This window comes from Lygodium microphyllum, chromosome 16 (assembly GCF_053477565.2).
Source record: "Lygodium microphyllum isolate KBCC chromosome 16, Lygodium_microphyllum_v1.1.10, whole genome shotgun sequence".
Classification (NCBI taxonomy): Eukaryota; Viridiplantae; Streptophyta; class Polypodiopsida; order Schizaeales; family Lygodiaceae; genus Lygodium; species Lygodium microphyllum.
The window spans coordinates 81314472-81458650 of NC_141150.1; the positions used below are offsets into that span (position 1 = coordinate 81314472).

General features: G+C 39.7%; 2 pseudogenes; both read right to left on the reverse strand.

Annotated features, from left to right (window-relative positions):
* LOC148023036 (DExH-box ATP-dependent RNA helicase DExH9 pseudogene) overlaps positions 1 to 184 on the reverse strand; it is a 9437-nt pseudogene extending 9253 nt beyond the window's left edge.
* On the reverse strand, positions 96 to 1063 carry LOC148023037 (DExH-box ATP-dependent RNA helicase DExH9 pseudogene; annotated as a pseudogene).
* Between the last annotated feature and the right edge of the window lie 143116 nt (positions 1064 to 144179).

Sequence of the window (144179 nt, forward strand, 5' to 3'; positions counted from 1 at the left end):
GTCTAGCACCATCGTTCACTAAGCGCCACCTATTCTAGTGTATTTTGAGGTTTGATTGGCATGCGAAACCAGAACTGGTGAGATAGAAGGGCTGTTCATGGACTTTGGCAACCCAATCAACAAATTCCTTTGCATTGGGTACTGTGGCAGATAGAAACACAAATCTAGCATTCTTAGGAGCCATGACAATACTCTTTTCTCATACAACCCCTCTTTCTTGATCCCTCATGTAGTGCACTTCATCAAAGATTATCCAAGCTACTTCGCGCATGACTTCTGATCCTCTATACTGCATGCTTCGAAGGATCTCTGTTGTCATCACCAAACAGGAGGCATTCTCAGAAATCGTTACATCCCCTGTCATAAGGCCAACATCAGAAAATTCCTCAGATAGCTCTCGAAACTTTTGGTTGCTCAAAGCTTTGATTGGTGATGTATAAATCACGCGTTGATTTTCTCGCAGAGACACAGCAATTGCATACTCTGCAACAACTGTCTTTCCAGCAGATGTGTGAGCTGAAACCAGCACGGACTCGCCAGCCTCGATGCAACGAATGGCTTCTTGTTGGAAAGGGTCGAGGGTGAAAGGATAGTCTTTGGCGGGCTTGCCCGGAGCCGGGCGCTTCTTTGCTGGCCTCTCCTGGTATCAGAGCTTCATGGTGTCCTCTGCATGATTGATGTCCAGAATAGATCTCGACATAGTAGTTCAAGTGCGGGAAGCTTAGCACGATATGCGCTATCAAATTCAGACTGCTTTTGGCTGATCCTGCTTGAATATGGTGCCTCTATTTGATGAGATTGTAGATTGCCCTGCGGCCTTGTAAACAGATGATGAATTCAAACAAAGGATGATTTGTAACCTCTCTGCATGAGCAACGAGCTCCCGGTTGACATTTGGTGCTACCAAGCCAGGGCGCCATGCTAATCTCCCCCCTTCTTCCTCAGTGTAATTTTTCTCTGTCGAGCCGCAGAGTATCGTCCCTCCTCCCCATATCCATCCTCGAATGATCTGTTCCTCTATCTTTTTTCCCGGATTAGCCTCGACTTCTTTTTTCCATCCCATACACTTGCTTTTCCCTCCCTCTTTAGCTTTTGAAAATCCCCTCTTTAGCCTCCTTCTTTCGTGTTTTCTTTTCCCCTTTTGTTTCACCTCAAATTAGCTTCCCTCCCAGAACCAGAAAAGCACCAAGGAAAAGTAGCCCAAAAGTAGCCACGGGCTGTAATGCCAAAGAACCTCAATCGAAAGTGTTCCCACTCGGAAGAAAACATCCCATGACCATGAAAGAGACATTTGAATCGAAACTGCCTTCAAATCTAGTCGTTCAGGTGTTGCTATCACAATTTCAGCATCACATGAGCTTAACCCTTCAATTTGATGTAGAACAGAAGTGTGTGTGTGTAAGCATATGGAATGCATGCCAAAGGTTAGCTTTAAGAGTTTACAAACTTTTATGATCTGTAAAGTCCGCTCAGCTGAGTACACGAGCAATAGTGCTGATGGATTTTGGCAAGCAATGGTTCCATGCTCAAGGGCAAGCTGCACATGAGCCTCATGTTCATCTGAAAATTTACTGGTCTTCTTAAACTCCCTTGTCAATACCATTTGTATCTTCAGCATAAGCAAACAACTTGGGAACCTCGGAAAAACCATACTCATTGCAGATCTAGAACCCATTCTCCTTCTAATTTGTTTATACCAAATATCAGATTCAATCCCAAACAGCGCTTGTCTCTTCTATAAAATTGAACATGAACCAACTGAAAGAAAAATGTTCAAGCAAAGCAAAGCACAACGTCTACGTCAAAGTATGTACAACGTAACAAATCTCACGCACAACTTTTGGGTGGTTTTCACACCTCGAATGCGCAGCAATACGACAGCGCCTACTACTTCTTCTAGTGCTCCTAGTGCACCTAGGAGTGCTCCTAGTGCACCTAGGAGAGATCGGAGATATATTTGGTGTGATAGTACGGACCATCAGCATTGCAGGGATTGTGAGTCTTTTCAGGATGCAAGGAGGAAGAATTTGGTATATTGGGGGCAAGATGGTAAGATTTGGTTGACTGAGACAGGAGCTCCACTTGCTGCCAACTTTGGTAAAGGTGGAATGAAGAAGTTAGTGGAGGACATGGCTGCGCGTACTTCTTATGTGACAGCTAGAGGTGATGCTTCTGCATATGGAGTCCAGATTGAGAAGGGATCAGAGACTCAGTCAGTTTTATGGACTTATGCTATGGAGACTGCAAACAAGGGGAAAATTCAGCAAACTGTTTTGACTAGTGCAGGCTCTAGCATCAGATCAGAGACAGTTTGGGACTCGCCTGTTGACAGGTACTCTATTTATGCTTATTTGGCTAAATCTCATGGTGCAGATGTATTTGTTGAGGAGAAGCGTAAGAGGGATGAAGAAAATCCAAGTGCAGCTAAGAAAACTAGAGGGGGTGAGTTTGTTACTCCACCTACTGCAGGACCGTCTTCAAGACCAGGGCCAGATCGACAGATGGAGGATGCTCAAAAGAGAGAAAAGAGGCAAGAGCCTAGAGAGAGAAAGTAGCCAGGGTTCAGATTGATGTCTGATATTGAGACATCTACAGATATGAAGAAAATCTTTAATGATAAGATACTTGGCAGTGAGGTGACTTTCACTATTTCTGAGATTTTGGGCATCTCAAAAAGAGAGTTTCAGGATCAGTTTCAGGAGGTCCTGAAGAGGAAAAGGCATGCATTGTCTACCACTGATACACAAGGAGTTTTGATTGGGGAGTTGGATGAGGATGAGGATGAGGTTATGGTTGATAATGCTTCTATTTTTCCGCAGGTAGAGAAGAGGGTTCAGCCTATGCATTATGCTGAAATTGATGAGCCTGTCATGATACCGCGTAGTCACTTTTCGCGGAGCCATTGGGCTAGGTCAACTACAGAGACGATGGTAAAGATTGGAGAGAAACAAGTGCCTTATGTTGCATTGGTGGATCATGGTTCAGAGATTAATCTCATAGTTCGTGGAGTTTATGAGAGTAACAAATGGCCTATGGATGTAGAGCATGGGTGGCGTATGAGAGCCGCCAATAACACTGCAGGTGATTTGTATGCTGCTTGTCCTAGTGTCAGGGTTTCTATTGGTGATGTAGAGGAGGATTTTCATTTCTTTGTGCAGGATTCATGCTCTTATCCCATAATTCTTGGTCAGCCATTCATCACAGAAATGCGCATGGAAACAAAGGTCATGGATGATGGATCTGCTTATGCACGGATTCGCAGTAAAGATGGTATGAGAGCAGTTCAGTTTATGACTGTATGTGTGAACCATGTTAGAAACAGGGATACTCTCAGAGATGCACCTTTGCCCACTGTGAGGGATTCGGGTTTTCATTAGGTACCGCCGTTTCGCAAGACGACGGTGGTACAGAGGAGAGGAGATTGGAGTTCTCGCCTCCTGGCAGCGGTGTTTTCTCCTCCGGTTTTGTTGGGATTTCAGCAAACAGTTCGATGAGCTATCAGAAGACTTCTACATTGCCTAGAGCTGCCAAGCAGTATATATGCAGGAAGGAGAAAAATTTGAAAAATGCAGGAATTTTGGAGAATGATGAGTACATAGATGGGATGTATGACAGTGTGATTTGTGCAGATACGATGACAGAGATGGGAGATATGCTGAAAACTGATATGCTGAATTGTCACAGTAATGTATTAGTGCAGTCCCTGGACATGTTTCATGAAATTGCAGATTTTATGTCACAGATTGAGTCAGAGGCTGAGGTAACTCAGCAAAGAGTGTTGAGTGTTGAAGAAATTTAGCAAACAGAGTTTCCAGCTGGTTATGATCAGCTTTCAGAGAGACAGAGGGCTGAAAACTTTCAGCCAACAGAGTTTACTGCTGAAATATTTCAGCATTCAGAGTTTGGGGCTGTTCCTGTGCAGTCCATAGAGCAGAGGGCTGAGAATATTCAGCCATTGGTGTGTAGAATTGCTGATTTACAGCAAGATTTGTGTAATGCAGAAGAGCATAATGAAGTCAAGGTTGACACGAAATACAAAACTATGGATAAGAAGGTGAAGCCGGTTGCTGTACCGCTTCCACCTGACAGTGATCAGCAAATAGAGAGGGCTGCTAAACAGCAAATTTTGAGGAATCCAGAGCATATTGGTCATAAGTTTTCAGCAGAGACTCTTGCTGAATTGAAAATTGGAAATGGTGATTTCTTGCTACCCATAGAGAAGCAATGCTTTCAAGAGATGCTTGAGCGTCATGGAAGGGGATTTGCTTTTTTCCCACATGAGATTGGATGTGTGAATCCTGATATTGTTGCTCCTATGGTCATTTTTACTATTCCTCATATTCCATGGAATCTCCGACCTATTCTAGTGCCTAAAGCACACTTGCCAAAGCTGATTGATTTATTGAATGAGAAAATCAGGATGGGAATCCTTGAGCCTTCATCTGCTCCATACTCAAACAAGTGGTTTACAGTTCCAAAGAAGAATGGCACTCTTCGATTTATTCAGGACATGCAGCCAGTGAACAGAGTTACTATCAGGAATGTTGGTATAGGTCCAATTGTGGATGAGTTTGCAGAGGCATTTGCTGGACGTGCCATCTATTCTTTAGGTGATTTGTATTCAGGATATGATCAGTTTCAGTTGGCTTTGGAAAGCAGGGACACAACCACCATGAGAACTCCTATTGGGCTTGTCAGGATGTGTACCTTGCCTCAAGGTGCCACTAATTCTGTTGCGCATATGATGAATGCCATGCATAAGGTCCTTCGTGATTACATACCTCAGCTTACTATGCCTTTCTTGGATGATGTGCCCATTAAGGGGTGTGCAGAAGAAGAGAAGAATGAGAGCCTAAATGAGCAGGGATGCAGATACTTTGTGGCTGATCATATTTCAGCATGTGAGAAGATTTTGGCCAGGTTAGAAGAAGTGAACTTGACACTTTCAGGGTAAAAATCTGTTTTTGGAGTGAATGAGGTTGTCATTGTTGGGCATATATGTGGATATTATGGTAGGAAACCCTCACTTGATAAGGTGAATGCTATAGGCAAGATTGCGGAGTATTGTTCTACCACTTCAGAGGTACGGAGATTCATTGGTGCTTGTGTGTTTTATATGATTTGGATACCTCACTTTGCACACATAGCAGATTGTTTGTATTAGCTGCTTCGAAAGGGGCAGAAATTTTATTGGGATGAGAGTCACACTAGAGCCATGCGGAAATTGAAGAAGTTATTGTAGAATGCTCCTACTCTCAGGAAAGCGGATTGTAATTGTGAAAGGCCTATTGTATTGACAGTTGACACTAGTCCAATTGGCATAGGTTGGGCTGTGGGTCAAGATGATGCAGATGGAAATAGGTATGCTATTCGGTTTGGGGTGAAAGTCCTAAACGAAAGACAAAGGAGATATCCGCAAATCAAGAGGGAGCTATTGGGAATTGTCACAGCTCTCAAATGTGATAAAGAGTACTTTATTGGAGCTTCAGTTGTGGTAGAGACAGATTGCTTGGCATTGATTGGTATGATTACGAGTTGCTCTACTCCGGATATAGCCATGTTGAGATGGATTGCATACATCAAGTCATTAAATCCAGAATTTAAACACATAGCAGGGAAGGATAATCCAGTGGCAGATATGTTGTCTAGAGCCAGATATGATGATGAGGAGACTCTACTTGCAGAAGAGGATGATGCAGAAATTTCAGCCACTATGGTTGATCATGTTTGTCATGTCTATGATATTGTGGCTTTTACAGAAGAACTCTATGTTGGAGATTGTTTGCAGATTGGCAGGTACCTTAGTACATTAAGCAAAAGAGATGAATGGACAGATGAAGAGTTCAAGAAGATCAGAAGGAAAGCCTATGGTTATTTTCTCAAGGACGGATTTCTTTGGAAGCATCCGAAGAAAAGAGGCGGATTACCTTTGTGGGTTGTCTGCGATAGAGAGACACAGTTACAGGTGATGAGGGAGTTTCATGAGAGTCCTTGGGCTGGTCATAGAGGAGTGTGGGCTACTTATGAGAAAATCAAGGAGAAATATTGGTGGAAAGGCATGTATAGAGATGTTTCTCACTTTGTTGAGACTTGCAGAGACTGCCAGATGTATTCAGTAGTGCGTCATCGAGATGAGCTTCATCCGACCTATCCGCTATGCATTCATTAGAAGTGGGTAGTTGATTTGGTTACCATGCCTATGGGTCTATGGCAGATGAGGTACATTGTTTTGGCTAGAGAGGATCTTACCAATCATGTTGAGGGCAGATCTTTGAGAACGAAGACCACTAGTGCAGTGTGTAAGTTCTTATTGGAGGAAATTTTCTGCAGGTATGGTTGTGTGGGTAAGATCACTGCGGATTGTGGTGAATTGGATGCAGATGAAGCTAGGGAGTTTTTCTCTCAGCTAGGAATCAAATTGGCTTTAACCACAGCATACAATCCAGAGGGAAATGGGAAGAGTGAAAGAGGACATCCGCCGATAGTGAAAGCATTAGCCAAAGCATGCAGAGGACGGATTGGAGAATGGCCAAGACTTCTACCATTTGCTTTATGGGCTGATCGTACCACTCATAGTGTTACCACAGGATATATGCCTGCAGAGTTGATGTATGGTCAGAAACCGGTTATGCCGACTGAGACTTGTGCTTTGACTCGGTCAGTTTTACCTTGGCATGAGGATTTGATGAGAGAGGAGCTCTTAGCTCTTCGGATTCGACAGTTGGAGAGGAGACCAGAGGATATTCAGCTAGCTATTGACAGGTTGAAGGTTGCTAGACTAAGGAATAAGGACAGGTTTGATAGCAGGCATCGCTTGCGGCCTAGAGCAATAGAAGAGGGAGATTGGGTATTGGTCTTTGATAGCAGCCTTGAAAATCTGCATACTGCACTTCGGAAGATGGTGAAAAGATGGTTTGGGCCGTACATAGTCAGACATGTCTTTGATAATGCAACATATGAGCTGACTGAATTGGATGGGACAGTGCTTAGAGTGCCTATTGCTGGAAAAAGAATCAAGATTTTCAAGAAAAGGGATAATGAGGACTATGCATTGGAAGAATTTTCAAGAGAAGAGCAACGAGAAGAAACTCCAATGGAAGAGAGAGATGATATGACAGATAATCTTGTTGATCTACCGGAAATGCATAACGAAGAGATTGATCTGTTTGTGGATCTTGATGATAATGATTATGGGTAGTTGGCCCATCCGGAGGATGCGTAGGATTAGAGGGGGTGGATGTCGTATTGCTGCGCATTTGAGGTGTGAAAACCACCCAAAAATTGTGCGTGTGATTTGATACTTTGTACATATTTAGTTGTTGTGTTTGTACTTTTGTTCTGCGTAGGTAATAAAGTGAAGAAGGGTTTGGAGCAAGAGGAACTTATCAATAATGCTCTAATTGGCATGCCTTGCCAAGTGGTCAGTCAATTTAGACGAGAAGGTTTTGATCAACAGTTCACAGGAGTTTCGCATTATGCTCAATGGAGAATCAGGGTGATAAGTATGAGTATATGTGGGAATCTCATGACTTCTTTGAGAAGATGAAGAGGGGCAAGTGGTTGCAGAAGAACTTGCTCGCCGACTTGGTCGAGAGAAATGCTAACACGTAAACTGGCCAGCCAAGAGCAACGGATTCAAGTGAAAGAATGCATTTGAGATGTTACAAATTCATGGAGAAGAGCCTTTATGGAGGATTTCTATGAGGCCCGATTTACTCAAGTTGATGGCACATTGTTGGCTTGTTTTGATATATTTGATGGTTATAGAGGTTCTCATGCTGCAGATTATGTGTAAAAGAATCTATTTGAAAATCTGATTAAACATCCTAAAGTTTATTCCTGAAATAAATTAGCAATCGGACTCAGAATATTTGGAAAGCTGAGAATAGTCAGCACAAAGAGGCGGGCTCAACAGCATCAACTGCTGTTTTGGTAGGGCTGTTTTTAGGAGGACAGAAAAAGGAAAAAGCTAATTTGGAGGCCAGAGTGCGGGACGGACAGGAAGACGGGGGATACACACACAGACATTTGGTTTTGGGGGGGGGACTTCCTTATAGGTGGGAATTCTGCTTTTCGTGGGCTCAATGAGGTTTTCAGTACCTCAATTCATGATGCTTATCCTTAAGGTCAAGTAGGAAGACACTCTCCGCAGGATCAGATTATTGTGATGTGGCTACAGAAGGGTGCCGAATTCAATGCGTAAAGAAAAGGGGGAAAAGACATTGTCTTTGATGGTTGCTGTAACGAATCAGAGATCAACATGAAGTAATGGAAATCAGAAGTTTAAAGGATTATAAGACATCGGCTTGCCACGCAGAGATAGATCTGGGCCTCCTCTCAGTGCAAAAAGGGGGAATGCATGTGCTCGCTATCAAAATTGGAGACCCTATTGCAAGATCTTCAAAACCAATGAACTGTCCTACGCTCGTCGATTAGAAGAGGTGTCGGGAGAAAGCTCTCATGCAGGAAAGTTTTTTTTTTCCAACGAATCGTGTTGTGAATCAGAGGCAAACAGAGTCGTGGGAGAATCTTCCATTCTAACTATGGCGCTTCCTTCCCAGCAGCGACGAAGAGAAGATACGACAGTATTTTCAACAATTCGGACTGACTAGAGTGACAAAACCCACCTCAAGCAGAGAGAGAGAGAGAGAGAGAGAGAAGTATGGTAAATTTCATCCGCATAGCTTTTCGTGTGTTTTTACTGATATCTGAGTTCTGCATCGAGATGGGCGAATTTCTCTTTTGATTCGGTGTGCCTTCCCTTCCGACTTGATTAGTCTCGCGACCTGATCAAACAAACAATCAGTCAAGGGTGTGATGCTTCTCTTTTTCTGGATGGGGATGACAGTGAGAAGTTTGCCTTTCCAAATGTCAACTCTTTGCGGAGATTTGAAGTCATTGATCAAATTAAGAGTGTTGTTGTGGCCAATGTGGAAACATTGTTTCTTGTGCAGACATCCTAGCATTGGCAACAAGGGAGTCTGTCAAACTGGCTGGGGAACCAACATGGAATGTCAATTTAGGAAGGAAAGACAGTAAAGCAGCATATAAGTTCCTTGTTGCATCCAGGCTTCCATCTGCAAGAGAGTCTTTGAATGCTATTGTGGCCAAATTTGCTGTAGTAGGGCTTGATGACAAAAAGGATGTGGTGGTCCTGTCTGGTACACACACATTTGGTAAATCAAGCAGTATGCTTTCTTACAGGTTCTGATCAGAATGCAAACTTATAAGATATTATACCTATTACATAAGTGACGGAAGACAATCTCAATGTTTGGAAAGATAAGGGTATTGTGTACAACCTACAGTTGTGGAAATTTCTCATGATGTATCCATTGTACAAGAGGAACTTTTTGAACCTGTTCTGTATGTGTTCAAATTCCAGACTTTAGAAGAGCAACAACAATGAATAATTCTGCACCACAAGGTTTGAGCAGTTCAATCAAATTGACATGATTTGAAGAGCTAATCTCAGTTTTCATATTGCTTTTGAGAGGGTGGAATGGTTTTGTCAACTGTTGCAATCACAAATACTTGGACTCTAATAAGAGCTTGTATATATGGCATGGGTCAATTGCATAGATCACATGTGGTTTGTTATGATGTTTCTCTATGCTCAGAGATAACTTGGCAGTAAAACAATTGTTACTTGGCATTTGGCATCATATTTGTCTTGATTATTTGCTTCAATTGATCTTTTATCTTGGAATTTCTCAAGAACCTCCGTGGTTGTGACATTGCTTTCGAAAACCCTTCGACATCGGAGTGGTCCATCATCTTGGGAGTGGCGGCCACATGACATATGTGGAGGACTTTGTAAGTTTTTCTTTTGTTTTTCTTGCTTATTTTTTTGCAATATCCTTTGTACTGACAATCATGTTTCTAACAGTTAGTATTTTGCTTTCTTTGCAGCACTCCATTACAAATCGCAATCCGACCGGCCTTGAGACTCGATATGCAGAGAGGCACAGTGTCACTGCATTGATCGACTGATTGTATGGACGCGGCGGCCCTGTAAGTCACTCATCTTTCTTGTCCGTAGTTATCATGTTTAATTAGAATGCATTATTGTATGGTGGAGTGATGTGTAGCTGTTTCTTTTTTAGCAGAGTTCGTTCAATGCTCCTTTGCAGCGGGACGAGCTTTTGGATGGCGAGGATATATAGCTTGCCCTTGGATCCTTAGAGCTCACACATCCTTCTTTTTTGGTCGCCTAATCTGTGTAGAAACTTTCTATGTAGTAGTGATATCTTGCCATGATTGTACCAGTCACTTTCATTATGCAATCATGTATTTATTTCATACAGTGTCAGTGTTATGATTTAAGTACACTTTGTCTTTATTTACATGAGCATTGTACACAATGCAGAAACTATTTTGTATGGCCCAAATAAAGCACATATAATTTTTTTTTCCTTGCTACCATCGCTATTAGCGTCGTAAATTTACTTGCTGCATCGTTATTAGCATCATAAAGCGATATTATCAGCGTCGTTATTTGCATCGGTATTAGCGACACTAATACCAACGCAAATAGTGATGCTAATAACGATGCCAATACCGATTGTTCTATGGCGTCACCAATAACGATGTTTTTTGCGATGACGGGGGAAAATTTCTTTATTTACATTTTCGTCGCTTTTAACATCAGTATAAGGCCTATATCTTGTAGTGTTCATGTCAAGGGGAGATTGAACCCAATCTTGAGTCGCTTCATCTTACATTACCTTCTCTTTTAGTCTATTTTCAATTTCTCATGAGTCATATGCAATTTTATGAGTAAAAGAGAGAAAGAGGGAGCTTCTTCCATTCGGTACGTGCAAACCACGCATCCGTTGCTTGCAATAGAAAATGACCATAACCAACCTTCAACCTTTGAAAGATTGTTACCAGCTTATTGAAGAGTCTTCTATTAGTTCTAGGGACCAAGCTTGATGCATCAAAGAGATGGAAGAAGCTAGAGATCACTACCTATTGCTTCCTATAATTTGCACCAAAAAATGCATTGATTGAGGGACTCTAACAACATGGCAATCTGCTCTTCATTGTAGTCACTATGCTGCTCTAAATACTTCTTGAAATGAGTAGAATGAGATTGTATATTCAAGGGAAGAATATCTTGTTATGGAGAAGAGATCAGGCCAAGAAATTAGCCATGGAAGCTTAGGATAGATTGAGAGAAGAGAGAGAAATCCTTGATTTAGAAAAAGTAATCCTCCTTAGGCTTTCCCTAAACTCTATTAACCTTGGTTAGGCCTAGAACCTTGAAAATGGGTCTTGTCTTGTCCACAAGCTGCTAAAATATCTAAGATCCCACTATTTCTTCTTCAAATCTTCTCCAAGAACTCTAGAAATGCTCCTTGAAGTGAGTCAAATGAGGTTTTACATTTAGAGGAAGAAGATATTGTTTGGAGAAGAGATCACACCAAAAAATCAGGCATGGAAGCTTAGGATAGGCCAAGAGAAGAGAGAGAAATCCTTGATTAAAAAAAATTAATCCTCCTTAGGCTTTTTCTAAACTATATTAATCTTGATTAGACCTAGAACCTTCAAAATGGGCTTCGTCTTGTCCATGAACTACTAAAATATCCAAGATCCCACCATTTCTTCTTTAGATCTTCTCCAAGAACTCTAGAAATGCTCCTTTGAAGTGGGTAGAATGAGGTTGTACATTCAAGGGAAGAAGATCTTGTGATGGAGAAGAGAACATGCCAAGATGTCATCCATGGAAACTTGGGATAGGCTAAGAAAAGTGAGAGAAATCCTTGATTAACAAAAATTAATCCTCCTTAGGCTTTTTCTAAATGCTATTAATCCTAGTTAGACTTGGAACCTTCAAAATGGGCCTCTTCTTGTCCATGAACTACTAGAATATCCATGATCCTACCATTTCTTCTTCAAATACTCTCTAAGAACTCTAGAATGATTAACAATTAAATGTAGGAAACCTCAACTAGTCACTGTTTAAACTCTATTAAGTCCTGTAACCGAATTTTAAACTCCAGTTACCTTGGACGATGCTAGTAACCGGCTCTAGGCTTGAAATGTCACAGAGAGAACTAGGGAGAGAGAAAGAGGAGAGAGAAGACTGCAGAAGAGAGAGAAAGACTGTAGAAAGAAAGAGAAGAAGAGTGACGAGGAGAGAGAAAGACTAGATTTAGGGAGAGAAAGACAGGAAAGAAGAGAAAGCCATAGAAGCTGTGAGCAAGATGGGAGAGAAAGACTGTAATTGTATTAATGTGTCAAAAAGATGTGAAAAATTACATCTCCTCTCCTTTTATACTAATGTCAATGTGACATGGCATAATATCAATGTTATACACTAATTTGTTATTCCCAGCTTCTTACAATCCATCCCTTCCCAAAAGTTTTTGTCCTAAAAAACAAACCTGGAAACAACTAGAAAAAGATGGATACGACAGAGTACTACTCTGTTTTTTACAGCTTTACAAATGGGAAATGAATGAAGTATGACCAACTACATGAGCTGAAATTGAAGAAGGGAAGTAAGCCCCAGCTATATACATGATTTGGAATACTTCAGAAGCATATGGAGCCACAAAGTCTTCAACAAATAATCTCGAAACAAAGTAGATAGCTTGCTGAGTAAACAGACCCTATTGGACCAAATCTGCCATAACTTCTAGTAGAAGTGTCCAAATGGGATGTACCATATATCAAAACGAAGCTCTTGAAGAGTACTTTAAGCCCATGTAGATAGCTTAATTCTTAAAATTATGCATGATAAAAACTGTTCTAAAATAGCGTGCTGTCCTAAACTAGTCTACATGATTACTAGCTCCATAAGCAATAGGCTTCAGCCCCACCAATGTATCCCTCAAGTAAGGATACTCATCCAATATAGAATCAGGTCTCCAAGAAGCTTCTTCAGGTGGTAAACCTCTCCATTTGATCAAATATTCCACAATAGAACGTGATCAAGCTTCTTTTCATGCTGACCTATAACAGCCTCTGGGATGTACTGAATAAGACCATCTTCATCAATAGGTGGCAGCTCATCAACTATATCCACTGGATCTCCATAATAAGGCTTGAGCTGACTAACATGGAAGACATTATGAATCTTTGTAGAAGAGGGAAGCTCTAGTGTGTATGACAAATCTCCAATTCGCTTAAGGATCTAGTAAGGGCCATAAAACCTGTGGGCAAGTTTACTACTAGATCCATCTTTTAACGTAGAGTACTTGGATTTGGGCACCTTCAACAAAACCAACTCTCCTTCTTGGAACTCTAAGGGCCTCCTCTTCGCATTAGCATACATCTTCATTTGATCTTGAGCCTTCCTTAGATTCACCTTACATTGTTGAAGAAGGGTCTACATTCTTTCCAACTCTTCCCTCCCATGAGGATTGATCTTTTCATTAAAGATGATTGTGGGTAAGGGCACCTTATAACCATACAAAGCCTCAAAGGGTGAAAATCCTATGCTCGCATAAGTAGAATTGTTATAAGCAAACTCAGCCAAGTGTAACCAAGAATCCCATGAGGTTTGGACATCATAGCAAAAATGGCAAAAATAAGTCTCCAACCATTTATTAACTCTCTCTGTCTGTCCATCAGTTTGAGGATGATAAGCCATAGATGGAGCCAATTTAGTGTCCATAGATGTAAATACCGCCTGCCAAAAGTTACTCATAAACTTTGAGTCTCTATCATGGACAATCACATGCGGTAATCCATGTAGTCTAAGAATCTGCTCCATAAATTGGTTGGCCACTTGAGAAGCAGTAAACTGAATCTTGGTTGGAATAAAATGGGCTGCCTTGGTGAGTCTGTCTATCACCACATAAATACTATTCCATCCCTTCTTGGTAGTAGGTAAGCCAGTAATGAAATCCATAGTAATATGAGTCCACTTACCCGTAGGAATAGGCAATGGCTGTAACAGACCTCCTGGCTTATGGGTGCTGTCCTTATTTTGCTGACAAGACATACACTTCATAACAAAGTCTTTGACATCTTTCCACAGTCCTTTCCAATAAAAGCTTTTACCGATCTTGTCATAGGTCTTGAAAACTCCTAAATGTCCAGCTAGAGGCGAAGAATGTAACTCCATAATTTTTCTCTTAAAAGAAGAAGTAGAGGGAATAACAATCTTGCCTTTCCACCAAATAAGACCATTTTTAAGCTGGTAATGCAAGTTTTCTTCCATAAGACCTTGCTATAATTTCTGAAAGATTTGGCTGAATTCCTCATCTAGAAGATAGGCCTCCTGTAATTCTTCAATCCAGTCATTATGTAATTATGTCATAGCTGAAACTTTGCAGACCCACATACGAGAAAGAGAATCAGCCACTATGTTATCTTTGCCCCTTGTATGAGTGATGTCAAAATCATAATTCTGTAATGTAGCTACCCAACGACGTTGCTTTGGAGTAAGATTGGACTGAGTAAGGAAATACTTAAGTACCCTGTGATCACTATGTACTCTGAATTGACTGCCATATAAGTAATGGTGCCACTTCTTGATTGCATGCAAGATAGCCAACATCTCTTGGTCATAAACATTCATGGTCATTTCTTTATCTATAAGCTTACAACTCTCAAATGCAATTACTCCATGCTCCTGAAGCAAAATAACCCCAATGCCATGGCCACTAGCATCACACTGTATAGTAAATTCTTTGGAGAAATCCAGGCATACTAAGATAGGAGCAGAGATAAGGAGTTCCTTTAACTGGTTGAAGCTTCTATCTGCAAGAGCATCCCAAAAAAAAGCCTCCTTCTTCAACCTGTCAATCAAAGGAGCTGCAATTGCCACATAATGCTTAATAAATCAGCGATAGAATGAAGATAAACCAAGGAATCCTCTAAGAGAGGTAGTAGTAGTAGTAGGCGTTGGCCAATCTCTTATGCATTGCACCTTCTTAGGATCAGCCTGTATTTCTTTTTCACTGACAATATGTCCCAAGTATTCCACTTCAGTCTGCATGAAAGAACACTTCTTCTCCTTAGCAAAAAGCCTATGATGTCTCAATACATCAAAACCCCTCCTCATATGTGCCAAGTGATCCTGTAAAGTCTTGCTATAGATCAAGATGTCGTCAAAGAACACCAATACAAACTAAAAGAGGAAAGGTTGTAAAATCTTATTCATCAGGCTTTGGAAGGTAGCTGGAGCATTTGTAAGCCCAAATGGCATCACTAAGAAATGATAGAGCCCACGATCAGTCCTGAAAGCAGTCTTGACTTCATCACCCTCTTGCATGCGAATCTGATGATACCCTAACCTCAAATCAATCTTCGTAAAAAATTGAGCCCCCTTAAGCTTATCAAGCAAATCATCAATCTTGGGTATAGGATACATGTTCTTCACTGTGATCTTATTGAGATCCCTGTAGTCAATGCATATTTTGAAAGATCCATCTTTCTTTTTGACTAACAGGATTGGGGATGAATAAGGTGAAGAACTTGGCTCAATGAATCCCATTTCAGGAAGTTCCTTGATTTTCTTGGCTACTTCCTCTCGTTCACACTTTGATAATCTGTAAGGTGGCTTATTGATTGTCTTTGAGTTGGGCTCCAAATCAATGGGGTGATCCACTGCTCTCTTAGGAGGCAATGAAGTAGGTACTTCAAATAGATCTCTATACTCCTCAACAAGAGCTGTCAAGACTGGATGGTTTGCTGAATTATTGGGTAGATCCTGTGTTTCTTTATTCAAATGCAAAACAAATATTTGTGAGCGCTTCTTGTACTCTCTTTTGAGTTGTTGAATGGTGATAAGCTGAAAATCTGATCTACTAGGAATTCCCTGTAAATGGATAGGCTGTCCATTGGAGATAAACTCCATATACAATTGTGAGAAATCCATAGTGATCCTACCTAGTGTCATCAGCCAATCACAACCGAGTACAATATCTATAGGCCCCATTTCCAGAGTGATCAGGTTTACCTTGGCTTCAAAATTTTCAGCCAACTGTAAAGAAACCTGTGGGCAAATCTGTGTACTGATTTCCTCTTCACCATTAGCCACTTGAACTCTAATGGGCTGCTGTAAATCTATGGGAACACAATTTAGCTTGTCCATGTTGGACTTATTCACAAAACTATGAGTACTGTGACTGTCTATCAGGATGAACACTAGCTTTCCACATATGCTTCCCTTCATATGGAGTGTATTAGGGCTCTTAGATCCTGTCCAAGCATCCATAGAGATAGAACAATTAGTGGCAGCAAGCGACTCATCACAAGTTCCATCTAGGTCAAACGGAATACTTCCACGTGGATCAAAAGGAAAAGAGTCGGCTGGATCATAAAAATACTCCTGCCCAACTTCCTCCTTAAGATCTTCATTTGCAGCATTAAGTGCCATTGTATTAGCTTCATCTATGTCATCTTCAAAATCCTCAAAAACCAACATACTCTGAAGCTTGGATTTGACATTTTTGTATACACACTTTGAGGCATGATCAGGTGTATACTTTTCCCCACACTTGAAACATAAGCCTTTGTCCTTCCTTTCTTTATAAAGATCCATAGGAATAGCTTTAGGATTTGTATTGGCCGAGATGGACTTAGGCTTGCTGTCCCCCTATTTAAAATCAACTCTTGGACTATTTGCTGTCCTGAAATTACTTTGAGGCCTAGAAGCATTGAATGGAGGATAAGTTGGTACACGTAAGCTCCCATTTGGCACATGATTACTACCATAAGTGTTACCAACTTGCCTTTGCTTTAAAACAGTCCTTGGCTGTCCAAAACCAGGCTGAAATGAAGATTTTTTTCTATACTTTCTTCCATAGCGCTCCACAAGCTCAATAGCCTTAAAGAGTGAAGTAGGATTTTGTGCCATAACATCAGTTGATAAAGATGGCTCCAAACCATACATAAACTTGTGAAGATTAGCCTCATCACTGATGCTTTCCACATACATGGTCAGGTTGAGGAATTAGTTAGTGTACTCTCTTACACTTAGGCCCCTTTGTTCCAAACCATACCATCTCCGTGCTAATTTCTCTTTCTCAAGAGGAGAAACAAAAACTTCAGCCATAAGTGCCTTGAAAGCTTCCCAATTCTCTACAAGTATGTTTTCTTTCTTAATATACCTCCACCAAGTATGGGCAAATCCCTCCAAATGCAAGGAAGCAAAGTGAATCTTCATGTCATCAGTTTTAGGGAATATGTCAAAGTAGGACTCCATCTTAGAGGTCCACTCCTCTAAATCAGATGGTGAAGATGATTGACCATTAAATTTGGCTAGAACAATTTTGTCCTTAAGCTCTCTTTCATGAAAGGGTTGCTATCCCAAAATAGGCTGATCAGGATTACCAAATACGGAACCTCCAAATTGAGATGGAAATCTTCCAACAAGTGGCTGAGAATTACTATGCAATCTTCCTGTTGGTAGAGCACCCCTAGAATTTTGAGTATGCAGTCCAAAAGCTTGAGGATTGGCTCCATTCAAACTGCGCAAATAGTCATCATGCCTATGTGAAGCCTCTCCTACTTTATACTGACTATTTGGAATGCCTCTTCTTCCAATAATCCCATATCCATGACCATTTTGGTTAGATGGCTGAAGTGGGACTGAAGGGCCACTGTTTATTGAAGCCTCTAATTCACAGATTGGAACTAGTATGCATAAAGCAAGCATTGCATTCATGAATGGATTGATTCAAGCAAAGGTTGGCTGAAAATTTGATGGATATTATTCAATTCTTTAATCTCTCAATCAAATGGATTAAGCTCAGCCATAGAATTAATGAGAGAGATTAAGAATTGAAGGAGAGTACATTTGACATGGTTGATGATGATTTGATCAATCTTCATATGCTTGGTAGAGCCTTTGGTTATCCAATGTTGGTAAAATAATCCCCAATGCTTGTTTATTCAGTACTTAGGAACAATCTTGAAGCTTCAAATGCTTGAAATTGAAGCATTAAACCCATTTCCCCCAAATTTCTGCTCCATAGAAGCTCTTGAGCTTCAATCTTTAACCATTTTGTTCTTAATCCTTGCAATTTGTTGAAGAATCCTTGCTGAGATGATCCCACGGGCTAAAAGGATGAAGAATCTTCAAGAAATTGTTGAAATTGCGAAGGTTGGGCTGAAGCTTTCATGGCTGCCATGGACTATTCACCTAGGGTCTAGGAAGAAGCTGAAGAACCCTAAAGAGGGCTGAGAATCTCCATCTTGCTAAAGTTTAATGCTTGCAAAAGACCAGGAAGACTGCTAGGGCTGAAGGGAAGAGCAAGCTGAGTAGGGAGCAGGCTAGAATCAGCTCGAAAATTGCACCGCAATTTTCAAGGCTGCTCCTGATTGCCTGGCTGAGCCAAGGTTGAGCAACCTTGTGCTCATTCTGAAGCTTATGGTAAGGGGAATCTATTCCAGGTGGTTCTTGGCCAAGAAGATCAGGGATTTGAGAGAAATGAACTAATCTTGGTGCTGAACTTCCATGAAACCTGCAGGAAACTCTAGGAAAGGGGGAAGAGAACTCCCTCTTTTCAAAGTAACCACAGTTTGTTCCCAAACTAAGCCCGATTAACCATCCTTTACCCTAATTACCTCCAATTTTGCATAAAATTTGATGACGACCTATCATTTAAGCCATTCTCCGCCATATCTAACCTTGGATATCTCCAGATGTAGTCATTTACTAACTATAGATGATGTATAGCACTCCACTAGTCACTGTCTTGTACAATTTTTGTCTGAAATTGATTTTGATAGAGAAAAATAGGACTGAAAATAGAAGAAAAGAATGGATCAAAGACCAATGCTCTGATACCACTTGTCAGAGAGAGAACTAGGGAGAGAGAAAGAGGAGAGAGAAGACTGCAGAAAGAGAGAGAAGAAGAGTGATGAGGAGAGAGAAAGACTAGATTTAGAGAGAGAAAGACAAGAAAGAAGGGAAAGCCATAGAAGCTGTGAGCAAGATGGGAGAGAAAGACTGTAATTGTATTAATGTGTCAAAAAGATGTGAAAAATTACATCTCCTCTCCTTTTATACCAATATTAGTGTGACATGGCATAACATCAATGTTATTTACACTAATTTGTTATTCCTAGCTTCTTACATGAAAATAACCTTGCCAAGAATCAATTTCAAGGCTCTGATACCATTGAAATGAACTTAGCCTAGATTGAATTAAAATAACAAGAAAATCAAGAGATAACAATTAAAATAATTGGTCGTAGCCATGCCATAAATAAATATAAATTATAACTGCAACACAATGAAGTCATAGCTAGGTTGAGTCAAAGGTACAATGAGAATTATAGATGAGAGGCTCCTGCAAGAAATCCACCTCTTGTTATGGTGAGCATTGAGTATTCACCCTCAATGTTGGTGGGGAAGGCAAGAACCCTCAAGCTCCAAGAAAATGGAGAAGTTTACGAATGTGTTAAAAAGATGATTACAATGGCACACTCTTGCCTTTTATACTCCATCCCCAATTAAGCTACTTCCCCTAAACTAAAGGGTACAAAATTTATTTTATTACACTTAAGGGTACCAAGGGTACAATTTCCTTGCTACTACTAGCTTTTTATCTCGATAAATCATAATATGCATGGATGATTCCACATTTAAGGCACGATTGATTTACTTCATTTTCTTTTGGTAATTCTTGTCTTTTTGGATAATGCAAGGATACATGTCCTAGTTTTCCATAGTTCCATGAAGTGAGAAATGATAGCTTCATTGATTACACATGTGTGCCTATCTTGATGTTAGATGGGGACATTTATCCTCATGTTTAATAAAAATATCCATGAGTAGTATGAATGAGGCTCCCTTGAGGCATCAAGCCCAGTGAACCAAGTTCACTTCTTTTCTTTGAGGCATTGTGTGATGCTTATGCTCTTTTAGTACCACCCATAAGGTTGTTCACTCACAAAATTGTTCAAACAGTTCCATAAAACTATAAGGGTCTTAGCTAGTGGTGGGAGTCAAAAGCTTATATCCACTTTGCAAGTGCACACATCTATATCACTATATTGTGGGTTCTAGTCCTATTGTTGGATCAAAATCTCATGATTCTGCTATTTTTGTTATTTTTTGTTTTGTTTCTCTATCCCATTTTTTGAATTTTTATTTTTATGATATCTTAAATATCCCCAAAATAATGGTTTCTTTATTGAGATTTTAACTTACTTTGCACTCTGCACACATAGACTTTCCTTTTTCAATCAATCTATATTTGATGTTCAACCTTTTAATTTGTAGCTCCTTGCAATGATTTATCTAAAAAATTCATAGTTGGAGTTTCAATGGATTGAGTGTCTCGACTTGGATTTTCTCATTTTTGTTGTTCGGCTTGTTTACTTTTTCAATTTCATGCCATCTGCCTTTTAGTTAGCATGCCATACCTATTTTCATTTTGTTGATTGTGGCTTGTTTGATTTTCTTAGTAGTTAAGTGAGTTTATGTGCATTTATGTGGATTGTGTGCCTACTATATGGATGGGAAAGTATATAGGTACAATTGCATGTACAAATGCGTCTATATGTATAAAAGCCTAAATGCAATTGATGCTAAATGAGGGCTATCGTATGGTATGAAAAAGTACTCTAAGCTATGCGCATAGGATATTTTCATGCATCAGGGTAGCACAATTGAGTTGTGCACTAGTGCACTAGTGTTTTGGTTTAGTGTATGTGCACTAGGATGTGATGATGTGGCGACTAAGTATACATGTGAACAATAGGTATGAATGAGGATTAGGTGTGTTGGAGAGTGTGAAAAGTGATTTTATGGAAGGTTCATGCATTTATGCATGTGTGCACCATGTGCATGTCTATTGTGTGCCACTAATATGTATTGTACACTTTGCACTAGGGTGAATCAAGGTGACTATGTGTAAAGAACCAAATGTAGATATGTGCATATGAATGCCCTAGGATAGCCTAAGATGAAATGTACCAATATGTATGTGCACCAGGTGTGGTATATTGTGTGCACTGTGCAATGTATATTGTGTATTGTGGGCGAGTCTATGTGCACATGTGCTTCCTATAGTATGCAACATTATACACTATGGTGACAAGTTAATTCATAATGTAGTGTAATGGGTGCATATGGGTGAAGGTGTAGGGGTATAAACTTAGTGGGTTAGGTGTCATGACCAAAAAATGGACCTTTCAATAGTGGCTCTAGTACTTTAGCCAAGCCTCCTATACTCACCTAAATAACCCCATGGACTCACGACCATGAGCATATTGATACTATGAATTGATTTATTAAGAGAATGCATTTGTAGATACAATCTCTAGATTGTAGTCTAACATGATGCCCTTCCTAACTCCAAGCAGGAGGAGTACCCAAACATATTAGTGGGGGTTAGCAACTTGTGACACAAACAAAGGGAGCACTCCCTAGCTTATCACTATGGCCCCACTACAGCTCTTGTACACCTTGGATTAGCCCTAGGATGTGATGTCTCAACATAACACATAATCACAAAGTCCACTCTTCACAATACTCATTCTAGGGGATAGTATATTCCTCGCCAAATCAGTCCCCAAGGAAACGATTATACTAGATCTACAACAACGAGAATCTCACACTCATCGTGAGTCAATAGTTTAAAACCAAGTGTTATGCATCCAAGAGATAGTTCTCTTTATACCATGTCAATGCAATGTCATGCAAAGCGGATGACTTTGAGTGCACAAACATTTTACTTAAATGAAATCACCATTGTAAATGTGCTCAAACATTCTTTCCATGATTTTCTTCCACTAACGACTTTGTTGCAATGATAAGGTTATGCCGGACTACTCTATGCCACTATACCTTTAATACTTAGCATAATATCCAAACTCATATGACAATCGTAGCAAAAAAAGCAAATTTTGAACCATATTCAACACATAAAACCCCTTCTCTCCCTATTGTTTTGGGTTTTGCTTGTGTTGGGTGGGTTAAGATGTGTTTTTATGTATTTTTTAAATAATCTAAGTAATAAATATGCACTAAAACATACAAACAAGAGTGGGAGGCAAATCCTCATGCTTTATCTCCATTATACTTGCACAAATATAATCCTAATTTTCCATCATTTTTCATGCACATAACCTATTTTTTCTTAATTTTTTGTCCCAAATTTACATTTCTAGTACTTTTTTTCTTATTTTCTTTATATAAAATGCTACAATTTCTATTTTTTCATATTTAAGAAACTAATTTGAGCTATACTAACCAATTCTCGTGGGAATGGCCAAGACCTTCTATCGTGAAGTGGACTTGAGAGAGTCTAGGCAACAAACCTCTTCTTATTTGAAAGAATACCTAGCAACATTGCCTTAAAATCATCTCAATGGACCACTAGATCATGCCACTTAGGATATCTCAAAGTAGGCATGCCACATGTAGTATCAAAGTGAAAGTTGAATTAGTGCATAAAAAGATTTGTTTGAAACCCTGTTTCAAGAACCATTCAATGTAAATATGATTAATCTCTAACAATCAGTGGAATCTCTTTCAAAATAATGAATATTGGCAAAAATTCTTGGTATTGTGAGCAGTGTTTACTTTCGCAATGTGTTTCTTTGATTTTCATTAGCATATTGCTTCATGAGAATCTTGGAGCACATGTATAATCCCTTCCCACTATAATAGGAGTGTCGATGGATGCAAAGCAAAGTGTATTACCTATCTCCCAAACAACCTCAAAATTATCAAGTGAATGGAAGACCTTAAGCTCGTCAAGTTGTTCATCTTTAAGTCCCATCCTCAATATAGGTGGAGAGTGGATTCGCCAAAACCATTATCTTTATGATCAAGTGCTCTGCATTCTCCCAACTGTGCCGATGAGAACATTGCCATTTTAGGGCACTCATGCTACAATAATTATTGTGAAGATAGTTTCCAAAATCTCCCCTAGAAATAAAAGTCCTAAATATATTTGATGAACCTTCAACGTGACAAATTATAAATGTATCCAAATTTTACAATTAGAACTATTGCAATCCAAAAATCCTCCTAGCTTGATCCCAATGATCTCTACTTGATGTAATAATGAAATCTGATTAGCACTATTGCAAGCCGTGAGTAATAAAAGAGTCTTGAATTTCTTGCAAGATTATGTACTTCGTTCTAGACTTTTGCTAAAATTTTTAAAATTCATGGATTCAATTACTGAAAACCTTAGAGAGAGACAAAATTTGTAAGCATACAAAACATGCATCTAATCTTGCGAATATTAATAAATCTAGGGTACTACATCTTCTATGTCTATGCTTACCTCAGTTGAGATGCAAAAGAAAAAATCATTCTCAAGAAAATCAAACCACCCAAGTTCGATGGCAAAGAAAAGGATGTTGAGTCTAAAGCAAAAAATTGGATTGAATCTATAGGGGATTACTTCACTACCACAAGCATAGCTCCTCCTAGTCACACAATGATAGCTAAAATAATAGTAAAGGGAGAAGCTCCACTTTGATGGAAGCAATGGTACAAGGATCAATGGGTTTTGGAAGTAAATATTACTTAGGAAAAGTTGAAGGAAGCTGTATGTATAGGTGATACCTCCCATTGGCATACCGCACCTTAAATATGAATGAATTCTTTGAAAGCAATGTGGATTAAACTTGGAAGCCTACTATTCTAGATTTTTATCCCTTCTAAAGTATGCCTTGCCTATGGATATCATCCAGTAGGTGTCAAAGTTTTTCCATGGATTAAACCCTCCATTGGATACCTATCTTGAAGCAATGTGCCCATCCAACTTACAAGACATTAATTTAAGAAAGGCCCATTATTTAAGAAGCTACAAATAAGATCTAAAAGTAGCTGATTTTGGAGACATGCATCTCCATATAAAGTACCATGTGGATATGTAAAAAAATTCCAAGGACAATACCAAACGGCCAAAGGAAGAAGCCCAAGATAAGTATAGTTGGAAACTTTGTGCCTGCAGTAGTCAACAACAAGGAGGTACCAAGGTGTACTCTGATGTACCTACCTATTGGATGTCGGCAAAACCTTGTGAGAAGCCTCCCAGCTCTTTGGGACCACCCTCTCGTAGGACAGACCCATCAAGGGTTCCACCCACCCACTTCCCTCAATAGGCATTCTTTAGTTATCTAATTAGGTCCTACCACAATTATGTGTGCCATTTAAAATCAGCTTCCTTAATTAAGCCTTTTAGGGAACAGGGTTCATTCACGTAATTTACAACACCGACACAAAAATAGAGCAAGCAATCCTTTTGACAAATAGGTTCCTTAACTTATCTTCAAGTTAATCTTTTTCTCTTGCCCATACAGGAGAAATTATATGTCCCTTTTGCCCTATTGAAGTAACTAGTCCAAATCACATGGCACCACAATTTCCATCCTTTATTTAGAATAGGATCTTTCAATGCCACAAATGTTGGGGCCACAGAGGTCGTCAACTCCGTTTCGGACTTGACAAGGGGTGTCCAGAGCTCCACCTGACCCACAAGCTACCTTGGAGTGAAACACCATTTCCACGGTTGGCCTTTTTACCACTCGACCTTGGACCCATGAATCGATTAATGCCCTTTTCAGGTTGATCTGGGATGCGATCTTGGAGGTGATCCACCCATGCAAAGAACCTTTCCTTAATTAAATCATTTAAGAATTAAGCATAGTCAAGGTAGTCAGCCCTAATATCATCTTACAAGAAAACATTGCTTTATTTCCATGGCAATTTGTCATCACAGACCCCTGCCATGAATTTACTATCAATCACAAGCACCTGGAATAATCATCCAAACGACAATCCAGCAATCAGTTGAATGTAAAAGTATTTAGGATGTTGTTTGATCAACCAACCAAAACCAATTGTATTTTTCCAAACAATGCAAGAATAGACGTGATAGCATTTCCATCTGCATATTTGCTCTCCCCCTTGGGATCTAAGAGAGTGATATTATGCAAAATTTTACTTTCTTCATTTACCTAGGGTGTATGTCAAGGTCTCATATAGCTATACAAGATGTAAGTTTTTGTTGGGGTAAAAGGCCCTTGGGCCTGCCCATGTACAGTGACCGCCCATATTCTTTATTCATATATATATGAAAGTGTAATAAGGCTGTCATAACATTGTTGATTGCACCTACATTGTGTGTGCTCTTCTCTCCCATGTCTTCTACATCCCTTTCAGCTGGTATCAGAGCCTATTCTCGAGCTCTTCCCGGCATCTACACGAGGTATGAGAGCTTGCTTGTCACTCAGTTCTCAGCCATTCTTTGACATGAATAGCAGGGTTTTATGAAGAGGCAGCCATAACATCCATCATTGAAGCTTGTTCTCTTCACCTCTTGCTTGGACTTGTCCTTGGCTTGTGTAGGCCTATTGTAGGCCTTCATTGGGCTCTTGCTTATCCCCTACCCACCCTGATTTGGCCCCTCAAGTACAGCAACATGCTCACGTTTTATTTGTGCTTATTTGCAAAAATGACTCAAAAATCACTCTTTTTGTCATATCTCGGGCATTCGGAACCCAATTCAGGAAAGGTAAGAGTCTAAGTTGGGGTTTTGGCACACTGCAAATGCAATGGTGATGTCGGATTTGCCAAATTCTAATGATAGAATATTTTACAGCAGATTTTAGATGTGAGATAGCATATATTTGTATGTCTATGGCTTATGTGATGCTTCTATTGATGTCTATTGATACCAGATCACTTGTCGATGTTATGCCTCTTATGTGAGATGGATTTGGAGCTAATTTAGCTCAGCCATTGACTATTTTGAATAGTCCTAGATTTTTCCAAAACAGGGCAGCCACCTGTTACTTCAATTTTATGCTTACAGGTCTTGGCATTTGATGCCCGATTATGCCCGGTTGGTGCCTATACATACGAGAATGTATGCCTATGGTTTGTCTATGGACTTGAGCTTGGATTGAGCATTGATTTTCTCAGTTTATAGAGGTTATATGTTGCTAGAAAATTCAAGGCTGAAGCTATTTATGCTACAGTTGGGTTATGCCTATTGGTCATGGGGTGCTCTCAGCTACTCGGTATGATGTCATGATGTATTTGGACTATACCACATGTCTTGTTTATGCTCCAGAATTCTTTTGAGGTGAGATTAGAGCTCAATTTGGGTTTGACTATCACTTCTTTGCTGTTAGCATTTCATCTATGACATGGTTTATGCCTAGGCTACCCAATATGGGGTTATGATGCCTTGGTGAATGCTTTATGCTTTGGCTGTGGATGGCAGTTGTTTGAGCTCGTCTCGACATTCATTTGAGTATTCCCTTGAGCAGATAGACATTGACTTGGATTTTTTCGTTATGACTTGGCTTTTTCTGTTATGACCTTGGATGCTATATGGGATTTGATGCTCTGATTATGGATCTTGGCTATTACTTGGATGCACTTACAGGTATTGAGCAGTGAACTGCTCCATTGTTTTGGCATTTGCCTATTGAGCTGTGATTGCTCGTTTGCATTTGATATGCAAGATACTTACTAATCAGTGGACTTGGATAGGGCTTGGGATTTACAGTTATGGCCACCTTGCTTCTTTATTGTATGACATCTATGCTATTTGGGCTGCTATTACCCGTGTATGTCAGGGAGAAGTTGATCTTTATGGCCACCCGTGTATGCACATGGTTTGCTACTATGTATTTTACAAAGCCTGTTACATGGATGCTTTTACACAGATATTTGGGCTTTTATTGGAGCTTGATTATTGCAGTTTTATTTGCCACTTGCTATTCTGTATGTCAGTACATGGTATGAGACACTGCAAAGTTATGTATACTCCTGTGTTTCAGGGATGCTTATGCATTTATGGCTTCGAGGCATGCTTATACTTTTGTGGCTACGAGATACAGTGGTTGGATATGTCATGCTTTTGTCTGCTAGGCTTGTCCGTGTGGGAGCTTTTGCATCTGTGGTTAATGCCTTTGTGTTCTCCCCTTCTGGTTTGGATGAGTCCCCTTTGTAGTATGCTATGATGACTTCCAACTCTTCTAGTCATGTAGACAGTCCTCTTGATGAGCCTGTTCTCTTTTATGAGAGTTCCCTTGATTCCTTGAGCTCCTTGGATGTATTGGATAGCCCTGATCATTCTATTATAGAGCAGTTGTCCTCTTCTATAGGTTTTACAGGTTTTGTTTTCTTTCATTGTGGAAAGACAAGGCATGTGAAGCGTAAATGCTTCAAGTGGATTAGAGAGAAGAAAATATTGTGCCGCACTAGACATGAGAGCAGAGTGAGTGATAAAGTAGGTGAGACCACTGTTGATAGTGGTATGGTGCATGTAGTTACCCATGATGATGCAAATGAGCCTAGACTCCTGGCATCGTGTTACCATGTAGATTACTTGCTCAGTGATACACCCTATACCTTTGATTGGCTTTTAGACAGTATGGCATCTTGTCATGTTACTCTGCATAGAGCTTGGTTCTCTTCTTACAGGGAGGTTGACGAATGTATTTCTTTGGGCCTTGAGCAGGATTGTCATGTTATTGGTTTAGGGGATATACACTTGACTTTGCCAAATGGGTCTTCTCTTATGCTTTGTGATGTCTTGCATATACCTATGCTCAGTAAGAGCCTGATCTCAGTTACTCAGTTGCATGGTGCAAGATATTATGTCTCTCTTGGGGATACTTCATGGAAAATCCATCGTGGTTGCTTGGTATTGGCCAGAGGTGCTAGATATGGCAGTGATTATGTAGTGCATGTCTCTCATGTGGGAGATTCTATGGTTGTAGTTACACAGATACCACATGCATTGTTATAGCATTGTCACCTAGGCCATGTACAACACACTGAGATGGATGCTTTATGTGATATGGGCTTATTGCATGCTCTTCCCCATGCTTCTTGCCCTCATTGTACTCATGGTCCATGTAGAGTCTCTTTGGCTTATGGCGATCATGTGAGGCATGCTCCTCTAGATCTAGTCCATGTTGCAGTATATGGACCTATGCCTTCCCAGTCACTTGGTGGAACGTCGTATTTTGTGACCTTCATGGATCATGCTACCGTGTTTGGGCTTACCCTTTGGTACAGATTGAGGATGCTGTTACTATGCTTGACAAATTTATGGATTCTACTGGTAGTAGGCCTAGATGCTTGCAGATGGATTATGAGAGTCATGCTATCTCTCCCAGCTTACTTGGATCTCTTGTCAGCAATATGGCATTGATTTCTTATGCCCACGATATTATGGGATTGCTCATGGCATGTGCCTAACGTTACAAGCAAAGGTTGCTTCTATGCTTACCACAGCTAGGTTCTCTTATGGATTTTGGGCTAAGGCCCTTATGATGGCAACCTACTTGGTTAGTCACATGTCGTGTTTCTCTTTGGATGTTATTACTCTGCATGAGGCATGGAGTGACATGAGATCCTCCTATGATCACTTGAGGATGTTTGGATGCCATGCATCTGTCAGTATGCCACATGAGCCTATGTCATGCAGATGCATGCTCCTTGGTTATGGAGATGGTGACTTTATAGCTTACATGTTTTGGGATTTAGATGCCCAATAGGTTCTGTGCAGCCGCCATGCTATCTTTTATGAGACGCAAACACCTCTCAGGCCTTTTGATACATGTTCAGTGCGCTTTATGGTTGATTCTACAGCCGTATGTCAGTCTTCCACTTTGCTAAGGTGGCATATTATCTTGAGACCCCGTTTCGGGATACTAGCCCTCTTTTGATGATTGACCTTGGAGAGTTTGTATGCTCTCTACTATCTTTTATACGCTACGCTGATGCTATGCGCCACTCTAATGCTTTACAGTCATGCACTTATGAGTTGTGTTGCTTGATTCATGGGAAGCAGTCATGGATTGCTCTATTGTCTAGAGCTATGGGATCACTTATCTCCTAGATGTCATGGAATCAGGGATGCTTGACTCTTCTTGTGAGGAGGTTCTCGCCACTTATTGCACAACTCACTTTTCGATTGGGCGTTGGGTGAGATGTTATGATTCCTCACCCTGTCTCCTTTCTTTTGTTTTGTTTTTTCACTCCCTGGCCCATTGGCCTTTTAGTGGCAGGTTGTTGGGGTAGAAGGCCCTTGGGCTTACCCGTGTACAGTGGGGCTGCCCATATTCTTTATTCATATATATATGAAAGTGTAATAAGGCTGTCATAACATTGTTGACAGCACCTACATTGTGTGTGCTCTTCTCTCACGCGTCTTCTGCATCCCTTTAAGTTTTATCATTTCAATGTGAGATAATCAATCTGACAAGAGCATTTATGCCTCCTCTCTAAGTGACATTTATCTTTTAGCCTTTCGCTAGCGTAATACTATGGCAAATTTTAACTTGACTTTATCTTCCTTTCTCCTAAGGCAAAGAATGCAAGACAAATTTGTAACAATTATAAGCTCTTATATAATGCAAGTCTATCTTTCAATGTAAAATAATTTCTAAATTATTGTGCAAGTTGTAATCAATTCATGGTTTGGAAGAGCAAGGTAAACTCTTTAACTGTTATTTAATGCAGAACCTTCATAGGATGGATGCAGGACTTTTAATGCTAGATTATCTCATGTACCATTGATGTATGTTTCATATAATCTTCCCATGCACGTACCATCTATGTACATAACTCTCAAGGTAACCTTGCGAGCCTTAAACAATATTGTCCTAAGTAAAGACTAATCAAAGACTTATTGATGCTTAATAATTTATTAGAGAGAGTGAAGAACTTGGACCTGAGTGGCCAAAGGTGGGGTGTTGCTCGTAGTTCCATCAGCTCTTGTCACACCTACATTTGAGTTTGTTGTAACTCCCGCAATGCTAGAGCTACGTCTTCTTTGGGCCATGGAAGTAACGTCCCTCCCCCCCCCCCCCCCCCCACCCACCACCTATCAATGAGCATGGCGGCAAGGAGCCCAATTTGGGTTGCGGACTGGGTGACGTGGCCTTGGGGGGTGGTAGGCCATGTGGCCTTCCCCTCGACTTCATCTTTGTCATCATCTTCTTCACCTTCTTTGTCTACTTCTTCTTCCTCGTCGCCATCTTCCACTCCTTCCTTGTCATCATCAGCATCACATCTCCTTCTTCCTCCCCCAGCCACCTATTTGGCAATGACAAGGGGGAAGGGTGATTTTTAAAAATTAAAATTTATTTATTTTTAGAGGGGGGTTCCTATGCATAGAGGAGGCGGGGATATTACATCCTCTTCCTTACGGGGTTTGTCACCTAGAGTTTCTCAAGTGCACCTTGCAACATTCCATGGGAGTGCTAGGTAGCATTGCTTGGATTCGAGGGCCGCTAAAACATGCCTGGATAACCAATAGGTGAGCACGTTACATGTTTCCATTATAATAAATTTGATCAATTCAAAAGACAATGCCCAAAATTAGGCTAAAGAATCCACGAAGTACAATTTCTTTATTGGAAAGAGTTACTTCAATAACCTTTAAGGGAAAAGACAAAGAAAGTGAAGATCTCACTTTAGAAGCGGACATGGAAAGAGCAATAGAACATGCTACTCTCAATAAGAATGGCCCAAATTGCTAGTTCTCAGTGATCCAAACTCCTGTAATCTATCAAGGTAAAGCCTTTAAGATTTTGGTTAATTTTTGAAAGCATCCACTCATTTATCTCCTCAAAGTATGCAAAAAGGCTAGAATTAGATCGTGTACCTACATCTAAGTTGTTAGTAGAATTGGCATATGGAAAAGAGGGAATTTTTGCTCAACAAACTAAAAGAGTGGAATTTAACTTAGGGAGAAATTTTTCCAACATGGGGTTCAGAATTATGAATCTAGGAGCTTACGAGTGTTTGCTAGGGATGGATTGGCTAATCCCCAATGATTCTCATATTCATTATGGGAAAGGTCAAATCACATTTCAAGATCAGAAAGGAGAGTTAGTAACCACTCAGTGAGAAGTCTGAAACCCTAGAATCCACCTAGAAAAAGCTTCTCAGATCATGAAAGGGCTAAGAAAATGACAGTCTATCTACCTAATCAAATTTAATAAGATTGAGCAACTAAAGTAATCTGAAGAAGAACCATCTTGGCTAAAGAAATACACATATTTATTTTTGAAAGAGTTGAAAGAACTTCCTCCACCAAGATAAGTTGATCATGAGATTAAGCTAACACCAAGAGCAGTTCTAGTAGCAAAGTAACCTTATCATATGTCCATTCTAGAAGCCATTGAGTTGAAATAAAAACTCAAGAAACTTTTGGACAAAGGATACATCAAGTCAAGTAACTCACCATTGTTGAGATGACAAGCTCAACACATGCGGACATTGATGATGGACCGTATGGTTAGATGGATCCACATGTCTACACTTAGCACGTTGGTGGTCATTATGACTCTCACATGGCCACTGACTCATTACTTATTATATTCAGGTTGATACACCTATTTATAGCTGGCATAGTTATAGCGCCCGTCGACTAGTGTAGTCCGTTATGCATTGTTTGACTTAGTAGGCCACTTTCCTTTATGTTGTATCTTATCTATACTTTTTGTACATTGTAAAGTGTCTAGAAGAAGAAGAAGAAACCAGCAAGAAAACGTTTTGGCCTCCATCTCTCTTCTTGTCTCTTGAGTGAGCTTCTCCTTGTGCATTCTGTGTGTGTTCAGCGCAGCATATTGAGAAAGTCCCCCCACCACGCGATTCTTGACATGGTATCAGAGCCACGCCACTGAGAGAGGCTAATTTCGAAGGCTGAAGTGAAGGAGAAGAAGCAAGATTTGAGCAAGCAAGCCATGAGTAAGAAGCTCTCCCATCCTTCCACTCTTTCTCTTGGATAGTGCCTGTGGAGGCACCGGAAGCAGGGTCGAGCAAAAAATCTCAGATTGTAGTGAGATTTGGTGTGCGCAAAGAGCGCTGTGCATTCTGCAGATGAGTCCTTTAGGGCATTTCCGCAGTTATTTTGGGCATCTGAGGCCGTTTCAAGCCCCGTTTAGAGCCGCAAGGTTGCAGACAGTAGTTTCAGGGTACACTGTGACTTCGACTGTATTGATCGAAAGTGGGTGCGCAGGTTATAGATTTCAGATCTGTAAGTTCAAAGGTGTTTATCAGCGAGTAAACACAAGGTTTATCTGCAAACAGGTTGCAGATTGCATGTATTGTTGAGCAGACAGTGAAAAAGGATGTCTGGTGTATTGCTGTGCACTACAGGTCAAGGGTTGCAAAAGATTTGCTTGCTATTTGGTATTAATTTTGTGATAATGGCAGAGAACAGTGGAAGCCCCATCATTGAGAAGCTTGACAAGAACAACTACACTTCATGGAAGTTTCGTGTCACGAACTTCCTTATTGGAAAAGGCCTCTACGAGTTTGTTTCAGGTGAAGAAAAGGAGCGGAGGTGAGTGATCCTCCAACTGTAGAAGAGAAAAAGGCACGGAAGGAATGGAATACAAAAGATAAAAATGTCATATATTGGTTGTCTGCAGTAATTGACAATAATATGCTGGGACACATTAGAAATGCAGAGAATTCATATGCAGCTTGGACCATACTTGAAAGTATGTTTTCTGTAAATACAAAGGCACAAAAGATTCAACCCAAGCAAGAGTTGAATACATTAAAGAAAGGGAAGATGTCTATCAATGAGTATGCACTGAAGGTAAGGAGCATTGCAGATGCATTGGCAGCAATTGATGCAATGCTCGATGATGATGATTTGGTGTTGTCTACCTTGGGTGGACTTAACAATGAAAAGACTTGGAAGTCTTTTGTAACTTCCGTATATGTCAAAAAGCCATTTCCAGATTTCGATGAGTTGGTCTCCCTTATGATCAGTGAAGAAATCAACATGCAGAGTGAGACATCTTAAAGAAGTGGTGAACACGTCTAGGCTTTCTATTCCAGTTCAGGAAGGGGACGTGGTAGGTTCTCCTCAAGAGGTCGTGGTACAGGACGTGGTAGTGACAACCAGCAAAACATATTGAATCAGCAATTTGGAGATATGCAGGTTTCAGGAGGTCGTGGTAACTTTAGAGATAGGGGGAGCTTTAGAGGAAAAGGTGGTTGGCAGAACACAGGTTCTAACAAATCTGGTATTGTGTGTCACTACTGTGGCAAAATAGGTCATATTGCAGCCCAATGTTATGTTAAGAAAGATGATATCTGCAGTGGTAAGTTGCAGCAAGGAAACTATGCATCGTCTTCACGACAGAATGAAGACAAAAATGAACATCTTTGTTATGCAGCATATGCTGAATGCTGTTACAGGAAAGGGAACACATAATGATGTTTGGTATGTTGATTCAGATGCATCCAATCATATGACCAGCCATGCAGAATGGTTTGGAGAGATGCAGGATTTGCAAAATGTAGGTTATGTGCAGACGGGTGATGATTCATGCAACCCAATTTCACACATTGGAAAAGTTCCCTTGTCCTTGCATGATGGTAAGACAAAGAGTCTTTCAGATGTATTACATGTGCCATCTATTACAAAGAACTTGGTGTCAGTGGGTCAGATGGTAGAGCAAGGGCTGCAAGTCAGATTTAATGCAAAGGGCTGCTTTGTAGAAGACTTCAATGACAAGTGCAGGTTAGTTGCAAAGGGAAGTAGAGTTGGACGTATGTTTACTCTGGATGCTGGAATTCCTACTATGAATGCTGTTATGTATGCTAAGGGAAAAGATGTTGTTGCAGATATTGAAATTTGGCACAAACGCATTGGACATGCAAATGTACAAAGGCTGAAATTAATGCAGTCCAAAGGGTTGGTTACAGGTTTGCCTACATTTAGAGTTGCAGAATTTCATAAGATATGCGAAGCATGTCAGTTTGGTAAGCAAGCAAGACAACCCTTTTCACATGACAGAGATGTAAGCAGAAATATCCTTGATGTTGTGAATACAGACATTTGGGGGCCTACACAAAATGTATCTCTTGGAGGCAGTTCATACTTTGTCACATTTATTGATGATTATTCTAGAAAGCTATGGGTATATTTTATGAAGGAAAAGAGTGAAGCTTTTGAGCACTTTAGAACTTTCAAGGCTGCAGTTGAAAGAGAAACATGCTTGAAAGTAAAGTGCTTGAGGTCAAATGGAGAGGGAGAGTACCTCTCGAATGAGTTCAATGATTTTCTAAGGTCTCATGGGATAAAGAGACAATTCACATGCAGATATACCCCACAGAAAAATGGGGTTACAGAAAGGAAAAACAGGCATATTGTAGAAGTTACACGTGCCTTGATGGCTAAAAAGAATATGCCTCAGCATTTTTGGTCTGAGGCTGTTCATACTGCTGTTTATATTATGAATAGAACCCCCACAGCTGCAGTTCATGGTATGACTCCTGAAGAATGCTTTACTGGCAAGAAGCCTGATGTATCGCACTTGAAAGTGTTTGGCTACATTTGCGTATGTTCATGTGCCAGATGAGTTGCGGAAGAAACTGGATCCAAAGGCTGAAAAGTGTGTCTTTATTGGATACTCTTTAGAGCAGAAAGGGTATCATTGTTATAACCTTGCCACATGTAAGTTCAAAGTGAGCAGGGATGTCATCTTTGATGAAATGAGTAGTTGGTATGCATCTAGTATGCATTGGATGATGATGATGATGATCATGACACTCATGTGCAGGCTGAAAAGCAAGAATCACAGACTCTTAGTGGACCAGAGACATCATCTGGTAGTCCTTGGTCTGGGAGACTAAGGAGTAGCTCTACATCTTCAGGTGCATCTAGTAGCACTATAGGTAAAGACAAAGGAAAGAATAAAGTGTCAGAAGGCATTGATGCAGTTCTTGATGGAGACTCCAGTGGCTCAGAGAGCTTTGATGATGAGCTTGGCATTCCTTCAGTGAGGACTCCAGGTGTGCAGAGAGAACATGTTAATGCAAAGACTCCATTGAGTGATCTAGTAGTACGCAGGTCTAGCAGGGTGAGATACCCTGCTAAAATGTAATATTTCTGCTGAAAATATTACGAGGCCATGTGAAGTCTCAAGCAAATGACAATGCCGGCATTGTGGTCACGGACGGTGCAGACTTTGAATGGTACACTCTCCACTGGCCAATCGAGACTTAGGACTAAGAAACCCGCATATCTTCATAAGAACCTCCTCTTGGGAGGAGGTCAAGAGGATAATGTCATAATTAGTGCAAATTTTTTTATTTCCTTCCCCCAGTCGAAGCGTGGCTGAGGGAAGGGGATGACTGAAATGGAAAGGAGAGAGGTGGCAGGGAGGGGATAGCCACGCAAGGAAATTACGTGGTAGAAAGCCCTTACCCCCCCTCTTCCTATAAGAACCCTCGCTATGGCAATGGAGGAGAGGGGGTGGGAAGGCTGACAAGAAAGAGATAGTCGTGAAGAAGAGAGGCGAGGGAGTCATCATACTGAGGGAAAGAAGAAAGAGATAGAAGGCGCAGGGCTGATGTCTGTGTACCTCTCGCTAGCAAGAGCACAGTCCGGGAATTCTTTATCGTGTTGAATCCATGCCATGTGCATCAAAGCACAATGCGGTGATCCTATCCAGCCAGGGGTGTGGTGGCGCGACGACTGGCAATGGAGGCAATACGACATCCAGAACTCGTGGATCATCCTCGATGCCTTGGTCTCAGGCGATGCCTCAGTGGACGCCAGCGTGCTCAGCTCTCCAGCTTACCCTTATGGTGGCCGCTACCGTGTGGACCTGCACATGATGAAACAAGTCAATGTCTCCTCTTTCTACCAGCAAGAAATTAAGATCGTGCAGTCCGGGGGGCACCCAGCACGCAATCGGCGGTAGCTCAAATTTGAGGCTCTCTGATCAAAATGATGAGAGCTTTGGATCGGGGAAATGTGGGGTAGTTGTCCATTATCGTAACTCCAACAATGAGCTGAGTCAGTATGTTCCGGCCATGGCGCACTTCATTCTAAGACACTGCGGTGAGCATACGACGCCGAGGGAGTAGCCGGTTGAGGCTGCAGCAGCTCACTCTGATCATCCCTGCACGACCATCGACCTGCGGTACATACTGCAGTATGACCATATCTTGGGTACGAAGTGGAACATCATCATAGAGATTCCTGGGGACCTGCAAAGCTTCTTGCCAATAGTCAACAAGCATACTCTCCAAAGCTCTCAAAAGCATGAGGTACTTTGGTGCGGATCGGATGGATATAAGTTATATGCACAAAAAAATGGATTTGTCCCCAAACATCGACCAAATGGATATAAAGATAGATGTATGGATGAAGGTAATGATGCTCTTTTAAAATTAAAAAAAAGATCAAATGGATGTAAGGATAGAAATATTGAGAAAAAGTGATTATGCACTCAGAAGTAGATCAAAGGAGAAAGGTGATTATGCACTTAGAAGTAGATCAAATGGATCTATGGATGAACATATTTTGAAATGTGGCGGTCCACTAAAAGAAAATGGATCAAATGGACGTAAAAAGGGAAACGTTTTGGCCTCCATCTCTCTTCTTGTCTCTTGAGTGAGCTTCTCCTTGTGCATTCTATGTGTGTTCGGCGTAGCATCTTGAGAAAGTCCCCCCACCACGCGATTCTTGACAACCATGGGGAGCTCCAGTGCTATTCCAAAAGAACAATTTTTATCAAGGACTAGGCTTTGATTACTAGACCTTTAACTGATTTACTCAAGAAGCAAGTTGCTATTATATAGACTCCCATTGAATATTCTAGATTTAAAAAGCTTGATCACAACTCCTCTCTTGAAACTACCTAACTTGAGACAAGAATTGATGCAAGCTCTCTTGTGTTGAGTTGTGTTCTGTAAATAAGGCAAGATCTTTAACAGTAATGGCGTCAATGGCCAATAATCCAATCATAGAAATGGCTAAGGAAGAAGTAGGTAATAGATGATAAAAGAGGTCCTATCCAAGGAGATAGACCCCAAGCACAAACTCAAGTATCTAAACTTCTCTATAGGAGGAGAAATTGTCTACTTTAAGGCAAGACTATGCATCCCAAGGAGTTAAGAACTCAAGAAGAAGATACTTTGGGATGCCCATGATTCTCCTTTCTCAGGACATTCAAGCTATATAAAGACTCTCAACACTGTAAGAAGAATCTTTCATTGCAAAAAGCTCAAAGGAGATGTGCTTAGATATGCCTGAGTGGGAGCTCATGCTCAATCTCCAAGACCCATGGACTACTTATTATTTCAAGCATTTCAAGACAAGTGCAATGGCTACCTCTTATATAGCCATGCACACTCTCACATCTACAAGTGTAGTGATCTTATCTTCATGGTTGAGTCACCTCCTCCCTCAAGCACTCTGATAGCTCCATGATCCAAGCTACAAGCTCAGGCAAGCTCGATCCTTAAGCTCTAAGCTCCATGCTCCATGGATGAGCACAAGAGAAGAGAAGAGAAGAGAAGAGAAGAGAAGAGAAGAAAAGAAAAGAAAAGAATAAGAGAGGAGACAATAGAAAGATTCTCCACCATGTTCCCTCACCCTCACACACTTGCTCCCTCACTCCCTCCCACTCCTTCTCTCACACACAAGCACAAGAAAGCAAGAACAAGAAGGAGAAGAAGAAGAAGAGGAGAGCTAGTTTTGGCCATACACAAAAATGAGCTTCTTCATTCACTTTTTGTCTTTTATACAAGCCCTAAGTCCCCTTTGGACACCCATCCTTTTTTACATGACCATCTATTTTAGCCTACGTCCTCGTTTCCTATTTCCTTTCTATTTACATTATGCCTTCATCTATGCTCGTTTACATTTACAAATTGCACAGGAGGGAGCCTGGTGCTCTCTTACAAAAATTTAGGGTGTGCCTTTGCATTTAAAATGTGCCTTTCATCTTTTACACTTGCCTTGAACTTTTAAGGTTTCCCTTGTTCTTTTGGCCTTTTTTCCTCCTATTTCTCCAATCCGGCAGCCATTTTCCACTTTTTCCTACGTCTTTTTACTTTTCTTTGCACTGGGGTTAACATTACCCCCTCCCAGTCCCATTGCACTTGTTGACACTTGTTGGATGAGGGCTTGGGTAGTTGAAATATTTCCATATGGATCAACAATGGGGCTTCATGGATATTAGACATGGAGAAGAAACATCACAAAATCAATGTGAGATTATGGAAGGCAAGAGTAGATTGAGTGGGTGACAACGGCCTCCGAAGTGGGTGGTGGATCGTGGATTGTTGACTACATCTTGAAAAGAAAAGGAAGTGCACTACCTAGGGGGTATGCCTACCTCACCGTGCAGTGTGGGGTGTCCGTGTGTCAGTGAAATTGTGATTTGGGTCAGGGAAGCCTGTGGTGTTATCCCACACTTGAGGACCTAGTTTGTGTACAAGGGGAGGTGTTTTGGATGTGACTTAGAGACATAGGTCTAGTGAGCACAAGCTCCCTAGGTGCATCCTTCCCTTGATGTGCCCTAAGTGTGAAGTGGAGGAATAAGGAGGGCTAGGGGATTACAAACCCGGCCAATTGAGGCCACCGAGGATGATGCACCTAAGTTGAGAACCCCTAGATGTAGTGTTTGTGGCACTCTGATGTTGCATGAGAAAGCTCTTTGTTTCCTTTCATTTTACTTCACATAGGTCTTTTCTTTGTTTTCTCTTTTGTTTTTGTTATTATTATTATTATTATTATTGGAGATACATTGGGAGGGAGCATGCTAGACATCATCTTGATGCTCTTTAGTAGCTACATTTCAAGGGGGCCTAAGAGATTTGCTAAGGAATGCATGACTTTGCATGTAGACCTTTTGGTTAATTCTTACATTGAGAGGGGTAGTTGAGAGAAAAGGATGATTACACTTTGAGAACCTATTGTCACTCATATCTTCCAAAAGGCTCATGCAAAAAGCTAGCAAGAGAGTGGCCCTTAACATCAAGCAAGTCATTGCATAGTTGTCTATCCTTGCACTGATATAAAAATAGAGGGGTGGCAGACATCTTCTTGGGCTACAAGTTTTTGTTTTAGTAGAATTTTCAAAAGGCAGAGGTAATTACAAGTGGTAAAAGGAAAGTGGGGTTGGGACATGCCATGAACTCATCCAAGAAGTGAGTGATGGAGGGTCAGAGATCTTGTGCCCCAAAGGTCATTTGTTAGTGTCAGTGGCATTGACGTTGTAGATCAAAGGGAAGTCGTACCTCTGCCATGCTTTTCCCTATCAAAATCCACACCATGGTACCTTGGGTAAGCCATGTAGCTGGGGTCATCCCTTTCATATGGTAGCATGCTATAAAAAGGCATCCATGCCTCAAAATTTTCATCCCAGATCTTTTGGTGCCATTTAGGCTGGAATTTGTAGCCTTTGACTTTTCTTGGCCCTTCCATGACCTTATCCTCCCAATGTTTTGCACACTCTCTTCTGCATAATGTGGGATTTTTAACCCTCTCATCTAGCCATTGCTTTCCTAGCCTCTTTGAGAGTTGGATGGCTCCTTCAATCACTTGTGGAGGTAGCACTCAATAGAAGGTAGAAGAATTCAAATTAAAATGGCCTACATCTATTCTCTCATTGCTCCCAATGGTTCAATTCGCATACCCAATTGATAGGAAATTATTCCTCAAGTTGTAACATCTGGAAATCATGCACTTCTTTTGGCTTGGCATTAAACTTCCTCCTCATGAGTTCAACGAGCTCCTTGCATTTTCTTTTGGCCTTGATCACTCTTTCTGAGGTGGTAGGATCTTATTCTTTTTGGCCTTTTGCTTCTATTGATGAAGGTGGGGGTGGGCTCTTTTCATTAGGTTGTCCTTCTATGTCATTAAGTTTCTCAAAATTGGGCCCTTCTTCCCTTGGTGGTTTTTCTTGAGCCAATGTGGTTGGTTGCTCTCGGTGCTCTTGCTCTCCAATTCCAAGCTACTCAAACTCTTCCCTCAAGAGCCCCACTTGCATTAGAAGTTTCCTTTGTTGCATCAAGCTTTGTACTAGTTCTAGGGGTGCGCCCTTGGATCGCATACCTTATGGCTCTCCTTGAGATCTCCAACCTCCTCTTTAACCCTTCCATGGAGTCTTCATCTCTAACCTGAGTTACATGAAGAAATTTGTTCAAGAAGGCGTGTTACTGGATTTCTAGCCCTACCTCCACTGCTTTGGCCCTTGCTTCTACCATGATTCTCCTATTCTCTACTAGGGCAAGGTGTTTGGCTAGGTCTTTAACCCTTCGAAGATTCCTCTCTTCTTAGGCCTCGACCTTCTTCTCCATATTTCCTTGACTTTGGCTTAACTCTTGTGATAACATTGTCACCATTCTCTTTTGTTCTCTCCAGATTGCCAACATCTTCTCCTAGTCTTGTCTGTCATGATTCAGTTGTTCTTTCAGTCATTTCTACTCTTGGAGGGTCCCAAGGAGTCAGTTTTTCACCTCTAGTAGCTTTTTAGTCGACTCCTCTCTTGTAGTTCCTTCAGTAGTTGCTCCTTTTTCCATCTCTCATTATGGAACTCTTCATGGGCCTATGTCTTCACCCTTTTCAACTCCTCATCAGTGAGCTCCTCTTTGAGGTTCTTTAGTTTTTCAAATTTCTCTTCCATGTCCTTCTGCCCCTGTATGAGGCTTGAAAAGTCCATTCCCAACTCCATTTCTCCCTCTACCTTCTCCACTTGGAGTTCCTTTGCATTCTCTTCTTCCTTCTCCACCTCCATTTTCTTCCTTGCTTCTAGTTTCTTCTTTATGTCATTCACCTACCTCTAATAGATGGTTATTTTCTTTGTCTTTTGTAGCTAGTAGGCAGTGAATGCAACCTTTTGAATCTCTAACTCTACCATAGCAACCTTTCTATCTTCCTTCATCTTTTCGAGTTGGCCTAGGAGCTCCTATACATATTCATCATAATTGGTTGCTACTGCTATGGCTAATGGCATGGATGTTTTCAATGCTTTTACCTTGGACTTCTTTGGGCCTTTTCTAGATTCTGCATCCACAGAAGCAGGTCTCTTTGTCCCTACCACTGGAGCTCTGCCACTTGTTGGTGCTTGGTCAAAGGTGCTCAACCAAGCTGATTCACGGAGTTTAGTAGGTATTGCACCCACATCACCACGTTGCTTTGGTCCACTCCCACTTTTGAGGTCTATAGGATGGTAGCAACATAACAATCAGGGTTGGTGGTAGTAGGTACATGAGGGCCTTTCCTTTGCCTACCACAAAATGGTCCCTTGAGCTCTTTCCTCTACTACAATGTTGGGGCCTGGTTCATCACATGGGCTTCTCCTTGTCAGCCTTTAGGGTGAGCGACTTGCTCTATTGAAAACCTTAATACTAGGGCCACTTGCTCATCATCTTCTCCTTTTAGCCTTTTCTCATCCTCTATTTGCTTCCTTTTTTGTTCCTCTTCCACCCTTCTAGACTTCTCTTCCACTTTTCTTAGTCACTCCTCTTCTTCTCCCTACTTCTTTTTCCGTTCATCTTCTAGCTCTTTTGACTCCTTTTGTGTAGATTCTAATTCTTTGTCTCCTTCTACTATGGTTTTCTTCTTCTTTCCTGAGATGTTCAACTTGATTTTTTCTTTCTCCTTAGCTCAATAGGATTGAGCCCTCATTCCCTTCCCCACTAACAGTTCTCTCAGTTGAAGCCTCTTGTTGCCACTAGATTTGGAGTAGAGCTTCCTTCTTTTTTGTGGATTTCTCTGCTTCTTTCTTCTGCACTCTCATAGCCTCTTCATCCCCTAAGTTTCTACTGGAGAAAGAGACTAGGGTGCTCATCTTTATGGGTGACTACACAAGCAATTCATGGGCCAATGAGCACTTAGGGTTTTCCTCCACCACTGCTTGTCTTTCTAAGTCTCCAATGACCTCTTGGATGATGTGATGAGCACACTCCAAACCCTATGTTGGAGGCCTTGGCTGTTGGTTTCTTCCTTACTCTCTCTGTTATGGAAGCGAGAGACTCCCCACCTACTTCTCTAGCTCCTATGGCTAGCGCTTTTGCTAAAGATTGAATAGTCTTATACACATAGCCATAACAATTGATTTCATCCAAAGACTTAGCCATAAGGCTCTTGAGCAGTGGCACTCCAATCGTGCTCATCAAGGCATTGTACCTTTGATTGGAGAATAGAGCATGGACTCTCTTTGCCTGCAGTCTCATATTGGGGTCAGAGATGTCAGCTAAGTTGATTCCATCATTCATGTATACATGGACCTGTTCTTCTTCCATGAATGGAAGCTTGTTGCCTTTGTCATGCCCTGCCATCTAGGATTCTTGAAATGATGCAACAACTCACTATTAGTTTACTTGAAGTGACTTTTTGCAAAAAGATATGGAGACCATGAATATATGCTATGGAAAGGTGAAAAGCTCACTTACAGAGAATGAAATTTTTTCTTCAAAAAGTCCACACAATCCAAACAAGAATTTCATGAGAATTTTTCTTAAGCACAAATTGACTTTTATCTATCCTTTTCACTTTTAAAATTTGGTTTAAGGTTTAAGTCATGTCTTCTTTTCCACCTCAACCCCTCCCCCTCGGGAGTGATGAAAATCCTTCCTAGGATTGGAGGATGAAGGGTTAAGGGCATTAAGTGCATGCTTGGTGTGCTTTACTTTGTCGTGAGCTAATCATAGAAGTTTGGATTATACTCCAAGTGGGCATGATGGTCCATGTCATGAGGTCTAATGCCTACATGTGTAATGTAGGTCGGAACATCAGTTAGAAAGTCACCAGAGCTTATCCTGCTAGCGATGTGTAGTTCTTCATCGGTCAGGATTCAATCAAAATAGGGGTGGGCCATAATGTGTTCCTCTAATAGTCATTTGTGACCAATGGCCAATACTCTAAAATGAGGTAGGAGCCACATAGGTTGGATTGTACTGAGAGGTTTTGACTGCTTGTCTCTGCTCAGCATTGGTCATAATCTGGAAACCCTCTTGTTTCCATTGGAGATGAAGAGCATAGCATTTATGCAGAAAAAAAGAGTCAAATTTGGCTAGCTTTTTTAGCTCTTCTAGCTCTTGGCTTGTTTTAGAGACTTTGCTCCTACTATAGGATGCGATCAACTATTGTTTGGGAGCTTGTTCTCGAGAGATCTCATTGGTGATCAACTCCTTGGCTACTATGGGAATCTTGACAAACATGAATTCAAATTCTTTCCAGGTGCATAGCAAGGAGCATACATCTACTACCTAATGACTTGTTTAAGAACCTAAGCCCAACCATTCATAGCTCTTATTTAGCGTGGTAAAGGTGGCATCCAATGACTAAGTCATCCCCTTTATTTGTGGCTAGGTCCAACGCCAAGGTAAGGATAGATCTACGCTCATAGGAGGGTCTAAGGCTTGTGACCGAGAGATTGGGGTTTAGCTCTGACTAGATAACTTAGAAACCAATGCCTGCTTTATGGATTGGTTAGTAGGGCATTTAGTGACCACTTGTGCGATGGGTTGGTCTTGGGGCTCAGGTGATGCACTGCTTTTTTCTTGTGGAGCAGTTGGGACACTGGGAGTGTTAGGTTAAGTTGGTCTAGGGGCAGCTAGTTGTGGTTTTGGTCATAAACTCATTGAGGTTCTATGGATTTGGTGCTTTCTAGGTCAATTGGTTTTCTTTGTGGAGATGGGCTAGTGGAGGGTTTGGATGGAGGGATATGTGTGCCGCTTGTAGTCTCGGGCAACCAAATCCAGTTGTTGCCTTTGTAGTAGCCTTGAGTGTGCAATAGTTCCTTGTGGGCACCCATCATAGCTTGATTGTTCGTCTACTTTTGTAGTGCCAGCTTCATCTCCTAGGCCTAGGGCATGAGGTTCTATGGTTATAGGTTTGTGTGGTTTGGCTTCTAAGTAGCTACAGTTGTCATTCAGGCACCCATTTGAGCTGCTACTCAATGGTCTTGGATGTCTCTCCTTTGGGTTATTGTAGTCAGTTTGTCTTGGCAGGGTGGGACAAGTCACGAACCCCCTCCTTAGACCTTCCACGAGGTTCATCTATTGGTGGCACTAAGGAATTCGATGAAGCCACACTGCCCTTATTGAAAGCCTTCATTATTTGAACATTGCCAATGGCAAGGTGAATGCATTGCGAGTCATAATCAACATTGTATTGTGGTTGTTTCTTGAATGCGTGCAACGACTCCTTATTGGTAGCCATAGTGTTAGGCAACACATAAAGGATCATCAGTAGGCTGTTAGTCTCAATAGAGACTATTATTTTACACTTTCCTAGTAGTCAATAGGACTATCCCCCAAAAAAGTTGAGTTTGGCACTAGTAGGCTACAGTTAGGGCTAACAATGAGGGTTGAATGATCATATGTAAGGGCATTAAAGTCACCTCCCTCGTCAATAAGTGCATCAAAGGCGTGTGTCTTCTCAGCAGTCACTGATATTTGTAGGTAGCTAAGTGCCACTTCTTCCTCATCCTCATCCTCTGTCTCAGTGATGGTGGCTAATTTTACATTAACACGTGGTTCTAGTATTGGAGGCTCGTTAAATGGATGCATTGGAGGGTAGTACTTCTTGAGGCAACTACTATTAAAGAAGCGTATGCCCTTTTCCTCAAGGGTCTCGAGCTCTACGTTGCTAGTTTGATGGACTTTGAAAGGCCCCAATCCTTTGAACTTCATCTTCTACTGATGGCCCTTTATAGAGTACTGATATGTTTGTCAAACTAGCTCTTGTATCTTGCATTTTCACAAATTAATGCATTGGTAGTTAGGAGTTGTGGGTCTCAAAAAGGCATTCCAGCTCTACCAAGCATTTTCTCCATACCTCCTTTCCATCCCATCTCTGTTGCACTGCCACTCTCAAGCTTGGAACAAAAAACTCCACCAATAGGATTGATGTAGTCCCATAGGTTAGCTTGGATAGTGTTTGCCCTTTGCCCTATGGCCGTCTTGTAGGCTATCCTATTATAGGCCCATAGCACTTCCATGAGTTTATTGTCCCAATCAATGTGAGTTAGAGACTACCTTAGTCAGGACGTTCACTAGGATCTTATTCATGGATTTTTCATGATCGTTAGCTTGAGCATAGTATGGTGATGATTTTCTATGGATGATCAAGAATATGGGTAGTAAATGGGCAATCACTTCTTTAATAAAGTGTGTGCTGCCTTGATCACAGTAACTAGATCCATGGGGTAGCCAAATTGCAAGATCTCTTGCTCCCAAAGGGACTTAGCCATAGTCCTGGCATCATTCTTTGTGGTGGCCTAAGCTTTGACCCATTTTGTGAGATAATATGTCGCTATAATTATGTACTTTACCCGTGAGTACTACGTTGCAGGGTTGATTGGCTCAATAAAGTTGATCCCCCACCTTTCAAAGGGCTATTGTGCTATTACTGGGATCAAATCATCTTGTTCTTATGGATGTATACATTGGCCCTTTGACATTCATCGCAATGTTTCACGAACTTAGTAGCATTGTGGAATAGAGTGGACCATCACAACTAAGATTGCAACACCTTGCGTGGTGTTACAAAAACCCATCCTTTCCTAGTCTATAGAGTCTGATAGGGTTGAATCTTAAGGATAAGGTATTTTAGCCTAGCCTTCTCTATAGGTCTCTCAAGCGATCCATGCTCTAGGACTTGGACTATGTCATTTGGCCAATATGGCATTAGATCCACCTTGAATAGGTCTCTCTCACTAGACATGGTAAACATGTGTGCACTAAGCAAGTCGTCTATACGATTCCCTATCCAACAACTTCTCATGTGAGTATGCAAGACATATGGTCTGCCATGTAGTGGATAAAGAAAACCTTGATGGTCAATGAAGAAGGTAAAGGGCATGGCCAAAAGATAATGATAAAACGTTTTTATAGCAAATACCATGTCTAGGCCTTTCCACTCCATTGTAGAGTAATTCACCTCCATATCTATGAGTTTTTTTCTAGTAAAGCTCATAGGATAATCAATATTATGTTCACTAGGTTGGCACAAAATAGATCCCATGGTGAACTTCAAGACATCCATGTGCACATGGAATGTTATATTCCAATCTAGGGCTCATAGGATTGGTGCGGACTTGAGAGCCCTTTTTAGTTCCTTGTAGGCACACACACCTCTAATTCTTTCTTAAGCATGTCTTTAAAGATGATATACATGAGGCGCTAAAAGGTACTAGTGTATTTATCAGCCCAAATGGCATGACTATGTAGGAAAAAATGCCCCATTCCATCATAAATGCTATCTTATGCCTATTGTCGGGGTGTACTTACACGTGGTTATAGCCTAAGAAGCCATCCAAGAAATTGTAGGCCTCCTTTTTTGCTTCTCTTTTGAGCATGTGCTCTGTGTAGGGTAGTGGATAGTTATCTCTCTTTGTTGTGGCATTTACTTTTTTATAGTTTACGCACACTCAAATTTTCATGTTCTTCTAGGAAAATCACTATGGGTGATACCCAATCCGCATGCTCCATTTCATAGATGAATTTGGCCTTCCATAGATTATCTATCTCCTCCTTGATGGCATGTGTGTGCTTTGGATTCATTGGGTATAGCTATTGTTTAACTAGTGTTGCATCGAGAGTCATCAAGATGTTATGGGTCATGACCCTCAGATTGAATCCTTTGATTTCAATACATCTATGTACTCTCATAGGAAAGTGATGAGATCAACCTCCTCTTGCTCAATCAAGTCATCAACTATGAATACGGGTTGAGGTTTTTTCGCTCCCCCTACCTCAAAGTTGGCTTACTTTACCTTAGCACACCCTTCTATTGGTTCATTTGCTTGTCCTTGCCTCTTAGCTCCTAGCAAGATCACTTCCTTGTCCCCTTTTTTAACTTCTTGAAGCACTTAGCTAGGTCTTGGGGCTTAAGTTATTCTTTGGCTTTTGACCCCTTTGGCTACTTTCTGTTTTCCTCCTTCAACTACCTACGTCAGGATATTTCTAGGTCACTCTCAGAGCTCACTTTTGACTTAGAGTTAAACTCACAACCTTTGCTAGAAGAAGGAGTTTCTCCCTGGTGGTTGCAACTCTGAGGTTGATTTTGTTCTAAGGAGTGGTGCGATACTTGGTTGAACTAATCCTACTTACTCATAATCTATCACTCCTAGGTGCTCCAACCAAGTATCCAACCAAGTATGGTCACATTCCATTTTCAAGACTCCTCTTTTGATCCTAAATACATTAGATTTTCATGGCTTGGAGTCTACTTGTATTTGTTCAATCACTTAGTTGTCTCTATGTCATACTCTATTGTCTCGGCCTCTTCCTCACTTTCCTCATTTGGAGAGTAGGTAGTCTTTATACTCATTGTTTGAATTGTTACCTTCTGTGATTGCTCATCGTCTCTCCTAGGTTTTTGTTCTCAGCCCTCTTCTCATCTGTGATTAGTGTTGAATTGTACATTAGATTCAAGTTGTGCACTTTGGTCCATTGCCACTTTGACTCGTCCATGAGATCCTTGAGGGATTTGAGATTGGCAGATGGGTTACTTACTAGATCTTTTGTCAAGTATCCAAGGATGCCTTGAAGCTCAAGTTTTTTAGATGGAATGTGGAAAGGAACAGGTGTTCATTGTCTGCTAAAGCTCCTTGCCATCATGCAAAGTGGTATTGATGGCGGGGTCTCACCCTTTGGAAACTAAGACGTTGTGGCTTTATGGGACACATTGTCCGTCCTTACAACTTGCTTATAATCCTCTTCGTCATCTAAGAACAACAAGTCAATGGTGGCTAGCATATGCATCCAATCCCACTTGTCCTCAGGCAAAAGGGATATATTTTGTTAGTGGCTCATAAGAATTCCTAACTTATGAGTCTCCTTTTAAGATAGTGGAGATGGCATCCAGGTCTCTTCCAAGTATCCAACTTGACTCTTATAGTCTCCAATCTATTGCCTAAGAATATGAGACCCTTGCCCTAATCTTCTATCACTTGTGCACTTTGCATCCAAGTTGGCCTAGCATGATATCGTAGTCTCTACTCCCTTCATGACTATGAAGTTCACTGAAAGCTGGACTCCTGCTATCTTCAAGGGCCAATCTTCAAATACCCAAATGGCCTAACTTCCATTCTATTGGTCAACATGACGTTAAACCTTGCAGTCTCCACAGGTGGGTTACCCCATGCCTGCAAGGTTGTATGGCATTATGGTTGGGCAAGTCGGTCATTCCAAGCTAATTTGGTCTTTCTACCCATTGCTTCAATACTTACCATAAGGTTGGATTCTCCCTAAGTAGTTCTCCCAAAGGCAAAGTCACAGGGGCCAATATCAACATCATGAGCAAGTTTCCAACCATCTTCTTTTCATTAGGCTCTACACTCTTTTGACAATGATCTTGGGCAATATGGCTAGCTGTGGTGTCTAGGCTCTGTGTATGCGGTGCTACGTTGGGTGCAGATGCATCTCTTGATCTTAACTGAGTAGGCAAGACTGGTGTGCTCACACTAGAGAGCTCATCAATCTCATCTTTGATAATGGGTTCCACATCCTTTAGATACGCTTGGACTTCTCTCACCCACTCCTTGACCTTATCAACCACTTCTAATTGCTGCCTCGGATCGGGATATTCTCCAATCTTGGCACTTCTCTTTTCTACCGTCTTAGGAGCAGATGCCTCTACTTCTACATCCATGACTTGCTTCCCCTTTGGTAATGTGGTGGCACTATCAATCTTAAGCATAATCTTTGTCTCAACCCTCTTCCTCCTTCTTCTATGGATTTTCTTTCGTATTGAAGATACGCTGAGGTTGCTAGGTCTGGCTAATGAAATATGACCCTACTTTACATGTGCTCAATTATGATATTCTGTGGAATTGGCATGGCTTCACCATCAAGGGTCTCAACTACTTCCTGACCAAATCCAATTATGAAGATCCTTAAGAGATAGGCCAAGTATAATATGATAGAGATCCAGAGTCAATCACTAACCAATACTCCAACATAGACTGACAAAAAAGAACTGTTAAAGGAGTTATCCTAAGTGGTGGTCTGACCTGCCTACTGGACCTTGGACCTAGAATAAGGACCTCGGACAATTGGACTAGGAATTCCTACTAGGTGAGGTTTCCTATAGCTTGGTCTTTTATTTCTAGAATCTTCATTTATCACTATTATTTTACTTTAGTACTTGATACTTGAGTGTGTAAAAAGGAGGGAGCTAAGAGTATTGTGACACAAGGAGAACAAGCCAGCGGCCTCAAGTCTTATCTCAATATCCAAGAACCTACCAAGTGCTCGCAGCAAGATGGCGACACTAAATCCTTTTCTTCTATTCACTTTTATTTTTTCTCCAACCATCTTGATTTATTTTTCTAGCAAAATATCACCCTACGAAGACAAGGCATCAGCCATGGGTCTATGGCCCCAGGTTTGTGATTCATCCCCAAGAACCTACCAAGCCTTCGCAAGGCATTAAAACGCGTGTTTTCCATGTATTTTAACACTAATTCCGGCCATGTAGCCTTATATTTTCTGATTTCCAGGTTGCAAACAGTTAAAATTCATGGCAAACAATGTCATAATGAAATTTCATCCCGTATGAACAAGATTCCATAAAGCAAATAGTATAAAAAGATCATTTTTCTTTATAAAAATAGCATTATCGCTTATTTTCAGGTCTCGATTTCTTGGTCTTGATTACGGGACTGATTTCCAGCATGCATTTAATGCTCAACATCTTCAAGAACATCACTCTTCATGTCTTCATCTATCCAGAAGCAATCTGGTCTCATCCGGACAAGCTTTCCTCCACCATTCTTCATTGTCTTCTTCCACACAAGAACAACCCCTTAAGGGAGAGAGAGGGAGGAGAGAGAAAGACTAAAATCAGAGATCTTCATCCAGGCCATCATTTGAGGGGCAAGAGGCGGCGATAGATTCAGCATACAGAGGGTAGGCAAGGGCCATTGTCGATTAGGTAGGTTGTTTTTGCAGGCAGGAGGATCACCATCATCAACATGGGGCGAAAAATGCACCAGGATACTGTCGCCATTTTTCATGCCATCTCTCCTCTTTCTTCCACATTTTTTGTCCAAAATTTCATGTTACATAAAAAAAATTGGGGCTCCCAAAGGTCACTTGCCCCTTGGCCCAAGTTTTGTCCACCCCTTCGCATCTTGACCATTTCCCTGGCCATTTCCTCGTCCAGTGTCCAAATCGAGTGCTATAAATTTCTACGCATCCAACTTGACATCTTGCATTGGTTGGCAACTCCTGACAACCCGGACGATAGGCTGAAAAATTATCAAAAATCAACAAGTGTCGCTTGGGCGCCTTTAAAGCACTTGACGCTTAAAATCGTCCTAGCTGGAGCTGCCGCCTTCGACGTTGAATATTTTTCCCTTGATATTCGTAATTTTTAGCTATTTTTAAGCACTTCTCAGCATCAAAACTCCACTCTCAGGTTAATAGTTAGTAATTTATAAAACTAATAACTAACCCTTACCAACTAATAACTAAAAACTAATGTTTAAAAAATTAACAAATAATTAATGTTAAAAAGAAAAAGAAAATTAGATTGTTCACCACCGATTGCCTCACCATCATCGTCATCATCATCATCATCGTCATCTCCTTTGTCATGATCATCTTCTTTATAAAAAATATCATCTTTATCAGCAAAATAGGTGTCGACAACCTCATGAACCCCCCCTTTTCTTCAAAAAATTAAATAAAATAATAAAACAAAAGAGAAAGAAGCTCCCCACTCTGAGTGGAGGAGTTGTCTTTACACAAAGAGAGCAGAAAGAGAGGGAAAGGGAGAGGCAGCATACACTCCCTTCTGCCTATATAAAGGCATGCCCTCTACTCAATTTGGAAAGAGGTGCAAGGAGGTCCCGAGAGGCTACAAGAAGGAGATAGAGAGAGAGAGAGAGGTAGAAGGATATCCCGCCCCTTGAGAGGATGCGAGAGGGAGCTAGAGTTAGAGAGAGTTAGAGAGAGAGAGAGAGAGAGAGAGGGGGGGGGGGAAGAAGATCCCGAGAGGATCCGAGTAAGAGGGAATTAGAGAGACAATTAGAGAGGGAAATAATTAACTCAACCTCTCTCTATCTTGGTCTTCAAGTCGACAATCTTCTCTCACGCTCTTCCATCCTGAATTCATTCTACCTTCTCTCTCTCTCAAACCCACTTTTTGCAAACGATGGCTCCAAAGCAATGAGGCACGAAGACAATGAAAACCACCACAACCAATCAAAGAACAAGTATTACCAAAAATACGGGAGTGCCCAAGGTTGCTAGAGTTGCCACTACTAATGGAACATTGGGTGTAGCAAATGCAAGTTCAAGCAAAGAAGAAATTCCCAATGTCCTCGTGCCAAACTAGGTTATTCATGACTCAGAAATAGGCTTTATTTTTGTATCGCCACATAGAATAATAAGGTTTTTGCCAAAATTTTACATATAATGTTAGTTTTTTGCATTAAATTGTACAAGAACTACTTGTTAGATTGCATGGGCAACATCCATATAAAAATTAAGTAAATAAAATATTACCTTCAATATTTACACGAACATGAAATGATAGCTTTCATCTAGAGAGCATATTAATACACGTATAAATGGTTAATTGCTACCTATGATTTGTAGTTAGATTAATCGAGATTATAATTCATAGAATCATGATGGAAATAGTTGCAGGAGGATATTGCATAAAATGAGTAAAGGATTTTCTGTGCACTTGAGATTAGTAAAATAACTCGATATATTTATTATTCAACACAACAATGGTTAAGTGTTGATTAACGCTTAAAAAGTGAAAGTCTATATAAAGGTCTTGTAAATTGTCTCCTTAAGTTATTGTGTCAATATTTTTCTAAATACCAACTAAATGAAATTCGCTTATGTTAGGTAAGCTAGCCCTAAACAATAAATTCATGTCTTTCTTAACAAAGTTGAAAGATTTGTACTCAATACTTCTTTATGGGGAGGAGAATCCTCATTAGAATGTAAGGTTACCTTAGGTTAAGGATCTACCTTGGCCATGTAAAGCTGTGAGCTGCACGATTGTGTGATTGTTATTGCATCATTATATGTTTGAAAGGATTGTTTGTGTTTGCTAGAATCTAGATCTTTGATTTAAAAACATTGACAAATAGGATAAAAGGAAAGATCGCCCTAAGCTATCCCCAAGCTAGTTGCAAGACCCTACTCCAAGGGGGTCATGGTTGTTGCTTTAAGAGGTTTAGACCGACTCTGTAGAGGAAAGGTCTGTCCATAGGGATAGTCTTGAGCAATAGGGAATGTGAATGCCAAGGGGGGCTCTGGCTATAATTTTTTCATTACTTCTAAAATCTAATGAGCCCTTGACCCATGATATGGGATCCTCAAACCCTAATACTAGTTACAAGGGAGAAATCTTGGTGGGCAGAATACCCCATGGAATTCTGTATATCTTCTGCAAATCGAAAATATGAAAATTGTAATAAACTTCCAATATAATAAAGAAATTTATTTTTATTTAAGGTTTTTTCTGAATTGTATGCATGTCCGTGAGATAATTTACATAAAGGAACCTGAACTAATAAAATAAGCTGGTTGTATATGTTTCAATAAATGTGTTGTAGGTATATTAAAAACTAAAGATGATACCATCATCAAGAGAAAGTGAGTGGGCATGACCTCGGATGGATCCGTCCAACGATAGGGTGGTCTCGGTTAGCTGGGAGCTTTTCTAAATCAGTGATAGAAATATGAAGATGATAAATTGACTAATAAGTTGCTAGGTAGAACCAACTTGCATTGTTTTAGGGGGTCGGAATGGGGTTTTGCCTTATGCATAGGAGGATCAACGTACCGCACTCCCCTTCATCTCCCATTCTCTTTGAACCAAGTGCAATGGAAAATCCACCTCAATTCAAGTAATCCTGTAGGAGTGGGAACTCAAAATTACTAAGGTTAGATGGCTGTTAGGAGACCTGTTTGATTTTAGGAACCCGAAATTTTAGGTCGATCCTAATGGGTTCAGTTGAAGCTCTTCTATTGCGATGTAGACTTAGTACGGCCTAAGTGACAAACCCCATGATACTCCAAGGGAGTGCCGAGTGGTGTGATTTGGAAAACCTACTAATGGATTACTAAAAGGTGTGCCTTGGATTGAGCCTGGTGCACACCTTACAACCACACCACACCGATTAACCTACTCATGCCTATGATAGTTAAAGTCAAACTGAGAGAGAGGATGTATGATAGGTACAATCCCTCCTTCCTCACTAAACTCAATAGGGATGCTAATAAGTACCCTATGGAAATGGTGGTAGTAGACCTTAATGTCCCGTCTTGCCACTCAATAATATAATAACCCTTAATCCATCAGATCACTAGACCTTTGTGGTAATACTTCTCTAAATATGGATGTTCAAGATAAGGAATGACTATACCCATTAGATTGCCTTGGCACCTACTACAAGTTTAAGCTAAATCCTAAAAGACATGCAAAGGTACCAAGTCAAACATTAGTCTCTAGATATAATAGGGCTTCAACTTATTAAAGTTCACTTTATTTTTAAAATCTACTCCCTATGAATCTACTAAAAGGGTTGTAGAGACATTCTTTCCCATATGAACAATCTTATAAGGGTCATCCCATTTGGGTTCTAACTTACTAAGAAATATTTCATGACGTGCTTCATAATATAAAACCAACTGAGCCTTCACAAATTAATATCTTTTAGCATGAAGGCAATGAAGTGCTTTCATTCTCTTCTTCCCTATCTCATGATGCAACAAAGCCTGCAATTGAATCTCATCAAGATGTGCTAGGGATTTTGACATTTTTGCGATGATTTCTCTTCACCTAGAGAATGGTTCAACGCAAACCTCAGGGTTAGTAACTCAATTTTCAAGGGCAAGACATAAATTTTCCCATATATAAACTTAAATGGGGTGTGGCATATTGCTCTCTCAAATGTCATATTGTAAGCTCAAATAGCCACATGAAATTTCTTATCTTGATTGTACTTGCCCTCAAATAACAGTTTTGGATAAAATCCCCATGAGCTGCTTGTTGATACTCTCTACTTGTCCATTCACTTGGGGATTGTATTGGGTGGTTTTATTATGTTTAATTTTCAAATTTGTAGTCAAGGCTTCTATAAAATTATTCAAAAAGTGTATCAATGGTTTGTTAGGTGGACCGAAATGATAGATAATTTATTTCATAACAAAACTATATATTTCCTTGGCATTGTCCTTTATCGTAGCTCGAGCCTCATAACATTTTGTAAAGTAGTCCATCACCACAATGATAGAGCACTTCCATGTAGTAGAAGAAGTATGCACAGATCCAATGAAATCAATTCCCCACTTCTCAAAGGGAAAATTCACAAAAATAGGATTGAGCAGCCACTTAAGATTTTCCCTAGCATCATATCTTTGACAGACACATCGCAATGCTTAACATATGCAAAAGCATCTTGGAAAAATATCAGTCACCAATAATGAGCATGTAAAGATTTCTAGGTGATGAGCCATCTAGCAAAATGGCCTCCATATGCTAAATCATGACATTCCTCTAGAATAAAGGATCCCTCATCACGCACCATGCAAGGATGACAAACCTCATCCACACATGTACATAGGAAAACACCTACTATAATTGAAAAGTAAAGTGCTTGCTACATAATATTTCTTTTCTCAGATTTAGAAAGAGTTTTTGTCGAGGCACCTATTGTTGATAGATAATGCATGATAGATGCATACCATGGCATAATAGAGGCTACATCAATCTTGCATAAATCCTCACAGCCACTAATATCAACCCACTCTTCCTTAGACTTAGTGAAATCAACTAGACACTTTATAAACCCTGTAGCTTTGATGGCTTTCTCCTAATCTCATTATTAAACTCTTGAAAAACAATCAACCACTTGGCTAGGCAATTAGGGGGTTGAAGCTTGTTCTGTAATAAACGCAATCCCTCTACCTTGGTAAAGAATACAATCTTTCCATAAGGAATATAGTGTCTAGAATTTGTGGTGGTGAACACCATAGCCAATCAAACCTACTCCAAATAACTGTAACAAAGCTTTAAGATTCTCAACTTCTAGCTTGCGAATGCAACTGTGTTCTCACGTGACAAACGCTCCTACCATCGCGCGCTGCTCCATCTCACCCAACATCGCCAGTCGCCCCCTGCCCCCGCTGACCCGTGGCGTGCGCCGCCTCCTCCCCGCCATCCCCCCCGGCCTCCTATGCCGCCTACCCCCGGTCTCCCCTCCAATGCAACCTCCCACCGTCTTCCCTCCCAACGCACAAAGTATCTCCCCCTCCATCCTTCTCTCAGGGCCCCCCTGTCAGTCCTTGCCCGGCACCAAGCCGCCTGCCCCTCCCACCCTCTGCACGCCTCGCCTCCCCTGCTACAGACACAATTCTGCCTCCCCATTGGAAAACATGTCCACCTATCAAAACCTACAATGTGCCCTTCCACTTGAAGATCTATTTCATCGCCCCCCTCCGCACCCCTCCCTCCCTCATTGTGATAGGAGCTGGATTACAGCAGGGTCCAACAGTTCCCCCACCATGCAAACAAGCTTCTCCCACCCCCCTCCAGTTGCTCCCTTCCTCTGCAGCAACATAATCCCCTCCTTCTCTGACAGCGCAACAGTGTTAGTGGTAGGTCCTCAGTTGGGATGCACAATGAAAACCTCTGGTCAGACGTCAGGGCATTCTACGAGTGCCCCCAGTCAAAAATCTTGCGCATCATCCTCTCTGAGGAATAGCTCTTGGCCGTTCGAGCCACAGAGTTGGAGCTGAAAGAGACATTGATCTTTGGTCATGTTGTTGGACACTCCCCATCGAGAGCCCAGCTACGGGATTGGCTCCACTCCATGTTGTGCATTGGCACAGCACAGATCTTGGAGGCAATGCTAATGGGCCGAGGGATCTTCATGGTTTGACTCACCTCTGCGGACGCAGCCCGTGAGTTGGTGGAGAGCTCGCCCTATGCCTCCATGAAGGGGGTCATCTACATGGTTCCTTGGTATAGCGGCTTCACAATGGAGTCATTTGTGCTCCACAATAGTTTTCTCAGACATCCAGTCACCCTACTATTTCCTGGACCAGCGGTAGAATACCGCCAGTTAGTGGAGGACTTTGGATGACTTTTTGGCACAGTTTTCCTTGCTTCCTTTGCGGATGCAGTGATAGTTGTAGGAGTTCCAAAGGTACAAGTAGTCGTGAAAGACACAAAAGGTATAACAAAGTTCTCGGAGATTAAGGCTAGAGGTCACTCCTTTAGGCAGCAGGTCATTGTGACTGGGCAACAATGGCAGTGCCTACTCTGCCATGACTTTGGACATCACACAGCAGACTGTACGTATTTCGGGGCCAAGGCGGCTCCACACCGACGGGCCCACAGGTGGACATTGACGGATTCACGGAGGCCCAGAGATGATAGAGAGGGAGACAGCAGGGTGGGCCGCAGCCAGTGCCTGAGTCACAGCCTCGACAATAGGGCGTAGGAGGGCAAGCAACACCCCCTCGGTAGAGCACTCCGCAGCCCCCTTGCCTGTCCCACCCGGCAGGATTGCAGTCCCCCACAGCCACCACTAATGCCACAGACTACCCCACATGAGATCCCATAACCCCCACACCCACCCTCCACCACCTCCCAAGCTCCCCCCATTGACCTTGGCCCACAGCCTCCCTTCTAGGGCCACCAACCCCCCCATACCCGCCACACATTTTCCACCATCCCACCATCCCTTGACCCTCTTCCCCCCCCACCATCTCCCCTATCGAGCACCCCCTGATCCACACCCGCCGTTGTAGGTGATCCCCCCCAGACCCACGCTCGCTCATCCCACAGGAGGGGATGAGCCACACACACCTACATCCTCCTCGCACCAGTAGTCTTCCCCCTCCCCCATAGGAGGGGATGAGCCACACACACCTACATCCTCCTCGCACCAGTAGTCTTCCCCCTCCCACACAACCACTAGCTTATCTGCCCCTGTCTCCTATCACACCTTCCCAATACAGGCACAGATGTTGCCACAAGAGTTTTTCCGTAGTGGCCCATGGTCCTACTTGAGAGTTGCAGAGCGCAGAGTGTTCCCACTACCTCTAGAGTTGGGGATCTTCGTGGTTTGCAAGTCAAGGAGGAGAAAGGTCCATCTACTACCACCACACCAGATGGACCAAACTATTCCTTCTTCTTTCAATACTCTCACTCTCAGGGGATTGGACGACAACATAGATACAGGAGGAGTTGAAGAGTCAAGTGGTAGACCACATCTCCCAGTGGATGGGGAAAGAATGACAAGCACTGTTTGCACAGCAATGGCATGGTAGCATGATGGACATTAACTGGTGAGCTGGAGTCGAGGTCCCACACTTGAGCATTATCTTTTGAGCCCCTCCATAGTGGAGGACTCCAAGGGATGTGATCGAGTGGCCCCTAGCACAGACGGCCCGTTTCTACTAGTGCACGGAGTCGCGACTCTTAGCGTGGCTAATAGATGCACTAATTGTACCACCTGGAGCATCTATCACCCCTATGTTCCAGTCGAGGGCCACTATAGGGGATTAGAGTTCGCCATCCAGACCTGCGGCAAAGGGTACCTGCATGCCCCATAGTTTCTCATCCTTGTCAATAGCTTTCACACCAAACAGATGTCTGTTCAATCAGTCGCAAGTTTCCCCATGAGCTTACACCTTGCATCCTGGAATGTGAATAGCCTCCACTACAGTGGGGCACGTGGATCCATGAAGTTAATTGCTTGGCAGGAGTTGCAGCCTGCCCTTGTCAGATGGATCGACATTTTACTTCTACAGGAGCACAAGCTCACCCCCTCCCAGGGCCACCGGGGATAGGGAAGGTACTCCCGGGCAACTCGCACACTTACTAGGAGTACGCCATAGTCACCCACGGTAGGAGTGGAGGCGTATGCACCTCTATTGGCCCAAGTCTCATCGCCTACATACAAGACCATAGGACAATAATGGCAGGGAGGGTTCTATGGATCAGACTGGATATTGGGGACTCGTGCCTGGGAGTCCTCAATGTCTATGCCCCTATGGAGGTTAGGGCACGCAGCAGGTTGTGGGTGGAGATCGCAGATGGACTCCCAGAGGTGGACTCCTGGATCGTTGGAGGAGACTTTAACAACTTGGAGGCTTTGGAGGACTAGGAGGGCAGAGGCAGAAACTATTAGGGCATGATCGAGGAGGAGTAGGAGGCATGGGAGGTATTTCTATTGGGAGTAGGTGCACATGACGCCTGGAGAGACCTTACCTTCCACAGGAGGGAGAGGTCGTTGGACTTCTATTCTTGGGGATACAGGCGGCTAGGTGGATTCTTGCTGGAGCGGTTAGATAGGTTTTATGTGGGAGAGTGGGGAGGCTCTCGTGGGGGCCAGATTGGGTAGTTGGCGGGTACCACATTGTCTGATCACTGCCCGGTTCTCCTGACACTAGATCCCCCACCATCTACCCTAGACACTCGATCTTGTCAGATCCCTAACTCGATCTATAGGAGGGAGGAGGTGACAAGGCAGATAGAGTAGCTCTGGACTAGGGAGTGGAGCAAGAGGGACCAGATCGCAGAGGAGGTTGCAGAGGTCCTAGCCGAGTCGAGCAGAATCTCCATCACCTTAGTAGCTTTTTGGGCATGGAAGGGGGACATGATGTGCAGGGAGTTTTTCTAAGTGCACCAGCCTCGCACCTCAGGAGTGCAAATGCGCAGCCTTCAAGATTAGTATGGGAGGACTCGTTCAAGCCTAGACGAGGTGATGGAGGCTTTCCATACACAGGATAGGAAAAAATGCCTAGGTGAGGATGGCCTCTCTAAGGCCTTCTTTACTACCTACTGGGAAGTGGTGAAGGACCCCCTATTGAGGGCCTTCCAAGAGATCTTCACTTCGGGACAGATGCTAGGGAGCCTTTCGAGAGGCATCATCAGTCTTCTCCCAAAATGGGGAGACCGATTGGGGCAGTCCCAGTGAACACCATATTGGGGAATATGGGAATTTCCCATAAGTTTGGGGCACATGGTCAAATCTTTGGATTTATCATTACTTGAACATTATAACTCCAAATCAAGCGCTCTATAGCTCAATAGATTCCATTTTTCAAGCGTTTTCCAATGATAGGTCACATCATATGGTTTTAAGAAACTTATGGGCATGCTATCCGAGTGCCACCTTTTTAGTATTCAAAAAATGGGAATTGGGAGATTCCTAAACTCACTAATATTGTGTTAGTGGAGACCGGTCACCTTATTGTCAGTGGCCTATAAGGCACTGGCAAAGATGATTGGTAGGCGATTACGCCCCATGCTGCCAAACATCATCCATGATACACAGACATGCTTTGTCCAGGATAGGAGTATCCTAGACAATGTATTCATCTTCTTTGAGGCAATAGAATGGGCTCAACACAGTGGGCAGAGATTGGCCGTACTACTCTTGGATTTCGAAAAAGCTTATGATATGGTGGATTGGAATTTCCTAGAGGGCACCATGGTAAGGTTGGGTTTCCCCTAGGAATGGATTCGTGGGGTCGTCGCACTTTACAGATTGGTCACCAGTAGGGTTTGCATAGGTGGTAGGCGAGGGGAGGAGTTTTGGCTAGAGAGATCGGTTTGGCGAGGCTGCCCCCTAGCCCTGTACCTGTTCCTACTCTTTGTAGAGATGATGTCTCACTTCCTGAGGTCCCTTGTGAGCGAATTATGTGGCCTCCAACTTCCCAGTATGGAGACTGAGTTGCTAGACTCAGAGTATGTAGATGATATAGCACTCTACATACAGGACGATAAGTTGATGTTGGAGAGAGTGAGGCTAGCTCTTGAGGTGTTCTATGCCGTAGCAGGAGAAAAAATCAACTGGCAAAAGTCAATTGGTTTCCTCACAGACCTGGACTCTAGCACAGAGTGGGGCGTTCACCTAGGATTTAGATGGGTGAGCAGAGGGCAGACCGTCCGATACCTAGGGTTCTAGGTGGGACTCGACATCACTCCCACCCAGTAGCTTCTTCCAGTCATAGATTCTATTCGGAGGAAACTCACTTACTGGAGCATGGTTCACCTCTCACTAGCCAGCCAAGCCTTGGTGGTTAACCAGGTCCTCCTAGCAACGGCCTGGTACATCACCTAGTGTTGGTGGTTTTCCTCATCTTGTGTAGTGCAGCTTTACCACCTAGTGCGGAACTTCCTTTGGTCCAGGTCAGATGGCTCCAGGGATTCCCAAGCCAAGGTGGCATGGGCGACCATTATACGGCATCAGTCAGAGGGAGGGCTTGGTATCATGGACCTAGAGTTTCAGAGCAAGGCCCTCTTGGGCAAGCTACTTGTCCATGGCCTCACACCGGGAGGGAAAACCTGGAAGGTCCTATTGCAGGAGGGTCTTCAGGATTGTAGACCGAGGATTGGCGGTGACTAGACGCCATCCCTAAGATGGATCTTCACTTCAGTCCAAATCAACCCCCCAGATCACCTTTCCTATACATCTTACTCCGTGTGTGGCAGGGCCTCCGTAAGGCCCTAATCCAAGGTCCCCCAGGCTGCTAGGAGGAGATAGACCGTCAATCGGTGATTTGGAACCCCCAGGTCAAAGATCAGGAAGGGGCACAGATTGGTGAGCACCCCCACATCCAGTGGGCTGGTTGGGAGGCCAACCTGGCTCATACCATTAGGACATGGCGGGAGGTGTACAGGATGGCGGATGAGGAGGTGCTGCAATGAGTTTCAGGCTGCTAGAGAGGAGTGGAGTTGAGGCGAAAGGAGATAGATGCAAAAATACCTCTAGAGTGCCTTGCTCCCCCGATATGAGTGCCGATAGAGCTTGGCGAGGTATGGGCCACCAGGTTTTCACTAGCAGGCATCCCCCTACAGGTAGCAGGTAGAGAGGGTGGCGCCCCACAAGGGACTTTCTTCACTATTCAGGAGGGGGGGCGTCTGGCTCTTGACAGAGAGTAGCAGGATGAGGGGATAGCTACCCTTTCATGGAGGAGGATTCGGGTGGTGGGCCTTTAGTGGAAGACATGGCGTTTGGACCCCTATGTTTTTTGGAAGGAGCTCAGGGAGTGGTGCCTTTGGATCTAGGAGGGCAGACCACTGAATGAGCTGGAGTGGGATCCACATGAGAGTGGCTATGGCCGACCATTGCAATCTCCATGAAGCCACCCAGGTTCCTAGAGTACACTGCTAGGATTGGTAGACACGTATTGATGCAGGAGGATATGGATTAGGCGCTGTCACGTAGCAGGCATTGGGCGGATCATAGCATCATGAAGCCATTTCGACGGACCTTCTGGCGCGTCGCCTATGGGATAGTTAGAGGACAAGGAGGGTATCGTACTTCTTATAGAGCTGGTGGTGCATGGAGGCTTGGCAGTGGGAAGCTGGCTTTCCCAGATGCAAAAGGAGGGAGGCTGTAAGCATTGCTCACAGTAGCATTTGGAAACCCCAAAGCGTTGCCTTTGGTCATGTGAGGAGGCGCAGCTTGTGTGGAGAGGAGCATGCCACATCCTTCACTGTACAACACCCAGCCTTGGATATATCTCATGAGGCGCAGCTTGTGTGGAGAGGAGCATGCCGCATCCTCCACCCTACAGCACCCAGCCTTGGATATATCTCATGGGGAGCCTTTTGTTGGCAGGCAATCAGCCAAGGCGGTCACCTTTTGTATGAGGTCGGGATGTAGGACACGATATTCATCATTGAGATAGGATCATGCGCAGTGGTCTGGTTGGAGACTCTACCCATCCGCCAGGTACTGGAGCCCGCAATAGACCGCTCTGAGGTATGGGAGATCATAGGGAGTATTATTGGATGGCATATCTGGAAGGCGTGGTGTCGGGAGACTTTCGATGGAGAGAGACTTTCAACACAAGCAACCCTAGCTGAGCTCTAGAACTCCATCATCCACTCCCTCCGCGACCATTAGGATCAGGTGCAGGTTGAGTCCAAGGCTCTTCAAGAGCTCCATGGCCAATTTATGCATACCTGGGGCAGTCAGGACCTATTTTGCGTGATGGACGTAGGCAGCCCCAGATGGCAATATACCCCCCCTCCATGGCTTCTTGCCCCCATCCCCCCCAGATCGCCCTGAGAGGCTTGTAATCATGATGTAATTGTGTTTCAGGTCCAGCTAGTCTGTCGAGCGGCATGAGCACTCAGTTGTAATCAATTTCTTTGAGTAAAATAATCAGTCACGTTTTATTTGCAAAAAAAAAATCTTGCGAATGCAATAGGATGATAAAGCCACTAGACTTGTGTATCATTGGATCACTACCATGTGCTCTCTATACACCTGGTATCATGACTAAAGGAATACCAAGCTCTAATCCAAACTCTCTGAACCACTGGAAGCTCCATCAAATCCGAAATGACTAGTAGATGTATTATTATCATCCAACACTTTCTCCTTCCTTTTGTCTTTACCTAAAATACTTGTATATATACTTGAAGATGTGGGGCTACTCCTTAGGGCTAATTGCAGATGTAGTACTATGATGTTTATGGTCCACTAAGGCTTCGTGATTCTTGCTTTTCTTTCTACACATAACTATCATGACCATCATCATCATTCAATGCATGACCAGTAGATGCATCACAACTGTTCATTTCATAAAAAATAACATCCTTACTCACTTTGAACTCACCTCTGACAGGGTTATATCAATGATACTATTTTTCTCTAAATATTATCCAATAAAAATACAAAATGTTCAACATTTGGATCAAGCTCCTTTCATCGTAGCTCATCTGGTACATGAACATATGCAATACAGCCAAACACTTTCAAGTTTGATACATAGGGCTTCTTGCTTGTAAAGTATTCTTTCGGGGTCATCTCATGAACTGCAGTTGTGGGAGTTTTGTCCATAATATAGACAACAATATGAGCCGCTTCCTATAAAAAATGGTTTGGCATTATTCTTTTGGCCATCAATGCTCATGCAACTTTTGTAATATGCCTATTTTTTCTTTCTACAATCCCATTTTACTATGGGGTATACCTATAAGTAAACTATCTCTTTTTCCCATGAGACCTCAAAAAACCATTAAACTCATTAGAGATACTACTCCCCTCCATTTGATCTCAAGCACTTAACTTTCAAGCTTGTTTCTATTTCAATAGTAGCCTTGAAAGTTTTAAAGTGCTCAAGTACATCACTCTTTTTTCTTCATGAAATATACCCACAGCTTCCTTGAACAATCATCAATTAATGCGACAAAGTATTTGTTACCACCACCAAGAGATACATTATGTGTAGGTCCCCAAACATCTATATGCACAAAATCAATTATATTTTTGTGGGCCATTTCATGAATGTTCCTACTCATTTTCTCAACCACACCATTTTGACTATAATTCTTAAGAAATTTCAACTCTCTCTTGATACCATGGCTTATACAAAAGTTTGTAAAGGCATGCAAGGTATACTCTCTACCATTATCAGTTCTCAAGTACTTAAGCTTATTGATTAACTAGTTCTCTTGTCTAATTCTCTATAAATGCAAAGAACTTTTGAAATCCATCCAACACATCACTCTTATTGCAAAGAGAATAATGCAAAACCTTTCTTTGTAGTATTATCCATAAAAGTAACGAAGTATGATGCTCCACCCAATGAAATCATGGGTATTGGCCCACAAATTACTATGAATCAAATCAAGATGTTCTAATCTTCTACTCACACTACCTCTGTTATGCGACATTCTAGTTTGTTGTTCAAAGAGATAATGCTCACAAGAGATAAGAGCATAAAAATTTAGACAAGGAAGGTCGTTCGAAGGGGACAAAGCTTTCATTCTAGTGATTAGCATATGCCCTAAAATAGTGATTCCATAAAGAAATAGATGGTTATTTTGAGATACCAACAACATGGTATTTAATACTAGAAATATGCAAAGGATAAAAGTACTATATTTCAACCCTTTGGCTATAACAAGGGATCCATTGTGCAAATCTTCCACACATGATTACAAAATATCATTCTATAACCATAATCATCAATTTTTCCTATAGTGATCAAATTTTTTATCAAGTCTAAAACATGCCATACAACCTGGAAGACAAAGAAACATCATCTCATAGTAGTGACAAGTGCATCCCCAATTCCAACAATGTTCCATGTATAGTTGTTCCTATGATAGATGCATCATCTCTTTCTAGCATCATAAGTAGAGAAGCACTCCCTATGTGAAGCAACATGAAATGATACCCTTGAATCTAGAGCTAGTTCTAAGATATGCAATTATCCATGGCAAAACCAAGAATGTATCAACTAAAGAGGATATATACGAAACATCATCATCATCATTGTCACATGTATTAATCTCCTCAATCATTGCCTTGATTTTCTCTTTTCCATCATCCTCATTTTCCTTCTTGCATTATCTACTATTCTTTCATTTAAAGTAGTCATTTTTATATGTCTCTTCTTGTTATGGTGTCCACATCCTTTTTATTGAGTAACTTGCCTCTTAATTTACGTCTCTCACAAGAGTTATCCTTAGCATTTGACCTTCCTCTCACCATAAGTGTTGAGAAATAGACAAATGATGTAAGAGATGTCGTGAATCCCATATGCATAGTGAGGAGAGTGGAACAACCCAACTTCTGTAAAGTATTGTACTTTCTGTAAAGTATTGTACTTTCAGTTAGTCCCATATTGCATTCATCACTTTCACACAATGATGAATGCAATATCATGATGCTGTGTACTTTCAGTTAGTCTCATTGTCATTTTCAGCCTCTTACACAATATTGTGTTTATGAGTCCAAGCTAATCTATCTTGGAACCTAATTCACTTGTGTAGCATTTGGTCTAGTCATTATCCATGTCACTATGAACTTACACTACTTCATCTTCCAACCTCCATAGCTGCCATGCTCTAGATCCATGCATTTTAACATGGTATTAGAGCTCAGTTGATCATGGCATAACTCACTTCTCTACGCTTAGTTCCTTTTAACCTCAGGTCAGCTCAAATCCAGCTCATGGTGTCATTTCTCACTTCCGTCTTTACTTGACCTTGCGGCAGCCATAGCAAAAACAGAACCTACCTACCTTGGAGCCTCTAGATCTCCCAAACCTGAAAATATCTACTACTGACGCTTTCTTCTAGAAATATCATCTACACCTTATGGAACTTTTCTATACCACGTCACAACTCAACATTAGCCCCTCTATAAGCCGATAGAAATTCATCCTCGATGTCCAAAACTGCATCTTCTCTGGTCGTACTGCTACTACTACGCGCACAGGCCGTGATTCTCCCTGAGAACATAGGGCTAGCCAAGGTGGGCTAATAAGCTTACTCCCCATTGACGGACTCATCAATTGGTTGCCTCTATAGCCTGATGTGATAAAAAAATCAGTCAAGTCTGTTTGAAACCCTAAAGACTCCATAGCCAAAACCTCAAAAGCTTGACACTTATCACTGATTCTTCTCACTGAAGCTATCAACAATTATTTCAATCACTAAGCTACAAGCACTAAAGTCCACAACAAGATTCACCCAAGGAGAGGAGACCTTGGAAGATTTGAAGTACTCAAGCATCGACATCTAACATTAAGCTCAAAGAATAGTATCCCCCATTGATACTTAACTAGTGTCAGTTTGACACTCATCTTTGTGTGTCTCTTGACACATTGACCTACAACTCTCTTTCTTGGCTGATTAGTTGCTAATAAAAAATGACAGAGCTCGAACAAATAGCAAAGTTCAATGGAGAAGCCTTCCATGCATGGAAGGAAAAGACCATGTACGACCTCATGAGGAAAGACCTCTAGGATATCTTTGAAGATAATGAAAGTGATGGCAGGAAAGAAGATTCAGAAAGCGGGATCCTTGTAGTAGCTCCACCAAAAACCAAAGAATGGAAGAAGACGAATAGCAAGGCATTAGGCATCATTGCCTGGGGACTAAGTGATGATGTGCTACATCATATCTTTGGCATCAGAGATGCTAGAACTGCTTGGGAGGAACTTAATAAGATCTTTGGTACCCAAGCAAAGAATTCAAAAGTAAAATCACTTATGCAGTTTTATAAACTGGATATAAAAGATAGTACTTCCATGACCATACACATTAACAAGTTCAAGAGCGTGAAACCTAGCTTGCAACTCTTAAGAAGAATATTGATGAAGATGAAGCAATAGCTGTACTACTTGCAAGTGTAAATGAGGACCCATATGAGAATCTTGTGTCCACCTTGAGTAATGTTCCAAGTCTCTCACTTAAAGATATTGAGCACTCACTACTTGATAGAGAAATCAAAGTAAAAAGCAAGGATGCAAAGGAACACACCACCAACAACAGTCTCTTATACACCAAGGGCACAATTATGGAGCAAAAGGCCACGGTCGAGGACTCAGCATCAACAACAACAAGGATCAAATTATATGTCGTTACTATGGAAAGACTAGCCATACATTTAGTGAATGTTTCCACAAGAAAAGAGCACACTAGATGCAAAATGATCACCATCAAAACCAATTCATGAATGAATAAGAAGAAGAAAGATGCTTCTACTACCATCAAAAACTCTGATAGACTTTTCTAAAGAATTGTTTGTATCTTTCCCTTAGTGGATTTTATTTGTAAAACAAAACCCTGACCAAAGATGTAAAGTTTCAAGCTTTAACTTGACTAGGCTGCCTATGAGCTAGTCTCCCGAGCCATGTCACCATGTAGGGGGGGCAAAAGCCAACAAGTGTAGGAACTCATCATTCGAGGGGGGTGTTGAGAAATAGACAAATGGTGTATGCTCGAGGAAGAGATGTTCTAAATCCCATATGCACAGTGAGGAGAGTGGAACAAACCGACTTCTATAAAGCATTGTACTTGACTATCACTTTCACACAATGATGAATGCAATATCATGATGCTGTGTACTTTCAGTTAGTCTCATTGTCATTTTCAATCTCTTACACAAGATTGTGTTTATGAGTCCAAGATAATCTATCTTGAAACCTAATTCACTTGTATAACATTTGGTCTAGTCATTATCCATGTCACTATGAACTTAGTCTTCATCTTCCAATCTCCATATCTGCCATGCTCTAGATCCATGCATTTTAACAATAAGTTCACTAGAACTCTTTGAACATTAGCACTTGTAAGACCACCTACAAGTATGGAGTTTCTAATGGCAATCCTAAAAGTATCCCAACTCTTAGGTAAGATGAAATAAGAACATGGCATTCACTCAATCATGAAAGATAAATCTTCTAAGATGTTAGTTGGCTAAAAATAGCATTGAAACCCTTGAGGTGATTAGACATTGAATGCCCCTTCTTCATGCAGAGATTAATTAGTTTTTTAGCCAATAGACCTATGAGTATTTTTTCATACAAGTCAGTAAGCTTTTTTCATACACCATATGCACTTGATGAATCTTTTACATTAAAATACATGGATTTCGAGAGTATAAACATAATATTGGAGTGTATTACCTTATACAATTCCTCCTACAAACCTATATCTATATCCTTAGGCTTAATGCCACTACATTGTATTAGCTTCACATCCTTTTGGACTAATATGTTGTATATTTTCTGTTTCTAATACAAAAATTTTATTCCATCAATCTTCTCAGTATTGAATAATGTATTCTCTAAACTTGATGAAGTAGACATAATGATAAAAATATGTCTCTATAGCAAAAATAACAAGATATACCCAATTGCAAGCTTAAAATAGACCAATGAACTACAAATTGAGTGCCTTGAAAGCCAAGCAATGATGCCAGGAGGCATATTCCACGGTGGATTCCGTGAGGTTTTACGGTGGATTCCGTAAACTTAGATGACCAGGGCTCATACACAAAGAGGATTCTTTGTGCGAGAAGTTGATGGGGACGCTTGTCCTTTTCGGGCGTTTCATTAATTTAGTGTGTACGTGGGTGATTCCATAGCGGGTGATTCCGCAAAATGCATATTAAATTAATAAACGTTTATGAGTTTAGAGTGCGCACTCGTAATAAATTAAGGTTAGGATTTATTTCTAACCAGTTGATTTATTTATGTAGCTGAAGACTGCTAGGTATTCACTTTTGTCGGTTTAATTGTATTATTTTACTAATGATTGTGAATGCTTCGGTTGATGTGTAGAGATAGCAGCAGTGGCGGAGGAAAGCATTGGAGTCTAGCGAGCATTCGACCTTTGGATTATATTTTGATAGGCGCCACGCCTATATTTTGTCATGTCTATTGAGGCATTGATTATTGATTATTATTTTGTATGCGCCTATGCGCACGGATATGTTATTTCTATTTGGACATTGAGATTGGGCGTGCCAGATTCCATGGGCACCGTCCATTAGCTTTATTTCCTATTTTTATAGAAAGCAAACTCAAAAGCTAAAAGCTTGTCATATTTTTGTAAATTGGGCTATTATTGAGCATGAAGATGGAAATATACATAAAATACATGCTTTGTGAAGCGCTCACACAAGGCATGGGGGGAGATTGAACCCAATTGGTCTCTTGCTTCTTGTCGTTCATGCTTTTACATTGTTTTTTGTGCAAAAAGGTAGAGTTCATTATTCTTGGGGACCTTCCGGGATTCACTACGTGAGCATACTGCGTCCGATCTGCGCACTAGTGGTATCAGAGCGGAGCTGAGATCAAGAGCTTCCAATCGCTACCCATCTTGGGTGAAGGCGGAGTTCCAGGAACGATCGGGCTCTACAGTCAATCTCATCGCGAACCGTCGATACAGGCAGACTTCTGGCGATCAAGAACCCCTGTTTCTACTGTCAGATCGCGAAGGACCAGGCTGTGCAGGCGGAGGACCACGCATCCATCTCCTTCATCAAGTCGTGGTTATACAGTGAGAAAAAAAATTTCATATCTTTTATCTCTCATAAGTTTAAGCTTACTTAAGCTTAGAAGAAGCTTCAAGCTCCACAATTTTTCGACGTGGTATTTGAGGAGGATCGCGAAAAATGCGCCGTGTTGAAAAACGCCCCCCCCTCACGAAATCTGACGACGCCTTCATTAAGCTTCTCAAGCTTAATTTCCTAAGTCAAAGCTAAGGTTTCTACAATTCACACAGGGCAAGAAAGTCACCAAACTCCGGGTCCTGCATATCAAAAGTCAAGTTCTGCAAGTCAACTGGAATCAAGTCCTGCAAGTTCATCAAGTCGGCCTAAGTTCTGTAAGTCTGCAACTCTGCAAGTCGGCTAAGTCTACAACTCTGCAAGTCAGACTAGTCAACTGGAGTCAGAACTGACTAGTGCTCAAAATTCCTAGAAGGGTTGTTCCTGCGCAAAAATTCTGAACTGGAAAGTTGTTCGTGGCAAAGTGTTCTACCTATCTACAGGTTTGCTGAAGTATTTTCAGCAAACGAAGATGGAAATATTGCAGATTTTCTGAAAATTGAGGAAGAAATACCCAAAAATACATAGCCTTGTAACCTCGAATTTGAGCTACGCTCATCCCGCTAACCTGATTTTGAGTGAGAAAGGTCTATTGAGTTTTACAGGATGATGACCCCACATATGGATGATCCTATGGCTGAAGATGACTTACCTGAGCCTACCATGGAACAAAAGCTGGACCTAATCATGCTGCAATTGGAAGAAGAACGAAGGGCTAGGCAAGCATTGCAAGCGCAATTGACAAAATTACAAAGAGCGTTTACCGACAAAGAAGAACCTCAAGCTGAAGATTTGATTCGACGTATCATCGACGCCACTCTTGAAGCACAAACCATTCGCAAGGAATCAAAGATAAGTAAACGAAGTTTCAAATTTCGCACTTTCAATGGCATACGAGAAGGAAAGACTGTTTTATCTTTCATTAGCCAGTTTGATGACTATTTCCATGAGGAAACTTATCCGGAAAAAGATAAAATCAAGTGTGTTACTAATCATCTGGTAGACAGAGCATCACTTTGGTGGACTGTAGTATGCAAGAGCATAGAATGTCCTGCTACTTGGGAAGATTTCAAGAAGAAGTTCATGCAGAATTTCCTTCCACCGCAATTTCATGAGAAGGCTATCAAGCAATGGGATTTACTTCAACAACGGGATCGTGAGCCTATACCACAGTATACAGAGCGTTTTTGGAATGCACTCCTACAGCTACGCATGCTTGAAGACGTACCAGAGACGACACATAAGCAAAAGTATATGTCTGGACTTCTTGGACATTACTACGCTGAAGTGAACATGTTCAAGCCTGCTACCCTTGAAGACGCCATCTCACTAGCTCACGACACTGAAGATAAGTTACGCGGTAGAGACAGATGATCACAACAATTCCAAGCCAATGGTAATTATGGATCTAAACAATTCAATTCCAATTTTAGAAGGTTTAATCCAGGTCGTTTCTCATCACCATCTTTCCGCAAGAATTGGGCTAAACCACCTGCATTACCATCTAATGTCAATCCAAATCCTAAGCCTATTCCACAAGCAAATCCAAATGTACCCAGACTTCCAGCCATGGCAAATAATGTAACCAAAGCCAAGCCAATAGTATGCTATAAATGTCACCAGCCTGGGCATCTCGCAGCAAATTGTCATTCAAAGAAGCCACCAGCACATATCAACTATCTTGGAGCCATGGACGAAGACAAGCATGAGGATATGCCTGATTTCACTGAAGATGAGGATGATACTACTACTACTTCCGACACTTTACCTGGTGCGCAGATCGGACGCAGGTAGCTCACGTAGTGAATTCCCAAAGGTCCCCAAGAACAAAGCACTCTACTTTTTAGCACAAAAACCAATGTAAAAGCAAGCACGACATGAGACAAGAGACAAATTGGGTTGAATCTCCCCCATACCTTGTGTGAGCGCTTCACAAAGCATGTATTTAATATATATTTCCAATCTTTTTGCTAAAAAATAGCCCAATTACAAAAATATGACAAGCTTTTAGCTTTTGAGTTTGCTTTCTACCAAAAATAGGAAAATAAAGCTAATGGACGGTGCCCAAAGAGTCTGGCACGCCCAATCTCAATGTCCAAATAAAAATAACATATCCAGGCGCATAAGCGCATACAAAATAATAATAAATAATCGATGTCTCTATAGACATAATCAAAATATAGGCGTGGCGCCTATCAAAATATGGTCCAAAGGTCGAAAACCCGCTAGACTCCAATGCTTTCCTCCGCCACTGCTGCTATCTCTACACATCAACTGAAGCATTCACAATCGTTAGTAAAATAACACAATTAAACCGACAAAAGTGAATACCTAGCAGTCTTCAGCTACATAAATAAATCAACTGGTTAGAAATAAATCCTAACCTTAATTTATTACGAGTGCGCACTCTAAACTCATAAACGTTTATTAATTTAATATGCATTTTGCGGAATCACCCGCTATGGAATCACCCATGTACACACTAAATTAATGAAACGCCCGAAAAGGACAGGCGTCCCCATCAACTTCTCGCACAAAGAATCCTCTTTGTGTATGAGCCCCGGTCATCTAAGTTTACGGAATCCACCGTAAAACCTCACGGAATCCACCGTGGAATATGCCTCCTGGCATCATACCCCCGGGGTGGGATAGCAATTGACCTCAATTGCTATTAGCTCAATGTGGAGCTAACAGAGTGGGGAAAGCATTTAGGTCTCTAGCGTGCATCCATTGTGCTTCTTCTACAGGATGGTTCTTAAATTTCACGAGATATCTAGAGTACCTTCGGCCAGTTCTAGTGGTCATGTAATCAGTGTCTATGATGGCTTCTGGTTCAAGGATTTCAGTCTCTTCTTCTAGTAAAGGTGGGTTTTCATAGATAGGGTGGATAGGTAATTGTCCTCTAAATGGTCTCAATAAACTAATATGAAAGGTATTATGAATTTTCCAATGTGATGGCAGTTCTAACTTGAATGCATTGTCATTAATCTTATGAATGATTCTAAATGGTCCGTAGAATCTAGGGGCTAATTTAACAACTGGATGTCTATCTACACTTTGCAGTCTACGCTTTTCTATTCTAAGCCAAACATAATCATCAACTTTGAAATTCATTGCTTGTCTTTTCTTGTTGGCTTGTTTGGTATATGATTGTTGGGCTTTAGCAATCATATCCTTGACCTCATAAAAAATAGTGTTATGCATAACAGCAATATCATCGGCACTTTGTATTCTATTAGACAAAGATGCAACAGGTGTAGATAATCTATGTCCATAAATAACTTCAAAAGGTGCTTTCTTTGTAGATGTGTGCGGTGTATTATTATATGCAAATTGTAATAAATGTAAATGAGTATCCCATGTCTGAGGTTTAGAGATAGTGTATGCACGTAAAAGATCTAAAATAGTGCTATTTGTGGCTTCTGTTTGTCCATTTGTTTCTGGATGAAATGCAGATGAAAAATCAATCTTTGTGCCTAGATTTGCAAACAGTGTAATCCAGAAATTATTACAAAATCTAGAATCTCTATCTGAAATAATCACTTTCGGCAATCCATGGTTAGTAAAAATAGTTTTCAAAAATAACTGTGCTGCTTGTGATGCTGATAAAGTTTTCTTACATGCAATGAAATATGCTTGCTTACTAAATCTATCTACAATTGTCCAAATCATGTCATGGTTAGATTTAGTATTTGGTAAGCCAGTAATGAAATCCATAGATATATGTTCCCAAGGTTTAGATGGAATAGATAAAGGCATTAATAACCCATACTGTTTACCATGATGTCTTTTTATTCTTTGACAAATCAGACATTCAGAAACAAAATTAGACACATCTGCATCCATATGCGGCCAATAAAAATCTTCAGTTAACATGCGTAATGTAGAAATGATACCTCTATGACCTTGATATGGGGGACAATGAATTTCATTCAAAACAAAAGATCGGAATGGAATAGTAACACACAGTCTCTTTTCAAAGAACATAAATCCATCATTATATGACAATGAATCAACAGGAATGAAATTATTTTGAAATTGCAGGTCTTCTACTTAATGCATTGGCAACTACATTTTCTTTTCCAGGTTGGTATTGAATGATAGGATGGAAACTTTGAATGAATGAAGCCCATTTGATATGGCGGTCAGAAATTTGGGGTTGGCTAAGTAGATGTCTAATGCTTTGCTGGTCGGTCTTTATCATGAATTCTGAACCCATTAAATAATGCTTCCATTGTTTCAATGCTTGAACAACTGCTAAGAGTTCCTTGTCATAAGTGGAATATTTGAGCTCAGAGGGTTTCAGCTTAGAACTAGAATATGCTATTGGATGGTTATCTTGCATTAACACGGCTCCTATTCCTGATCCGCTAGCATCGGTCACAACTAGAAAAAATGGTCTATTAAAGTCAGGCAATTGTAGAACAGGGGCATTGGTCAATGCACGTTTAAGTAAATCAAAGGATTTCTGCTGGTTTTCAGTCCATTGATAAACAATGCCTTTCTTAAGAAGTTTGGTCAGTGGTAAAGCAAGTAATGAGAAATTACGTACAAACTTCCTATAGAAACTAGCAAGACCAAGGAATGAACGTAATTCATGTACATTTTTAGGAATAGGCCAATGCAATATTGCGTCAATTTTCTTAGGATCAACTTTTATTCCTTCTTCTGATACAATCTGACCTAGATATTCTATTTCTGTCTTAAAGAATTCACTCTTGTCAGGATTTGCAAACAATTGATTTTCTTTCAGTAATTGAAAAACTAATGATAAATGCTCATAATGCTCTTTTTCACTTTGACTGAACACTAAAATATCATCAAAGAAAACAATCACACAATATTGATATTTTAGAAAAATACGGTTCATCATTCTACTGAAAGTGGCAGGTGCATTAGTTAATCCGAATGGCATAACTAAGAATTCGTAATGGCCAAACTGTGTCCTGAATGCAGTCTTAAATATGTCGGATCTATCTAGCCTCACCTGATGATATCCAGATTTAAGGTCAATTTTACTAAATATAGAAGATCCTTGCAGTTTGTCCATAAGGTCATCAACTCTAGGTATAGGATACCTATTCTTTACAGTGATCTTGTTTAATGCTCGGTAGTCAATACACATCCGATAAGTATTATTCTTTTTCTTGACTAAGAGCACAGGTGCACCGAATGGAGAACTGCTAGGTCGAATTAAGCCTCTATTTAGTAATTCTTCTACTTGACTCTGGATTTCTTTTTGCTCTATTTGATTGTGCCTATATGGGGCTTTGCAAGGTGGTTGTGTGCCAGGTATTAGGTCAATCTTATGGTCTTCTGGACGTGATGGAGGTAAACCTGGTGGTAGGTCTTCTGCAAAACAATCCTTAAAATATGCAAGAAATTCCTTATGCCTAGGGTGCATATGAGTTTCTTTTGCGTGCAATTCATTCACCCAAATGAGATATGATTTAGTGTTCTTGCGTAGTGCACGTTTTGCTTGAGTATGCGAAAGCAGTGGAAACATATGAGATGCATGCATACCAAATAATGTAATAGATTTTTCTTGAAAATTAATATTCATTGTGTGTGTGGAATAATCTATATTGGGATTATGTTGGTGTCTCCATGGCATTCCTAGAATAATGTCGCTAGATTGTAATGGGACAACTAAGAAATTTCTTCTTTCAATATATGGACCAATTTGAATTTCTAAATCTTGAACTTCTTGTGTGCCATTGTACCTAGTGCCTAAAAATGCAGCTTTTATGCGATAGTGCGTAGGTACTGTATGCAATTTCAATTCCTTTACCAATTTTGCTGAAATAAAGTCATGCGTACTACCGTCATCATGCAATATAATTCTTTCTTTTCCATGCACCATACATTTCATAGTCAATAATGAATGTAAAGTAGGCATATCTACTAAAGTGTCGGAAGTAGTAGTAGGATCATCTTCTTCTTCAGTGAAGTCCGGCATATCCTCATGCTCGTCCTCGTCCATAGCTCCAAGGTAGTTGATATGTGCTGATGGCTTCTTTGAATGACAATTTGCTGCGAGATGGCCTGGCTGGTGACACTTGTAGCATACGATAGGCTTGGCTTTGGTCACATTATTTGCAATGGCTGGGAGTCTGGGTATATTTGGATTTGCTTGTGGAATAGGCTTAGGATTTGGATTGACAGTGGATGGTAATGCAGGTGGTTTAGGCCAATTCTTGCGGAAAGATGGTGATGAAAAACGACCTGGATTAAACCTTCTGAAATTGGAATTGAATTGTTTAGATCCATAATTACCGTTTGCTTGGAATGGCTGTGGTCGTCGATCTCTTCCACGTAACTTATCTTCAGTGTCGTGAGCTAAGGAGATGGCATCTTCAAGGGTAGCAGGCTTGAACATATTCACCTCAGCGTAGTAATGTCCAAGAAATCCAGACATATACTTCCGCTTATGTGTCGTCTCTGGTACGTCTTCAAGCATGCGTAGCTGTAAAAGTGCATTCCAAAAACGCTCGGTATATTGTGGAATAGGCTCATGATCGCGTTGTTGAAGTAAATCCCATTGCTTGATAGCCTTCTCATGAAATTGCGGTGGTAAGAAATTTTGCATGAACTTCTTCTTGAAATCTTCCCATGTAGCAGGACATTCTATGCTCTTGCGGACGACAGTCCACCAAAGTGATGCTCTATCTATCAGATGATTAGTAACACACTTGATTTTATCTTTCTTAGGATAAGTTTCCTCATGGAAATAGTCATCAAACTGGCTAATGAATGATAAAACAGTCTTTCCTTCTCTTATGCCATTGAAAGTGCGAAACTTGAAACTTCGTTTACTTATCTTGGATTCCTTGCGAATGGTTTGTGCTTCAAGAGTGGCGTCGATGGTACGGCGTATCAAATCTTCAGCTTGAGGTTCTTCTTTGTCAGTGGACGCTCCTTGTAGCTTTGTCAATTGCGCTTGCAAGGCTTGCCTAGCTCTTCGCTCTTCTTCCAATTGCAACATGATAAGATCCAGCTTTTGCTCCATGGTAAGCTCGGGTAGGTCGTCTTCAGCCATAGAATCATCCATATGTGGGGTAGTCATCCTGTAAAACTCAACAAACCTTTCTCACTCAAAATCAGTTAGCGGGATGAGCGTAGCTCAAATTTGGGGTTACAAGGCTATGTATTTTTGGGTATTTTCTTCTTCAATTTTCAGAAATTCTGAAATATTTCTGTCTCCATTTGCTGAAAGTACTTCAACGAACTTGTAGATAGGTAAAACAGCTTGCTGCGAACAACTTTCCAGTTCTGAGTTTTTGCAAACGAACAAGTCTTCTAGGAGTTTCGAGCGTTAGTCAGTTCTGATTTAGTCTGACTTGCAGAGTTGCAGACTTAACAGACTTGCAGGGTTGTTGACTTGCTGGACTTAGCCGATTTGCAGGACTTGTAGTACTTGATTAGAGTCGACTTACTGAACTTGTCTTCTGGAGTGCGAGACCCGGAGTTTGCAGACTTATTTGCCCAGTAGAACTTGCAGAGTATAGAAGGATTTAAGCTTAATTAGTTAAGCTTTAAGCTTAATAAGCTTAAGTAAGTGGACAGAGGCCGTCGTTTTTCAATCGTGGGGGGGGGGGGGGGCGTTTTGATTCCGCGCAATTTTCGGGGGTCCTCCTCTTGGCAACGATTTGTTGATTAGAAGCTTGTTAAGCTTCTCAAGCTTTGTATTAAGCTTTTACACTAAGCTTTTTGAAGATAGAGATATGGCTTTCTTACTGTTTATCACGACTTGATGAAGAGAATTGATGAGTGGTCCTCCGCCGACAGAGAGTGGTCCTTCGCGATCTGACAGTAGAAATAGGGGTTCTTGATCGCCAGAAGTCTGCCTCTATCGACGGTTCGCGACGAGATTGACTGTAGAGGCCGTTTGTTCCTGGAGCTCCGCCTTCGCTCGAGATTGGTAGCGATTGGAAGCCCTTGATCTCTGCTCTGCTCTGATACCACTGGTGCGCAGATCGGACGCAGGTAGCTCACGTAGTGAATTCCCAAAGGTCCCCAAGAACAAAGCACTCTACTTTTTAGCACAAAAACCAATGTAAAAGCAAGCACGACATGAGATAAGAGACAAATTGGGTTGAATCTCCCCCATACCTTGTGTGAGCGCTTCACAAAGCATGTATTTAATATATATTTCCAATATTTTTGCTCAAAAATAGCCCAATTATAAAAATATGACAAGCTTTTAGCTTTTGAGTTTGCTTTCTACCAAAAATAGGAAAATAAAGCTAATGGACGGTGCCCAAAGAGTCTGGCACGCCCAATCTCAATGTCCAAATAAAAATAACATATCCAGGCGCATAAGCGCATACAAAATAATAATAAATAATCGATGTCTCTATAGACATAATCAAAATATAGGCGTGGCGCCTATCAAAATATGGTCCAAAGGTCGAAAACCCGCTAGACTCCAATGCTTTCCTCCGCCACTGCTGCTATCTCTACACATCAACTGAAGCATTCACAATCGTTAGTAAAATAACACAATTAAACCGACAAAAGTGAATACCTAGCAGTCTTCAGCTACATAAATAAATCAACTGGCTAGAAATAAATCCTAACCTTAATTTATTACGAGTGCGCACTCTAAACTCATAAACGTTTATTAATTTAATATGCATTTTGCGGAATCACCCGCTATGGAATCACCCATGTACACACTAAATTAATGAAACGCCCGAAAAGGACAGGCGTCCCCATCAACTTCTCGCACAAAGAATCCTCTTTGTGTATGAGCCCCGGTCATCTAAGTTTACGGAATCCACCGTAAAACCTCACGGAATCCACCGTGGAATATGCCTCCTGGCATCATTACCAGGTATGCCTACTCCACATTCATTATTGACTATGAAATGTTTGGTGCATGGAAAGGAAAGAACTATCTTGCATGATGACAATAGTACTCATGACTTTATTTCAGCAAAATTGGTAAAGGAATTGAAATTACAGACTATACCTACGCATTATCGCATAAAAGCTGCATTTTTAGGCACTAGGTACAATGGCACACAAGAAGTACAAGATTTAGAGATTCAAATTGGTTCATATATTGAAAGAAGAAATTTCTTAGTTGTCCCATTACAGTCAAGCGACATTATTTTAGGAATGCCTTGGAGACACCAGCATAATCCAAATATAGATTATTCCATGCACACAATGAATATTAATTTTCAAGGAAAATATATTACATTATATGGTATGCATGTATCTAGTATTTTTCCACTGCTTTCGCATACTCAAGCAAAACGTGCATTACGCAAGAGTACTAAATCATATCTTATTTGGGTGAATGAATTGCACGCAAAGGAAAATCATATGCACCCTAGGCATAAGGAATTTCTTGCATATTTTAAGGACTGTTTTGCAGAAGACCTACCACCAGGTTTACCACCTTCACGACCAGAAGACCATAAGATTGATTTGATTCCTAGCACATAACCACCTTGCAAAGCACCATACAGGCACAATCAAATAGAGCAAAAAGAAATCCAGAGTCAAGTTGAAGAATTACTAAATAGAGGTTTAATTCGACCTAGCAGTTCTCCATTCGGTGCACCTGTACTTTTAGTCAAGAAAAATAATAATACCTATCATATGTGTATTGACTACCGAGCTTTAAATAAGATCATTGTAAAGAATAGGTATCCTATACCTAGAGTTAATGACCTTATGGACAAACTACAAGGATCTTCTATATTTAGTAAAATTGACCTTAAGTCTGGATATCATCAGGTGAGGCTAGATAAATCTGACATATTTAAGACTGCATTCAGAACACAGTTTGGCCATTATGAATTCTTAGTCATGCCATTCGGATTGACTAATACACCTGTCACTTTCAGTAGAATGATGAACCGTATCTTTTTGAAATATCAGTATTGTGTGATTGTTTTCTTTGATGATATTTTGGTGTTTAGTTAAAGTGAGAAAGAGCATTATGAGCATTTGTCATTAGTTTTTCAATTACTGAAAGAAAAACAATTGTTTGCAAATCCTGAAAAGAGTGAATTCTTTAAGACAGAAATTGAGTATTTAGGTCATATTGTATCATCTAAAGGAATTAAAGTTGATCCTAAGAAAATTAATGCAATATTGCATTGGCCTGTTCCTAAAAACGTGCATGAGTTACGCTCATTCCTTGGTCTTGCTAGTTTCTATAGGAAGTTTGTACGTAATTTTTCATTACTTGCTTTACCATTAACAAAACTTCTCAAGAAAGGAATTGTTTATCAATGTACTGAAAATCAACAAAAATCCTTTGATTTACTGAAACGTACATTAACCAATGCCCCTGTTTTACAATTGCCTGACTTTAATAGACCATTCTTTCTAGTTGTGACCGATGCTAGCGGATCAGGAATAGGAGCCGTACTAATGCAAGACAATCATCCAATAGCATATTCTAGTTCTAAGCTGAAACCCTCTGAGCTGAAATATTCCACTTATGACAAAGAACTATTAGCAGTTGTATAAGCATTAAAACAGTGGAAACGCTACTTAATGGGTTCAGAATTTATGATAAAGATCGACCAGCAAAGCATTAGACATTTACTTAGCCAACCCCAAATTTCTGACCGTCATATCAAATGGGCTTCCTTCATTCAAAGTTTTTATCCTATCATTCAATACCAACCTGGAAAAGAAAATGTAGTTGCTGATGCATTGAGTAGAAGACCTGCAATTCATAATATTTATGTCATATCTTTTGATTCTTTGATTGCTATGAAAGATACATATCACCAGGATATTACTTTTCATTCTGATTGGCAAAAATTAGTTCAAAATAATTTCATTCCTGCTGATTCATTGTCATATAATGATGGATTTATGTTTTTTGAAAAGAGACTGTGTGTTACTATTCCATTCCGATCTTTTGTTTTGAATGAAATTCATTGTCCCCCATATCAAGGTCATAGAGGTATCATATCTACATTACGTATGTTAACTGAAGATTTTTATTGGCTGCATATGGATGCAAATGTATCTAATTTCATTTCTGAATGTTTGATTTGTCAAAGAATAAAGAGACATCATGGTAAACAATATGGATTACTAATGCCTTTGTTTATTCCATCTAAACCTTGGGAGCATATTTCTATGGATTTCATTACTGGTTTACCAAATACTAAATCTAACCATGACATGATTTGGACAATTGTAGATAGATTTAGTAAGCAAGCATATTTCATTCCATGTAAGAAAACTTTAACAGCATCACAAGCAGCACTGTTATTTTTGAAAACTGTTTTTACTAATCATGGATTGCCAAAAGTGATTATTTCAAATCATGATTCTAGATTTTGTAACAATTTTTGGATTACACTGTTTGCAAATCTAGGCACAAAGATTGATTTCTCATCTGCATTTCATCCAGAAATAAATGGACAAACAGAAGCCACAAACAGCACCATTCTAGATCTTTTACGTGCATATACTATCTCCAAACCTCAGACATGGGACACTCATTTGCACTTATTACAGTTTGCATATAACAATACACCGCACACATCTACAAAGAAAGCACCTTTTGAAGTCATTTATGGATATAGATTATCTACACCTGTTGCATCTTTGTCTAATAGAATTCAGAGTGCTGATGATATTGCTACTATGTATAACAGTATTTTTGATGAGGTTAAGGATATGATTGCTAAAGCCCAACAATCATATACCAAACAAGCCAACAAGAAAAGACAAGCCATGAATTTCAAAATTGATGATTATGTTTGGCTTAGAATAGAAAAACGTAGACTGCAAAGTGTCAGAGAGAGAACTAGGGAGAGAAGAAGAGGAGAGAGAAAGACTGCAGAGGAGAGAGAAAGACTACAGGAAGAGAGAGAAATAGAGTGACGAGGAGAGAGAAAGACTAGAATTGGAGAGAGAAAGACAGGAAAGATGAAGAAGCCATGGAAGCTTGGAGCAAGAAGGGAGAGAAAGATTGTAATTATATTGATATGTCAAAAAGATGTGAAAAATTACAACTTCTCTCCTTATATACCAGTGTCAATGTGACATGGCATATTATTAGTATTCTAAGTATTCCCAGCTTCTTACAATCCATCCCTTCCCAAAAGTTTTTGTCCCCAAAAACAAAACTAGAAAGAGCTAAAGAAAAGATGGATAGAAAAAAACTAGAAAGAGCTAAAGAAAAGATGGATAGAACAGAGTACTACTCTGTTTTACAGCTTTACAAATAGGGAATGAGTGAAGATTTTATCATTACAAGGGCTGAATTTGAAGTACGGAAAGTGGACCCTGCTATATACATGATTTGAAGAACTTTAGAAGCCATTGGAGCCATAGAATCTTCAACAAATAGTTCCAGAAGAAAGTAGACAGCTTGCTGAAATAACAGTCCTTGCTAGACCAAATCTGCCATAACTTTTGATAGAAGTGTCCAAATGAGATGTACCACATATCAAAACGAAGCTCTTGAAGAGTACTTTAAGCTCATGTAGATAGCTCAATTCTGAAAATGAAGTACAGCAAAAACTGTTCTAAAACAGCGTGCTGTCCTGAACCAGTCTGCACCAATACTAGCTCCATAAGCAATAGGCTTCAACCACCAATGTATCCTTCAAGTATGGATACTCATCCAATATTGAATCAGGTCTCCAAGAAGCCTCTTCAGAGGGTAAACCTCTCCATTTAATCAAATATTCCACAATAGAACGTGATCGAAGCTTCTTTTCACGCTGACCTATAACAGCCTCTGGGATGTACTGAATGATACCATCTTCATCAATAGGTGGCAGCTCATCAACTAAATCCACTGGATCACCATAATAGGGCTTGAGCTGACTAACATGGAAGACGTTATGAATCTTTGTAGAAGAGGGAAGCTCTAGTCTGTATGCCAAATCTCCAATCCACTTAAGGATCCTGTAAGGGCCATAGAATCTGTGGGCAAGCTTATTACTGGATCCATCTTTCAATGTAGAATACTTGGATTTGGGCACCTTCAACAAAACCAGCTCTCCTTCCTGGAACTCTAAAGGCCTCCTCTTCTCATCAGCATACATCTTCATCTGATCTTGAGCCTTCCTTAGATTCACCTTGCATTGCTGAAGAAGGGTCTGCATTCTATCCAACTCTTCCTTCCCATGAGGGTTGATCTTTTCGTTAAAAATGACTGTGGGTAGGGGCACCTTGTAACCATACAAAGCCTCAAAGGGTGAAACTCCTATGCTCGCATGAGTGGAATTATTATAAGCAAACTCAGCCAGGTGTAACCAAGAATCCATGAGGTTTGGACATCATAGCAAAAATGGCGAAGATAAGTCTCCAACCACTTATTAACTCTCTCTGTCTGTCCATCAGTTTGGGGATGATAAGCTGTAGATGGAGCCAACTTGGTACCCATAGATGTAAATACCGCTTGCCAAAAGTTACTCATAAACTTTGAGTCCCTATCATGGACAATCACCTGCGGTAATCCATGCAATCTGAAAATATGCTCCATAAACTGGTTAGCCACCTGAGAAGCAGTAAATTGAATTTTTGTTGGGATAAAATGAGCTGCTTTGGTGAGTCTGTCAACCACCACATAAATACTATTCCACCCCTTCTTGGTAGTAGGTAAGCCAGTGATAAAGTCCATAGTAATATGAGTCCATTTACCCGTAGGAATAGGCAATGGCTGCAATAAACCCCCTGGCTTATGGGTGCTATCCTTATTTTGCTGACAAGGCATACACTTCATAACGAAGTCCTTGACATCTTTCCACAGTCCTTTCCAATAAAAGCTCTTGCTGATCCTATCATAAGTCTTGAAAACTCCCAAGTGTCCAGCTAAAGGCGAAGAATGCATCTCCTCCATAATTTTTCGCTTGAAAGAAGAAGTAGAGGGAATAACAATCTTACCCTTCCACCAAATAAGACCATTTTTAAGCTGGTAATGTGAGTTTTCTTCCATGAGACCTTGCTGTAATTTCTGAAAGATTTGGCTGAATTCCTCATCTAAGAGATATGCCTCTTGTAGCTCTTCAATCCAATCACTATGTAATTCCATCATGGCTGATACTTTGTAGGCCCACATACGAGAGAGAGAATCAGCCACTATGTTATCTTTGCCCCTTGTATGAGTGATGTCAAAGTCATAATTTTGTAATGTTGCTACCCATCGTCGTTGCTTTGGAGTAAGATTTGACTGAGTAAGGAAATACTTGAGTACGCGATGATCACTATGCACTCTGAATTGGCTGCCATATAAGTAATGGTGCCATTTCTTGATTGCATGCAGAATAGCCAACATTTCCTGATCATAAACATTCATGGCCATCTCCTTATCAGTAAGCCTACGGCTTTCAAATGCAATTACTCCATGCTCCTGAAGCAAAACAGCCCCAATGCCACGGCCACTAGCATCATATTGTATAGTAAACTCTTTAGAGAAATCCGGGCATACAAGAATAGGAGCGGAGGTAAGTAATTCCTTTAACTGGTTGAAGCTGCTATCTGCAAGAGAATCCCAAAAGAAAGCCTCTTTCTTCAACTTGTCAGTTAAAGGGGCTGCAATTGCCGCATAATGCTTTATAAATCTGCGATAGAATGAAGATAGACCAAGAAATCCTCTAAGAGAGGTAGTAGTAGTAGGCGTTGGCCAATCTTTTATGCATTGCACCTTCTTGGGATCAGCCTGTATTCCTTTTTCACTGACTATATGTCCCAAGTATTCCACTTCAGTCTGCATGAAAGAACACTTCTTCTCCTTAGCAAAAAGCCTATGATGTCTCAACACATCAAAAACCTTCCTCATATGCGACAAATGATCCCGAAAAGTCTTGCTGTAGATCAAAATGTCGTCGAAGAACACCAAGACAAACTGAAAGAGGAAAGGTTGTAGAATCTTATTCATCAGGCTTTGAAAGGTAGCTGGAGCGTTTGTAAGGCCGAATGGCATCACCAAGAAATGGTAGAGCCCACGATCAGTCCTAAAAGCAGTCTTGACCTCATCACCCTCTCTCATGCGAATCTGATGATACCCTGATCTCAAATCAATCTTCGTGAAGAATCGAGCCCCCTTAAGCTCATCAAGCAAATCATCTATCCTGGGTATAGAATACCTGTTCTTCACTGTTATCTTATTGAGATCCCTGTAGTCAATGCACATTCTGAAAGATCCATCTTTCTTTTTGACTAACAGGACTGGGGATGCATACGGTGAAGAACTTGGTTCAATGAATCCCATTTCAAGAAGCTCTTTGATTTGCTTGGCTACTTCCTCTCATTCACATTTTGATAGTCTGTAAGGTGGCTTATTGATCGTCTTTGAGTTGGGTTCCAAATCAATGGGGTGATCCACCGCTCTCTTAGGAGGCAATGAAGTAGGTACTTCAAATAAATCTCTATACTCCTCAAGAAGAGCTGTCAAGGCTGGATGGTTTGCTGAATTATTGGGCTGATCCTGTGTTTCTTTGTTCAAATGCAATACAAATATCTGTGAGCGCTTCTTGTACTCTTTCTTGAGTTGTTGAATGGTGATAAGCTGAAAATCAGATTTACTAGGGATCCCCTGTAAACGGATGAGCTGTCCATTGGAGAAAAACTCCATATATAACTGTGAGAAATCCATAGTAATCCTGCCTAAGGTCATCAACTAGTCACAACCAAGTACAATATCTATGGGCCCCATTTCCAAAGTGATCAGGTTTACTTTGACTTCAAAATTTTCAGCCATCTGCAAAGAAACCTGTGGACAAATCTGTGTGCTGATTTCCTCTTCACCATTAGCCACTTGTACTCTAATGGGCTGCTGTAAGTCGGTGGGAACACAATTCAACTTGTACAAAATGGATTTATTGACAAAACTGTGGGTACTGCCACTATCTATCAGGATGAACACTGGCTTTCCACATACGCTTCCCTTCATACGAAGTGTATTAGGGTTCTTAGATCCCGTCCAAGCATCCATAGAGATAGAACAATTAGTGGCAGCAGGGAATTCATTACAAAATCCACCAGGATCAAATGGAATATCACCGCCTGGATCAAAAGGAAAAGAGTCAGATGGATCATAGAAGTACTCCTGTCCACCATCATCCTCGAAATCTTCATTTTCAGCTTTGATTGGGACTGCATTAACTTCATCTATGTCATTTTCAAGATCCTCAAGAACTAGCATACTCTGAATTTTTGGCTTGGCATTTTTGTATACACACTTTGAAGCATGGTCAGGAGTATACTTTTCTCCACACTTGAAGCATAAGCCTTTGTCCTTTCTTTCCTTATAAAGATCCATGGGAATATTTCTGGAATTTGTATTGGCTGAAGTAGACTTAGGCTTATTGTCACCTTGCTTAAATTCAACCTTTGGACTGTTTGCTGTCCTGAAATTGCCTTGAATCCTAGAAGCATTAAATGGAGGATAAGTTGGTATCCGTAAGCTCCCACTAGGCATATGATTGCTGCCATAATTGTTACCAACTTGCCCTTGCTTTAAAACAGTCCTTGGCTGTCCATAACTTGGCTGAAATGAAGACTCTTTCCTATACTTCCTTCCAAAGCGTTCTGCAAGCTCAATAGCCTTGAAAAGTGAAGTAGGATTCTGCGCCATAACATCAGCTGACAAGGATGGTTCTAAACCATACATGAACTTGTGTAACTTGGCCTCATCACTGATGTTTTCCACATACATGGTCAAGTTGAGGAATTGGTTTGTATATTCTCTTACACTTAGGCTCCTTTGTTCCAAGTTATACCATCTTCGTTCTAACTTCTCTTTTTCAAGAGGTGAAACAAAGACTTCAGCCATAAGTGCCTTGAAAGCTTCCCAATTCTCAATAAGTACATTCTCTTTCTTGATATACCTCCACCAAGTGTGAGCAAATCCTTCTAAGTGGAGGGAGGCAAAATGTATCTTCATGTCATCAGTTTTAGGAAATATGTCGAAATAAGACTCCATCTTAGAAGTCCATTCCTCTAATTCTGATGGTGAAGATGACTGGCCATTGAATTTGGATAAAACAATTTTATCCTTGAATTCTCTATCGTGGAAAGGTTGCTGTCCCAAAACTGGCTGATCGGAATTTCTAAGTACAAAACCCCCAAAATGAGATTGAAACCTTCCAACAGGTGGCTGAGAATTACCCTGTAATCTTCCTGTTGGTAAAGCACCCCTAGAATGCTGAGTATGCAGTCCAAAAGCTTGAGTATTGGCGCCGTTCAAACTGCCCAAATAGTCATCATGCCTTTGTGAAGCTTCTCCCACTTCATATTGACTATTGGGTATGCCTCTTCTTCCAATGATTCCATCTCCATAACCATTTTGGTTGGATGGCTGAAGTGGGACTGAAGGGTCATTGTTTGAACAAGCCTTCTCATTAACTTCTTTTGATCCTGTTTGCAATGGCATCAATTGAGAAAATTTTGCCATAAGTTGAGCATTGGATTCTACTAATTTATCAATGGAAGCCTTGGTTTGGGTAGTTGATTCCATCAACTTATCAAGCGTAGAATTCGTTTGTCCATGAGATAAAACCATTTGCTCCATTGTAGACTTTGTTTGACCAAATGATAAAATCATATGCTCCATTGCTGACAAAATAGCCTCATGACGTTCCTTATGTCTTAGTTCATGGGCACATAAAGCGTCATTGAGAATACTAATCTCTCCTTATTGATGCTCTTCAGGGTTCTCTTGAAGTGTGCTTTCCATCATAGAATCCCTGATTTGCTGTGCATAGTCCTCCTGGACCTTATTTTTGCATTTATGCCCTGCCATACTAGTGCAGTCCTGCAGTACCCCCTGTCAGTAAAACGGCTATAACTTTGGCTAGAAAACTCCGATTGCAAAACTTTTTTGTGCGAATCGAAGCTTACAATGCCCTCTTCGAGATGAGCTATAGCACGCTATAACAGGTTTAGGACAGAAAATTCTGTAACTGAATTTGAGAGTCTGAACTGTCCAGTCATGCACCCTGTTTAGACCTGTAAGTGCCCTGTTTTGACCCTGTAATGCAAGAAAGTAACCTCCAATGGCTACCAAACCCTGCAAAGGGTATATAGGACCTGTGGGTACCCTGTATTACCTGCACCTGTACTTCAGTATCAAAGGGTGTACCTGTATCCACCTGTAAATACCCTGTGGGTAACCTGAAAATGCCCTGTTTTACCCTGTTTTACTCCAGTAGGTACTTGAGTCGTTGGAAAGTCTTCAATCTTCAATTCTCCACTCACTGTACCTGTGTGAGGGATAAAACGGCAGGACGGGCTCCCTACACGGGCTCCGAATCACCGGGAGGTGGGCAAAGTTCCCCCCGGGTCGGTTGGTTGCACCCCTTCGGGATCTTCGATAGTGAGGGAGGGTCACCTCTCTTTTGTCCCACTATCTCCCCCGGCATCCACCTTTTTCCTCGGTGGGAATATCAACACGGCAGAGGCTAGTGTACTAAGCAATCAGCATGATATGCATTTGAAAAATATTCATTCAGCCTTTCATGAGATGCAATTGATTGAGATAAAAGAACTTGAGATGGGAGAAGGGTTTTACCTATGCAATTCAGTGACTCACTGATTGCTAGTACTTACCCTTTACAATTTTCCAATTTAGGCAAAAGAGAATCAACCAATCAATTGGATTAGAGTAAGCAAAGGAATCAATCAATGTATTCAGTCCATAGGATTCAAATGTTATGCTGAAATCTCAGATTAAGGCCATTCATTCACTGATTGAAGCTAATATGCATTAGGCAAGCATTGCATTCATGAATAGATGAATTCAAGCAAAGGTTGGCTGAGAATTTGATGAAAATGTTCAATTCTTTAATCTCTCAGTCAAATGGCTTAAGCTCAGCAATTGGATTAATGAGAGAGATTAAAAATTGAAGAGAAATACCTTGACATGGCTGAAAATAACTTGCCAAATGCTTGATAGGGCTCCCGGTTGTCCAATGTTATCAAAATACTCCATGAAGCTTGCTTATCTGATGGTAGAGACCAATCTTGAAGCTTCAAATGCTTGAAATTGAAGCATTAAACCCGTTTCCCCCAAATTTTTGCTCCATAGAAGCTCTTGATCTTCAATCTTAAGCCATCCCGTGCTTAATCCTTGCAATTTGTTGAAGAATCCTTGCTAAAATGATTCCACGGGCCAAAAGGATGAAGAATCTTCAAGAAATTGTCAAGAAATGGAAGCTTGGGCTGAAGCTTTCATGGCTGCCCATGGACTGTTCACCTAGGGTTCAAGGGAGCTGAGGAATCTTCAAATGTTGCTGAGAATCTCAATGTGGCTGAAGATTAATGCCTAGAATGGATGAAGAAGAGTGCCAAGGCTGAGGGGAAGCAAGCTTGGAGCAGGGCAGGGCTGGAATCAGCCCGAAAATTGCGCCGCAATTTTCGGGGCTGTTTCTGGCCTGTATGCTGCCCAATCTTGAGCAATCTTATGCTCAATCTGAAGCTCTTGAAGTCAGGGATCTATTCCAGGTAGATTTTGGTCAAGAAGATCTGAGGTGAGAGAGATATGAGTAGATCTTGGGGCTGAACCTCCATGAAACTTGCAGGAATTTCCAGGAAAGGGGAAAGAGAAACCCCTCTTTTCAAAGTAACCACAGTTTGTTCTCAAACTAAGCCCGGTTAACCATCCTTTACCCTAGTTACCTCCATTTTTGCATAAAATTTGATGACGTCCAGCCATTTAAGCCTTTACCCGCCATATCTGACCTTGGATATCTCCAGATGTAGTCATTGCTAACTGTAGTTGTCCTGCAGCACTCCACTAGTCACTGTCTTGTACCATTTTTGTCTGAAATTGGTTTTGAAATAGGAAAATGAGAGTGAAAATGGAAGAAAAAAATGGATCAAAGACTGAAGCTCTGATACCACTTGTCAGAGAGAGAACTAGGGAGAGAAGAAGAGGAGAGAGAAAGACTGCAGAGGAGAGAGAAAGACTACAGGAAGAGAGAGAAATAGAGTGACGAGGAGAGAGAAAGACTAGAATTAGAGAGAGAAAGACAGGAAAGATGAAGAAGCCATGGAAGCTTGGAGCAAGAAGGAAGAGAAAGATTGTAATTGTATTGATATGTCAAAAAGATGTGAAAATTTACAACTTCTCTCCTTATATACCAGTGTCAATGTGACATGGCATATTATTAGTATTCTAAGTATTCCCAGCTTCTTACACAAAGTGTAGATAGACATCCAGTTGTCAAATTAGCTCCTAGATTCTATGGACCATTTAGAATCATTCATAAGATTAATGATAATGCATTCAAGTTAGAATTACCATCACATTGGAAAATTCACAATACATTTCACATTAGTTTATTGAGACCATTTAGAGGCCAATTACCTGTCCACCCTATTTATGAAAACCCACCTTTATTAGAGGAAGAGACTAAAATACTTGAACCAGAAGCCATCATAGACACTAACTACATGACCACTAGAACTGGCCGCAGGTATTCTAGATATCTAGTAAAATTCAAGAACCATCCTGTAGAGGAAGCACAATGGATGCACGCTAGAGACTTAAATGCTTTCCCCACTCTGTTAGCTCCACATTGAGCTAATAGCAATTGAGGTCAATTGCTATCCCACCCCGGGGGTATGATGCTAGGAGGCATATTCCACGGTGGATTCCGTGAGGTTTTACGGTGGATTCCGTAAACTTAGATGACCGGGGCTCATACACAAAGAGGATTCTTTGTGCGAGAAGTTGATGGGGACGCCTGTCCTTTTCGGGCGTTTCATTAATTTAGTGTGTACGTGGGTGATTCCATAGCAGGTGATTCCGCAAAATGCATATTAAATTAATAAATATTTATGAGTTTAGAGTGCGCACTCGTAATAAATTAAGGTTAGGATTTATTTCTAACCAGTTGATTTATTTATGTAGCTGAAGATTGCTAGGTATTCACTTTTGTCGGTTTAATTGTATTATTTTACTAATGATTGTGAATGCTTCAGTTGATGTGTAGAGATAGCAGCAGTGGCGGAGGAAAGCATTGGAGTCTAGCGAGTATTCGACCTTTGGATTATATTTTGATAGGTGCCACGCCTATATTTTGTCATGTCTATTGAGGCATTGATTATTGATTATTATTTTGTATGCGCCTATGCGCACGGATATGTTATTTCTATTTGGACATTGAGATTGGGCGTGCCAGATTCCATGGGCACCGTCCATTAGCTTTATTTCCTATTTTTGTAGAAAGCAAACTCAAAAGCTAAAAGCTTGTCATATTTTTGTAAATTGGGCTATTATTGAGCATGAAGATGGAAATATACATAAAATACATGCTTTGTGAAGCGCTCACACAAGGCGTGGGGGGAGATTGAACCCAATTGGTCTCTTGCTTCTTGTCGTTCATGCTTTTACATTGTTTTTTGTGCAAAAAGGTAGAGTTCATTGTTCTTGGGGACCTTCCAGGATTCACTACGTGAGCATACTGCGTCCGATCTACGCACCAAGCAACAACTATCCAAATATAAAAGCAACATGAATTTCATGAAAACATGATATTTAAGTAATATGAAATTGATGAAATAATGATATTTTAGCACGTCCAAAGGCATATGAATTTTTTGCAAGCTATCTCAAGTAATTTGGCTATCTTTTGAGCATAAAATAGCCACCATCAGAGACAAAGTAAATGCAAATTGATATCTTTCAAGATGACAAATTCATCAAAATTTTTGTGCAATCCAAAGCTGAGAGTAATCTGAGAGCATCCCACTATGAGCTAGTCACCCTACCGACTATTAATTTAACCTTAGAGAAAAGTTTTCTATGATAAAATAGCTTCCATGCAGCTTCCAAAAAACAAAAAATAATGGGAAACTATAGCAAGTATTCCAAATTACCAAGAATCATTAACACACATTTTTTAAACTATAGATAGCCTTCTAGAGCATCTAGATCAACAACATAGTCAATACACAACACAAATCATCAAACCTCTCTCTCTCTCTCTCTCTCTCTCTCTCTCTCTCTCTCTCTCTCTCTCTCTCTCTCTCTCTCTCTCTCTATTTTTATGTTTATAGACACAAGCAAACCCCTTGCTTCAAAATAAGTAGAGCCTCAAATTAAAAAAGTCCCTTGCTAGATCCAAGTAGAGTCCTTACTTCTGAAAAATAATTTCTCTCTGTGCTTAAGCAACCCCTATGCTTGCATACATTAAAACCGTCTACCAAGATCTCTTCCCGATCATCAAAATTCAATATAATTTTCTTCAAACCTAGCCACAAATGGCTACTAGATCACTACTAAATTGGGCTATTGTAGCCTCAGATTGGGTCTCAATGTGGATCAAACACCTTGACTTAGACCTAGATCCAATGATGAGATTAGTACCTCTATCAATGTGTAATAAGAAAGTATCAATGTCAAAGAAGGAGCTTAAATCCTTGACCTTTGAAATGACAAAGCTTCACTCCTTACTCTAAACATGAGACCCTATGAACACAAACCACTTCTTTGATATCAATTTAGAGGAAAGTAATGGTGGGGTGTGAGATAGAAGCTATGGATTACAAGGATTGAGAGAGACAAGGACACAAGGAAATTATGTGGATACAAAATGAATGATACCCTTATTCTTTGTTAACTTTGCTTATATATGACTCTACAATGCGTATGTATACAAGCGGTGCTTGCACGCTGGAAATTGGCCATTGGTCTTTATCCGAACATCAAACAATGATAAATCATGATTATTAGTATTCTAAAATTGCACCATCAAATAAATTTTTTATTATAGCCATTACCTAATCATACTATCCCAATAAGAAGCTTTCCCATAACATCATCTTTCTATTTAGCTACCTTCTCTACATCCATGAGTACTTGTAACCATATTTACCATAATCCCTTTCTTGAAGAAATTTTATAACATACTCTTCATTTTGCCTCTTGTCCCTCGATTTCATAACAAAATCCCTTTCTTGAAGCAATTTCATAAAACACTCCTCATTTTATTATGTCTAACTTTAAATTCAAATAATGGAATTGACCTTCAAATTTATTAATCTTCTTATAAGCCTCTCCTTCTCTTTCAAAAGAGTTTCTAGAGACATAAAAGAATACTCAAGAGTCTCATAGAACCTAGTAATAACATCAAACATTCTTTGTGCAATAAGTTGACATGATGGATGTACCTCTTGAACCAACACATTCTTCATGTGAGAATATTCCAACTTCATGACCATAGTTGTATCAATATCAACATCAAGATTTTGTAAGTTTTACTACTATAATGTAATAATGGATGAGGCCTCCCTAAAAGCATTTGATAGTCCACCTCAAACACTATATAAGAGTCCATGAAACTATTCATCTCAACCATACATTTTTCCTTCAACTCCTCGGTCCACTTTTGAAAAAGATTTGCAAATGTTTTATCTCTAGCCATAGCCTATTTAAGGTCTCAGACGTGTTAATCATATCCATTCTTCAAAGCATGATATTTCTTAGCTTTCATTTCTTCCATGGTCAATGCATTCACCCTATCCTTTTCAAACTTCAATCACCACCCTTTCATTATGTACATCTTGTAAATAAGATGTGAAATGCTCCATCATAGCAATAGTTTGGTGCAAACTCTCCATTGGCTACAAACCATAAGATGAAGAGCCATGCTTAGTTTTAGATTCAATGACTTAACTTTTCATGTCCCCAAAAAATGACTATTGTCCACTTTGTTGCATACCAAATGCATTTAACTTAAGCTTTCCAATCTTCATTTGCTTTTTGAAAGGAATCCCATCCTCATTTGACCTTTCCATTTCCACTTTGCATACTTATAAAGAATCCACAACCTTATCAGATGAGGATCCATTCGAGTTGTTTGGCATATTTTTCATCATAGCCCAACCATAGTAAATCCTTGTAAATGGCCATTTCTTATTCATTGCCTCCTAAAAAACATGATCATCACCATGATGCAAGAACTGAAATGCTAGTTTCATGTCTTTGTGATTAACATGTAATAAATACTCCATACTTAGTTTGGGAAGCAAAGTTTGAGCACATTCATAAAGTGCAACACTTCACCCTAGACTTTTGAAATAATTTCTAAGTGTTTGCCACTCGAATCTTTACTCTCGATCTATCAAACAATAAACCATCCCAATTAGGTATATTTACATTTTTTGCAAACCATGCAATGCCATATATCCATCTCTAACAATAGTGTCCATCTTGGTAAATAACATCAACCTCTCCATGAACCATCTAAGATGCATCTTTCTACTATTGTTTAGATGTTTCAAGACATAGACATTTTTGGGTTTGCAAGGATCCCCAAATGTGGTGTGCATTTGTTCCTCATTGCATTTCCACGAAGTAGAGTTGTCATTCAATGGCAAATGAAAAACACAAGCCATAGTCTTAGATGTGAGGTCTACCCAATTTGCAAATTTCCCATCAAATTAGCACATAATATCCAATTGCATTGAATCATGAATAGTTGTAGCCCATTGATTCCATGGCAACATAGCAATTTGTGACAACAAAGAATTGGTTAGAGACTCATTAACATCAAGTGTGAGCTTAGAATCTAAGAATGGCATGAACAAACCTATAGAGCTTGAAATGATGTCAAAGATATGTGGAGTTGAATCTTCATCCTTGGATGTAGGTTGATGTTCCCCATTTCCTCCTTTAATCACAGTAGGTAAATGTGCATGCATCACTCCTTCCACTAAAAAATGAAGGAATTAATCATAATATGAGTTAAGATACATAACTTGTACTTCAAGAATCTGTGTATCAAGCAATTCATTATGTCTATCAACCTCAAGTTCATCATTCTCAAGCCTACTCAAATAATTTGGAACTGCATGCTCTTTTCCTAGAGTATAAATAGCATTATAATTAAATTCTTTTAATTATAGCATTCATCTAGGCCAATCCTCCAATGATCTTAGGATTGTTAATCAAGTATAGTGGAGCTTGATGATCAACATGAAAGATAACCTGATTTTCCAATAGATAATGTCAGAATTTTAAAAAGGAATAAACCATCCATAATGCTTCCCTTTTTAGTACATGAATATTTTTTTAATGTTGAACTCAGCCTCATGCTAACATAATACATAGGTCTTGACCTTTCAAACACCTTTTCCTACATTAATACAAAAGATTTTCATCAATCAATATTTTTTGAAGCATCCTCTTGTTGTATGGTTAAAAATTCATGATTATTAGTCTCTTTGTAGGCCTCTTAAGCCTAGCACTATTTTCTCATATTTTCTCTATTTTTTGCTATTTGTAATAAAAAACTGAAATTGCATCCATCCATCCATATGAAAACTCCTATTGGGAAAGTCATCTACTCATGCACACTTCCATGGGTATTACTCAATTATTAAGCTAACATATTTAGTGAAAACATATATAACTAGCTCAATTATTCAATTATTTGTTTATTGTCACATGAAATTTAATACATATATGTAAATAAATGTAAAACACTCCTTTCCAAATAGATCCTTTAGTTGAAAACAAGATGCTACAATTTATTCATTTGGATATAGACCAATTCTAAGTCTTCTTAGAATTGAGCATATAAATATGCCTAAATCAAGTCACAACTTGCTCTAAACTAGGCCAAAAATTGCTGCAAAAAATTGGGCATCCACTATCCATCTTTGACTTATATGAGAATCTTTTGAACCACATCCAAGATCACAATGCATTGACTCCTTCCCAACCCTCATAGCAATCTTCTTATAGCCTTGCAAGTCACAACTTTTGAAGTTAGACACCAAAGTGGAGAGAGATCTCATCTATGGGGTTGCTCTTATCACTTGAGACAACATTGCTTTGGTGAAAAAAGGAGTAGCACACTTGGGGATAGCCAACATTAGGGCCAAAAACGCTTCAAAAAATACACTTTTGTTAATCATTGTTGAGAATAGCAAATGGTGCTTGCCCATAAGTGGCTTTGTATGAGAGATATGACAAAGATGTATGCTCTATAAGCTCTAGGAAGAGATGTCCAAAATCCCATAAGCACAGAGAAGAAAAGAGGTACTATCCATAAAGCTATATAAGCATGCACTTGACACTCATTTTAATGAAAATGGTACTATCAATTGAGTCACTTAAGATTGTGTTTATGAGTCCAAGCTAATATATCTTGAAACCTAATTCATTTGAGTTACAATTCCTTATTCTGTTAATTTGCCACATGTGCAATAATATGGTATTATTGTCTCTTTTTTTGGAGATAGTAGAGTCCACTTCATGATTCTCTTTGCCTTTTTAGCCAAAATCTCCAAAGTTTGATATGTTTTGGTAGTCCCAAAGTCCTTATTTACTTATAAAATCTGACAAAAGACATAATAAAGATGCTATGAAGTTAATAATGACTTTTTTGAAAGTTAATAAATTTTTGCCGCCCAATATATTTTCATTAGTCTTCTTAATATTTATTTTTAGTTCATTCACCTTTCTCAGTGAACTTCTTTCTTGTGAATTCAATTTAAGTTTTGTAAACTCTTGCACCATCTATAGCTAGGGAGCTCATGAAAATTGGGAGAAAAAAATCTTTAGCATAAACAATTGGGTTACCATGCTGTCCTCTTACAAGGACTCTCACAGGGTGAAAAGAAAAAAATGAGAGGATATAAAAAATCATTAGAATGGATGTATCATTTCTTTCAAAATTATGGCTGAAAAGTGGTTTATCAAAGTGCAATATGTTTACATGGCCAAGGATGTGCACTTGCCTCCAAATGAGCATGTTTCCCAACAAACACATTGTAAGTCTTGAGTTGATAATGTATGTAATATTTTTTTCATTTAAGCAAGTACTAATAATGAATTCTTGGTTGTAAACATATTTTTATCAACAAGTATTGAATGGCAACCTATGGAAAGCTTAAGTGGAACCTTCCATGCAATTCATAAGGTGTTCATTGACATTATCTATGCTGATCAAACTGTGGGTTCTTTCACTGAAGGAAGGGTTTTTATATATTATGCACGTTCTGTGATTCCCTCTAGAGCAGATACATATGGACACATCAAGGATTTGTCATTGCCAAGTCATTCATCTCTAAATTGGAGAATACTTGATAAGGCAACAATGCATAGTTTTAATTTCAAAATATGTCAGGATATTCAAAAGTCCATGATAGGTGGAAGAATCTGAAGAAGAATATACCTATCATGGTTTATATCCTTGCATATCTTGGTGGTGTGCTTCAAAATAGCACATTTACAAAGAACAAATGTATCTTGGCTAAGTAGAAATTTTACAAAAGAGGAGATGGACAACATTATATGAAAGCTTTGGATATTTAGAGAGTATGACCATAAGGGCGATACCATTCTTTGGTTGCTCAAAGAATTTGGCTTTGACAAGTACTCTTTTCTCTTCAAGATGCTGAAGAGGAGATGGATGAGACTTCATAGGAGAAAGTGTTGGCATTCGTTTCTTTTTGGAGTTCACCTTACTAGTCTTTTCAGATGACTTGCCATTGCCCTTGCCCTTACTCTTAGTTGAAGATTTTTATGGAGGGGAATCAAAATCAACTAGTGTAATTGTCCTATCCAAAATAAACTCAATACATCACTCCCTTATCCACCACATATATAAGTTAGGGTAATCTTAGCACTATGAGAAAAAATGTAATAAGTTGGTAAACTGAACAATGGTCCCTCAAAAAACAAATAATATAAAAGAGACTTACATTCACCCTCAAGTAAGTTACTCATGAATATATGTGTGTATCACGTGGGTTCAAAATAAGATATTTTTAAAATACATTTTTAATACAACTTTTACGTGCAAAAGGGTTTAATACAAAGGGGTTATTTACAGATTGAATAGAAAAGGGTTATGTTTTATTCAGAAAAAATTCACAAATAAGGATATTTATAAATAGGCCTTGATTGAATGCACGTGATATAGAGGATATACATATAATAACTTCCTCAAGTGTTTACCCCATCTATCTTGAGTATCTTTGAATTTATTTTCTTGCAGACATTTGAAATCACTCTCCATCCACAAGTATGTGTATAACTTTGCAATGGTACTTCTTGTTGGAGAAAGTTATATGGTTTTTCAAGATCAGCAATATCCTCGTATGTGGTATCCAAGAATGTAGTCACGAGCCTGTCAGCATTGTAGATGGAAACATATAATTGAAATAGATAATAAAATAAAATAATTCGTTAATAAAAAAGAAAGCAATATTCCATTCAATGCATATTTTTGCTTAGTGCCATGGATACCACATAGAGAGTTTATGAGGATAATTTATCTGGTGAGTATATCCAATGTAAGAAAACAAAATATTGTAGTTTGTGATGGAATCAATAGCGTTGAAAAACATTGCTATGTTTGAACAAAATCTTGCAAATCATTCCCTTGATAAAAATGGATAAAAAATAAATATAATTTTAGAGATTTCTTAGCTAAGAGAAGTAATACCCTAAAGCTAATAGCAAAAATAAAGGAGTGTTATTTGCAATCAACAGTACAATCATTCTATATACTAAAAATTTTGAGAGTTAAAATGCCGTACCTTATGCAACAATAAACTACAGAATCTAGCAAATACCTTTTTAACAACTAGCATGGACTTATCCTCAAGAGATATGCTAGGATAGTTCTCTTTCTCAAAAGTGCAAGAAACATTGATAACCATTTGTTCATACACCTCACCCATTCTCTTATAATTAATAGGGCCAAGCACATTGATTTTTCTCTTGCAAACATCATCCTCAGTTTCTATGACCTCTTGTGTTTTTTCTTCTTGGATTGGAATGTGATCCTTGTTGGGTATAGATGTATCAGATCCTCGATCTTTAACCCTTTCACTTTCTTAAACAGTTTTGGGAGAATGTTAAGGATCTCAAAGGCTTTTTTTATTAGTAGTGGGAGAGGGCCTCAATACCTTGTTGAACATGTACTTGATTTTGCTTACCATAATAAAATCTTTGTTCATCAAGATGATTCTATGAGCATGAGCAGCAACAATGTAAGCATAATTCACAAAGTCAATAACAAAGTCTTCAACTACCTCCTAAAGATAAACAATTGCTACAAGAGCTACCATTTCTTTTGCATGCCAATTTTAGTTGACACTCTTGATAATCTATGGGAAATATCCTTGACAAATTTAATGAAAGCTATCTTTGGAATGACAGATTGTGTAGCTCTCTGGGCCTTCCTTATCTCACTAAAACACTTATGTATATAGTAAAACCTAGACATTCTTTTTCTCCTTGGCTTGGAAGGCTCACTTCCTTGAGCAGAAGAGGGTCTAGATTGATTTTTTGGGGGGCTAATTAGGTGTTGTAAGGGAGATTGAAACCTTGGCAGTTGTAAGAGAGGACTATCCAGTAAGAACATAGGGTTGGTCATTAAGCACTTGGACCTTGCCTTGGGCAAGAGGAGAAGACATAGTCTCTACACTTGATTACTTTGATTGCATGGAAAGAGATCGAGAAAAACTAGGGGTAGGAGGAATCTTAGGAGGATACCCTCTTGTTCACTATCCTTGCTCTCTATATAAACAGAGTATAAACTTTTCTTGCTATCTACATTATCCTTACCCATCACTGCCTGATAGTTGCCCATCACAGCCTGATAGAAAATGATAGAAAGAGTAATAAAAAACTATTCACTAGAGAGGTATTATCGATACGATGTGTAGAAGATAAGTTGATATGATGTGAGATCAAGAAAGCCAAATATCCATAGTAGGGTCATATTCATACTGTATCACGGAGTAGTTGTTTGATACAACACGAGCACAACAAACCGTCATCTCGATATGATCCTTTTTGCTCTGTATTGTGGATGAGATGATATGGCGTAAGAGCGGCAAAGAAAAATATCTATGGGGGCTCTCGCTCCGTATCGTGGAGGAGCAAACATGCGCATGCAAAGGACAACCCCTCTATTCGCATTGTTTTGTAATGTCTTATCTTTTGTGAGACCTTATATCTATTTAAAAAAAAATCAAATTCTTTTAATAAATATCTTAGGCTTTGAAAAAAATTCAAAAAAAACTTTTTTAAGCTCATTTTCTATTTAAAAATATTTTAAAGAAAAAAAATCCTAAAATAACAAAAAAATCACTAAAAAATAGTCCATCGTGATATGGCGTGAATAGGGGGGTTGGTTGATGGTGATCATAATATTTTTTGTAAAAATTATTGGCCTAATTTTAGATTTTTTAATCTTTTTTCCTTTCCAACTTATCTATCATAACTTAGCATAATTATGACTTTAATGGCGCATTGATCGGATTAATGATTGGTCAATTACTTCTATTTTTAGTCATGCTTTACTCTCCTTTATACTACTTTTGATTCAGCTTTTGTCTCAACTCGAATACGATCCAACCCCCTATTTTTTAGAGGCTAATATTTTTATGAAAAATCTTTTAGAATTTGTTTGATAGGTGTAAGGTCTTACTAACAATAAACATCATAACATTATTATAAAATCACATGTGACCATTATTCTGAAGCTTACAAAAATTTAGGCTTTTTATTTTTTATTTTTTCTACCTTTCATTACATAATTTGAATCTAAAAGAGACTCTCTTTTTTAATAGATATTTCATTAGTATATATTTACTATAGAAAATCTATCTTCGTTAGGAGCTTTAAAAATATATAAGAGATATTGAATCGTTATATATTTTTAATAATTTATTTATTATTTATTCTATCAATTAACTATATTATTTTTATTTTAGAGAGAGTATATTTTTGAAGAGCTATGAAATATATTTTATCTTTACTAAATAATATATTCTATCATTTTGAGCTATAAAAAATATTGAAGAGATATTAAATAATTATATCTATTATCACGGGTTTCATGTAAGAATTTAACTACTAATGACATATTTATTCAACTCCATTGATTTATGAAAAGTTTATATTGTTATATAAATAACTTCACTAATAATTCATTTATCTAACTCCATTGACTTATCAAAAGTTCATATTATTTCATGTAGAGGACATTATATAACATCATATAATACTCCTTAAACTATTTTTAAATAAATAAATAAAATCATGAATGCTATAGAGTAAAGAAGATCTATAATCACACTGGTTATTTTGATGGTCATTTTTTTTGTGAAACTTGAGATATATTACATTTGAAGAAAGTTATACAAGGATAAGGCACTAATAGTGTAGTAATGCTCTCAATCATAAAATCACTTTGCATTAGAATCAAAGTTCTGAGAGAAAGAAATAGAGTCAAGTCATTTCTATTTCTTCCTACAAATCAAGAGGAGAGATCTTAAGAGATTTGCCAAGATATGATAGCATGAGTAGTATTATCCCTTGACATCAAGCCACCATCTAGGTATATTTAAAATTTGATAGTGCTATTAAGAATTGCAATCAAGGCTATTGAAATCCAATAGTGCTATTAATAATCACAATTGAGGGTATGATGAGAAAAATACTTCCAAGAGCTAATATTAAGTAAAAAGTTATATCCTTTATATTCTCCAAAGAATCTTGCACATATGAAATCCTCTTAGTCCTAAAGTTGATATGATACACAATATCACTAATACTTTCATCTATTATTAGGTTAATATTTTCTATATTTTAATATACTAAAATTTGAATAATAAATGTTTTTTTTCTATTACTAGGTAAATGTTTTTGTTTCCCAAAAATCAAAGTATTTATTTTCTTCTAATTATAATATATTATTCTTGTCTTATCCATTAGTGCTTGCTAAAAAGTTGATAACACTATATAATGAATATATTATATTTTCGAGTACCAAGATTAATGTGAAAATTTTCATTTTCTATTCTATTAGCTTGAGGTTCATCCTTAATATATCTATCCCTACCAATTTGTATCAATACCATGAGACTTTTTCAACAATTTTCTTATGAATCAAATTGAAGAGATTTAAGAAAAATTTTGGATTTGGTTGAAACAAAATATTACATAATAGGTGACTTAGGAGACAAAGCAAAGATGTGATTTGGATATCCCAACTTAGTTGGGTTTGTTGAAAACTAACGAGTCGATCTCGTATCAAGTCCATGGAGGACCATAACTCTATAGCTCAATAGGCAAGTGGTGTTGGTCCTCTATGTAGAGACTCTTTTGATTGTTGATTGTCTTCTCAAGATTTGGTGAAAGGAGATGAAGGGAGACCAATGCAAACTACTAGTAAGAATTGAACATGATTTTAGTGATAAATTTTACAACAGAGTAAAATCAGCTTTAAGAACTAAGAAACAAAGAGAAGAGGAGAGAACGATGATTCAAATGAATGTAGACAAAAAAAGAAGCGTGATTTTGGTGGGAAACGTGATAGTAGAATATTTAACCATTCAAAAAGAAAAAATAATGGCTGAAAAGTAAGCTCTAACATGAGTTAACATCCTTAGGCATTTAATGGCAGACCTCTTAAATGATTAATATATTCTCTCATTAATTATGTTTGAATGGCCAAATTTGGAGGGTTCATTCTTTTAAAACCTCAACTAATTAGTAACTTAATCATTTTCTTACACAAGTGCCATTTTTCAAACGTTTTTGGACCTAATGAATTAGATTGCAAAAGAAAGTGTTCAATTTATGGCTATCCCCAAGTACTTAACTAGTTTATGACTGTCCTTGAAATTTTTTGCAATATAACTTTGGCTAAGATTTTAATAAAATGAAATCTTTGAGTACAAAGTTATGGTTATAATCACTACAAGGAAAGAACGGTATAGCGACCGGCGGGTAGCGACGTAGGAATAGCAGTGTTGCTATTTGCGTCGCAAATAGCGATGCCCCACAAGGAAAAAAAACAAGGCCGAAACCTGAGCGCATTTCATTTCGCACATTTTCATGAGACATTTCAAGAGGGAGAGCGAGAGAGAGAGAGAGAGAGAGAGCGACCGTTTTGAATAGAGGGTGAGAGAGGGAGAGGAAGAAGGCTTGCCGCTGCCGTCGCCACCGTTCGCAAAGGAGAGAAGGAGCCTTCGTCGCGAAGAGGAGCCACCAAACCCTCGCCATATCTTTATGGTGAGTCCATTCTCTCCTTCTTTTGCTTGTTTAGGGTTTAATTCTCTCCTTCTTTTGCTTGTTTAGGAGAGAAAATGAGAGAGAAAGAGAGGGAGAGGAAGAGGGAGGGAGAGAAAGAGAAAGAGAGGGAGAGGGAGGGGGGAGGAAATGAGAGAGGGAGAGAAAGAGAAAGAGAAAGAGAGGGAGAGGGAGAGGGAGAGGGATGGGGAGGAAATGAGAGAGGGAGAGGGAGGGAGAGTGCATTCTCTCTCTTTTTTACTTTTGCCTATATGATTTGTGTATATATATTGAGAGAGGGAGAGAAAATGAGAGAGAAAGAGAGGGAGGAAATGGGAGAGGGAGGGGGAGGGAGGGAGAGAGAGAGAAAGAGAGGGAGAGGGAGAGGGAGGGTGAGAGAGAGAGAGAGAGAGAGAAAGAGAGGGAGGAAATGGAAGAGGGAGCAAGGACTACATAGTAGCATCCTTGCACAAGGAGTTTCTAGTTCTAGCCTCAGTAGATAGATTCGCTACGGGCTGGATGATGGATTGCATGTGTGCATACATGTCACACAGACGATCCAACGCACGCAAGGCAATCAAGAGTGGGGCTGCAAAGCCCGAGTGGTTAGATGCAGACGACTGGCGCCAACTGAGGGAGGAGGCTACAGATTCTCCAAGACGTTAGAGTCAGCAGCGCGAGGCGCCGAGGGCACGACTTGAGGCCGGAGTGGTCCATCATCTTGGGAGTGGCAACCACAGGACATATTTGGAGGACTTTGTAAGTTTTTCTTTTGTTTTGTTTGTTTATTTTTTTGCAATATTCTTTGTACTGATAATCATGTTTCTAACAGTTAGCATTTTGTTTTCTTTGGAGCACTCCATTACAAATCGCGATCCGACTGGCCTTGAGACTCGATATGCAGAGAGGCATGGTCTCACTTCATTGATCGACCGATTGTATAGACGCGGGGGCCCTGTAAGTCACTCATCTTTCTTGTCCGTAGTTACCATGTTTAATTAGAATGCATTATTGTATGTTGGACTGATGTGTTGTTTCTTTTTCTGCAAAGTCCGTTCGATGCTCCTTTACGGTGGGACGAGCTTTCGGGGGATGAGGATATGTAGCTCACCCTTGGATCCCTGGAGCTCACATACCTTTATTTTTGAGTCGCCTGATCTATGTAGACATTTTCTATGTATTAGTGATATCTTGTCATGATTGTACCAATCGCTTATTATGGGATCATGTATTTATTTCATGTATCAGTGTTATGATTTCAGTATACATTGTTTTTGTTTGCAAGCGCATTGTACACAGTGCAGAAACTATTTTGTATGGCTCTAATAAAGCACACTATCCTGCCAAATTTTTTTTTTTCCATAATACCGTCGCTATTAGCGTCGCAAATTTTACTGCTCGCGTCGTTATTGGCGTCGTTATTCACATCGCAAACTGTCGCTATCAGCGACGCTGATACCGACGCTAATAGCGACGGTGATACCGACTGTTCTATGGTGTCGCCAATAACGACGCTTTTTATGACGATAGGGGCAAATTTTGTTATTTGTATTTTCATCGCTTTAAATGTTGGTATAAGGCCTATATCTTGTAGTGAATTACCATTAGAAATTTATTGATTGATTAGGTCATTGACTTAGTGATCCTTATAAAATACAAGTTATCATATAATTGTTACCCTTAATTTGAAGAAAATTTCTCAATAGCATTTAGCAAAATAAAATACTTTGCAAGAAAAATTGACAAAATTTGTAAGATAGTAAATATTGCTATCAATTATATGCATCATTAACTTAATAATTAGTCCTACATTATCACAATCAATAAAAGTATATTTCATAATTGATTTTTAATTAAATTCTAGTATTAGAAAGTGACTATTAAATTACTTTTATCCATGGAATTTCTACACTTAAGATTGTTTCACTCTTGTCCAATTTTACACCATCGCTTATACACTAGATACACAAGTGGTAGGGGTGGTAATGGGGTTTCAGTCATAGATGTGATCACCTAATCTTCTTGGACTAGGATTATTTAGATTTCTTTTTGCTCATACAATGCTTGGGCACCATTCTTGATGCAAAATTTCTCACATGATCTTGTTGTCTTCTTTTGATTTGAGGTGCTATGGTGGCTCCACATACAAGACCCCAAAATTAATTGAAATTTCTACTAGAATTCTCACTAGCTTCTACAATAATACCTCTTTAAAAAAGCTTGGTAATTTAGTTAATAATTAGAAAATAGTGGCAAAATAATCAAATAGTACCCAATAGTGATACATGTAAGGATTTTGGGTCTATTTTGAAAATGCTTGAAGAAGTATTTATATCATCCATTACCTCTATAAACTGAGATAAGTCAAAGCTGAAATTACCCCAAATTTAAGACAATTCACTTCTCTAGAACTCTAAGTAGAGAGGGTGGGTTAAATTAGCTTAGCAAGGTGCTAGTTTCAAGCTAATAGTACATTGTTGAGGCTAATTTAGAGCTATAAGGGGAATTTAAGGTAAGTTAAAAATTTTGTAGACTCTCCCCATGGTTGATAAATAGCCATGGAAGCTTTCAATATTAATTTATATAGGTATTACTATTCTTGTCTTTAGGTCTCTAGATTAGGTGATTAGGGCTAGTAGAACCAATTGAAACTAGTTTGGAGATGTATATAGCCATGATTGGTTGATTCACTTAGTTTGCAACTATTTTTGTAAATTTTTAGTAAGTTTTTTTTTTGTTTTATCATTATTCATCAGACCATAGAGATCCCATTATCCCATGGGGATTTGAGGTCGAGAGACAATCCAAATTATCCCATGGGGATTTGAGGCCAAGAGACTATCCAAATTTGATGCTTTTTTGTAGTGTTGAGGTAGTCTATGAGGTGTCGATGAGAGAGAGAGAGAGAGAGAGAGAGAGAGAGAGAGAGAGTGTGTGTGTGTGTGTGTGTGTGTGTGAGAACCACTTATATTAAGGACTTATGAGTTGATCATTTATAAGATTGCCATAATGATTGAAATAAATTATTCTAATAAAGTTGTGTGGGTATCATAATAAAATTTACATAATATTTTAAAATTTTAGGATAGTTTTATATAATTACAAAAATATTTTATTAAGTGAGTACATGTATATGCTATATATTGTTGTCAATGAGCTAAATATATTGTGGATTTTTGGTAGTAAAGCAATGGAAAACTAATATAGTTAAGTAAATGGAGAGTAAAATAAATCCATAGGAATATTTTAACTTATTGAGATGGTTTAAAATAAGTCAATTTCAATAAGTAAAACAGACTCAAGTAGGGATATATAACAAGAACAACTTGAATGTGGCTTTGTTCAATAATGATATTCTCATACCTTGAAATAAAATTATAATAGTAGCCCTAGTTCTATTGGTTGTGTAGTAATTAAGTATATAGTGTTTGGAAAAAACAAATGGTTTCATATGTGAGAAAGGTGCATCAAAGCTATTCTTTATGGAACTATTATGATGATTTTAGTTTCAATATTGACCCCTTCATCCATGATTGTGTAGCTAGGGAGATCCATCAATAAGTTGATTTGTGTTGTACTATGTAAGGCATGTTTCTAGCCTTATAGAAGGAAAGCCACCATGGTGTGGACTATATAATCATTGGGAGTGAGTTGCATTTTGTGAGACTGCCTAGCATCATGGGTATGAGATAGAAAGTACAACCCTAGTTTATGGCATCCCTAAGAGGAGCAAAACGGTTGAGTTTTGGGTCCAAGGATGGTAACTAGCCAACTCATCATCTTGTCATTTGTTTATCACAAGATGTATTGTCCCTATAGTGATATACCCTACAATGGACTAGTAGTTGAATCCTAGGTTATTGACATGTTTTTATAGCCATGGTAATTGGCAGTGTTTTTTGCAAACATTATTATGTTAAAAATTCTATTTAATTGTTAAGAAATATACTAAGGGTGCATAGAAGAAACATGTATTTTAAACACAAAGTGGTAGTAATTAAATAGCTAAAGAATATCATATGAGTGGGTAAAAAGCAAAGCATGAAGGTCCAGATGATGCCATTCTATGGAATGGGTGGATATGATTAGTTGTATAACATTCTACATCATTTCTAGAAATAGACTTGTGCAATCATAACCATCTTCGATGGGATAGAACCTAAGGGAAACACTATTTAGAAAAGTATAAAGTACTAGTCCTTGAGGTCATGGAATTCGAGAGGCTACCCCATTCTCTGTGAATCAAGTGCAATTTTAGACACTCTTATCCTTGATTGATGATAAAATTAGTAACCTTTTTTAGACAAATGTTAGAGTACTATTATGATGGTCATCCATTGTTTCCTATCTGGTAGGAGAAGAACGCCCATGTTCAACTAAGTCTACAGTTCTTAGGAGAGACCCTAGATGAACTTACTCATGGAACCATAATATTTTGATACATTAATAGTAAGATAATATCTATATGGTTATAAATAGAGGCATCTCAAAATGTAAATAGTGGAAACATGAAGGGATAATTGGAATTAGGAATTGGAAAAAACCAAGAATAAAAGAAAAAATTACTTGAGATGATTGATTGTTTCATAATTTGATTTTGCATTGCATGGGGAAGCTTTCAATAAACACATTTCCATAGGTTAGTCATGTAGTTGACTGCTTATTGTTCCTTTGATTGTGAATTTAGGTGATCATGGATAAGGTATATTTGCGTTGTGTGTGCCATATGAAGTGGGGTTGGTTTCTGTGCATTGGTGTTGAAATAGGTGCTAGGATAGTACCTATAGATGGTTACCAAAGTAACTATAATCTTAAAAAGGCATAGATGGATTGAAGAGTTGTGCCTTGTGTATCTAGATACCAATCCGAATATCCTAACTTAAGAATTTGCTTGATGTTGTAGCAACTATCCATCAAATTGTTTTTAAGATTGAGAATTTGAAGATTATTTTTATGGATAGAGGTAATGGTGCATCTCTCACCCTTGTCTAAGAGGAGAACTCTTGTGGCTAAAGAGAAAGAGAATTCTTTCAGTGAAAGAAAGGAGAAACTGAGGGTCTTAAAAGAACCCATTGGGCTGAAGAGCTAAAATTGGTAGAGTTATTTCTCTTTAATAGTCTTTGCATGAATGTAGCCATAACAATCACAAGACAAATCATATTGCTACATTGTTGGGTATATGACCAAGTGAAAAGGATCATACTATCAATAAAAATGTAGTTATAGGAAGGAAAAGAAGCAATGAATATGAAATAAAGAGTTAGTTGAATTTTCTTCCCTCACCTGTGCAGGTATTAGAACTTGAGGAGAAACACCTAAGTTTGACAAGAAGACTCTATGAGAATTTCCTCGATAGGGTGAAAGTCTAGATTCTAACAAGTTTACTCAACCTTATTGTAGGACTCGAAAGACTGTTACTAATGGAAACTTGGAATTCTATCTTGGTTAACTAATTGTGAGGATGTCTATTTTGAAAATTAGGCCAATCCAAGATGAAATTTCCTAAAGATGATTAAGACCTTCAACTTCTTATTGGTAGTGGAAGCACTTATTCTCTTATCTCACCAAGTTATATGAGTAAATTATAATTAACCCAATTACTAGCTAAGACTATGATTCTAGTTTTGGCTAGTGGTAGGGAATCAAGAGTCAAGCTAAGGTAGCAGTCCTTCATGCTAAATTGGGATCCAAACTGACCCACCCTAACTTTAGAGTTCTACCACTTGCAATATGTGATGTGATATAAGGAATGGATTACCTGTCTGCTAATGATACAAGGACCCAATATGCAAAAGGGAACTTCGTCTCCTTAATTAGAAGGGATAAGAAGTTTGTGTGCAAGGGAAGATGGCTTGATCCAAAATACACCTAGTGAAAATCAAGTGACTTCTAAAAGGAGCTTGAGGAGGCAAACATATCTTCCTTATGAAGTTCAATAAGACCCCATAAGAGGAGAAAGATAAAGGACCTATAGAGCTTTGGGAATTGATTGTCAATCAGACCCCATAAGAGGAGAAAGATAAAGGACATACATAGCTTTGGGAATTTGATAATCATGACTCTAATTTTGCCTCCAACTTTTGGAAGGCCTTGTTTCAAGCAATAGTGTTTTTCAAGTATAGCCTAAGAAGATCTCAATGTTACTTAGGAAGTATAGGAAGTCCAATCCTCAATATTGTAGACCTTAGAAGATTGAGAAGAATCTAGGCAGCATGGTTATAGGCTAGAACTCTTATCCCCTGTAAAGATTCATGATGTATTCCATGTAAGCTTGTTGAAACCATACATACTTAATCCTACTCATCTCTTAAATGATCAACAAGTTAAAATAGCCAAACAAAGGGTCCTAGAGTTGCAACATAGCATCTTAAAATCTAGCACTATGCATATTTGGAAATAGATAATCTCAGAACACTTAATGCAATGGAAGGACTACGAAAAATGACTCATGGATCGATGAGACTTCCCTTAGAAAAGAATGCCCCCATTTCTTGTCGCTCAACTTCTTTAGGAGGAGGGAGTCGATGTAATTATCACAATGCTAACAACTAGAACCGAATGCTAAGACTTCCAATTTTTATTCAAAACGGATCCTCCCCCCTGCAAAAACAAACAAACAAACAATCCCTGGGGTATTTGCATAGGAACGAGACTTACCGTAAAGGTTTAAATGTCTTATTGGCTGCTCCCTTCGAAGACGACGGGTCACGGGCCTGGATAAATTTCCTCAAGGAGCCAAGGAGCTGCTAGGTGAGCTCTGATGAGCTGGACCTGTCCGAGAGTCCTTAGCCACATCCATGCCCTCATTGTTCTCCTTGTTAATGACCCTAACTTTGTCTGGGTTGGATGACCAGCTTCTCTATATATGCTCCTTGGCAGCATTTGCGATCTTATCCTTTGGCTGAGAGGTCTCCTGCGGTGGTGATTGAGTTGCTGGTGGATTTGTTGGTGTAGCATTGTCCCGCTCCGGGGATTCTCCACCTTCGTTCCTCCTACGATAGGTATAGACATAGTGCCACATTTCCTTGCAAACATAGCAGGAGTCGAGGAATGCCGAGAACTTGACCTCTGTGCTGCATATCTCAATCTCATTGGCATTGTAGAGCTCCCGAAAAACCGGTATTTCCTTTCTCCGATCTCACAGGGCACACGCTCTCTTCTGCACTCTGATCTCCCCCGGCATGCATGGAGGAACGTAGAGAACACGTCCTAGTGCTTCGGCCACTCCACCAACCTCACTTTTTAGCCAATCCGGCAAAGGAGGGAAATGCATCCAGACGAAGGCAGTCATGCTTGAGGACATTAACCCTGTAGACCAGGGAGTGTGTACACGAGATTGCTTGCAAAGCCGACTGAGCTCCCAAGCACGAGGTTCTGATCAGTAATGCTGCCCAAAAGACCAAAATAGAGAGCCTTGCCCATGTACCGGACGTAGTGTAGAAGCTCTTCATTAGCATGGTAGCTATTTGTGAACCACTATAGGAATTCTGCCTCACTGGGCGAGAGTCCTAGGAAATAGAAGAAGAGTCCCGCTGTGCTATACTATATATGCATATCGGGCTTTCAGCTTAGGCAGGCTGAAAGCAGCAGGAGCGCACAGGACCTTACCCCCTTCCCTCGCGGCCTTCTTTCTCTTGTCAATATTGTATTGCTTCAAGCTCTCCCGCAACTGCTGCTCCACCTCAGCTTCACCACTGCAACAAAGCCGAGTTCCATGGCATCGTCATTGGTCCTTTGAGTCTTCTCCACGCGCTCCTCCCCAATCTCCGAACCCCGATAATTAGGAGGCGGCATGCATGCAACAGGAGGGGCCGTCACGTGTCAGGTGGTGGCGGCTGTAGGTCATTAAGGGAAAATCAATTATCTTGCAGTGCCCCTTAACGGTGAGCAGTAACACGTGTCTCCTCCCTTACCTTCCTTCTTTCTTTCCTTCCACTGAAGGTGCATCCTTGATACATCAGAAGAGCCTTGAAAGAAATCAGCCAATGAAACAACATCAATAGAGTTGAAAACTAATTTCATGCATCAACAAAGCTTTGATAATTAGCGATGCCATGGAAATATGGCCTGAGCAAATATATTCAACTCTGGCACAGATCACGGCAAAAACACATATTATATGAGATCACATTATCATACACACACAAACACACGACGTACACGTACGTGTGCATGTGCGCTGGCACAGACTGCAATGCTGGCCGATTGCATGAGCTTGGAGTGGTTATCTCTATCTTGCAATGCCCTGACGGGCAGCATCCCATCCAAGATGAGACCTATGCCAAGGATGTCGATGGTCCAGCTGGCAGCTAACAACTCATTCATAGGCGAGATGCGAGCATCCATTTGCCTGGACCATCTCCGCAGAGCAGCTAGCCAAGCAATCGGGTAGGGGCAGCTGTGTCTAGCTGGTTGGGGCGCTGGCTTCGCCTACCTCAAGGACATGTAGGGCAGCGGCTGCAAGGGCTTTAGTGGACAGCAACAGCAAGCGACATTTGCTCGATGGCGGAAGCCAGGTACTTGACGCGAAGACGTACCTTTGAAGGGTGGAGGAGATACTTGACGTCGAGGACGTCCTCGCCCATACACCCCCTGCTGCCCCAGTACGTCGTGTACACCTCCTACCGCTCTTCTCTCGCTACAGTGCGTGCCGCCTGTACGCTATCATCGTTGGCCTGATGTGAGAGAGAGAGAGAGAGAATGTTGGACCGATGATCAGACACACGGAGAAAAAGCACCCTTTTCCTTTAATTTTTAAAAATAAACTATTTTTTCTTTAAAAGCAAGATATCCACACATTTTAAAGCTAAGTGGACCATTTAATTCAAATTAATAGACGGTAAAATTTTGGAGACCTACATCTTATTTTCAATGCACCATTGTAAAAGCATATCCCTTTATAAAGGGCAATCCTAATGAAGTTACTTTGTGGAAAGACAAAATATTTCTTACTTCAATTTTCTAGTATCTACGTAAAACTTGAAATAAATAGAAAATATACACTAGTAAAAGAAAACAAAAGACTCCCAACAAAAGATACATCTACAGGAAAACCCGACAACATGACCTCTTGATGCATATAACATGGAGAGAGGGGTTGAAAAGGCGAAGCGGATTGGAATTTAAGGTTCGATATCCAAATCCCCCCTATGGATTTAGGTCTGACGTCCGAATGCCGATTTAGGTTCGATGTCCGAATGCGGATTTAGGTCCGAAGTCCGAAGCCTTTATGGTTGTGGTTTGAAGGGGAACAGATTGGAATTTAAGGTTTGACGTCCGAATCCCTCGCGGATTTTGGTCCGACGTCCGAGAGTGTAATAGAAAACTTTCCCGTTTTGTCCCTTCCCTCACACTGCTACATGCAACCTGAGTCCCTCCTCTCCTTTGCTTATCCCTTGCTAGCACAGTAACCAAGGAGAAGGGAGGTAAGGGAGAAGTTGGTACACTCCCCTACGGGGGAGGGGTTCAATCGCCTGAAGTCAACATCATGGAGCCGACATCTGCAACATTCCCAACACATTGCCCTCATTTTGGGATGGTACCAACTTCAGTCATGATAGCAACCAGAGCATCTTTCCATCATGAATTGATGGGGCTTACTGAATCACTTAAAGGATCATTTAACCCGCTGTTTAAATTTGGGAATCAGAACTCTAATCTCCATCCTAACATTTAGCAAAACATGATTCCCCTAAACGGTGAGCCATGGAGAGGACCTGCAAACAGGGGGAGACCAAGGGAAGTATAGTCGGGAGGCTCTCAATCTATTGGATTGGCTCTTAAAGCCTCCTCATGCCCAATGCAATTCAATAAAGACGCTCAAACCAATGGAAACACAGAAGCTCATAGAATTAAGTTCCACAATGAACAAGGAGGCTGCTGGTCGACTGTGTCTCCAAATAAGGCAAAAGGCATGCACAAAGAGATTTCGATAGAGTCAGTAGCAGCAAGTGAGAAAGAATTAGTTATTCCTGTAGCATTGAACATAGCTAGCTTGAAATTATGGAATGAAGAGTTTGAGAAAAGAGCCCTTTTCGGTCTCTGTCATGGTCCTAGGCCTCCTACAGAAATAATGAGGAATTGGTAAAAATCTAATTGGGAGTCGTTGGGTTTTTGGGTCATAGAAATGAACTACATGTCGAACAATTTCTTCTCCTTCCTCTTTGAATCAGAAGAAATGGTCCTCCAAGTTTTAGGGATAGGCCAATGGATGATCAAGAGTTGTCCCCTGACATTGTTTAAATGGTTCCTTGGTTTTAATCCCATGACTAATAAGCCTTCGAGAGTCCCTGTGTGGGTGGAACTCATCGACCTCCCTTCCTTTCGTTAAGACCATTCTTGCTCCTTTAGGCAAACTTCTGGGACAGAGACCTGCCAATCTAGTTAATCCCAGGCGGTTCCCTCAGGTTTTAATCAAAATGGAAATCAACAGTAGACTCCCAGACTCTCTACTTATCATAGACACTGAAGGGAATCACTACAAGGATTTAAGCCTGTAGCGACGGTGAGTAGCGATGCGGGTACCGGCGTCGCTATTTGCGTCGCAATAGCGACGCTCCACAGGGAAAAAAAACAGGCCGAAATCGAGCATGGGTTTATTTCGCGTTTTTGCGTTTTGTGTTTTGAGAGCGAGAGCAAGAGAGAGAGTGACCGCCGTGAGAGAGGGAGAGGAAGAAGGCTTGCCGCCGTTGTTTGCGAAGGAGAGGAGGAGCCTTCATCGCGAAGAGGAGCCGCCCCACAGTCGCCATATCTCATCGGTGAGTCTCCCTCTCTCCTTCTTTTGCTTGTTTAGGGTTTAAATCACTTTCTCTTTTGCTTGTTTAGGAGAGGAAATGAGAGAGAATGAGAGGGAGAGGGAGAGGAAGGGAGAGAAAGAAAAAGAGAAAGAGAAAGGGAGAGAAAGAGAAAGAGAAAGAGAAAGAGAGGGAGAGGGAGGGGGAGAGGGAGAGGGAGGGAGAGTGCATTCTCTCTCTCCCTCTCCCTTTTGCTTTTGGAGAGTGTTAGAATATATTGTGAGAGGGAGAGGGAGAGGGAGAGGGAGAGGTAGAGGGAGGGAGAGTGCATTCTCTCTCTCCCTCTCCCTTTTTCTTTTGGAGAGTGTTAGAATATATTGTGAGAGGGAGAGGAAATGAGAGAGAAAGAGAGGGAGAGGGAGGGGGAGGAAATGAGAGAGAGAGAGAGAAAGAGAAAGAGAAAGAGAAAGAGAAAGAGAGGGAGAGGGAGAGGGAGAGGGAGAGGGATGGAGAGTGCATTCTCTGAGGGGGAGGAAATGAGAGAGGGAGAGAAAGAGAAAGAGATGTATACTCAAATGGATAGCTTTTGTCTACTCAAGATGTAGTCCACCTGTGTGTATATATATTGGAACGATAGCATATCCATGATTATGGTAATGGTATGCACTTTGCTTTTTTTATGGGTACCATTATATCAACGACTCCTTAAGAGGGCTAAAAATTGGTCATACACTTTATAAAGTCTAATTAGGAGATTTAAGATGCACGACAATGGACTTATGATCAATAATGGTATGCAATGTGCTTTACCATGGGCCACGTACATTGGTGACTCTTTAAGATGGCTTAAAATTGGTCATATCCTTCATAATGTCCAAGTAGGGGATCTAATTGTGATATGCATAATTTCTTATTTTTGTATTAACTTTATAGGCATAACAAATTAGAAATCATGCCAACTAGTCAACGGAAGGACTAAAAGAAAATGATCCCCTAGCTAATGGTCATTATGGTACTTCATCAAAATGAACCCAAAAGTGTTGCCATAGAAGAAGAATCCCTTAAATTGAGCATAGGATATTTTCTTCAAAGATTATGACTATGAGTATAATTGATTGGAACAAATTTTATAACTATGGTATACACACACACCCCCACACAGGCACAAACATTTTTACTATTTGATATTGTCTCACTACAACAAAAAAGCCTCATACACGCACATTTAGACGCGATTTTTGAATACAGAGAAAAAAATTTGGGCGCGTCTATCCGCCCGTCTATTTGCGCGTCTATCATTCCGCATCTATAATCGCATGTATCGACTAATTTACAAGCACAAATAGACGCGCAATAGACGCACATATACACACGCATATAGACACGCTTTTAGACGCGCCTTTACAATCACTGATAGACGCGAACGGAAAACAAAAAATGGCATTTTTAAAAAAAAGATATTTAATTTCCTTTTTTAATTTGAATTATGCAGCGCGTGTATAAGCGCGTGTAGTCTACATTATAGACGCACGAATAAACGCGAATTACCTGCAATTTAGATGCGCTAACACTGCAACAGAAATGAGGCATAGATGCGCATGTTAGACGTGCAAAGTCGGGCACGTCTATCACAACGTCTATCGGTGCGTCTATACGTGCGTCTAAATAGACGCAATTTTTTCATCTATATATCTGCGCAAATAGACATGCTTATACACGCAAAAATAGATGCACACGTCAAAATTCAAATCATACTTAAATCATTTCTTTTCAAACTACGCCTTTCCTTTCCTACGTTTTTTGCAGTTCTGAAGCTTGAGTTTAGCCGACATGCAGTCTCTTCATGCCTCACCTAGTCTTTTCATACCTCACCTCATCATGACTCACCTGTTCTTTCATTTCAAACACACAAGAAGGGAAAAAGAAAAGCCAAGGAGAGGATGAAAGAGAGAACAAGAGAGAGGAGAACAAGAAGAAGTAGCAAGCAAGGAAGCAAGCATTAAGGGAGGGTAACTTACCAAGAAGAGGAAGAAGGAGAAGGAACAAGCGCTACCACCCGCCACACCAAATACCCAAGGTGACTCTCTCTCTCTCTCTCTCTCTCTCTCTCTTTCTCTCTCTCTCTCTCTCTTTCTATCTTCCTCTCTCTGCTCTATCTGTGTATTTAGGATTTGTGATTTCATTATGTATTGCATTTTGTAAATCAATAATGGCGGTCGCCTGGCAAAATCATCCAACCAAGCGCGTCTACATCTCAGTGTAGAGGCAGATATAGGCGCGGAAAACATTTCTGTGGGGGCGCGTCTTTCAGCTCGTATGCAGGCGCGTGTGCTCTGCAGTGTACACGCGAGGATACACGCGCTAACAGACGTCTAGAGAGACACAGGTATAGACGCTGTATGTAATATGTTTTATCTACACAGGGTAATATGATTTCTTTTGTGTAGATGTGGAATCCTGGATCCTCCAGCACCCCATTCAACAAGGAGCAATTCATGGGGGAGATGACCAATTATCTTGGTCGCCTTCCCACTGCAGATGAGGTTTTCAGTGTGATGTCTGGGACACCTATCATATCTTTGCCTACACAGGGATCAGCTGAGGCACATGGATCGGTCGAAGCACGTACATCTGCAGAGGCACGTGTATCGAGTGAGGTAGAGGGTAATGCACGTCGAGGGAGGAGGGAGAGTGGTGCGGGAGGACGAGGAGGTCGAGGGATTTGTGGGGGTTGCCTAGGTGGTGGCTCTCAATCACCCTAACCGGAAAATGAGAGAGGTGAGCCTCCACAAATATACTACTCTATCACTGATGTTGGTGGTATCTTGCATGACTTCGAGGGGAGGGAAGTGATAGCCTAATTGAGGAGTGTTGTGCATGCCACATACAAAGATTGCATGATTCCCTTCAAGCACAAAAAAATGGTTTGTGGCAAGAGGTGCTGCGGGCAGTACATAAAAGGTACCCTAATCCCGAGAATTCACGATTCTCAGATGATTGGGGACGGTCAAAGGTGAAAGACGTGCTTCATAACAAGAGGTCTCACCTTATGATGCGCGCCAAGGAGTCATTGCGGAGACAAGAGCAGGGGCGCCCTGGATATGGCCAACCACCCAATTGCCACCGCAAGGAGTGGAAAGAGGCCAAGAAGAGAACAATGGAGAAAATGACAAGTCGCCAGCATGCAGAGGCGCGAGGTATCCAGATGGCAACCATGGGATCGTCGCATTATGGATCGGGTGGCAGGGAGTCATGGGAGGCTGAGTTTGTAAGTATTATTTGATTCCTTTTTTTAAATTAAATTTTGTAATTTGTTTCACTTCATTATGTAGTGTGTTTTAATACGTTGTATGTTCAAATTGTTTTGTAGTTTCATATCGTTGGTAGGATGCCTACTCCTAGAGAGGTAGGCTACCATCGAGGTCATAACCGGGCGTCCACTTGGCAGCATTTCTACGAGGAGGGACTTATCACGGAGGAGCAATATAATCGCGCCATGAGGATTCCACCACCAGAAGAGGTATGTTTTATTTTTTACATGAAAAGTATAGATCAATATGATTTATTGTTTGTAATGGTATTTATATACTTTAATCATTTGTGTAGGCGAACCCTGATGCAGTTGAGGATAGCGAAGGGGGGACTAGCAGTAGCGGTGGCGGCAACGGCAGTGGCACAGGCAACGGTGGTGGTAGCGATGAGGATGTCTCTTCTGAGGAGATATAGAGGAGCCCCATGCATGCATGCCTCCCCTTGACTTGTAATTTTCATTTTTGATATGTATTACTTTCAGCTAGTGCTTGCGACCATGACCATGCTTGAGGTCACAAGCACTAGAACTCATAATGTAAAAACGTTTCATCTATATATATGAAATTTCGTGTGCTACATACATTGTTTTGTTTTCAATATCCAATCTTCGAAATAATCTTTCTCTGTTTTCCCTAAGTATACAATTTGATGTTGATGGGGGGGAAAAAAGCCAGAGAGCATATGGCCTGCAAGGCCACATGCTCTTTGATTTTTTTTTCATACCTCTGTTTTGCGTGTCTATCAACGCGTCTAAATTACAGGATAAATGCACGTCTATTCTCGTAAAAAACTTTCAGAGTAAATGCAGTTTTAGACACATAGATACACGTGTGTATAGACGCACAATATGAATATATCCACTTTTTTATAAATATGATTATATATTTACATAGCGCGTTTATATTTGCATCTATAGGCGCATCTAAGTGTGCATCTACTGCTTATAAGCGCGCTTTTAGACGCGATTTTGTAGACACGAAAATAGACGCGTTAATAAACGAGCCCAACTTTTTTTTCAAAATTCAAATATTGCGTCTGCAAGCGCGTCTATGGAGCCTTTTTGTTGTAGTGTGATAGATGCGCAAAACAGAACTGGAAAAAAAAAACCAGAGAGCATGTGGTTGCAAAGCAACCACTTGCTCTCTGGTTTCACATGCTCTCTGGTTTTTTTTTTCCCCCTCCCATACATCAGATTGTGTATTTGGGAAAAAGATAATGTATCTTACGGGCACGAGAATTGAAAGTAAAAGTCCATGTATTCATTATATATCAAAGCATTTACAAGGGAAGTTTTGAGTGCTTGCGACCTAAAGCGTGGCGGCAAGCAGTAGGCTCAAAGAGATATCATACATATACAAGAAAAGAAGGCCTCATGAGGAGGTATGGTGCTCCTCTACGAATCTGAAGAGGAAACATCCTCGCTAATACCACCATGGCTACTAGCGTCGCTATCCCCCTCCTCGCTGTGCTCCACATCCAGGTTCACCTACACAGACAAAAGATCAGGGTTGCTTACATAGACAAGGTGGAGAAAAAGTTATAATTAGTTATACTTTTAATAGGAAAGTAAGAAAAACATACCTCCTCTGGCTGTCGAATCCTCATGGCCCGGTTGTATTGGTCCTCAGTGATGAGACCCTCCTTATAAAAGTGAAGCCATGTCGCTGCATGGTTATGGCCTCGATGGTAACCTACCTCTCTAGGGGTAGGTGTCCTACCAACGATGGTAGTCTGCAAAACATTTAAACATATACAAACAATTAGACGTCACAATATATTAGACTAAAATATATAAAGAATTTAAAGAAATATAAATTTAAAAAAAACTAGAAATCAAATTATACTTACAAAATCTGCCTCCCATGACTCTTTGCCACCCGATCCGTAATGCGATGATCCCATTGTTTCCATTTGGATCCGTCGCGCCTCTGCGTGCTGGCGACTCTTCACTTTCTCAACTACTTTCTTCTTGGCTTTCTTCCACTCTATGCGGTGGCACATAGGTGGTTTGCCGTAGGCTCCACGCCCCTCCTCCAGCCTCTGCAATGAGTCCTTGGCCCGTGTCATGAGGTGGGATCTTTTGTTGTGAAGCATATCCCTCACTTTTGTACGTACCCAATCATCCGAGAATCACTGACCCTCAGGATTTGGGTACCTCCTATGGATTGCCCTCAACACCTCCTGTCACAAGCCGCTTTACTGATTTTTGAAGGCAATGAAACAATCTTTATATGTCGCATGCACGAGCTCCTCATGTACGCCATTACATCCCTTCCCTCATCATCATGAAAGATGCCATCAGCATCTGTAACTCTATAGTAATGGCGTATAACCTCCTCTACATGATCTACTGGTGAGGGTGATCGCTCGCCACCTCCTAGGCAATCCCCACACAACCCTCGTCCTCCCCCTCGACTCTCCCTCCTCCCTCTTTGTCGACTGCCCTCTGCCTCACTAGACGCACGAGCTTCTGCAGATGCACGTGCTTCTGCAGATGCTTGTGCTTCATTCAATGCACGTGGAGCACGTGGAGTACCTGCAAATGGAGTACTTGCAAATGGAGTACCTGCATATGGAGTACCTGCATGTGGAGTCTGGGAAGTAGTGCCAGGCAAAGACGCCAGAGGCGTCCCAGACATGACACTGAACACCTCGTCTGTTGTGGGAGAGCGGCCAAGGTGTCTGGTCATCTCTCCCATGAAGTCTTCCCTACTAGGAAAACCTCCAAAAAATGCATTGACCCCCCTGCCAAAGGAGGCCAATGTATCATTCATGCAATCCACATCTGGGTCATTGCTAGATGAACCAGGATACGACATCTGCAAAAAAAACACAGGAAAAAGATAAATTTATTTTCATACAAAAATATAGGAGGATATTGTGTAGTACAAGCAACTCATGGATGAGGGGTGGAGGTGACTATCCATAGACTAGAGGGCACATTAAGGCCTATATGCATAGGTGAGGGCTCTAATTCACGAGATCCACATGTAGAACACACAAGTTTCAATCTCACTTTATGTAAAGAATGTAATGTTTGTATAAATGTGTATAAAAGTATACCATTTCCTAATTTGTCACTTTTAGATCTAACTAGACTTCTGTTTAGGAGTTAATCAATACCACACAATAAGATTCTGCTCTAGGTGATGTCACACAATAGAACCTTGCTCAAAAGTATTTATTATTGATTGTAGCCTTATAAACTTGAATATAGGAAAATTTATAAAAGACTATGACTAGGGTGTCCTAAATTGTAGCATAGCTTTCCTATTGCATACAAAAGCACTACATTGCAGTTTTTAAGCCTTTGACATAACATTGCTGTTCATCTTCTGTCCAGCACGTCTATTTGCACATCTAACGTGCAGCACAGACGCGTTGCCAGACATGCATCCTAGGTCAATGCGCGTCTAAAATCGCATGTAGATTGCAGGTCAACCTTCTGTGCAGCGCATGTATCATCGCGTGTACATTGCAGAGCATACGCGCCAGCACATGCACTCTAAGACACGCTCTCAGACGCTCTGAGAGGAGACATTTTTGCGTGTCTATGTCCGCGTCTACACTGAGATGTAGACGCACTAGCAGACGTGCTGTGTCGGTCGATTTTAGGCCGACGACAGCCATTGACGATTTACATAATGCAATACATTATAATGGAATCACAAATCCTAAATACATAGACAGAGCAGAGAGAGGAAGAGAGAAACAAAGAGAGAGAGAGAGAGAGAGAGAGAGAGAGACTCATCTTGGGTGTTTGGTGTGGCGGGTGGTGGCGCTTCTCCTTCTCCTTCTTCCTCTCCTTGGTAAGTTACCCTCCCTTGATGCTTGTTTGCTTGCTTGCTGCTTCTTCTTGTTCTCCTCTTTCTTGTTCTCTCTTTCTTCCTCTCCTTGGCTTTCCTTTTTCCCTTCTTGTGTGTTTGAAATGAAAGAAGAGGTGAGTCATGAGGAGGTGAGGCATGAAGAGACTGCATGTTGGCTAAACTCAAGCTTCAGAACCGCAAGGAACGCAGGAAAAGAAAGGCGCAGTTTGAAAAGAAATGATTTAAGTATGGTTTGAATTTTGACGTGTGCGTCTATTTTCGCGTGTATATGTGTGTCTATTGTTCAGATAGACGCGAGGATAGACGCGAATATAGACGCGGAAATAGATGTGTAGGTAGACGTGGATTTAGACGCGCATTTGGGATTTATCATAATTTTTTGTTTTTAAGATAAGTTTTGATAGTGAATTCTTCTTAAGTTTTGATAAGTTAAGATAAGTTAAGATAAGTTTTAAGATGATGATTTTTGTGTATTTAAAATTAAGATATTATGTAAACATATGAATGACAAATATTTTGATGTTGTCATGAATTAGGTTTAATCATGTCGACGTCGTCATCACCTAGTGCAGTGCAAGTTGGTGAGTCAATGAGCACATCCTCAAGTGAGGATGAAACATTGCATCTTCATAATCGAGATGCATGGCTACGACGAAAAATTAGATGCATGTGTGATCGTTGTCGAGGGTGTATTTTTCAAGCACGTTGAATTGCAACGTCACACCTCCGCTTGTATGGAGAATGGGACCAAGAAAAATCACCGGTATTCATTGTTTTTTTTTTACCACTAAGATTGCTAGTCTATGTTACGGGAATTATATATCAACGTACATGAAACTCCCTTTTGTGGTTGAGCAGGATGCAGTGCCACATCCTTAGATGCTCCCTCCCAGGTGTTGAGAGGCTGCAAAACGTCGATGCGAGGAGACAGAGTCTTCAAGAAGAGTAGAGACTGACGACCATGATAGTAGCCCTCCAAATGCCCCATCAAGTCGTAGAGGATGAGATTTTGGACAACATGGTACACCATCTATTTTCATAACCGATTCAGGGAGAAGGTCCCTCTACAAAGCCAGATGATCCACTATATGTAGCATCATCTACTCCTTTGTATGAAGGTTGTACGTACTCCGTTCTTCGTGCGTCCCTCGAGATCGCACTTTGTGGGGCAGTTCATGTAAGGTGGATGTTTTTTCTTGAGCGCTTCATGAAAACCTTGAAAGATTTTGTGAGGCAAAAAGCACGGCCTGAGGGAAGCATGGCTGAGGGTTGGTTAGTGCAATCATCCCTTGTTTATATCTCTGAATATCTTGCTGAAATGGATCCCTCTCAACCGTGACTATGGAAAGATGATGAAGACTTGAGGATGACCTCTATAGTACCTCAAGGAAAAGGAATGAGTAAAGTGCTAACAAAAGAAGAACTTCGTAAGTTAAACAGTTTTTTTGTGCTCAATAGTGATGTTATGAGCAAATGGGTGACACTATATAATGAAGCAAGGGCAAGAAGAAAAAGCAAAAGACAAGAATTTCGCACTAGATATGGACGTAATGTCTCATTTCCAGATCATCTAAATGCGCTCCCACATCATATTGACATAGATTGGTTACATGAGGAAATGGAGAGAATGGAAAAAGAGGAGGAAATTAATATATCTCAAGAAGAGTGGGAATACGCACGAGGTTGCTTATCAAAGGTGAGATATACTATCAATTAATTTGTTTCTATAAGTTTTATTTTATATAAATAATTGACATGTTTGATCTTTTATCTTTTACTACTAGTGCACATTATTCAATGCACTTTGTTGTGAGGGTAAACATCTTCGAACTCAACGTATAGATGAAAAGAGAAATACCCAAGATTGTGGTGTCCTTGCTCACTTCGAGGCTGCCAATGGTACCATGGAAGGTTATTGTGGCTTGATCCAAGATATTCTGAAGCTTGACTTCAGACGATTCTTTATATATGTACTGGATGTGAAGTGGTTTAAAGAAGTGGTAACAAATGGTGAGCATTGCACAATCAGACGTCATCCAAGTGGTTTTGTAATCATTGACTCTACAAAATTTCACCAAAACAAGAATGACACATTAGTACTACCTCAACAATGCGAGCAGGTATATATGCAAAGGCTAATTTTTTTATATGTATACATGTGATACATATACACAATATAATAAGTACTTAAGTTTTTTGCTTTTGTTTTTCAAATACAGGTTGTGTATCATCCAATGGTAAACAATAACCGATGGTGGTATGTCATCCCTATATCTAATTGTTGAAAACCAATATATGGTAATATTACCGACATGGAGATAGTAGATGACAATCCAACAAATAATGATGATGTGCATGATGACACCATAATGGATTATATGCGTGATATAGTACAAGATGAACCTTGCAATGATGTTCAAGGAAACGTAGAAGAAGACAATAATGTGATTGTCGATGATATTGATGAAGTTATTGAGCAATATAGCAACACATCTGATAGTGGGATAGACTTATTTGTTTTGTTACCTCTTGGTAACATAGACCTAGAAGTAGATAGTTTAGCAAGGGCTGACCTCATTGAAGATGAGATGGATCATATGGTAATATTACCGACATGGAGATAGTAGATGACAATCCAACAAATAATGATGATGTGCATGATGACACCATAATGGATTATATGCGTGATATAGTACAAGATGAACCTTGCAATGATGTTCAAGGAAACGCAGAAGAAGACAATAATGTGATTGTCGATGATATTGATGAAGTTATTGAGCAATATAGCAACACATCTGATAGTGGGATAGACTTATTTGTTTTGTTACCTCTTGGTAACATAGACCTAGAAGTAGATAGTTTAGCAAGGGCTGACCTCATTGAAGATGAGATGGATCATTCACTATAACATACTTAATTTGCTTATTGATTCAATATATGTGTATTCCTAATTCTATGCTTTTTATCATGCGCACACGTGCATATTCAAGAATCAATAGTCAATTTTAAAGTAAGCATTGAATTTTCCATAATTAAAAGGAAGTATCTTTTATCATCTTCAAGTACATAGAGAAATTACGAGATACATTTTGTAATGCTTGCTACTAATTGTAAGGTTTCTGTTGCTTGCCGCTAATTACTTATATCAAGCTTGTCAACTGGAGGAACTGCCATTTATTAGAGAGCAATGAAAAAGTAATTATTAACTCTATTTTTTAATTCAATGATTCAATGTATATGCTTAATTCTATGGTTTTTATCATGCGCACATGTGCATGCTCAAGAATCAATTTCAGGTGGTTAAATAATTATTAACTTTGGTTTTTCAATTATGTGAATTGCTAATTTTAGGTGGTTAATAATTGTGCGTATGATAGCGTGTCTATATTAGCGTCTATTTGTGCGGATATATAGACACAAAATTCGCGTCTATTTACATGCACGTTTACACGCATTCATAGACACTCTGATAGACGCGTCCGACTTTGCGCGTCTAATGTGCGTGTCTATACCTCGTTTCTGTTGTAGTGTCTTTGACATGGTAACCTTGTATTACATTGTTGCATTTGATGTCTTCCAATCATTACAATAAAAGTTGATAAATTTCATAGATGGCATTAATTTTTATACATGGACCTAGGACAAAAAAACCACATTACTAAGATGCTTTTTGTTGAGATTGGTTTATTATTAGACTAAGAGATCCTCAATGATACTCATAAATTTTCTATACCATCAATGTTGATGTTGTGCTAGAAAGAATATATGAATATATGGGTAAGTGTACATAAGCATATAGAATTTACTTGACATCTTGATATCCCATAACTAGGGTGTACACTGACACATATCGCTACTTCATGATATTACTTCACATACACACACGCACACGCACATGCATATGCACGTGCACGTGCACGCACACGCACACCACACGCACACACACACATACATGCATGATTAATGCATATTATGATATATATGTAACATTTGAGGGATGAGTATGAATGTTCCCTATTGTATTTCTCTTTAATTGATGATTATTTTCTTTAGTTTATTTTATGGCCTCAATAGACTAAGAAAGAGACTATGATGAATAAGTAATCCTAGGTGTCAACAAAATGAGACTAAGAAAGAACTATGATGAAACAAAGTGGAAAGTGATATTCATCAATGGCACCTAGGATTACTTATACAACTAGGATTTGTTGACAAAGTTGTATTTTGTTGACTAGGATTACTTATACTCAAAGCCCTCTAGTGCAGTTGTATAAGTAATCCTAGTAGAGCATGGATAAGATACTCAAAGTACATAACCTAGAGACCATAGCTAGGTGTATAAGGTATAATGGCCATACAAGAAGACACCTCAATAATTGACTGATCACCACTAAATCCCAAAGAAGAATCGTGTTCCATCCCCTTGAACTCTATATTCATCTCGTGAAGAACTTCATTAATCGTAGCATCCTTGTCACCAATATTTTTGTTGCAATGATGAACATATTCATCACTTTTCCTTTTAGCATCTAAGGCATTATCCAATCTTTTAGTCAAGTCCAAACATTTAGTCTCCAACTCATGAACCTTATGAACCAATGCCTTTTTTTTCTACAATAATGAATAATTATCTATCGGGACAAACACATCCTTGAGCATGGTATATGGCCGAGATATAACATCAATAAATCTCTCAACTACTATGTCCCATGCATTTTTTACATCAATCAGTAAAGCAATTCTTATATCTTGAAGTTTAGATTTCAACACCATGGATGCATCAATATCAACCTCACTGTTTTTCAAAATTTGCTTCTCAACCTCTTGCAGAGGCTAAAACCTCTCAAGCAAGAGCTTATGGTGTCAACTTGCAACTTGACATACATCTCCATAAAGCTATCCATTTGAGCCTCATTTTCCCAAATCGTATTACAAGTCATTAAATTTTTTGTTGTAACGTAGATAAGATGGAAAACGAAGAAGGTCCTGTTGTTCAAGATCGTGAGGCGTATCTTAATCAGCGTGTCTCATGTTCTTGCTCTCAATGCAAGTTGGCAATTAGATGAAAATGCCGATTGTCTATAGAACACGTACGACGATTTGGCGAGTTTCAATCTGAGATCATTGATTAGGTGATTGCGGATTTTCAACAAATGGTAATTTGAAGTTAATATCAATCATGCATTGTACTCGCAAGCTAATTGAATACCATATACAATAAGATTGGGTCTTGCTGGCAAATTTTCTATCCAGGGAGGTGATGTCTCGTCCCAAGGGGGAGTGCACCCTTTGCGGCCAATTAGAAGAGTTCGTGGGCATGCGATGGATGGAGTGCAGGAGCCAATCCACCACTCGCAAGGCCAATCTATACCGTCAATGCCAGAGGAGACAGGCAACCTTCCAGACCTACCTACAATCTTGGAGCCTGAGATGGAGGCAATGATCGATGCATTGATTCCCATGGATGTCGAGACTTCTGATCCATTTAGAGAGGAAGCATCCATACCATTATATGATGGGTGCTGAGTATCTCGGCTGAAGACACTACTTGCACTCTTAAGTGTGCAAGCAAAATACGGGTGGAGCGATACGAGTGTGATCGAGTTGTTCAAGTACCTTGTACATACGCTTCATTGATTTTTTTTTTCGACACTATTATTACAAACATTCATGCTTTTTCAAGGTGTTTTATGATTTTTTTCAAGTTATTGAAATATCATATATTACCACTTGCAAATACTATGCCTGAGTCTCGTGATGATGCATGACATGTTTTACGGAAGCTTGGCATGGACTAGAATAACATACATGCATGTATCAACGATTGTTGTTTGTTTCGAGGAGAATACGAGACTATGGAGACATGTCCAAAGTGTGGTGCTCATAGGTATCGATAGGACTTGCAAGGGCAAACCATCCCTCAAAAAGTTCTCAGACTTTTCACTCATCCCCCGCATAAACCACATGTTTCGTACGTCCGGCATGGCGAGCTTGACAACCTGGCATGCGCAGAATAGATCCACGGATGGAGTTCAACGAATATCAGCAGATTCGCACGCATGGAGCCACATTGACTCTACCTTCCCAGGCTTTGCGCGAGAGCCAAGGAATCTTCGGCTCCGTCTCGCAATGGATGGCATGAACCCATTTGGTCTGCACTCAACTTCCTACAGTGTGTGGCCTATAGTCCTTGTCTACTACAACATCCCTCCATGGCTTTCTACAAAGAAAGGACATCTCATCCTTAGCTTGCTTGTCCCAGGCCGCTACAAAGTAAAAAATATGGACGTGTATCTTCGTCCATTAGTCAATGAGCTTAAGATTTTGTGGGAGGAGGGGGTCATTATGCAAGATATGAGTAGGCACGATGGTCGGGGTGGTCAGCCAATATTTGAGCCATTCTCATGTGGACGATGCATGACTTTCTGGGATTGGGAGAGTGCTCAGGTGAGCAGGCCTCCGTTCTCACTGGTAATATCTATATTTTATCTCATTGAATCAAGTATTCACTAGGTCATGCTGTTGGAACAGGTCTGGTTATCTCAGGTTATCATGTATGTCCATTGTGCGGGCCACAGTTAGACTCCCGAAGGTCACGAACCATGAAGAATATGGTATATCAAGGACACGCTGCTTTCTTGCCGGAGGATCATGAACTCAGGGAAGGTTTCCTTGGACAAGCTCCAACACGTATGAATGTCGCAAGCTAGTACAAGTTGAAAATGGTCCACGCAGAATCACATCCAAATGGAATGCGGGATTCTTAGTTTTCTACGAGTTGCCATATTGGACCCACTTACAGGTCAACCACTTGTTGGATCCCATGCATATTTTCAAGAATGTGGACAGCTTGTTATGGGACCACATCACAGGAAAGAGAGACATTATAGGGGCACGAATGGATTTGAAGGAGGTAGGTAAGATGGAGGCGCTTTGGCCGCAGTCGAGTGTTGATGGTTGCGTGCAGCTTCCTCGCGTTCCTTTGGTTTTGTCCACTAAAGAAGAGCGCATTGTGAAGCAAGTAATCAGGTCTATCCGCACTCCAATGGGTATGATGCGTTCTCTCAGGTCCGCATTTTCTAAAGACGACCAATTATCAGGGCTAAAATCCCATGATTGGCTTAAGATATGTCAGGTTTGTACTACGAATGGATTGTAATTAGCGTAGGCATTTTGCAATTTGGAATGTGGCCATTATTCATAATGCTTTCTCATTTGTGGCAGTTTGTACTAACGATCGCGATCGCAGGATGTTTTACTCCAGAAATTCGCGGGGCCATTTACAAGTTGTCGACTTTGGTGCAATGGATCTCACGGAAGGAGATTAAGACGTCCTCTATTAAATCCGTGAGGCGGGGAGCAGTGGAGACGGTCTGTCTCTTTGAGAAATACCTGCCCACCATCATGCTCACGATACAAATCCACCTTCTTGTGCATCTTGTGGATGAAGTGGAGATTGCTGAACCTGTCCATACGCGATGGATGTTCTTCTTGGAGCACTTCATGAAAACCCTGAAAGGCTTTGTGCGACAACGACCTCGGCCAGAAGGTAGCATGGTCGAAGGTTGGTTGGTGTCTGAGACGCTAGTGCATATTTCACAATGGCTACCAACAGTGGAATCAGACAATGAAATGCTTCGCTGAAGGATGATGATAGAGTGACTGAAGATGTGGTGGTTGGAAATGGGGTAGAAAAAAGAATGGATGCCTCAATGGAAGAGAAGGTGAATCGCTTTTGTATGTTGCACCATGCCTCTATGGAGACGTGGCTCGCCAAGTAACAGATCGCTAGGCAAGATCGAGAGGAAACGCGAGCTGAATTCCGACGTAGTACGCGTCATCAACCGATTCAATATCCTAAAGGCATGGAGGAGATGCCATGGTTTATGTCAACGCGATGGTTGCATGGAGCCTTGACCGCAGCATCTTGCGAAGGGACAGAGGTCTCAATGGAGGAGTGGGAATTCTCGAGGGGATGTAGTCCAAAGGTGATGAGGGGTTTAGAATCTGTCATATCTAAATTTTATATGTGACATCTAATTTGAGTGTTTCAATGTCCAGTACAAAATATATAGTGCAGCGTGGTCGCGCGGATGGCATTTTCGCGTGGAGCGTATTGACAAAATGCGCTCCACAATGGACTGTGGTGTCATAACAAGGTTCGAGCAAGAGAGCCGACGACGAGCAACGGATCCAAACATGGTTGTGGATGAGATGGAGTATTTTGGAAATTTGCAAAGTATTATTACGGTGGATTACCATAGCTTCTCCATGATACTATTCGATGTGCAGTGGTTCAAAGTAGTACTTGCAGGAGCTGGAGCAACAGTTTGACGAGGTTCATCTAGATTTCTCGAAATAGATTCCGAAAAAAAATGGACGGATTTGCACGACACCTTTATGTTGCCGGCCCATTGTGAACAGGTGCATGGAGTCATTTGCTTGCTAATTGTATTACGACATGGTTTATGTCACAATGGTTTGAACTCTCTTGTATGTGTTTGTGAATAGGTAATCTTCTATCCAAACCCCCAACAACCTCGATGGTGGTATGTTATACCTTCAACTCCCCGAAGTGCGAGAGTATATGATCAAAACGATGTTTCGAGCATAGATGAAGATAATATGCAAATAGATGGGTCGATATTGCAAGGGGTGGAGGCTGTCGAAAGCTTGGAGCCAGCATCGGCTAACAATGATGGAAATACAGGAGTCCAAGAATTCTTTGAGAACGAGGCGGACTCATTCTTTTGTGGTGACATTTCTATTGACCTTCCAGTGTATGTGGAGTTGTATCAGGAGATTAACATGGGACCATAGAATACTTCATACTTGGAGCATCCACTTACTCAATTCGTTGACCAATCGCTTATAAGGGTACATAAGATATGCACTTTAAGTGAGATTTTTTTTAAATGATTTATATTACTGTGCTTTGTATGATTTAAATTGATTATTCTAACATCATTTTTTGTCTGTGCAGGTGACATTTTCAGGATGAGTCAAGGGATGAGCGATGAGGAGTTACAGGACATCTTCACACGCATGTCTCCAGACCAGATCGCCAGATTCAGAGAGATGGCAGACCAGGAGCTGTCTCGTTCTTCGTCAGGGCGCTCTACGAGATCTGCTTTAGTGCGATCGGATGCTTCGGATTCGAGCAGACAATCTCGACGCTCACGACTTGGGCCAGAGAAAGGGAGTGCATCAGGATTAGGGTCAGGGGGATGTTGCAGAGATACAGAGGCAGTGAGCCTGTGGTCGACACGGGATACATGTGTGACTCCTTGCTCTCGTGGCTCAGGTGGATGCTGTGGAGACGCAGACGCGGTGTCTCCGTCTCATCGTTCTGCTGGAGCTGCGTCACCTCCAGGATTTGTCACACCTGTACTGGGGACGTCTACTCCAGTTACTCCGGCTTTTGCGTAGCCGTCAGCAGGGTGGCACCCCTTTGGGTGCCACTCCGAGAGAGATTACCCCCGTCGGTACACCGGATGCAGAGGGGTCTCTTGGATATGCCCAAGAGCATGGATGTAGATGGGAGAGGACCCATCTTAGGCATACTCCTAGGGGTTATGGATATCTGCTCAATAGTAGGTCAGGAGCCATTATCATGAATGATGAGGGGAGGAGGGTGATGGCTCGCATGAGAGAGTTGTACCAACAAGTTTTTCGGCACAACGTCTTGAATCATTGGAAGAACATATCGGAGGGGAGCAAGGACTACATAGTAGCATCCTTGCACGAGGAGTTTCCGGTGCCAACCGCAGTAGATAGATTCTCTACGGACTGGATGATGGATTGCATGCATGCATACATGTCACATAGATGATCTGACGCACGCAAGGCAATCAAGAGTAGGGCTGCAAAGCCCGAGTGGTTAGATGCAGACGACTGGCGCCGATTGAGGGAGGAGGCTATAGATTCTCCAAGACGTTGGAGTCAGCAGCGCGAGGCGACGAGGGAACGACTCGAGGCCGGAGTGGTCCATCATCTTGGGAGTGGCAGCCACACCACAAGGCATATTTGGAGGACTTTGTAAGTTTTTCTTTTGTTTTGCTTGTTTATTTTTTTGAAATATTCTTTGTACTGACAATAATATTTCTAACAGTTAGCATTTTGTTTTCTTTGCAACACTCCATTACAAATCGTGATCTGTCTGGCCTTGAGACTCGATATGTAGAGAAGCACAGTCTCAATGCATGGATCAACCGATTGTATAGACACGGCAGCCCTGTAAGTCACTCATCTTTCTTTTTCGTAGTTACCATGAGATATTTGAATGCATTATTGTATGGTGGACTGATGTGTTGTTTCTTTTTCTGCAGAGTCTGTTCGATGCTCCTTTGCGGCGGGACGATCTTTCGGGGGACGAGGATGCGTAGCTCGCCCTTGGATCCCTGGAGCTCACACACCTTTATTTTTGAGTCGCCTAATCTATGTAGACATGTTCTATGTATTAGTGATATCTTGTCATGATTGTACCAATCACTTTTTATGCGATCATGTATTTATTTCATGTATCAGTTTTATGATTTCAGTATGCATTCTTTTTATTTGCAAGCACATTGTACACAGTAGTACATAAACTATTTTGTATGGCTCTCATAAAGCACACAGTGCTATATGTGGCAGGGCAGCTTGCTGCACCCTGCCACAAAAAAAAATTTATCCCTGTTACCGTCGCTATTAGCATCGCAAATTTTACTACTCGCGTCGCTATTGGCATCGCTATTGGCGTAGCTATGCGCATCGCAAACCGTCGCTATCAACGTTGGTAGCGACGATGATAGCGACATCAATACCGATGCTGATAGCGACGGTTTGCGACTCGCATAGTGACGCCAATAGGGACGCTGATAGCGATGCCAATACCGACGTTTCTATGGCATCATTAATAACGATGCTTTTTGTGATGACAGGGGCAAATTTTGTTGTTTGTATTTTCGTCACTTTAGACGTCGATATAAGGCCTGTATCTTGTAGTGAATGTCTTAACCAAACAACCGCTATCTTATAGGAACATACCCAATGCATGCTTCAAATGCATGAAGGTTGGTCATTTTATCATAGATTTCCCTGAGATGAAACCTAAGGAGGCTGATTTAAATAAAAAAGAATAAAAATCTCTGGATGACGATTTCAAAACAATTAATAGAAAGGGTAAAAAGAACACCAATGTCAACAATATTAAGAGTAATATTAAGAAGAAAAAGAACAGTAATAAATTTGCCTCCTTACTCATTGATGTTGTAGACGAAAATTCTAGCCCTAAGTCATCAAAAGAGAACTTCAAGGAAGCTGAGTTTTCGAACTCTAAAGCAAAGGAAGTTCTGGCAGGGAATACATAAAAGGAGATAGATAATTCTAGTGAAGCCAATAACATAGATTTAAACACACAGTGTGATGTCAACATCGAGGATGTAGAAGAGAATTTTGAAGGAGACATCTCCTCTCTCAAATTCTCGAAAAGCCCTAAAATAGGTGATGACAAAAATTAGAGGACTTCCAAAAGACATTTTTCCAAGCTAGGGCACAGTGTAAGCAATCTGTTCTCTAAAGGAAAAGAAATAGCTAGAAAAGGAAAAAATAAAAAATAGTATTTATGATTAAATCAATTAAGCTTATTTCACTTAATTGTAAAGGTCTCACTGATCAGAATAGGGCGAGAGTCATCAAGAAATGATTAAAGGATAACCAGTCCCTCACCAGATGTAATATGTTTGTAGGAAATCAAAACGACAGGTGTTAACTTGGAGAGCAATCTCCAAATAATTAGAAATGACTTTTTTTGGCATGTTACTAACCACACTTAGAGAAGCGGTGGAACAACAATAGGAATTAATAGAAAATTAAATGATTTGGTGACAAAAGTTGAAATTGACTCAATAACAAGTGGATCTCATTATTTGTCAATGATGAAGAAAAATTTGTGATCACATCGATTTATGCATCTTGTAATGCTCATGAAAGGACTGCAATATGGAGATCTCTAATGATGACACATCGTCCTCTAATAGTCCTAGGTGATTTTAACATGGTGGAAGATGCAGCTGACAGGTACATGCAGAAAGGCTCGGTGGTTGCTGGACAAGAAAAAAAGGCTTGGGAAGATTGCAAAACATTCCATAGACCGGTAGACATCAGCACAGATATTGGCTTTACTTGGTTCAATAACCAAAAAGGGCAAGCTGTAAGGAAATCTAGACTAGACTGAGTCTACATTTCGTCATGTTTGCTTTCTTCATTTGTAAATGCAAGTTGTACATCAATAAAGGATCTTGTTTTGTCATATCACTACCCTGTGGTGGCCTCACTATCCAACAATCTAAATGTAATTAGACCAGGATGGTTCCATACAGATCCGAGACTGTTTAAATTGAGCCAAGTTAGGCAGGACATTCAATGTATGTGGAAAAAGGCATTTAGACTCACCTCCCACCCAGCTCAAGCCTGGTCCAGGGCAATTAGTGACTCTCAAGATCTACTAAGACAAACTAAAAAGGATAGAGTGGCCAGTATAAAAGAGAAAAGAAGATCTCTCTACCAAAACCTAGATGATTTAGAACAGAAAATTAATTGAGGGGACTACCAAGGGCAAGAAGAGTGGTTGTCAATAAAAAACGAATTAACAAATATGGAGGAGGAAGCTGAGAGTATAAAACTATATACTAGGATGTGGTGGGCAAGAAGATTGGATAGACCATCCAAAGAGATGTTTAATAATTTGAGAAAGAAAAAAGAGGACTGCATTCCCCTTCTGAGAAAGAAAGATGGGTCCCATGTTGGAAGTAATGAAGAAAATCTGGAAACAGCCAGAGATTTTTTTGTAGACATCTTCTCCCCTCCCGCCTCCCAGCCTCAAGAGGTGATGCTGGCCAAGGCTAAAATAGCTGGGATAAGGCCTAAAGTTATCCCTACTACTCTACCACACAGATAATGGAGCACGAATCGCAAGAACATGAGATTGTGGATACATTAAAAGGACTCTCTAAAGGCAAGAGTCTAGGACTGGATGGATTGCCAAACGAATTCTATCAAGAATTCCAAGAGATCCTGGTCAAGCCACTCCTCCAAGTTTGGAAAGAATCTGTAAGATTTGGGTCCCTACCTATTGGAATCAATCAAGGTGTGATTAAATTAATCCACAAGAGGGATTCCAAATATGAGTTTTCCAATTGGAAACCAATAACTTGCTTGACCTCAGCTTACAAGATCTTTGCCAAAGCCTTGGTAAGAAGAATAAGCCCCCATCTAGACCGCTGGTTAAGAAAAGAACAGAAGGGTTTCATAAAGGTAGGTACATACTGGACTCCATCATTGGACTGTGGGAAGGTTTTGAATATGCCCAACAAAATAACCAAGATTTCATGTTCTTTAAAATAGATTTTGATAAGGCATACGATCATCTAGACTGGTGTTTTATCCTCCAGTCATTACAGGACATGGGAATGGGCAGTAAATTCATTAGATATGTAAGCACCCTTTTTGGTAATGACATTGCTAAGGTCCATTAATGGAGAAATATCATAACCTTTCTCCTTATTCAGATCCATTAGGCAAGGGTGTCCTCTAGCACCCCTGCTCTTTGCCATAGCTGTTGATGCACTAGGGTGGTTGATGGAGCATGAAGTGAAAGAAGGCAGGATGAGAGGGATTAAACTCCCAAACAAATCTAATATGGTGATGAACCAGTTTGCTGATGATATGAATGGAATAGTAAATAATGATCCAGAATCAATTAAGACATTTTGGGGTTGTATCCAAACCTTTTGTATGGCCTTTGGATCACTTGTTAATCTTGTAGAAACTAAGATTAAGTCCTTAATCAAGCCTCCTCCCCAATGGTTATTGGATGAAGGGTGCAAAGAGATAGAAGATGAACATGTGTTCAAATTACTAGGGATACCTATGGGCTTTGGGGTTACCCTAAAGTAGAGATGGGATTGGGTTCTAAGTAAAGCTTGGAAAAATTTGGAATATCTAAAAGGTTTCTAGCTAAACCTGACAGGCAAAAGGCTAGTACTAAAGTATGACATTATCCCAACAACCATCTATTTTTTATCATGTTGGAAACCCTCCAAAATAGGTCATAGAAATCTGAAAAGTCTAGCAAGGAACTTCTTATGGGCTGGTGACAGTGAAAAAATCAGAATACCTAAAGTGTCTTGGGCAACATGTACCTTAACCAAGGAAGAAGGAGGACTAAGTCTCCTAGACATATTAAGCTTGCAGAGAGACTTGCTGCTAAATGGGTAGTGAAATTTTCCTGGTTTACATAAACTTGGATGAGTTTCAAAATCAAAGAGTTGATCGATACATATTTCCTTTAATTCTTCTAGTTCCATTCCTTCAAAAGAAAGCTTCATTTTTTTGACATTCTAATATTGTAACAACTTACAATTACAAACAAAAAACTCAAATAAGAAAGAAAATCAAGTCCACAATGGTTTGTTATATGAAACGTGAAATATAGCATCTAAAGGAGAATCATAGACAACTAAACTCACCTTTCATGAGACAAACATAAGAAAATAGTTTAGTTTGTTCCCCTTTAGATGAAATGCAAAATCAGTTTATGTAAGGATGAATGACATGTAGAAAACTTTCGTTTCACAAGAAAGCTAGCAAGAAATAGAGCTGAAATAGTTTCTTACATGTTTTGAATTGTTGATATTATAGAGGACTAGGTGTTGTGATCTTGTGCTTTTTGTTACAATGGTACACAAGAGGACTTTGTTGAAGCTTGATGGAGATACAAGAAGATTGTGCCTAGAAATAGAAAGCCAATATGAAATCTTGCTTTAGAAAGACTTGAAAAAAAAAATCAATAATAGAGTCATTATTTTTAGAACTTGTGCCCAAAAGGTCATTTATTGACCTAAAAAGAGTTTTTTTTTTAAAACTTTATTTAAGGCATTCCCTCATATGTGGACCTATTTTCAATAAAGTTCACCATTTTATTCCAAACTTTGGAGTCAAAGCTCATTTTATCTCTTCTAAGACTCTTTTAAAATCAATTTTACCAATAACAACTCCATCCACACAAAGTCTTCTGTTCAATCCTCCAAAGCAACAAATTTAGCAAACACAAGGTATGGGCCAAACACCCCAAAACTTTTTGATTCTTCATTATTTTTTCATCTCCCTATGTCAAGTAAATCGCATTTCAATGGAGAAGCATATCTATTTCCATCAACATTCTCAAAACTCTTAATTTGTTCACATTAAACATGGGATGTATTCTATTTTATCCCTCGCACCATCTTCATGTTTCATACATAAAATTTGTAGGTTTACATAGTCTATTGTGTGAAATGTAATTGATCCCTTTTTGTCCCTTACTTGGCTTGTCCTTCACATTTCATGCATTTTATGGAAGAACTTGTGATTTCATGGTAAGTTGGTGTCTTGATTTCCTTCAAAGTTAATAGGGAAGAGAGCGTGTCATATGAAATGCCATAGCATATGTATTTATCTTCTTTTCAAGTTTATTTTTGATTTCATATGTTAATGTAGACATCTTAGGTTGTTTATTTATTGTTGGAATTTTGTTGTTAAATAGAGATGGTTAGAACAAAATCCATTGCAAGGATGTAGAAAGTTGATCATGGGTAGATTGCTCAAAAGATTAAATAGACTTCCAAGCCATCTAAACCACCAATTAAATATAAAAGAATATTTTCACAGGGTGTGAGATGTTTGAGAGAGATTAAAAGGGGAATGAAGGCTCTTTAACAATGCAGCACCAACACTTCCATTCCAAAGACTTGATAAGGATATTTGCAAGATAAGCATAGTCTCTATAGTTTCAGGTAGACAATAAGTACTCTTAACTACATCCAAGGGGCTAGAAATGACTTTTAATTTATTTTTTCCAAGGTGTATACTTTTGTGTTACCCATGCACATAGATTAACACTCATAGATAATCATCTTTAGAAGGTTAAGATATAAATTCTCCAAGATTCTAGAGCTAATTTCTCATATAGATGTAAAGACATAAAATATTCTAAATGTGTGACTATATAGAAGGAAAAAAGTACACATAGGTTCTAAAATTGAGGATATTATATGTAAGAGAGATACAAGATGCATGAGAAGGATAAGAAGGCTACAAAAGTATAAACAAGGAAATTGAGAGAGCACAAGAGGAAGAAAGGAGAAGAAAAAGAAGTAGAGTAACTACAACATTAGATGATGAGCTCTCTACTATGCTTGAGGGGGTTAATCTAGCCAGCTTCAATGTGTATTTCTTTTCACATGGTGACAAATATAAGAGAAACAATATTGCTGCTTTAGACTCATAATATATTTGGATCCTCAAGGATAAAAGGACAGAAGCAAATGGCCATTCCTTTTGTTGGATTGAGGTATAGCATGCCAAATTTATTTATTGTTAAGAATGATATTTTTCTAGCAATAATTTTTTTCTATATACTCACTATCTTACTTCTTTTACCAGGTATATGATGCATTACCTCCCTTTCAATATACCAAAAAAAAAAATCTTGATTCTTCAATCTCCCATTTCATTCAAAGGAGAAATTCTTCAATCTCCCACTTCATTCAAAGGAGAAATGAGCTTGATGTAAGTGTATCTGAACATTGGCTGAATTGAATTGACTTTGACACTTTAGAGCTTATTTTGATTCCATATTATGAAAAATAAGTAGTTTGATTTTTTCTTTAATCTCAAGAGAGTTTATTTTACTAAATTATTGACCTATGATTATTTTTTGTTCCAATAGACTATGTTGATAAGAAATGTTTTTTTCATCAATTCTTTAAAATGAATCCATGGAAATATACTACGACGTAAGCTAAATAATCCAAGGTCTCCTTGATCATTTGAACTTTTAACTATTGTAAGTACTCTAAATTTATTATTATTTTATATAGAGGTACAAAAATATTGTCTGAAGTGCTATAGAAAATGTCTCTTATGCTTTTTGATCTACTTGTACAAATGGAGTATAGACAAGTTGTGATAAGGTTTCTTTCAAAATATATCAAGATAGTTGATTCCATAAACTATCATCAACAAGTTACATAACTTTGCTTTTTGTTATTGCTTGTGGAGCCCTCATCAAGATGATAGCCATATTTTATCATTGCCAAAACCTATGCATTTACCATAGATAATATATTTAGTGAAACTAGAATCCATGCTTATGGTTGAAGGGTAATTGCCTAACCTTAAGATAAAGCTTCACTCAAAAGGTAGTCCATTGTAAAATCACAGTGAACTAATATTCTTTTCTTTCAAATGTGTGATAGTTTTCTAAGGATTATATTTCATATGTATGAAAAACGCTTTTCAAGTACATAATTAACAAATTTATATAAGGAGACCAAAAAGACAAGGAGGCCATAGAGAGTATGGAAGTAGAGATGCCTATAATTACACTAAGTGAAGGCATGGCCTCAACTTTTGTAAATCATGAAGAAAATAAATAAAAATTTATTGTAATAATCAAACTTGTATTTTTATTAAAAATAAATAAATCTTTTCTTCAATATCCTTGCATTGTACTACATGAAATTACCTATTTGTAATTAAGTTGAAATCCAAATGAATATGGTAAGTCAATCTTTTCATTCTATAGATCCATCCTCACTTGATGTAGTTTATGTAATGATCTAACATTTAGGATAATAATGTCCTCAACACTGAACTATAAAAATTAAGATTACTATAGGGTCTTTTCTAAAATCCTCAAGATTCTAGTCTAAAGCAACTAGACTGACACCAATATAATGTCTTTGACTATAAAAGCTAAGGATGAAATAATGAGTAGCAAGCATGTATTTACAACCAACAATGTCTTGATCTAGCTTAAATTTTATCTTGTCTTTTTCCACCCCTCATTAAGACAAATTGCAATACATGATCATATGTTAGCCTCTTGAGTGACTACATAGCCTTTGATCTTCTTATTTTTGCATTGAAAAAAAGTAACAATTATATTAATAGTCATAAACAAAGTAATCTTACTTAGCCTACTTGAAAGATTAGATTTTAATACTCTTTATATCTCATAAAACATTTTATATATATAGCTCTTATTGGTGTTTAGACTTGGCAAAGATGAGTCAAGGCTTGTAAATTTAGGCAAAGGAAAAATAAATATTACTTCCCATTGGCCATGTTGCATAAGGGTATTATAAAAAAAAGTCATTAAAAAATATTTCATTCTTTGTGAGCTGTAATTTTCTTCTACCTTTGTACATTTCTTCTTCAATCAAACCATGTATGACATCAATATCATCAATAATAGACTTGATTGCCTACCGTTTCTCAAGATTATAAGGATAGATATCTACAATTAAAAATATAATTTATCATAATAAAATGTAATACTAAGTTTAATAAAAGAAAAACATTGTGAATAAATACTTACAATTTGGTCTATGCAATAGAAGATTTCTAGTTCTAGGTTCCAAATGCAACTCTCTATGCATAAACACATGTTGTACTAATAAACCTCTTTTATGTGATTCTTGTTTGTTATAAGTTTGAAATATTTGATCTTACCCTTTTGAATAGAGGTTTAAATGTAGATATAGATGTGATTTCAAAGCTTCGGTGCCTTGTTGAACATGGAATTTTTGTATTCATGGCAAAGAAAGGAGAGAGAGAGAGAGAGAGAGAGAGAGAGAGAGAGAGAGAGAGAGAGAGAGAGAGAGAGAGAGAGAGAGAGAGAGAGAGAGAGAAGTTACCATGAAAGAAAGAAAGAGATGAGAAGAACAAAACAAGTGAGGAAAAAAAGATGAACACTAAGCATTTTGGTAATTTGAACTTAAATTCAATTGTTATTATCATACAATCTTAGGTATGTCATTAGTGTAAAGTGGCCACACCCTTATGTCATTAATGTAAAGGATGTCATTATCACAATTATGAGTTGCTAAAATTAGCTATTTATAATAAAAATTTGTTGTATTATTATATTCTTATCTTTTTATAAAATAATTTTTCACTTTTTTAAAATAAAATTTATATTAAAATTTATTTGTTCCCATTAGTCTAGAGCACTCTCTCTCTACACCTTAAAAGGAAGTTTTGACACCTCAAAACTTCCCTAATGTGACTTTTCAATATATTTGTTAGATATAACCCTCTATCCATCCATAGATCAAAATGCTTCTTTTCTAAAGTTCACATCTTAAACTTTTGACTTGAACTTGATTGGTGAGAATCTTTTACTTCTTTCCTCTTCATGTGGAATATGATTCTTCCGCCTTTACGTAAATAGTTACAATTCTTTTTTGTTGGAGCTTCATTCATGTCTCTTAAAAGGAAGACAAAAGAATAGAGAGATAAAGAGAGAGAGAGTGAGAGAGAGATGCATTTGTAAAAAAAACTTACAGTGAAAATTTAACTAACATCCATTATCACTTCATGACTTCAAGATCATGCCTATCTCCATGGTCTCAATCGAACCAATCAAAAATTCATGATCCAACATTGCAAGCATATGCTTCTTATAGTATATTACATTGTAGTGGTGGTAGTAGTATGGTAGTGAAGCTCCACTCTCTCTTCTATAGTAAGAGGGTAGATTCTTCTAAGATATTCTTTGTTAGATGTTCATGCAATACATACCTTAAAACTTTGTACATTTCCCCATGGCACCTCCTTTTGGAAGTAGGTCCTACTAAGTGACAATGCCTCACATCTTCTGTGTCCCCTTTGTATCTTTACAAGCAACATCTTCTGAGCTACCTCTATCATTAATTATCTAGGTATTGACTCTCTTGAACATCCCATATTAGATATTATTGGCCTTATAAATTGCCTAGTCTTGTGAGAGTTACCTCATGCAAGAGATGAGAGAGAGAGAGAGAGCGAGCAAGAGTTACCTCATGCAAGAGAGAGAGAGAGAGAGAGAGAGAGAGAGAGAGAGAGAGAGAGAGAGAGAGAGAGAGAGAGAGAGAGAGAGCAAGAGATGCATTTGTAAAACAAACTGACAGTGAAAAATTAACTAGCATCCATTATCATTTCATGACTTTAAAAGTGTTTCTATCTCAATGGTCTCAATCAAACTAATCAAAAATTCATGATCCAACATTGCAAGCATATGCTTCTTATAGTATATTACATCACAGTGGTGGTAGTAGTGATGGTAGTGAAACTCCACTCTCTCTTCTATAGTAAGAGAGTAGATTATTCTAAGATATTCTTTGTTACATATTCATGCAATACATAGCATAAAACTTTGTACATCTCTCCATGGCATCTCCTTTTGGAAGTAGGTCCTACTAGGTGACAATGCCTCACATCTCGTGTCCTCTTTTGTATCTCTACAAGCAACATCTTCTGAGCTAACTCTATCATTTATTATCTAGGTATTGACTCTCTTCAACATCCCATATTAGATAGTATTGGCCTTAGAAATTGCCTAGTCTTGTGAGAGTTACCTCATGCTCCTCAATCAATAATGCCACATAGTTTGGTAAGATTCTCTTCAATCTGATTTACTGGCACAAGTATATTGTGTAAAATTCTCTTAATGGAAATTAAGAGGCCTACCTTCCCAAACTCATTCATGGATAGTTATAAAGCAAACAAGGAATTCATTCAAAACTATAAAGCAAGTTCTCATCCATTGCAAACACAAAATCTTAAGACCAAAAAGAGTTATTCACATACAAAATTCATCCTTTGAAAGCATCATGTCTACTAGGTTTGATATTATGAGGGTATAATATAAAACATGGATCTTGGAACATGAACTAGTTGGAACTTATCTTTCTAAATTAGGTTGCCTCTCAATATGCATTGTCACTAGAATGAAAAGTGAACTTAATTGTTTGATTACATTGACCTCTTGTTACCCCTAGATTTAGTCATGGTGACCATTGTAGTAGTAGTGATGATTTGCGACCCATCAAATTTCTGATAATAAATACATTTTTGAATGCTTTGGAGCATATATAAGTTAGACTATATCCCTTCTAAATGCATGGAAAGGTTAGGGAAATGCAAGGAATGGTCTAATGGAATACATATGGTAGGGATTTAAGGAAGTGTCCTAAATTTTGGACATGATTTGAATATTGGTTTGCTTTAGTAGCAATGTAGGTTCAGATTTACTTAGTTTGATAGTGAATTGTGTGTATAAAGGAACTAATATTACACATTTTTTGCAATGCACATCGATGTTGGACCAAGATTACACTATCACAATCACTTTTTCAAGTCAATTGGACTAAGGACAAGATGCACTAGTCAAATGCATTATAGTTGTTAAAGTCTAAATGGACACATTTTTTAATGCATTTGGTCTAGGTTGGTGAGAGTTACTGAGAGCAATATAGTAGAGATAAGTCTAGGTTGATTCAAGACCAAAGCATGTAGGAATCATTGGCATCGAGAAATTGTTGGTTTGTGACAACAGATCACTTGTGAAACTTGTAAACTTTGATAATGACAAAGAAATATCATAAGGGGCAACAACCTTTGGGCCTATCGTGTGTTGCTATCGTGCAAGAGCACTCTAGCATGCTCTCATATTTAATGATTTTTTAATTTATCTTTTAAGTTATTTTATGTGTCTCAATTAGTTTATGTTCATTTCACTTTATATTATTTCTACAAGTTGATTTCATGGTCCCAGTTTGAGGACATGGTCAACTTTCTCAAGCAAGAAAAGCCATACTTCCTTGGGTTAGGCTTGAGGTCTAGCACACATTTTTTCAAAATGTTGTAACTAGTGAATGGTTAAATTAGTGATCTTTTAGAAATTTAAGGAAGATGTTTCTGAGGGGACATGATGCCAATGATGAAGAATCGTTATGTCTCTAAGGGGCCATAATGCTAGGAATGAAGAATTGTCAATAACAAAGGGGTAAGTACATATTTAGGGCCTTTAAAAGATTTTGCTAACATGGGACAACATCATCGAGGTGGAATTGCATAGTAGACCACATGTTTGGAACATTGCCGAATGCTAAAGATAGGTAGCACTTTCGCTTCAATATAGATAGATAGAGATATAGAGTATATGCACATTAGGACTTACTATGATTAGGGTACTAGTCACTATGTTTTTGTAAACTCTCTCTCGAATCCTTACTTGAGCACTCAATGTATACTTTTGGAAATCTATGGCTTGGGATACATGTAAAGCTACTTTAATTGGGAGCTACTTTAAGTCATTTGTGCTACATATCAATGCATTTTGTTTGGTACTTAGAGTGCAAGGCATTAAATATATATTTCTTTAATAATTCTTTCTCATTCTTTAGAGCAATGACATTATGACATGGTCTAGTATTGAGTAGCTAGTTACAACTTGTGGGAGCCTTTATGTTCATGATAATTTAGAATTCAATCGTTGACTTATATTGAGGGATTATGCCTATGTTTCTTGATTTTTTGGTAGGACTAATCTTCTCTAGATGTTAGATTTGAGGATAATGACATGATCATTATGGGAGTGTGAGAATCTCTCATTGTGGTAAGTTGGTATATTGGGACCTCTAGCAAGTAGAGCATATACATATATTAAGTTTGATAGTTGAATGTGATCAATTCTTAAAAATGCATGGGTTGTCTTTGGTGCCAAAATAAATTGAAGGGCATTAAGGTATTGATGAAAAAATAGTTAATACTTTCATTTCTTTGGCTAGATTTGAGACAAGAGATGGATGCTTGTGTCACGAGTTTTCATTTCTCAAATGAAGCTATTGGTCTTGTTTCACCATTTTATTTTTTCTAAACAATGATATTTCAAATTCCTCTGATTAGTGTGGCACATATTTGTGCTTCCATAATTATGGTTCCTATTTATTGATTCAATGAGTATTACTTTAGTAGCCCTAGATATAAGAAATGAGCATGGAAAATAAAATCAAATCCAAGTGAACACCCTATAGCAAGATGCACGCATGCATGATGGTGATGCCAAAAGGTACCAACATATGAGCATAAATCACACACACACACACACGCATGCACGCATGCACGCACGCACACACGCACACACACACGCACGCACGCACGCACGCACGCACACACGCACACACACACACACACACACACACACACACACACACACACACACACACACACACACACACACACACACACACACACACACACACACACACACACACACAAGTTTGTTTCTCTTAATGACATTTAAGAAAACTTAATGATATTAGAAGGAAAATGCTCCTTTGCTAGTTATGGTTCATTTAATACTATATATTGTCATGTGGAGGTATGCATATGCTACAAATGCATACCCAAACAAACAACCATAAATAAGCATGCAAGAACAATACAAAATGCATGACATTGAAACATAGTTATGCATACCATTCCTATATACACATAACAAACATTGTGCATGCATAAGAGACAAAAAGGATATGTGTATCCACCCACACACCATAAAAACACAACATGAATATTACCCATATGACAAAAAAGTATATATTCATGTTCACAAAATCATGGAGACCCAATAGTGTACATGAGACATATGCACACAACATTAACACCATACATGCACATAAATATGTGAAACAAAATGGTGATATACACATCACAAAATGTCATATGCAACATATTAATCATAAAACTCATTTGGAAGCATGAATAGGATTGAAGACCAAAGAAATCATTTGCATTTAATAAAAGTGAAAATGAAATGCCAAAGCACCCCTCACAAAGATTGAACATCTTAGTATGTTATTTAAAGGAAGATTGAAAATGTTGAAGACATCATTGGACAAGATTACTAAACCATATAAAAATGAGATCATATTCTTATAAAGGAATATTGATTTAAGGTCTTTTTAATAGGAAATTTTATAACAGTCTAATAATAGTTTTGTAAGGACTTTGGAGCTATTATCTAGTCAAGAATCGGTATCAAACATTTGGCTATGTTAAGATTCCATAATAGAAAGAGAAAAGTGTGAGCCTCAACCATGCCACTCTATGAGCTTAAAGACACATGTGCCTCAAAGTCCATTTTAATTTCCATTTATGTGATTGATAGTCTTATTTTAGCACAAAATTGGGTTTGGTACTTTTCTTTTCCATGTGTTTGTCTCATCTATGCCATCAAAACTATCACCCATGCATTTTTATTGAATATTCCATGGCATGGTTTTTGAGTTAATAAGCTAAAAATGCTTTACACTTTGGCTACCCATAGGGACCTTTAGTATGATGTAGTCTATTCTAGCTATAAAATCCATATTTGTTGTCATTTTCACTTAAAACTTTAGAAGGCTGAATGATCAACTCCTTCCTCATGTGAGAAGAATTGTTTGCTTGAAGGTACATCTCATTAATGACTTGGGAAGAATTGCCTTCTTGAATGCTGATGCCATGGCTAATCAATGATGATTCATAGTAAGTCATTTTTTCCCTCTATCAAAGTATGGTTTGCATTAATTTGTGTGTGTGTGAACCTATGTATGAGTGTACATGTGGATCATAACATGCACACTTACGTACATCTAGGTAGTATAAATTATGTCACTCATATGTTCATGGATATGTCTCCGTCTATGGTCATTTCGTACATGGTTTAATATTAATACTATACACTTAAGTAAAAACTTACTATGATCTTACATTTACATGATAAATATGATAAATAAATGAAACATTGAATCATTTTTTTTTTTTGCATATGAGCATATAAAATGTGCATGATATTAACTTTTCATGGAATGAAAATTTTTCAATAGATAAAAATAAAATGTGAATACTAAAAAAATATCATTTTGATGGACCAACATCTAAGGATTAGAAACATGGCACCTCACT